The sequence below is a fragment of the Lynx canadensis genome, chromosome A3, assembly GCF_007474595.2.
Source record: "Lynx canadensis isolate LIC74 chromosome A3, mLynCan4.pri.v2, whole genome shotgun sequence".
Taxonomy (NCBI): domain Eukaryota; kingdom Metazoa; phylum Chordata; class Mammalia; order Carnivora; family Felidae; genus Lynx; species Lynx canadensis.
The window spans coordinates 47,812,937-47,957,115 of NC_044305.1; the positions used below are offsets into that span (position 1 = coordinate 47,812,937).

The following is a 144,179-nucleotide window of genomic DNA, read 5'->3' on the forward strand; positions in this document are numbered from 1 at the left end:
ACAGGGAGGGGGACAAAACATAAGAGACTCTTAAATATAGAGAATAAACAGAGGGTTGCTAGAGGGATTGTGAGAGGCAGATGGGCTAAATGGGTAAAAGGCATTAAGGAATCTATTCCTGAAATCATTGTTGCACTATATGCTAACTTGGATATAAATTTAAAAATAAAAAAAATAAAAGAAATGCAAAAAAGTTTTAATTATTTAATGACACTCTCCCTGGTGTTGTGATGTATGCGTGATAATACCTCACTGTCACTGTTGTTATGGTGTATGATATATGTAATAACACCTCCTTGCTATTGTGGTATAGGCTATATGATAACACCTCACTGCTATTATGATACATGATAGGTGATATTGCTTCCCTGCTGCTATATGATGTGTGATAACAACTCAAGGCTGTTACGATATGTGATAACACTCCCCTGATGTTATAATATGATATGTGATAACACCTTGCCGCTGCTATAATATATAATGTGTGATAACACTGCTGCTATGATACATAATATGTGATGACATCTTCCTGCTATTATGATGGTATAATATGTTATGTTTAATACCTCCCTACTATGTTGGTATATATTACCTTGTTGCTGCTATGATACATGTGTGAAAACAACTTAACACTGTTACATGACATATGCTATACTTCCCTGATGTTATTATATGACATGTGACAACACCTTCCTGATGTTGTAATATGATATATGATAATACCTCTGTTTTGTTATATATGTGATAATACCTTGCTGGTGCTATAATACATGGTGTGTGATAAAACTGCTATTATATATGATGTGCAATGATACCTTCCTGTTATTATGATATACGACGTGTGATAACACCCCTCTTATGATATGTGATAATACATTGATTTTGATACATATGATAACACCTTGCTGTTGCTATATGTGATAATAACTCAATGCATTATAACATATAATATAATGACACACTCTGTCATGAAATGATATGTGATAATACTTTGCTGTTGTTATGATATATGACATAAAACACCTTGTTACTGTTACAATATGTGATGTGATAACACATCCTTGCTACTATGACTTATGACATGTGATAGATGTTAATAATACCGGCTCCTGGCCCAGCTTCCTGCACACCTGCTGTATGTTCACAATTAAAACTCTGTGTATTGCTGCCAACATGTACAGGCAAGTGTCCCTGGGAGGAAGGGAGAGAGGGAGGGCTGTCCCATTTAATTGATTGATTATATTTAAATTAAGTTTTATAGGTGCAAATCATTTTTTAAATCATGTAAAAGTAGGGGAAGAGATCGAATGCGAAGTAAAATTCTCCTCCACTGCCTGCACCATTCTGCTACTACCTGCTCCAGGATGGGAATAAGGGTGCTAGGCACACCCGCCCTGACCAGGGTGGTCGAACAGCAGCAGCAAGAGTAACTGTGGGAACATTGTCATTCCAAGTGTTCTGAGTCACTCAGGCTGCTGACTTCCCACCTGTCGCTTCTTCTCCCACAGTCTGCCAGGGAAGGTAGACCCTGTCATGGAAGTTCAGGATTTGGGCTCATGCCTGTAAACCTGGTTGTTCATGGGTGTTAGCCAGGGAAAGTGTCATGCTGGAGGTGAGGTGACCAATCATCCTAGTTTTCCTAGGAATGAGGGTTTCTAGGGACATGGTGCTTTCAGTACTAAGACCAAGATAGTCCCAGGCAAACTGGAGCAAGGAGTCACCTGGCTCCAAGCCACACAGTAGGAGGGAGGATTGGAATCCTGAGGCAGGGCCTCATCCTCCACCTTTAGGGAAGAGACACTACATGGTGCTCTTGGAGGAGGAGCCTCCTGTGCCAGTGGGTAGAGTTGATGCAGGGCCGCAGAGATGGGTTTGACTCATGTTCCCAGGGACAGCCACATGGTAGAGCAATCGGGGTGTGTGGGCACATGGGGAATACCCAGGTACACAGAGTGAGGAGTGCCTGCTCCCCTGCCTGGTGCTTCCCAGGCCTCAGCCACATAGAGCTGTATCACCTGACCATATTCACGTTCCCGCCCATGGAAGCAGAAGCCTACCCTGAACTTGTGTGAGTGTACCTCCAGGTCTCTGGTTTGCACAAAGTTCACTGACCTCTCTAGCAGATGATGGATGGCTGAGCTCTTTGGCACTTCCTGTCTTCCACATCAGCAAGAACTGCTTCTAGACAGAAAGGGCACACACAGAGGCCTGGACACCCTGGCAGGGAAGAGATCACCACTTAGCCTGCCTCTCACAGCCAAGGTCAAGTGACCCAACTGTGACATGTGAAGCAAGGATCCTTCCCCTTGTCCCAGAGCCCCAAGACCAGCTTGGGAACTTTCAAGATCAAGAAAAATTGCCCTTATCAGGTTGCAAAACCGTCATTGCCTGGTGTGGGACTATACCTGTCACATAAAGGGGAGGAATTTAGGGTCTGGACTCAGTTCCTGGGGCAGGATGGCCTGAAAGACATTGAGTCAGCCCTTCCTAGGGCCTGTTTTGTTGTTACTCTGAGTTTGATCAGAATACTGATTTCCCACTCATCCACAACACTCCACCCCTATCTACAGGGGCTATGAGATCAAGCCCTGGAGTAAAGGGACATGGGGTAAGCACTGCCTTTCCTTCATAGAACTCAGAAATCTGGCAACCAGGAGACAGCTTCTAACTCACAGCAAGCCAGCACCAACACTGAGGAGGCCCCGGGAAGCACCATCATGTGGTTAGCATAGTGCCTGACCAGCTTATTCAATACATACATATAATTAGCTGGTAATGAGTTCTGGCAGAATATCTGAGAGCATGCTGGCCACAGCAGGGCCTGCCAGTTCCCTGGTCAGAGCTCAGATGGGAGTGCTTGGCTCTATAGACCCTCTGGTGGTGTCCGTCTCAGGCCTGGCTGGCAGAAGCAGGATGTTTCAGTCCAACACCTTCCATCCACTTCCAAGAGAACCCAAGCCTGCCTGCCAAGTGAAGAAATTGTCCCCCAGTACCACTTTCTTCATCTTTTCCAATTTTCATCTGGCCACATGGCCACCAACAGGGCCACATCTCCCAGGATCTCTTGCAGATACGTGGCCATGGGCTGATTTCCAGCCAAGTAAGCAGAAAGCATGACCTCAGGGCCTGTCCTTAAGAATAACTGCCCATGTTCTTTCCCTTCCCTCTCCTTGGTCACATACACCTGGTGGCCATTTCAGATCAGAGGGGGCTCTACTCTCGTGCTTGAGCCTGGCTACACAGTATCCCTGAATATTTGGAGTCAAGGAGATGCCACTCATTTCATAATAAGATACTCCTTTAAAATAATTTTGAAATTAAGTTAAATTAAAATTTTTGATGGTAAAATATTTCATTATACTAACACTATGGCCAAGCTCTTCGTAATAGCCTTTATTTGAAAGAAATACAAATGTCCACTGGGTGATTTTCCTCTGTCCGAACAGCTTTCCAAAGTCGCTCTTCCCATTAGAAGGGAATTTTGTGTTCACCCCAAGCTGCTAAATATAAGAAGTAGGACAATTCTTTGCCCTGGAGCTTAGGGTTGCAACTTCACCCTTTTGACAAAATGGAGAAAACAAAATCTGGAGGAGCCACTGGACCAGGCACCGTACTCCCATGGGTCCTACACAGACAGCCGGCTGGAGGGAGGATCCTTGGGTAGAGGTGGGGCACAGAACCCTGGGTCCAGATGTGTGGGGTAAGGCTGCAGTCCCCAGATGGGGCTGCCTTCCTGTGGCTGCTTCTTCTCTCCCTAGTATTTCTTATATCAGTCTAGAACAATCATCTCTAAGACACATTATAATAAAACTGTCTAAAATCAAAGACAAAGAAAGAACTTTAAAAGCAGAAAGAGAAAAAAACAATTCTCTTATACAAGGGAATCCACATAAGGCTACCAGCAGATGTCTCAGCAGAGACCTTGCAGCCAGGAGAGAATGGGATGATGTATTTAAAGCACTGACAGAAAGAAACTGCCAACCAAGAATACTTTCCCTTCAAAGCTGTCCCTCAGAAATGAAGGCTTCCCCTTACAGACAAAAGCAGAAGGAATTCATCAACCACCAGACTTACAAGAAATGCTAAAAGGAGTTATTCAAGCTGAAACAACAGGAAGCTCATTAGTAACATGAAAACATATGAAAATAAATGACACACTGGTAAAAGTCGCCTGTGGTCAGATTCAGAGACCTCTAACACTGTAATGTGGGGGTGTGCTAACTACTTAACTGTAGTATGAAGGTTCAAGGACAAAGTATCAAAAATAACTATGGCCACAAAAATTGGTTAATGGATATACAACATAAAAAGAGGTAAATTGTGACATCAAAAACATAAAACTGGGGGGAGGGGGTGCACCTGGGTGGCTCAGTCGGTTGAGCATCCAACTTCGGTTCAGGTCATGATCTCGCAGCTTGTGAGTTCGAGCCCCATGCCGGGCTCTGCACTGACAGCTCAGAGCCTAGAGCCTGCTTCGGATTCTGTATCTCCCTGTCTCTCTGCCCCTCCCCTGCTTGCTCTCTCCCTCTCTCTCTCTATCAAAAATAAATAAAAATTAAAAAAAAAAACCGGGGGAGTAATAGGGTAGAGTTTCTTTATGAGATCAAAGTTAAACAAAGTGTAACATAGACTGTTCTATCTCTAAGATGTTATATGTTAACCTCATAATGACCATAAAACAAGAAACTGCAGTAGATCCACAAAAGATAAAGAAATGGGAATTGAAGCATATCACTACAGAAAAATCAACACTCAAAGGGAGGTAACAAGATAGGAAGAATGGAACAAGGGAATTATAAAACAGCCAAATAACAATGATTAAGATTGTATTAAGAAGTCCTTACCTATCAGTAATTACTATAATTGTAAATACATTGAATTCTCCAATCAAAAGACATAGAGGGCTAGATGGATAAACAAACAAAAAGACCCAATAATATCCTGTCCACTAAAGACTTACTCTGGCTTTAAGGACACACATAGGTTCAAAGTGAAGAGATGGAGAAAGACATTCCATGAAAATGGAATTGAGCAGGGGTAGCTATATTTTTTAACAGGCAAAATAGACTTTAACCCAAAAACTGTAATAAGAGATGAAGAAGGTAATTACATAATGATAGAGAGGTCAATAAATCAAGAAGATATAAGTCATAAATATATATACACACCCAAAACTGGAGTATCTAAATATTTTTAAATAAATGCTAATGTATTTGAAGGGACAAATAGACAACAATACAATAACAGAAGGGGACTTCAGTATGATACTTTCAACAATGGGTAGATCATCCAAATGGAAAATCAACAAGGAAACAGACTTGAACAATACTTTAGACCAATGGACCTAACAGACATGCACAGCACATGCCATCTGACAGCAGCAGGCTACACATTCTTCTCCAGCACACACAGAACATTCTCCAGGATGGATCAAATGTAGGACACAAGACAAGTCTTAGCAAATTTAAGAAGACTGAAATCACACCAAGCATTGTTTCTGATCACAATGGTATGAAACTGGAAATCAGTAACAGAAGAAAAGCTGGAAAATTCACAAATATGTGGAAATTAAACACATTTTTGAACAATCAATGGGTCAAAGAAGAAAACAAAGGGAAAATCAAAAGATATCTTGGAACAACAAAAATAGAAATAAAATTTATCAAAATCTATGGAAAGCTACAAAAGCTAAGTGGAAAGTTTAAGAAAAAAGAAGACTTCAAATAAATAACCTAATTATACATTTCAAGGAGGTAGAAAAGTATCAAATTGAGACCAAAGTTAGCAGAAGTTAGGAAATAATAAATATCAGAGCAGATATAAAAGAAATAGAGACCAGAAAAAAACAATTTAAAACATTAATAAAACCTAGAGTTGGCTTCTTGAAAAGATAGACTGAACAAACCTTTAGCTAGACTAAGAAAAAAACAAGACTAAAATAAATAAAATCAGAAATGAGAGAGGGAGTCATGACAATTGATACCACAGAAATACAAAGGGTCATAAGAGATTTCTATGGACAATTATATGCCAACGAGTTGAATAATCTAGAAGAAATGGATAAATTTCTAGAAACATACAATCTACCAAGACTGAATCAGGAAGAATAAAAATCTCAGGGCACCTGGGCAGTTCAGTAGACTAAGCATCTTAGTCTTGATTTTGGGTCAGGTCATGATCTCATGGTTTATGGGTTCAAGGCCCACATCAGGCTCTGCGCTCTCAGCACAGAGCCTGCTTGGGATTCTCCTTCTCTCTCTCCCTCTCTCACTGCCCCTCTCCCCCTCAAAAATAAATAAATAAAATTTAAATTTAAATTATGGTATAAATTTAAATATGAGGAATGAAAATCTGAACAGACCAATAATCAGTCAGGAGGATAAATCAGGAGTCAAAAACCTCCCAATGAAGAAAAGCCCAGAACCATATGGCCTCACTGGTGAATTCCACCAACTATTTAAAGAAGAATTAATGCCAATTTTTATAAGACTCTTCCAAGAAATTGAAGAGGAAGGAATAGTCCCAAACCCTCGTTAGAAGGCCAGCATTACCCTGCTAAGCTACATAGGACACTATAAAAAAACTACAGACTAAATCCCTGATGAATACAGATACAAAAATTCTCAATAAAATATTAGCAAGCCAAATTCAACTGCAAATTAAAAAGATCCTACACCATGGTCAAGTGAGATTTACCCCTGGGGTACAAGTACAGTTCAGTGTATGCAAATCAATCAGTGTGACACACATATATGCACAGGGAATATTACTCAGCCATAAAAATGAAAGAAATCTTGCCATATGCAGCAAAATTGATGAACCTTGAGGACATTATACTGAATGAAATAAGTTAGAGAATGACAAATACTGTATAATATCACTTATATATGGAATCAAAAAAGCCAAACACATTGAAACCAAGGGTAGAATGGTGGTTACCAGGGGCTGAGGGGGTGAGGGAAATGTGGACATGTTGGTCAAAGAGTGAAAACTTCCAGTTATATAATGAATAAGTTCTGGAATCTAATGTACCACATGTTGACTATAGTTGGTAATACTGTATTGTATACTTGAAAGTTGTTAAGGGAAGAGATCTTGATGTTCTCACCACACATACACACACACACACACACACACACACACACACACACACATACACACACACACACTTGGTAATTATGTGATATGATGGAAGCATTAGCTAACACTATTGTGGTAATCATTTTGCAATATTTAAGGGCATCAAGTCTATAGGCCATATTTCTTAAATTTACACAGTGATGTACATCAATTATATCTCAATAAAACTGGGGGGGGACAAAAACAATTTCTTAAAGGAAGAGAGATTAGGACACACATGCATAGTGGGAAGGCCATGTGAAGATAGTGAGAGAAAAGACAGTCACCTACAAGTCATGGAGGAGGCCTCAGAAGAAGGCAACCCAACTCTTTGACTTTCTAATCTCCAGAACTGTGAGGATCCAATTTCTGTTGTGTGAGTCATTCAGTTCCTGGTACTTTGTTATGGCAGCCTGGGCAAGCTAACAGGCCACCCAAACTAATATCTCACCCTGTCAGCCTAGGTTTTCTCATCTGTAAAATTGAAATATTCCAAAAACCCAACTCACAGAAATGTTGTAAAGAATTCTGTAAAATATGTATAAAGCCATACACTGATAGAAGTAGCTATTATTTAAGATAGTAAACACAGCTCTTAACTCAGAATCTTGAAAAACAGTTTTCAGTTGGGAACATCAATTTGTCTTTCTAAAAAAAAAAAGTGGGGGAGGCTTAGAACTTGGGAGCTGCTGTCAGTCATGACTCCTGACAGTGTATGATGATAAGTTTGCAATCATTTTATACAGCTCTTTAAAATGAAATACCATCTTATCTGATTTCCAAATTACAGGGTTCATTCCTAAGCAACAAGCACAGGCTTTAAGAAATACTGACAAGAATAGAGAGCTTTCAAATGGGGGGAGGAAGGGTCTCAAATATGTCAGCAGGTGCCGTGGTTGGTGAGGATAAGCTGGAGCTGGGTGTGTCTGCCTCCTTCAGCATTGTGTCTGCTCCCCAAGGGATACCTTCTCCTCTTCTTCAGGAAGGCAGACCCCCAGCTCTGATGGCCCCAACAGGAAAGTCATCCCATATCCCCAGTCACCTATGTACTTGGGGCCACTCTGAATGCCTGCCCCAGGCCCAGTGTGGCCCTCGAGATCCTAGCCATTGTTCCTGTTCCCAAACCACCAAGGCTTCAAACACCACACTTTTATTCTGAGCCAGAAATGTAGGCTCTGTAGCACCACCTCAAGATGGTTTACCCCAGGTTTGCTGAGGCCTGGGTTCTGCACACCCAATGGAGTGAGCTGCCCTCCCCCCATCCCTGCCCACTGTTCTCTTCCAGCAACAGACTTTTGTGCACTAAGACCCACAACCCCTCCCAAATTGAGCTTCCCTACAAGGCTTCTTGACTGTCGTGCAATACAGTCCCACCAAGGTACCCCCACCTTACCAATCACTACCTTAGGATCTCACCCCTTCACTGGGCCATGTGGGTGCCCCAGCAGGTTCCCACCCGTCCTCACCCATGCCTTCTAAGTGAACAGAAATGAACAACGCTCACATCTTTTTTCTGTTTCTCAGCTGCTCCATAAAGCCATATCTGACCAGCTAAGACCCCTTTCCAGGGACCCAATCAGAGCATCAAGTCACCCTTTTTGCCCAAAAGCCTTATCAAAAGCCATCATGGTAGGATTCTGATGAGTCCCTTGTTTCTTCCCATTATAAATCCTGAAGTACATAAGACTCAACCTCTTCATTTCCACACAGAAATTTCCAGACCTCCTATCTCACCTTCTTTGGATAAAGGTGATCTATTGGTTGACATTTACACAAACCATTGCTTAGCAGAAAATTTCTAAATAATTCCTAGAGAATCATTCAAATAAAATGCCAGACACTGGAAGAAAGAATCATTTCACCAGAGGTGGATCTCCTATTTTTCTACTAACACCAATAATGTCTCCCTCAACCACCCATGCACACACCTCCAGGCATCCCCTCTTCTGGTTCAGAACTGGTCAGGTGTGCAATATGGAAGCAGAAGTCCAGGTGTGGGCTCTGATCTGTCTCACGGGTGGAGCCATGATGGGCACAACATGGCATAACTGCTCATAGAACTGGTTTCCACCCAGGTAATACATGATGTTTCACAGAATTAGGCTCTCCCTGGGAATTCCTCTTCTGGGTTGCCCATTTATAAAACATTATCCTCATGTTTCAGTTGGTTTCCATTTGTCTGCAGGTGATGGTCAAAAAGAAGGGTATCAGGGATCCTGGGTGACTCAGTCTGTTAAGCGTCTGACTTTGGCTAAGGTCATGATCTCAAGCCCCACATTAGGCTCTCTGCTGTCCACACAGAGCCTACTTCAGATCCTCTGTCCCCTCTTTCTCTGCCCCTCCCCTGCTCTCTCTCTCTCTCTCTCTCTCTCTCTCTCTGAACAATAAACATTAAAACAAAGAAGGGCATCAACTCTATCATCTAACTCATCCTTGAGGGTTTTCATTAACATTATTAATTACTACCCAATATTGTAAAATAACATCACCACTTCCTGAATAAATACTGCTTTTAGGACCCTTGGTTTCCATTTTATATTTTTTATTGTAAGTTCTTCAAGCCCTTCTTACATGGATTCAACTTGTAAGAGCTATAATCGATGAAAAGCAACAAAAACATATGAATAAAGAAAAACAAATCATTCAGAACACAGATGTCACTGCCTTTGCCTGTCTGATGCTTAGTCCTGTTTTTCTTGTTTTCATTCCTCTGCTAACTATGCTTCCTCAGCCTGTTGGAGTAGGTAAATAAAAACAGATAATCCAAGGGGCGCCTGGGTGGCGCAGTCGGTTAAGCGTCCGACTTCAGCCAGGTCACGATCTCGCGGTCCGTGAGTTCGAGCCCCGCGTCGGGCTCTGTGCTGACGGCTCAGAGCCTGGAGCCCGTTTCAGATTCTGTGTCTCCCTCTCTCTGACCCTCCCCCATTCATGCTTTGTCTCTCTCTGTCTCAAAAATAAATAAACATTAAAAAACAAAAAAATTTAAAAAAATTAAAAAAAAACAGATAATCCAAGCCTCCCCAATCTTACTTCTCCTCCAGAGTGCCTTTGTATTCCATCCTAGATAAGTAATATTACCACCTTTTAAGCACTGCTTCTTTACATTCTGCCCAGGGGGACAGCCTGCTGTACTCATCCCTTTGCCAAGGTGTTGGGGTCCCAGAAGTGACCATTTGCCTTTTCATTCATGTTTTCTTTATCTGTTACTTAATGAAAACTTTGGCTGAGAGGCCTGCACAGAAATGCTTTAGAAAAGGTGCTCGATGGATATCTATAAAGTGACTTATAAATCTCCAGGGTTGGGGGTTAAGGAGCTGCTCCAGCCAGGGAAGCCCAGGCTGCCTGACCAGGCTCTTCTGGCCCCCACTCAGACCTGAGGCTGGACCTGTCACACGGGATCCGCACTCATTTCGTCTCTCCAGTGGCTTCAGGCTGCTTCCCTTTCCCAGAACTGCATTGAAGCCCCACCCTCTTAAATCCTTCCAAAGTTCCCCTAACTCTCCCCAGTGATTTTCCTCCATGAATCACCCATTTGCTTTGTTCTTCCAGGTAATTAAATCCCTGAAGCTTCCCCAGGTGATTGTCTAAGCTGATTCATTACACCCCTGCAATCTTTTCTGAGCTCACTTTACTCTGAAAGCAGCTCTATTTTCCTATCTGGTTCGCCATTTCCACTTTTCTCTCCCACTAGAAGTATAATAAATTCTAATATTCAATAGATAAAAAAGCACCTGTGTGTACAAAGGGTAAAATACAGCTAATCTGTTGGCTGATGCATTCAATACAAGAGACCTTTAGAAAAACATACAATGTGATATGATAACGATGACTGCCATTTACTGAGAGGCTCCTCTATGCCAGGAACACTGAAACTTGAGCTCCTTTCCTTCTCATTGTACACTCTGAACCAAGGTCAACCAGGTCAGCCATGCCTATGCTTTGTCTTCCACTTGTCTTCAGTCACAAATCCACACCTTGAGCAGGAATCTCACCCGCAACTTATCCCAACACAAGATGGCCTCCCCACTGGGACACCCATACCCCCCTCAACACAGTATTCAAAAATTGCATTATTCTTCCCTACTTTATCCCCCATTTCATCTGGTGGCATCTCTATGCACGAAGTGTTCCAAGTAAGGACTCTGCACTCATTCTTCCCTCTCCCCACCACCTGCAATCAGCGTCCATGTCTTACAGATTTTCTCTCAGATTGTACTTCATCATATTTCATCATTCCCCACCCCCATTCAATGGAGCCCTTGCACTTGCCTCCAGCTTGTCCCCCAGCCTCCATACAGCACCCCCAAAGCTATCCTCCCTGGTGTCAGGGCTAATCAGATCATGGAACTTCTACCAGGCTGTCCTTTCCAAAGATGGCCACTCAGTCTGTGTCCCATCCCACATGCAGCATGCAGAAGGGACAATGTCTGACCACCAATGCCAGGTCATAAAAAGGCCAACAGTATCACCATCCATCCTTCACCTGCTCTCTCTTTCCCTTCCTCCTTTCTTTACCCTCTCTGCCCCCTCTATAGGTATAAATCTATATTGGGTTGGGGAATCCATCTGTAGGTCTGGGAGTCCATACTTACTTACTTAGATTTGTGCATCCAGTTCCTGGGTCAGAGGGCCTATTCTTAGGTCAGCAATGCATTTTTTGGTGGAAGCTTCTGTTCTTGGGTGGGGAGGCCCAACCTAGCAATGCAGTACCTGGCTGGAACATCAAGGTGCCCACTCAATAGCTGAGTGGTCTAGATCAGGTCAAGTTCTCTCCTAACCCTGATTATTCTCTCTACAGTGGAGATGCATGAGCGTCCCACAGTGTATACAGAGAGCTGAATGAATCAAGGTTCCTAGCTTCCTTAGCAGGGGCCTGACTGTTGTAGCCCTCTGTACTCAATAGCTAAAGAAGTCCACGTCTTCACCCACCTTGCCTCTGGGTACACAGGGCGGGGGTCTGCCCTCTCTGAGTACCAGCACTTGTCCAGCACCCAGTGGAGGCCCACTGAATATCTGGGTCACAAATCCTCCTTTCAAGAGGGCTAAGCTGGAAGCAGGCTGAAGTGCACTGAGAAAGCATCATGCGGAATCAGAACCTTAACTGGACCCCACAAGATAAATAAGACTTGGCCAGTGACCAATGAGAAAGCCTGACAACAAATGCTGAGGACCAACTCCCCAGGTGTTGGGGGAGGTCATTGAGAGGACATGATAGCCAGTTCCCCTGTGAGATGGACTCCAGCCATCAGATGTTCTCCATACCCTCCCCTGTCCTTGGAATATGCATCTGCTTGTCTTATGGGCTCCCACAGGCTGCCCAAGGACACAGCCTTCAGATAGTGATGTGGTGCTGAGACCATCTGGATGGTTTATGTGACTGGACCCAGTGAAGGCCTTAATAAAAAACTTTTTACATTCTGTCAAGTGGGTGCAGAGGGTGTACAAGAGAGAATGGAGGTAAGCTGGGACTTAGCATTAAAGCAAATGCAGGATTACTGCTCACAGGCCAAGAATGCTGGGCTACGTGGAACTCCCCACAACCATGATATGCACCTATCTTCCCATGTGCCTGCTTCCTGTGGACCCAGATGGACCAGCCACTTATAGTGGCAACTCAATTAGGCTTTCACTGTGACCACATTTGTCACAGAGGGAAACTGGGAATTGGTCAGGACCTCTGGGGCCATGTGACAATTCCACCCCAGGTGGGTTTATCCCTTGGGCAAACCTCTTTCTTCTCAGAAACTGCTTCTTCAGCAGTCAGCAAGGGATCCCGAGAGGACCCATGTGTAGGGCGCGCTGAGCTGGGCTACCCTACCCCTTCTCCAGGACCAAGACACTCATTCCCCCACCTGAAGGGAACCACCTGGCCCAAAGGCCTGCATCCTCCCTGGTCTAATGACCCCTGTGGCAGGGGCACAGTCACCCTTGCCTTAATTTTAGATGTCTCTGCATATGTGCAAAGCTCCAGTACCCACCAGGGGCAGCAGAGGCCTCTGTTGCACTTGTATCAGGGCCCAGCTGCTCCCCCTGTCCAGGTGTGGCTCCCAAGAGCACCCCCAGGGCCCCTACATACAAATCTCTACCTCAAAGCATGCTTCCAGGGAACCCAACCTAAGACATAGCTCATAGCACTGTCATGATGATCAAAGATGGAATAACTGTAGCCAGCGAAGCCCTGAGAAATGCTCAAACATTCCTATCTTTGTCAGCATCTTCACTATCACCCTCGAAGTCTTATGCCCTGGACTCTGGCCCATATGCCTTAGCTCCCTCACTGCCTTCTGCAGTCCTCACTCCTCCATGCTCCTGATGGAGAAAATGGTCCCCAGTGGCCCAAACGCTGACTATAGGGATTTCAGTGTGGCTGGGGATTTCAGCTTGGCTCTGCAGCCACTTCTCTTTAACTCCCTGGGACAGACTCCTCCTGACTTTACACTTGTCTGATCTTTCTGTGCTGATGGCTCAGGACAAAATTCCCTCAGTAGCTGACCACAGAATAGCTGCTGGCCACCAGTGTGGCACAGGCCAGCAGAAGCCTATCCAGAGGGCTGTTGGTGACAGATGTTGAACTGGATGCTCCCCATCCATCACTCTAGCCCAAGGCCAGGCAGGGTGTGGGCCACACTGCAAGGGCTCTTGGTTTCAGTGACCTCTGAACTGCAGAAAAAACTTCCCAATGCAAACGGAAGGGCTTTTCCAAGGGTAGCTCTGGCAGCATTTCTTGGAGACTTTTGTTCTCTGGGATCAATCTGCTGGTGAGCAGCCTCACATAGAAGTGCTCCAGACCATCAGATACTTCACAGCTGCCTCAACACCCTCAGTCCTGCCACTGCCAAGGATGCCGGGGAGCTTCAAGGCAGGGTCCTTGTTGGACCCATGCTCTGCCTGCACCCCAGAGAGCAGTGGCCTGCATGGCAGCCTCTCCCCGGGGAGGCTTCTCAACTAGTTCTTATCACCCACACCAGGCTGCCTGCATGGCTGCCCCATAAAGCCACTGGCTGTGTGTTCTCTCCAAAGCCTCTGTTCTCCTGGGGAAGGAGACCCATGCAGGGAGGGGCGCCAAGGGACCACATGACAGAGTGACACACCCTCAGGGTCTTTGCTTTGCCTCACTTGGTGGTTCTTCCAGCACATTTTTGTTCTCAGTGCCACCCAATCAAATCACTCTGTGCTTTGTCACAGCTAAGAGTCTGTGAAACTTCCTCTGACTGTGTAACAAATCAGCCCTAAACTTAGAGGCATGGAACAACCATTTACTACACTCAGGATTTCTGTAAATCAGGAATTTCAATAAGGTACAATGGGATGGCTGGTTCCTGTTTCATGCTATCTGGGACCTCAGCTGGAAAACTCAGAGGCACTAGGTTTATTCACTACATGTCTGACTGTCAGTGTTGTCTGTCACCTGGTCCTGGGCTCCTCCCCACAAGGGCCTCCTCCAAGTCCTTTTTCAGGCTGGCCCCATTCAGGCTTTCTCACAGCATGGTAGCTGAGTTCAAGGACAAATGTCCTGAGAGAGAGAGACAAGGAGAGAGGAGGTGGGGCCAAGTGGAAACCATCTCACTTTTTATGATGGGGCTGTGAACTTACTTCTGCCCAGATCCCAGTGGGGAGAACACAGATGTCACCTCTCTCCAGAAGAGCATGTGCTATGTAAAAGCAGGTGGTATGGGAGATCTGCAACACTTCATGGCCACCTAAGACAATGCAATCTGCACAGCACTCGTCAGAGACTCAACAGGTGGCAATAATGAAAGGTGTCCTATTGCCTTCCCCCATGTTACAGTTGATGAACCTGAGGCACTGGGGGGTTAGTTAACTTTTCTAAGACCATGCAGCTCTAAGCAGAACCAGAATTCGAACACAGGCTGCCCAGATGTTTCCATGGACTTAACCATAGTCTCAGGAAATCTGAGAAGCTATTGTAAGCAGTGCATTAAAAACAAAGAAGAAGGAGGAGGAGGAAGAGTGTGGGGAGGTGGGGGGCGGGAGGGAGAAAAAGAAAAGAAAAAGTAGGATACAACAGAATGTTAGGAAAAAAGGCCAGAGAATATGAGTTCATGAAAAAAAGCTTAGAAAATAAAGATATAATTGGCAAAATAAGACAAATAATAAACCAATAGAAAGGATAAAAGATTAAGTTTTTTTTTAATTCATAGATTTATTAATCAGGGATATCCAGAGAACTAGGCCTAAGAGGATATATAGAGACACAGAAAGAACAAGGGATGGGGAGAGAGAGAGAGAGAGAGAGAGAGAGAGAGAGAAGAGAGATATTTATACTAGCAATTGGCTCATGTAATTATGGAGGGCAAGAAGTTCCATGATCTGCAGTCTGCAACCTGGAGAACCAGCAAAACAATGATGTAATTCAGTCTGAGTCCAAAGGCTGGGAACAAAGACCACTGATACGTGAGGGCAGAAGAAGATGAGTGAGTGTCTCAGCTCAAGGAAGAAGAACAAAACTTCCCTTCCTCTGTCTTTTTGTTCTATGCAGGCCTTCCATGGATTGGCTCAAGCACACTTGCATTGGTGAGGGCAATCTGCTTTTCTCCTACAGTTCACCAATTCAAATGCTAGTCTCTTTCAGAAACACCCTCACAGACATTCCCAGAAATAGTATTTTACCAGGTATCTGGGCATCCCTTAGCCCAGTCAAGGTAAAATTAATCATCATACCAGGCCATAGGCAAGAGGGAGAGAGGGGGAGAGAGAGATGCCCAAATTATGAGACAAAAGAAAAGGTAGAGAAAGTAGAGAGGAGAAATTCATGCAGGAAAAAAATGGGATAACATTTCACAAGTTGAAGAAAACCCATCTGAATTGGAAAGATTCAAAGGTCCATAAGGAATGGCTTTACTAGTAAAGGGTATTTAGTCAACAAACTATATTCTTGAAAGGCTGGTAGACTGTAGAGGGTGATTAAGGTACATTATTATTTTGTCAACAACAAAGACAACAAAGATAAAAACAATTAGAAATTCTAAGAAAAAGGGGCACCTGGCTGGCTCAGTCAGAAGAGCATGCAACTCTTGATCTCACGGTCATGACTTCAAGCTCCATGTTGGGTGTGGAGATTACTAAAAATAAATAACTCCTCCCTCCAAAAAAAAGAAATTCCAAGGAAAACAAAGTGCTGCACCATAAAGACATGATCCAAATAGGAAACAAAGGAAAGTGAGCATGATTTAAGACGTGTAGGACAAGAGAACAAATGGAAGTTTTGATCCGAGAACATCATCCTTGGGGTGGTACAGATGTTGGGAGAGAGAGAAAAGAGCAAATCCTCACATACTGTGTGGATCTGTAGTGATCCATAGTTACACAAACATAGTAATGTAAACTCTGTTTATTCATTTTCAATATTTAAAATCCACTAGACAAAGAATAAGAGATATAATCATTGTTTTAGAATGGGAGGTGAATATACTCAAGCTTGACACTGTAAATGTGAAGATATTCTCAATTAAATTAGTTAGGATTAGATTTTATAGCATCTAACAAATGAGCCCCAAATGATGTAAACAAAATAGATTTGTATTTCTCAGTCACTTACAAGAAGCTTGCACATAAGCAGTCCAGAGCTCTTATGGCAGCTTCATGAAATTACAAGGGAGCCAAGTCCTTCCATCTCCACGCTACCATACCTAGGATATAGCCCACATCTGCCTGGCCTAAAAGGGCAGCCAGAGCATGAGCCATCCATCACATCTGAATTTCAGGTAGTAGAATGGAGAAAAGAGGGAAAATGGCCGAAGGCCCAACCTCCTTACTCTTGGGGAGTCCCACACAATACTTCAAGTTATATCTCATTAACCAGAAGAGTCATATGTCACAGCTAACTGTGAGAAACTAAGAAGCACAGTCTTAAAAATGAACTATTGGGACCTCATCAAGATAAAAAGCTTCTGCATAGCAAAGGAAACAATCAACAAAACTAAAAGGCAGCCAACAGAATGGGAGAAGATATTTGCAAATGACATATCAGATAAAGCGTTAGTATCCAAAATCTATAAAGAACTTACTAAACTCAACACCCAAAAAAACCCAAATAATCCAGTGAAGAAGTGGGCAGAAGACACGAATAGACACTTTCCAAAGAAGACATCCAAATGGCTAACAGACACATGAAAAGATGCTCTAGGGAAATACAAATCAAAACCACAATGAGATACCACCTCACACCTGTCAGAATGGCTAAAATTATCAATTCAGGAAACAATAGATGTTGGTGAGGATGCAGAGAAAGAGAATCTCTTTTGCACTGCTTGTGGGAATGCAAACTGGTGTAGCCACTCTGGAAACAGTATGGCCGTTCCTCAAAAAATTAAAAATACAACTACCCTACAACCCAGCAATTGCACTAGTAGGTATTTATCTAAAGGATACAAAAATGTTGATTCAAAGTGGTACATGCACCCCAATATTTATAGCAGCACTATCAACAATAGCCAAATTATGGAAAGAGCCCAAATATCCATCAACAGATGAATAGATAAAAAAAATATGTGAGATATATATAATGGAATAATACTTGGTGATGTTAAAGAATGGAATTTTGCCATTTGCAACAATGTGGATGGAACCAAAGGGTATTACACTAAGCAAAATAAGTCAGTCAAAGAAAGACATCATATGATTTCATTCATATGTGGAATTTGAGAAACACAACAGATGAACATACGGGAAGGGAAGGAAAATTAAGATAAAAACAGAGAGGGAGAAAAACTACAAGAGACTCTTAAATACAGAGAACAAACTGAGGGTTGCTGGAAGGGGGATAGGGGTGGGTTAAATGGATGATGGGCATTAAGGAGGGCACTTGTTGGGATGAGCACTTGTTGGGTATCATATGTAAGAGATGAATCACTGGGTTCTACTCCTGAAACCAAGACTTCACTGTATGTTAACTAACTTGACTTGAAATTAAAAAAAAAAAAAATGGGGGGGGGGAGCAGCACAGTCTTTAAGCTGGATAGTCATGTGTGACAGCAACTCGCTATGTACAAAGGTGGGACTTCAGAAGAGATGGTTGAGAAAACCACTAACCTCCTCTGAGAGCACAGAGAGCCAATATTCTCTAACATAGATGGAGTAAGAAGCATAGAGGTGGTCATTTATTTAAAGCTACAAAGGTTAACAAAAGGCCCTGAATAGCCAAAGTAATTTTGAAGAAGAAGACCAAAGCAGGAGGCATCACAATCCCAGACTTTAGCCTCTACTACAAAGCTGTCATCATCAAGACAGCATGGTATTGGCACAAAAACAGACACATAGACCAATGGAATAGAATAGAAACCCCAGAACTAGACACACAAATGTATGGCCAACTAATCTTTGACAAAGCAGGAAAGAACATCCAATGGAAAAAAGACAGTCTCTTTAACAAATGGTGCTGGGAGAACTGGACAGCAACATGCAGAAGGTTGAAACTAGACCACTTTCTCACACCATTCACAAAAATGAACTCCAAATGGATAAAGGACCTGAATGTGAGACAGGAAACCATCAAAACCCTAGAGGAGAAAGCAGGAAAAGACCTTTCTGACCTCAGCCGTAGCAATCTCTTACTCGACACATCCCCAAAGGCAAGGGAATTAAAAGCAAAAATGAATTACTGGGACCTTATGAAGATAAAAAGCTTCTGCACAGCAAAGGAAACAACCAACAAAACTAAAAGGCAACCAACGGAATGGGAAAAGATATTTGCAAATGACATATCGGACAAAGGGCTAGTATCCAAAATCTATAAAGAGTTCACCAAACTCCACACCCGAAAAACAAATAACCCAGTGAAGAAATGGGCAGAAAACATGAATAGACACTTCTCTAAAGAAGACATCCGGATGGCCAACAGGCACATGAAAAGATGCTCAATGTCGCTCCTCATCAGGGAAATACAAATCAAAACCACACTCAGATATCACCTCACGCCAGTCAGAGTGGCCAAAGTGAACAAATCAGGAGACTATAGATGCTGGAGAGGATGTGGAGAAACGGGAACCCTCTTGCACTGTCGGTGGGAATGCAAATTGGTGCAGCCACTCTGGAAAACAGTGTGGAGGTTCCTCAGAAAATTAAAAATAGACCTACCCTATGACCCAGCAATAGCACTGCTAGGAATTTACCCAAGGGATACAGGAGTACTGATGCATAGGGGCACTTGTACCCCAATGTTTATAGCAGCACTCTCAACAATAGCCAAATTATGGACAGAGCCTAAATGTCCATCAACTGATGAATGGATAAAGAAATTGTGGTTTATATACACAATGGAGTACTATGTGGCAATGAGAAAGAATGAAATATGGCCCTTTGTAGCAACGTGGTTGGAACTGGAGAGTGTGATGCTAAGTGAAATAAGCCATACAGAGAAAGACAAATACCATATGTTTTCACTCTTATGTGGATCCTGAGAAACTTAACAGAAACCCATGGGGGAGGGGAAGGAAAAAAAAAAAAGAGGTTAGAGTGGGAGAGAGCCAAAGCATAAGAGACTCTTAAAAACTGAGAACAAACTGAGGGTTGATGGGAGGTGTGAGGGAGGGGAGGGTGGGTGATGGGTATTGAGGAGGGCACCTTTTGGGATGAGCACTGGGTGTTGTATGGAAACCAATTTGACAATAAATTTCATATATTGAAAAAAAAAATAAAGCTACAAAGGTTACCACAACAAGAACTAAACATGATGAAATTTGCTAAGAATCTACCTTGTAATTAAGCTATCATTGTAATGGGATCATTGGAGATTATCTAAACTTGATAAATCAAGCAATTGAATTACAGGCTTATTGTTTCAATTTATAGAGATAACAGACAAAGAAACAAAAAAATAGAAACAGTTTCAAGTGTTTGCCCCAGGGATGTGGATTGGGAGGAAAAGAGGGCAGTACAAGAGGCACTAACTATGCTTTATAAACTCTTCCGTATGCTTTGATAATTCTATTATGTGCCAGAGGTTTGACTTCAGTTTTTAAATTAAATTCAAGGCAGCCTCTGCTTCCACTCAGGATGGAGGATCAGCACTTACTAGAAAGTGGATAGAGCCATGTGGCCATTTGCTGGCAGCTGCCCTCTGCACCCCAGGAAGCCAGGACGTCCAAGGGCTGTGGAGGGCATGGCTGGGAGCCTTGGGGCATGGGCAGTTCTCCTGCTCAGGGCCCCCCAGGGCTCCCCAGCAGAGACAGGATCCCTCACTGCCCTGAGCACCTCCAGGCACCACAGTGTAGGAGGACCACATTGCAAGTGTTGGCCTGTGTTGACCATCTGATGATCCCCTGGGGAGAAGCCCAGGAGCCTCTATGGGGGCCAGGGTCATAGCACCGCCTCCCCAATGTGGTTGGGACCTGGTGGACAAGAGTTGGCTGACTGAGGGACCTGAGCTGATTCTTCCACCCACTCACCCTTTTAGTCATTTTGTCCCATTGTACACTGTTCGTTCATTGCCTTGAAACCACCGCAGGATAGAAGTTCAAAATGCCAAACATTTGACTAAAACACTAACAAAGAGGCATTCTGAGACAGCACCTCAGAGACCCTAAATGACAGCACCAGACAATGCAAGGTCTTCTGCTTTGGGAAGGTAAAGGGACATCCACTCTTCCAAAAGACTTCTAAAACTTCCTCTTGGGGAAAGAAAAAACAAGACAAAACAAAACAAAAAAGTCCCTCTGCACAGCTACCTGTCAAGTCAAATGAGGTGTCCTGGGACTTTGCAACATTTTTAAATGTTTGATCCAGGAATGGAGAGATTTTGTTCATGATAAGAACAGCCTCACAGTCCCTGAGCCATCCATCCACTTGGGAGGCTGGCTCAGAATCCAAGAACAGCTCTTTCCAAAGTGTAGACTGCACTCCTGTGGCTGCTGCTGTGAATAGCAACCCAGAATGAAGGGCTGGAGGAGTCCAGACAGCTTCCAAGGTAGGAAAAGTATTCTCCACAGGCAGGTCTGAACTAATTGTCAGGAGAGTGGAAAATATGCTTGAATTTTTAATATTTTAACATTATTAAAGACATTAAATTAGAATTCCAGGCATGAATGGGGGGTGGTCATTTTTATCAGCAGAAACTAGAAAATTTCTGCCTCAGTGAGCATTTCCCACCAGCCCTGACTCTGGAGCACCTCTGAGCCCTGGTCCTCATGTGCTTTGTCCTCTGAGAGCAGAGGTTCTCAAAGTGTGGTCTAGCAGTTCCAGCATGCCCTGGAAATTGCAAATCTTGTCCTCACTCTGTCCTACTGTGGCAGAAACTCCAAGGCTAGGCTCAAGCATCTGTAAGCTAAAACACCCTCCAGAGGGTTCTGATGCTCCCTCAAGTTTAGGAACCTCTGCTTACAGTTTGTTAACATTAGATGTGGTTGGACTTATTACTGCTTATCACAGAAGCAGACCTGATAACTGAAATACTGACCCTTCAGGGGACCAAGGGAACCCCTTTGGAGATTCCCTAGGAGTTTTAATGATGAGAGAGAGTCTTGTCTTATCATTCAAGGCATTGACTGGATTCCCTCAGCATTGAACCCTGAGACCATCACTCAAGTGCAAACAGCATATTAGGGAGGTGGTCACAGAATGCATTTGTTGGGGTGTGGGAAGAAGCCAGTTTAGGGTGTGTCTCTGGGGAGGCTGGCACTGTCAGTGACTGGGGCCAGTCCCTGGGGAGTTCTTGGGGACAGTATAAGGCATATCTCACACAGGGGTCACGGAAGCAGGGATACTTCTCTTCCATCACCTTTCTGTCATTGTTGAGGGAGGCTCTTGGGTATAGCCCCCACCCCTGGGGGCTTCCTGCCCTGCCCTGGGTGAGGCCCAGGTCTGTGGCCAAAGGACCCTCATCCAGGAAGGAGGAAACAGAAGGCACCCCATCACCTGCTCCAGGCAGCTTTCCTAGACTGATGGCAAAAAGGAAAATTCTTGTAACTTGTGTCTGAGCTCCGAGCCTCTGGTTCCTTATTAGAATCTTCCTCACCATCAAGGCACCAAGTCCATGAAGTCCAACATAATTTTCTTTTTCTTTTTCTTCTTCTTCCCCTTCTCCTACTCCTTCCTCCTTCTCTTCTTCCTCTCCTCCTCTGTCTTCATTGCAGACACCCAAATCTCTTTTACTGAGGGGTATGGGGCCCTGGAAGGTGGGCCTAAGTCCCTCTCACTGCATTGCTTCCTGAGTCTTGTGACTACATCACATTGTGCAGCTCAGGCAGGTTGCTGTCTTCCCCAGACACCTCCATATCTCCTGGTTGAGAGCTGCCTCCCGGAAAACTAGGATCAGACTGAGATCAATTCACCATTCAAACATCTCTGCTCACTCTGGGCAAAGCAGGGTCAAGACAGCCTGCTGTGCCCAGTCCTCAGGTGGGAGAGAGCCTTTCCACAGATGACTGAGATAGATCAGACAGCAAAGAACAAGAGCTGTAAATGGGGCACAGGAACTGTTCAGACAGGGGATAGACAGTTCAGGAAAGTGGAGAAGGTTGGGAGGAGAGGGGTACCTGGACCTGACCTTGAAACTGGAGGGAACCTGTGCAGATGTGGGGAATTCCAGGAGCACAGGTGTGGTGGGGGAGTAGCCTGAGGCCTGGGGAAGCCATGAAGGACCCACTGTGGCTGGAGCTTGGTATGGGGGAGAGGAAGAGCAGGAGCCCATGTTGCATGATGAGAGCCCTGCGCTGGGCAAATCTTTTTGAAGAGCATGCTTGGGTTCCTGATCAGAAAAGCCAATATCCCTGTAAGGAAAGGAAGGGAAGATGGGAACAGATGTTGGGGTGCTGTCATGACAATCTGTGCCCCTGTGAGTCAGGCATCGCCTGTCTATCCACGTGTCAGCATTAGAGTTTGGTGCCCCAATTTTACAGGTGAGGAAACTGAGCCCCCAAAGGCTTTGGTCATTCAGGTCTATCTGGCCCCAAGTTCCCATGATCTTTCTGCTCTCTCCACCTGGATTGTTTTAATGGCTCCAGAGAAAGACAGTGGAGCCTGAACTCCAGGACCCACACAGGAGCTGCAGGGGCATGAGTGATGGTGAGACCAAAGTAAAGTGCAGGAGGAAGGTGCCTGTGTTTTAGTCCGGAGGGACAGGCTAACTGACACACAGGGAGACACAGCCTCATGAAGCAAGAGGAGCTTAATGCTCTGTAGACATCACAAGTCACTCCAAAGTGAAACCCCTCACCCATAAGCCATTTCTCTCCCTTCCTCCCTGCCTGCTGGCATACACCAATCTGTATTCTCTCTCTGGATTTACCTAGTCTAGATATTTCATATAAATGGACTCAAACAACATGTGACCTTTTGTGTCTAGCTTCTTTCACTCAGCATAATATTTTGAGGGTTCATCCACATTGTAGCATGTGTCAGTATTTCACTTATTTTGATGACTGCATAATATTTCATTTTACGGCTAACCCACAATTTGTTTATCCATTCATCCATAGATGGCTGTTTCCACCTTTTGGCTATTCATGCCCATACACTTGTTTGAGTACCTGTCATTAATTCTTTTGAGTGTATGCTTGAAAGTAAAACTGTGGGGTCACATGTAAACTCCATGTTTAGCTTTTTGAGAAACAACCAGACTGTTTCCACGGTTGCTGCACCATTTTACATTCCCTCCAGCAATGTATGAGGATTCTGATTTCTCTACATCCTTGCCAACCTTGTTATTTTCTGCTTTTTGATTATAGCCATTGTAGAGGATACAAAGGGGAACCTCACTGAGGTTTCGATTTGCATTTCCATTTGCATTTTATTCGACATTTTACAGGGTCATCAACCATTCCCCAAGGCTCCCATGTTGCTAGTTTTCATCCCCTCAGCTCACTGAAGGCAGGGATCTGGAAACATTTTATTCTTCCCCATATGGCCAGCTCAGAGAACCATGGTTTAAAATGGCACACAGAGATTCTGGTGCCCCATCCCCAGATCTGCAGTCAGTCCACATGGTTCGGTGTCTGGAGGTGATAATGCTGGCACCAGCCATCTCACAGGCCACACCCACTAGCGATGTCTATGAAGGACACTGAGTATGCCAAGTCATTCGGGTGCTCTGTGCACTACCACTTACAATGTCTGCTGCAGTGAATACATTGTGCCCACCATGGGCCTGGTACCTCCCATTTCAGTGGTGTCAAATAACAAAAAATCAACTGAGTAAATTTGAAGATCTAATTGGCTTTATTCAACAATTCATGAATTGGCAGCATCCCATCTAGCAACTAGAAAGGAGCTCCCCTGAGGTGTAGAAAAGGAAAGGTTTTTAAAGGCAGAAAGGGGGAAGAAAAGGAAATTATTAGCAAAGAATGCATTGTTTTAGGTCAAGTTGCCTTCCTAAGGGGAATGGAAGGACCTTTAGGGTGCATTATTTCACTAGTTTTAACTAGGTCATTCCATGGTGACTGGTTAAAAGGTTACATGCTGGAGGGCGGGAGGGGGGCACTGAAACTTCAGTTAGGTTAGGTATTAAGTTTTGTTTGCTGGTGGGAGGTTTTAGCACAAGTGATCTCATTTTGGGCCTGCTGTATCCTTTTTAACAGTGGGCTAGGGCTGATTTCCAAATGCCTAAGGGCTTTCTCCAGATGTGGAAGGGAAACCTCTGGGCCCCTCTTGCCAGCAAGGCCAGAAGTGCCAGGGAAATGACACCCTCCCAGGCAGCCCTCAACTCTCAGGAGTTGGCGTGTGAAAAACATGCTCCCTCCTCCTCCAGCCCTCCAGGTGGGCTCATTCTGAAGACTGTGTTCTGTGCTACTCTATGCTGTGTTCTGCATCATGGTTAGGCTCCACTGGCCACGGTGGGAACTGACTAAGTAATCTACTAATATTCTGATTGGGACCACCAATTCCAATGTGTGGGTTTTGTCCCCTGCAAGAAACAATTCTACAACATCAGTTGGATGTTCTACAATTCACTCAATGCTGATACTATCTACCTGGAGAGAACATCAGATCCCACAGATAAAGGACTAAGTCCTACAAGATTGCCCCCCACACACTTCTAATGTCATTTGCAAGTCCAGGTTGTTACCTGTGTTTCTGATTTACTGGCTAGGACCCCCTCCTTGGGTTTAATTCATTTTCTAGAATGAGTCACAGAACTGGGAGAAACATTTTACTTACTAGATGACTGGTTTGTTATAAAAGGATATAACTCAGGGACAGTCAAGGTATAGCACAAGGTGTGGAGAAAGGATGCAGAGCTACCCTGCCCTCTCCAGGCATGCCACTCTCCCCAAATCTCCCTGTTATCACCAACCCGGAAGTTCTCTGCTCCCTGGCCTTTTGGGTTGCTAGGGCTTTATTTCATAAGCACAATTGATTACATTATTGGTAGTGGTAATTAAAATTCAATCTTCAGACCCTCTGTCCTCTGCAGTGGTTCACTGTGGGACTGAAAGTTCCAACACTCTAATCACAGGGTTGGTTCCCATGGCAACCAGGCAAGGTCCTCAGAGATCTAAGGGCTTTCCCCCAAATCACCTCATTAACATAACAAAAGCCTTTAATTAACACATTTATGGCTCTCAACACTTAGGAAATTTTGAGAGCTTTAGGAGCTCTGTGCTAGGAACAGATGATCAAATATATATTTCCCATCATAAATCGCAATATCACATCTACACTATCCCTCAATTCTCCACTCCCCTACTGGTGCTTCTGCACCTCCCAAAATCTGTGACTTCCACCTCTTGGACAATCAGTGCAAACCAAGACATCTACACGCCAGCCACTTCATATACATTAATTCATGAAACATGCTTAGAAACAGAAAACAAAGACCATCCCCTGAGGGTTAAAAGTGAGGGGGGGTGGACATTGACTGGAGCAGACAGATGCAATGTCATATTTAAGAGAAAGGAGGCTTCCAGCCCCTAAGGCTATGATGTCAGTGAACAGATTGAGGTATTTGCCAGCAGAGTACAGAAACTCACAAGAAAAGGGGTAAACGTGGGTGGTGCTGGTAGGAAGGAGCTCTGCTCACTGAACTCAGTATCTGGTCCCCCCTTCTATCTGAGCACTTCCCTTCCTTGGAACACAAGTCCTTCAGCCCTCTCAACTCTATAGCCCTTTGGCTGCAGGGATCACACATATCATCGCCTCTCCTTGTTCTGACCTGTGCTCACCAGGCCTTCTGCCCATGCTGCTGAGGCTGCCCCTCCCCTGCTCACAGAGAATATGCTTATCTCACAAAGAAGCATGTGCGAAGCTGGGAAACTGGTTCTGGCTGTAGATGAACAGCTGACACCTTCTCCAGAGTGCAATCTGGACTAATTCTCAGTGATCAGGAGGGAGCCAGCCTCAGGACCTTGGTGAGTTCTTTGAGGTGCTATCACCTTGCAAGGCCTCTTGGAAAGCCATTTCAAGGTTCCTTTGGCAGCAGGTGGCAAACCTGATTCATACAGATGTAAATTTAAAAGAGAGGTATTGTCACTTGAGACTTTCTCTTGATACCTCAGGGCAGGGCTTCAGCAAGACTCTGGGATGATGGTGAGAAAGAGTCCTGACTATCCCTGTGTAGCAGACCAACATGAACCCTACTGGCTTAATTGGACAACAATCCTTTATTTTGCTCACAAATCTGCAATTTGGCTAGGCTAGGAGGCCTCGTTTCTGCTCTATGCCACACCAGCCCTGGGAAGCACACCCATGACTAGAGGGTTCATTTCCAAAGCTGTCTACTCAAGGACTGCTGGCTTCCAGGGTGGCCTGCCCATGTGGCCTGGGCTACTGACAGCACACAAGAACCGAAAAAGCCTGGCAGAGGCTGTATCTCAGAAGTTATACGTTCACATAGGTCTTCCTAAGCCCATCAAGGGGACCTAATGCCATCTCCTAATGGGGTGAGGGGAGTGTGGCAAGATTCTGGACAGGCACATGGGACTGAAATATTTTTGTGGTCATTTTTGGAAAATATAATCTGTCACAATAAGGATGAAAAACTACTAGGAATCAAGGTAGCCACGCTCCATAGCTTGTGAGTGTGTATGTGTAAGTGTGAGGTGTGTGTGTGTGTGTGTGTATGTGTGTATAATCTAGCTCACCCTCTTTCCCTGCTTCTGGTGGCATAGCTCTTCACCTCTTCTTCATTCACTCTCTGTGCTTCTCAAGACCACACTCAGCTTGTAGGCCTCAATTTTTCCTGTCTTCCCCAAAAATCAAGTCCTCAAGTGACAAAGAAATGTAGTCCCAGTTCACTCTGGTCCAGCAGCAACTCATTTGATTCTGCTAAGACAGGGGGGAAAAAACAAAAAACAATACACATTTGGTTTTGGTGACAATGCATTGGGGGCACACCTGCCCAGCCACTGCTGTAGATTGCCTAGCTCCAAGTGATGCAGCCTCTCGTGGCAAGCAAACGTGTTAGATCCTGCACCAGAGAACTACACTGACAATGGGGGAGAACTCAACCCTGTGTTTACAGACTGAAACATTCTTAAGTCAGGACTGTCTTCAGAGCTGCTGGAGGCACAGCATATGTGACCAGAAGCGCCCTTCCTCCATGAATGGACTCCATACAGCAAATGGGGCCACTGGCTCCACTGCTGCTTAAACCAGGCTCATCTTCCAGAAGGCCCACATGTGATTGGTGACAAATCCTACCAATCTGTCACTACACTTGTTCCAAGTTTAAAAGCCAGTTATTGGAGGAATTGTTGGTGAATAAGCAAGTTGCTATTAATGCAAAATGTCAAAGCGTACTGTTTTCTGGATGCTTACTTTGTGCTTGGCCTGTGTTAAGCACTTACCATGCATTATTTCATTTGCTCCTCACATCAACCTAAGGAGATGGATATCATTACTGTTCCCCTTCTACTGATGAGGCAGCTGAGCCTCTGGGAGGTTAACTCACTGGCCTCCATCACTCTGCTAGTGCACCAAGCCACACTATTAAGTTATACCTTGATGCTGACACCCAAATTTAAACAGTATTAAAAAATAAAGCAAATTCACTGAAAGTCCAAACTTCAGGTCTGATTTGGTTCCCAACACAGTCACTAAAGGCCTGAATTCATCCTCTGTTCCCTGTCTCTCTGTCCAGGGGCTCCCCTGAAGGGTGGCAAGATGGCTGCAGCTGCACCATCCATGTTCCACATGTTTGGGAGGAGAAAGAAAAAGCATGTTTCCCCCAGTCCTCTAGCAAATACTTTCTCTAAGCTCAGTGACCTTAATTGGGCCACCCCAGAACTGTGTTCAGTGCAACTGCCATTTCTCTTAAAGCCAAGAGTATCTCTAACCTCCCAAATTTAAGGACTGCAGGGAGGGAGTAAAAAACAGGCTTGTTTCCAAGAGTAGCAGAATGGCTGTTAGAGAGGAGTCATCACAACTAGAATGTTGTAGAGCAGTGACTTGAACCCAGGCCTGTTTATTCAAACAGTACTGACTGAGCCTTTGCCATGGGTCAGGCACAATTGTAGATGCTGAGACACAAACCTGAAAAGTTCTTGCTCTCCTAGCCTCCTGTTGCTGGCTCTGCTGCCTCCTAGGGATAAAGCCCCGTGCTCTTACAAGGATGTGAAGCTGGACTTACGTTCTCCTAACCAGCTTTTCTAGTTTTGAAGCAGTTTTGCAGCACTTAATTTCTGCCTCTCAGCCTCCTCATCTCTAAAATCAAGAATAACGATAACTCCCCCAAAGTTACAAGAATGAAATGGAGAAGGCTTACATGGGAAACATGATGAAACTTAAAGCAGGACGACATCCAACCTAACAGGCACACAGTAAGTCAACCCTCATTCCATTGATGCTGTGATTTGGATTTTTGTACATGTTCCTAATTTCACTGTCCTGGACTTTATAAAGACACGTCTGTATGAATACCGCTCCACAGATGCTATTTCACCCTCTCTACTCAGCCCCACCTTATTTCTTATAATCCAAATTCTTCACCTACTTGATAAGTGGAGGAGAGGGTTTGCCTGTATTAAATAGCCCATCCAGTTTCTAAATTTATCATGAAGCCTGACAGGAAGGGTTCTCTCAGGAACGCAACCAAAGGTACACACCAAAGGGTAGCCAAGAAGGTATGGGTTAAATGCACCACACTCTAAAGACATGACAACATCAGTAAACTTCACAGTGCCCAGAGGGTTCCCAGTTTTGCAACGAATTATTCAGTCTCTCAGACCAGTAGATGGAGTTGAGGACCTGGTGTCTAAAGAAACCTTTTTTTGTTTATTTGTTTTTTTCCTGTAAACTATGTTTCTCAAGTCCCACATGAACTGTTTCCATCCTGTTGAGACTGTTGTTTTAAACAAAAATTCAGTAAAAATTCAGCCCAGCTTCCAGATTGGCTGAAATGAGCTAGTTCCAGGGCTGGAGAACAGGAACATAATACCAACCGGGCTATAGGCCACAGCTGGAATCAGACAGTTTTCCTTGGAGCTTCTCAATTACCAGGACATGAGAGGAAATTGCCTTCGTTTCCCTTTCTGGCACACTTTTGTTACTTCCCAGACTAAGACTTTCTTCCCACTCTCCGCTTGAATCTTCACACGCGTTTAGTTGAATTTCCCACTTAACTAAAGTGGGTTTTCCTGTGTCATTAGGACTCCTAGAGCCCTTAGGCGCTTAAACTATAAAGGAGAGTAACCAGCTAACACACTTCATCAGGCAGAGTTCAACAGGGGCTTTGCTGGCTTCACTAGCTCAGTAGAATTAATATTTCTGTGCCACCCCAGGACATCCTGGTGCCTGCCGCACTTGCTATGCCTGTTTTAAAGCCTTAGTTAGGTCACAGTCGTCGGCTGGTGGTGATTTCCCGCGATTGCATCAAGTCGTCTTTTAACTAGAATTTTGACTAGAATTACCCCAACTGCAGGTGAATGGAAGTCGTAGGGCAAGGAACTAAGCGCGCCTCACACATTTTCCCCATCTCTTGTCGTGCGGCCTCCAAGCTGCGGAGAGAGACCTTAACCACCTCTAGCTCCGGAGGCGGGACCTGGGACATTTTATCCAATCAACAATCCCACCTAACCAGTTGGACCGGTTTCTGTGACTAGTTGGACCAATGAAAACTCGAGCGCGGATTTTCTGCGGAAGTCTAGAAAAAAGGAGCCTCTCCCGGAAGCCAACACCTTCTTTGAGCCACACCTAGGCGGAGCTAGTCTCCCTGCCTTAAGTCCCATTGGCTGACATGGCTGCCCGTCACGGGGAGGCGGGAGTGGGCAGAGCCGTGGGAGCTGGAGTCTGCGCAGCACACCGCGGGCCGCGCGCGGGAACCCGTGGTCGGCGGCGAAGAGTCCTCGGGTTTCGGGAACCCGGCGACCTAGGCGGATCCGGGAGGAAGGGTGGGAGAAGAGCGGCTCTTCCGGCTCTTCCTGAGGCGAGCGGCGGAGGAGTGCGGAGCCGCGACAGCCCTGCCCTGCGACCTTCAGGGGCTGGCCCTCAGTGGAACTGGGGGCCGAACGGGTGCGCCCGATTGGGGCGCCGCCGCCCACGCTGAGTGGGGGACACCCGCGCTGGCCGAGGTCCCCGCCCCGCTGACCAGGGACGCCCGCGCAGATCCGGGCCGCTCACTTGACCGAGGTCGCCAACCCCGGCCTACCGGGGACACCGCTCTCCGCCGATCCCGGACGTCACCAGCTACGCAAGTAGGTGTCCCTCACGGTCCCCCGCGCTTGGCAATCTGAAGACCCCAAGGCTCCCAGGGACTCCCGAGATCTCTGCCACGTGCATTCCCCACGCCCTCCCCCCCCCCCCGCCATTGTCAGGAAGCAGCTAGGTTTTGTTCTTTCGCTGGTAGTGTAGCTGCTGTGCTGCTTCAGGTGTTTGCCGGTGCGAAGTGCTGGGCAGTGAATCCGCTTTGCGGTGACCAGTCCGTGCACTGGAGCAGGTCTCGGGCCAGAGATGGTTAGCGTGGGCGGGCCTTATGTGTTTGATGAAAAGCGACTCACCGCCAGAAATAAGGCCTGTTGCATCCTCTCTGGTCCAGCGCCAAAGAACTTGACGGTGTGGGCCTCCGAGAGAAGGCGGCATCTTCACAGCCTCTTCCTTATCTGACTTTTCAAGATTCTTTTCCCTGATCTGAGAGAAAAGGGCAAGGCGCCAGCTCTGTAGGTAGCAGAATCATGAGAAAGGGAGGTGGTTATCCTACTGGTATGGGGTCGGGACAGGTTGCTAAGCTGTGTTTGGAAAGTGGCTTTGTCAGAACTGAGCAAGGGTGGAGGAGGGGACATTTTTGAGAATGAGTTGAGATGGTGGAGGGTCTGGAGCACGTCAGGGTGAGGAGTACTATGGATGTCAGGGGGTTGGGAATTCCAGCAAGATAGAAAGTGAAGCCTGTGAAAGGACGGTTTCAAACCAGCAGGCCTGGAATTGTGCTCTTAGAGCTTTGATTTCCTAAGCAAAGGACTTACAGAATAAGCAAGTAAAAGGACAGCATAGCTTTGACAACATTTTCAGAGGCCACACGCGTTCTTATAAATGATAAATCAGAGTGTACTTCCTGTCAGGACCTTAATCCATCCCCTGGGTTTCTCCCTTCTCATTTGTGAGATTCTTTCATCGTTTCATGGTGAGCAGTAAATGAGATGATGCATGTAAATAAAGTGCACAGCAGATTCCCAGCTGGGGTCTGTCTGTTGAGGCTTGACTTTAAGCTGGTGGAGGGAGTGGGAAGAGCTCTAACTGTGCCTGGTCCTGTCCTTGCTGGTCTCCAGGACCAAGCTCCTTGACTGCTTTTCACAGTTCTTTACTTGACGCAGAGACCTCCACCTTTCTCAGCCCTAAAAGTAAGGGACTCTTTCCCAACTCTATGTTAAATCTTGTATCTATTTTTCATAACCTGATATTTTTAAAAAAGATTTTTGAAATAAAAAAATGTTTTAAGTTTGTATATCCAAACATATCCATTATTTTAGTAATGTTCTTTCATTAATTTTTTCTAGTGAAATCTTTTAATGACACAAAAAGGAACAGGGAACTGTGACAGTTGTACCGTACTCTGAGACAAGCAAATAATATTTCTTTATGCTTTTGCATTTTTTTTAAGAACTGTGACATTTCAGCTACAGTTGAGATTCTTTTTTGATGCCACCATCCCCCACCCTCCATCCCATAGAACTTGCTTGATTCTAACCTGTCTTTCCATTGTGGCTCACAGGACTTGCCTGGTAGGTATTAGTGTTCACAGAAGCCAGGTGTCTTCCCTTCTCCTTCCCATTCAGCTACTGGTTTGCTTGTCATGAGCGTCGTGACCACCATTTTGGTTCTGTCCTAGTGACATTTGTTCTCTTATTGTCTTAAGAAAATTGCCTTCTCTTTACTCTCCCAGTAGCTGTTGGGTGAGTTCATGATAGGCGTTCTCAGACTGTCCCCAGCTGAGGAGCATATGCCATCTGATTGATCTTTATTGGGCCACTGTTTCCTTCCACTATCTTTATCCAGGATCTGCTGCTTCTCCACTGCCCTATGGGCAGTCATACCTGGTCCACACTTCCAGGAAAAAGTGACCTTCCATAGTCAAATGTACTATCTTTTATAAAATGAGATTTTTAAAATTCACAGTAATAGCTGCGATTTTTTGATCATGTAAGTATCAGGCTTTTTAAGCACTCGGTATACACCGTCTTATTTGATTCTCATGTTACAACTTTCATTTTAAAATGAGCAAACTGAGGTTTAGTAAAATTAGATGTTGGCAAAATTTGAGCCTGGAGTTGTTTCTCTACGGTATGTAATTGAAAACGAAGAATTGTAATAGAAAAGGAGAATTGTTCCATTGTTGGGGCAAAATGAACTTGGGCATTCACATGGGTTCTCTTCAACCTTCCTGTCCCACAGCCCCGGCTCCCTCGGGCGCAGGAGCACCTGGGCAGAGGCTTCCTTCAGCAGGGCCGGAGATGGCATCGGTGGACTTCAAGACCTACGTGGATCAGGCCTGCAGAGCTGCTGAGGAGTTCGTCAACGTGTACTATACCACCATGGATAAGCGGCGGCGCTTGTTGTCCCGCCTGTACATGGGCACAGCCACCCTGGTGTGGAATGGAAATGCTGTTTCAGGACAAGAGTCCTTGAGTGAGTTTTTTGAAATGTTACCTTCTAGTGAGTTCCAAATCAACGTGGTAGACTGCCAGCCTGTCCACGATGAAGCCACCCCGAGCCAGACTACAGTCCTCGTTGTGATCTGTGGGACAGTGAAGTTTGAGGGCAACAAGCAACGGGACTTTAACCAGAACTTCATCCTGACCGCCCAGGCCTCACCCAGCAACACAGTGTGGAAAATAGCAAGTGACTGCTTCCGGTTCCAGGACTGGGCCAGCTAGTGGAGGCAAAAAAGGTCTCTGTTTCAGTCCCAGCTCTGTAAGGAAACATAGATCTCAAAATGTGGAGACACAAGTTCCTTTCTGTTACTCCAGGCCACACCACCCCATCTTAACTTTGCATTTTCTGGAGTCCCATGAGCCCCTTTCTGAGCATATTCTTGTTTGTCATAGATGCCTTTTCAAAGTAGTAAACTTTTCTATTTTTCTACTTGTTCAGTAGATATCCTGGTTCTGGAAATTCTGACAAATAAAACAATACAAATGTTGCCTCTTTTCCCTTGCTCAATGTGTTCAGATTTTGAGGCAGGAGGAATCAAAGGAGGATTAGAGGCAGGAAGCTTAGTACAAAGTACCTGCAAAGGTGTGAGGTCCAGGACAGAGCACTTACCTGGCTCAGGTGTGCTGGAGTTGGGGCTCTACCCAGATCTCAGGGTAGGCTGGGAATGGTGTTTTATTCCTAAGTACCTGGGTGTTTTAACCTGTAATTCACTTTTTTTTTTTTTTTAATTTTTTTTTTTTCAACATTTATTTATTTTTGGGACAGAGAGAGACAGAGCATGAACGGGGGAGGGGCAGAGAGAGAGGGAGACACAGAATCGGAAACAGGCTCCAGGCTCTGAGCCATCAGCCCAGAGCCCGACGCGGGGCTCGAACTCACGGACTGCGAGATCGTGACCTGGCTGAAGTCGGACGCTTAACCGACTGCGCCACCCAGGCGCCCCTAATTCACTTTTAGAGTACATCAGAATTGCCTAACAGATGGCTGGGTCCTACCTCAGAACCTGAGCTGAGTTGAATGAATACCAACAGGTGAAATACTAAGGAGTTAGTTAATAACTACTTATAAATGAAGCAGCTGTATTAACTACTCTTATAAAGAGGGGTGAACTGCTTTTAAGAGGGAGACATACTGAGGTGGGGGGAATAGGCATCAGTATTAGAAGCTAGTTTTATTGACCCTGAAGATCAACTCTAATTGCATTTTCCCAATGTAAAAAAAGAATAGAGAACTAGAAGGTTCCATCATCCTGTGACTAATAAAGGAGATCTCATGGCCATGTGGCTTCCCAGTTAAATTTTCTTTGACAAGAGTGTGCTAGTTTTGGGAGAGGTTTGTGGGCTAGAATATTGGAATGGGAACTTTTGAGAAGGAGAATACTGATGTGTGTGGTGGCACAGATGGCAGTTTCCTCCCCACACCCTTCCCCTCCTGTAGTTTCTGAAGCCTGACAATGAGAAGGACAAAGTAGCCACCAAAAAGAGGGTTTGATGTATCACTTAAGTTCTGGCTAGTGATGGGAAAGCAGAGGGGGCTTGTGGGAGGAGTTTGCCTTAATAGACCCTTCCTTCCTCCTCACATTTCCTGGAAAGCAGTTAAGGTGGCTTGACCACTGGCTCTGGCTCATTCTGAGCCATGGAGACAGCTTTACCCTAGAGATAGGATTGTGTTAACTGGAAGGAGCCTGAATCCTTGATGATATGTGGGACCATTCAATGGCCCTAATTTACCTACACTAATTCTTTTTAAATGAGAGAAATTTTATCTAGAAGACCTTATTGGTTTGGGGTGGGTTTCAGCTACCACAGCAAAACCTAATCTCAAAGGAGAGCGCAGAATCCTAACCACTAGACCATCAGGGAAACCTAATCCCAAATGAGGACAAAGATTTGCAACAGGGGCAGACAGTGTGTTGTATGGGAATGGCTCTGCTGTGGTACCCTGGGGAATCAAAGTAGACCCAGGTGCCCTCAGGAATTCACAGTCTAATCAGGAGGCAAGACATCAAAATAGTAAAAAAAAAAAAAAAAAAAGTCAGTTTCAAAACCACATATAACTGGTCAAATCAGTCCTACAGCGGCATGGCATAGCAAGCAGAGACAAACAGTTCAGCTGAGATGGGGTAAAATACACGTGAGGTTGGAAGTAAGGTCCCAAACCACGAGGTTCCAGTGTGGGGTTTTTGGACTCAAGCTCTGTTCCATAGGGAGGAGAGTAGAATGGGCTAGGAGGATTAGTGCAGAGACTGATGTGGAGATGGGCTTCAAATCCGAAAGCGCTTGTCCTTAAGGGGTGAGGTAGGATGCCACCTGCTTCACCTCAGCCCTGGATAGAGGGTGTGAGTCCCATCAGGCCATCAGAGAGCTTGATGTGAAATCTCTGGAGTCTGAGAATCATGTTGGCCGGAAAAGCTTTGAGACAGCAGCTGTGGGTGTTCCTGTGGGACAACAGGTTTGGGAAATTAAAAGTAAAGATGGCATTCTGAAGGGCACTAGGACAGACCTCTTAGTGGCTTCCGAATATCCATTTTCCCTTCTTTCAGGAACAATAGAAAGTGGATTCAGTTGAGGAAGGCACTCAAATGAAAGACCAGCCTTCCCTAGACCTCATAGTGTGCCCTGAGACCCAATGGGGTCAGTGAGAGATATGAGGAAGACACATCAGAGAAATCTCCTTGAAAGATTGGGGCAGCCAATCTTTCTTTTCTCCCACCAAACCTTCCTTTACCCTGCCATTTGGAAAGCAGGTGTAAGAATTGATATTCTAAAAACTATTGGGCCATGAGGCTTATTTGGCCACGTGCAAGGGGTGGAGGAATGGAAAGCAGGCCCTGGGGTGCCTGTCAATCTTATGAAGCCCCTCATCAGCCTTGGATGACCACCTTTGATTTCTCAGGGGAAACAAGAAATACACTTCCATCTTCTTGAAGCCACTGTTGTTTGGGGGCCATTTTACATGCAGTCAAACGTATTCATCAGCAACAAACTAGAGAAAAGTATGTACAACAAAGGAAAGACATAGTATTTCCTTATTATCTAAAGAACCCTTAAGCTTGGTGGTGGCTGTTCATGCTAGCTCATGGCATTTTTTGAAATACAAAGAAGAGATCATAATCTTGGACACTGGACAAGTGTTTCCATTTCGGGACATCAGGAGCTGTAAGCCTGGGAAGCAGCATGAGAATGACAGTCTTCAAAGACTGATCCCTATTTCCACATGCATTCTAGAACACTTCAAGAGCAGTAGTTCTCTGGACCATCACCTGGCCACTTGCTAAGTGTATAGATTCTCAGGCCCCACCAGAGACCAAACAAGTTGTCCGTGACAATTCCGATATTCACTAAAGCTGGAAGACCACTGGTTTAGTGTAATATCCCACCTTTTCTCTTGCTGGGAGACTATGATCTGTCAGAGGAATATGAAGTTCAAAAAATGGGCATTGCAGACCCATGAACTGGACTCACTTTTGGGCTGCTGCTCAACATCTCCAAGCCTCAGTTTCTTCGTTTGTATGATGGGGTAAGTGTGTGAAGTCTTCTTAGGTCAGAGCCTGCTACATGGATCATGAACACCAAGAGTAAATGGGACTGGTGTGTACCTATTGCTCTGAGCACATTCAGAAGCTTCTTGATTTCCTGACATTCACTGAATATCCAATCTGAGTTGCAGTGGTTCCTCAGGGCTCCCTCAGCTTTGCTCACTGACCATTTCACACGCATACTATTTCTCTTCTGCCAGAATGTTCCAAGTCACTCTCCCTTCACCTCCTCCTCCTGCCCCCACCCCTGCTCCTGTCCCTCTGCCTGTCAGGGCCCCACTACTTCTCCCTCAGACCAATGGACCACTTCCCTATTCTGGTATAGTGCCCTTCCACCAGCCTATTTCTGGTACCATCTCTGCTTTGTAAAGAGCAAACAAAATTGCAGAAGATTCCTTTGTCCTTTAGACAGGGCTGGTGCCTAGGGGACAAAATTTAAGGAGGTACCACTCCCAGAGCCTAAAGGATGCCGGTGAATCGGGGTAAATATTTGCTACACAGGACAATGGTATTTTATTAACAATTTAAAGTTAATTTCTTGGGGCACCTGGGCCCCACTGGCTCAGTAGTTTAAGCGACTGACTTCGGCTCAGGTATTGATCTCAAGGTTCATGGGTTTGAGCCCCCCATCAGGCTCTCTGCTGTCAGCATGGAGCCCTCTTTGGATCTCTGTCCCTGTCTCTGCCCTTCCCCTGCTTGTGCTTTCTCTCTCTGTTTCTCTCAAAACTAAATAAACTTTAAAAAAATGAAGACAATTTCTTTACCATTTACCAATTCCTTTACCATGATTTCTACAAATCAGTAAAAGGCTTAGCAAAGGCAAAACTTGGAAAAAGATTAATGCATGCATATCATAGAAATACAGATGGCCTTTTAAGATCAGACAAAACACTCACTGCACCCTCATTTTTAAAATGCATGTTGCAGAGGACTGTAGTGGATGTTGTGGCCATGTCCCTGGAATCCCCTTTGTAACAGATTTTCAAGGGATTGGACCTCTGCTCATCTCTGGGTTAACTTCCTAATTGGTCTCAGGCAGTCAGAATAATCCTGCTTCCATTTCCAGAAGTAACAGGTTCATGGACCTGGGCCCAGCAAACATCTGAAGAGCAGAGGAAAAAAGAAATTGGGTGCATCAGAGCTTTGATGCACTATGGAACTAATCCAACCACAAAACCCATGTGCACCACCTCCAGGTCTTCTGGGAGTCAATTAATCTTTTTTAACATGCAAGACAGCTTGATGGGCCTTTCAGCAACTTTCAATAAAGTTGTCCAATCAACATGAATCACTATTACTTTTCATTCATCATAGTGATAATGGACCAAAACATTTTGTTGTACTCCATGTTGGCCAGAGTCCAGGGAAAAGAGCATTCCTGCTCAGTTGTTTGGGGTGTTGATTAGTCCAGGCTCTTCTGAGGTCAAGTGACATTTAAAATCCACCTCTGGGGGCGCCTGGGTGGCGCAGTCGGTTAAGCGTCCGACTTCAGCCAGGTCACGATCTCACGGTCCGTGAGTTCGAGCCCCGCGTCAGGCTCTGGGCTGATGGCTCGGAGCCTGGAGCCTGTTTCCGATTCCGTGTCTCCCTCTCTCTCTGCCCCTCCCCCGTTCATGCTCTGTCTCTCTCTGTCCCAAAAATAAATAAACGTTGAAAAAAAAATTAAAAAAAGATAAATAAAAAAATAAAATCCACCTCTGTTATCTTTGTAGTTCCATTTCTATGTACAGGTGACCCTTGAACAACATGAGTTTGAACTACATGGGCCCACTTATATGTGGATTTTTTACATTACAGTAAATGCATTCTTTCTTATGATTTCCTTAATGTTTTTCCTTTCTCCAGCTTTTTTTTTAAGCATATAGTATATAACACATGTAACATAAAAATATGTATTAATTGACTGTTTATATTATCTAGTCAGCAGTAGGCTACTAGTAGTTAGGTTTTGGGGGAGTCAAAAGTTGCATGTGGAGTTTTAACTGCACAGGAGTCACTGCCGCTAACCCGTGTTGTTCAAGGGTCAACTGTATGCATGTTTTGCAGATCCGATTGGCCATATACACACACATCTTCATACAAGATAATTCATCATGGCAGTCTTTGTGTTAACAGTAAAACATCTCAAATGTGCAAACACGAAGAGATTAAGGAAATTATAATATTCCCACAGAATGGATTATTGTGCAGCCTTGAAAACAAGTGGCAGACCTGTACATGATATGAATGGCATGAAATAATCTTTGAGATTCATAATAAAGAAGTTCAAATTCTTTGTAGAACATTAACAATAGTAATCACAGTCAGTGAAATCAGTATCCCAAGAAATTTTCAAGGTGTTTTGCATTATTTCCAACCTCATTTTATAGATGAGAAAATCGATTCGTGTTTTTTAAAAAAATGGGATTCCATATAGGCTTGCTCTGTAAGCATGGACCTTCTTGAAGGATTGGCAAAAACTTCACAATGGCTGTCCTTAGGGCTTGGATTCTAGGGTTTTAATGTGGGGACAAGGCATTTGCTGTTGTATGTTCTCAGACTCTCCATTTTTTATAGTGTGCGTGTCTTGCTTTTCAATTCAAATTTCATTTAAGAATGAGGAATACGTTTTCGCAGGCAGAAGTAAAGGACATTCAAGTTGCAGGCATCCACAAGGAGAGGCCTCACTTCTCCCCACAGAACAGCCAACCTGCGCCTCACCTGGAGCAATGAAGTCTCCAGGTAGATGTTTCACTGAGATACATTGGGATCTCGCCAAAAAATCCACATTTAAAAATCACCAATTAACCTTGTGAGAACTAATTTGAAGTTCTAATCTGCCCAAATTTAAGGCGGGTGTTAAAACTCAAACTCTTGATTGACCCCCAAGTTGTGTAAATATGTTTAATTTGCTCTCCTGACGTAACCTACTACTTTGTAGCATTTTGGAGCCCGGGCACCCAACCATTAGGAAAATCATCCACTAGGCGGCGCCTTTGGTACTCCAAGAGAGCCCAGACCCCGCAGGGCTCTAGGTCGCAGCGGCCTCCGCCCCTGAGGGGCCTGCTCTCCCCTCACAGGTGCGCGTAGGCCGCCCGCAAACCCGATGCCCGGCCGATGCTCTGGGCTTTTCCGTTCGGCTGACTGACCGTAGTGCTTCACGAGCGAGAGGGAATATAAAGCGATTGAGGGCAGCTATGCAGGGGAGAGGTGGAGACTACAAGCCCAGGCCTCGCTAGCCAGCAGCGAATGTCCAGACGCCTAAGCTTCCTTCGCCCATGCTTTAGCGGGACTTCCCGGGTCTCACGGATGGTGGCTAACGTCATCATCTGGCGACCACCCAGACCGAATTGTAACACTGCAGAGACTCACAACGGCGCGTCCCACGTGACCCAGCGCCCCAGCTTCGCTTCAAGCCCTCGGAGGAGCCCTGAAAAGGAGAGAACCTGGTCCCGGCGGGGTGGGGCGGGGCCGGCGTCCCAATAGCCAATGGGCGGTGAGTACCGCGGGTTTGAACCGCCCCTCCCCGGCGTTCCCCGAGAGCCGGTTGAGAGCTCCTGGAGAGCGGACTCTGGCGGCACAAGTTGAATGGCTGGGCCCGGGGCGGTAGGCGGGGCTGGCGCCAGGTGGGCGGGGCGGGCAGTCATGGGCGTGTCTCCGCACCTCTCACTATGGTGTAGAGCTGGGGGTGTAATTCTTTATAGTTCTTTATAGTCTAGTTTTATAGATTTGTGCTCTTTTTTAATGTTTGCTTTTTATATTTAGAGAGATATAGCAGGAGGAGGGGAGGGGCAGAGAGAGAGAAGGAGGGAGAAAATCCCAAGCAGGTTCTGCACTGTTAGCAGAGCCCCACATGGATCTTGACCTCACCAACTGTGAGACTATGACCTGAGCCAAAATCAAGAGCGGGTGGCTTAACCCACTGAGCCTCCCAGGAGCCCCGTTAGATTTGTTTTTAAATCAGATAATTTATGAGAATAGTGTAATCTTCTTTACTCATTATGATATAGGGAGCATTTCCCCAAGCCACTACAAGTTTTTCGGTTTTATTGAAAATAAATGACAAAACTGTATTTAAAGTGTACGATGTGATTTGATAAATGTATACATTGTAAAATGATTACCACTAGTTCCAGTAAATAATTGTAAACGTTACTTTAATGACCACATAATAAGCCAATGCATGGCTATATTGCAAATTATTCAGTCATCTTATGGGTGAGTAGGTTTTTTATAAAGTTTTAGTAATATAAGTGCACTCCAGTGAACGCCTTTACGTGAAAATTGTTCACTCCCTTTTACTTCTTCAGGATGGCTAAAGGGTGAGGACAGTTCCATGGATAAACATACAGATAGTACATAGATAGATTTTTTTTTTCCCTAACTGCCCCTGAGATTGCATTTCCCATGCATACTTGTGCTGAGTCAGAGGTTATGTTTAACTGTAGGTCAATTTGTCCAGACATTGGTTTGTCATTGTTTTTATAGTATTCCATTTGTCAGTGAAATCTCTGCCATTTGTACTCCTGTGTGTGAATTGCCTATTTGTGTTCTTTGCTAATTCTGTATTGGGTTGTTGGTGGGTTTTTTTCCTTATTGATTTTCAAAAGTTCTTTTAAAAAGCTTGATGTAATTTCCATCTGGGAACCTGATTATGTAGCATTTCTAAAGGGAATTGAATATAAAGTTTATGATAATCATGTCTGGTTTCTTCACTTGGTCAGGCACTAAAGCTGTTATGACACCCATCTGTGCTTCGGCGGTGAACCAGTGAATGCTAACTTAACTTGGGCAGAACAGGGATCCTAGGTGCTCTTGTCCACATATGTTGTTTTGTGTCTACTTAGACTTCTGAAACATTCTGAATACTTCATGTACTGTTTTAAACACTTACATGGGATCCTTGATAGTGATAAAGTAAGATTGCAGTAGTATTACAACAAGGTTTTATTTTAAATTGTTCTGTAAAAAGTGGTCCAATGCCCATTTTGACATTCTGTGTTGAAGCAAAGTTGATTTAAAAGCCGGATTAAATTTATCTAAATGTAATGGCTGGATTAAATTTATCTGACCATGATGTGCCTGATGAGAGGAGATATGCATTTTTAACTCTTACTGGAATCTGAGCTCTTTTCAAAATCAAGTGCCATTTGTTACTGTGTTTCTCGTCTCCCATCATGAGTTATCATTTAGACTTTTCCTGGAGACATTTATATTTGGGGTCAATCCTGAGCCCTATCCTGACAACTATTGTTTTTAACTATGGAGAGTATTGAGAGCTTTGATAAAACTATTGAGAACACCATGCTGAAAAGATTATATATGTGTAAAAATCCCTTGCCTAAAAGTGCTTCAATCCATTGGTGAGGATATAGAAAAATTAGAAACATAGAAATACCACATGATCCAGCAATTCTGCTTTTAAATATATACCTGAAAGAACTGAAAGCAGGGACTCAGATACTTGAACACCAATATTTATAGCAGCATTATTCACGAAAGCAAAAAGATGGAAACAACCCAAATATCTAACAACAGATAAATAAACAAGAGTGGTATATACATACCATGGAATATTATTCATACTTAAAAGATAATGAGGTTTTGACACGTTTTGACATGGATCAACTTATGCTAAATGAAATAAGCCAGACCCAAAGGCCACAGTTTTTATACTTCTACATACATGAGGTCTCTAGAGGAGTCAAATTCATACAGACAGAAAGTAGAGTGGTTGTCTCCAGTGCCTGGCGAAAGGACAGAATGGGAAGTTATTGTTAATGGATACAGAGTTTCTGTTTGGAATGATGAAAAAGTTCTGGAGATGCACAGTGGTGATGGTTGTAGAATATTGTTAATGTACTTAATGCCACCCAAGTATACACTTAAAAATGGTTCGACTGGTAAATTTAACATTACATATATTTCATCACAATTAAAAAAAAAAAAGGATTCAATCCAGAACCATGGTGAAATGATTTACAAATTCTTGAAGGAGCAGTGCCTGCAATTTAAAAACACTTCTTAAAAAGCAAATGACCTTTTTCCAGCTCCTTCACCTTTAGTGTTTAGACTGTTGCCAATTTTTCTTAATACCTATAGTGACCTGGAAGTCATGCCGCTGTTGCTGGCAAAACTGAGACTATGCGGCTGATACCTTGCCATTTCTGGCAGGCACGGGCAGAATCTCATGATCCTGTGCAACGTGAGCTTAGGCCAGTTGAAACCAACAACCTCCATTGCTCTGTTTCCAATCAAAGCCATCAAGCACATCAAACCAAAAACTTTCAACAAACCACATCTCAGAGATCTGTATGAAGCCTTGTGCAGAAACCATGTCCCTCTGTCAGCTCAGCTTTGCCACCAGCTAGTGTGTTCTGACAGAATATATCAGTGGTCCCCACCCCGGAGTCCAGCAGAGATGAGGTCTGGTGTGAGTGAACATTGGTGCAAGCTGGGAGGATGCAAGGACGTTTGGAAGTGAGCAGAGGTTAACCTTAGGAAAAGTGAAACTTTGGCCTAGACATATAATTTTCTTAATGTTTAAACACTTAAAAAATAAGTCACAAATTAATATCTGCTGATATGAGATAGCCTGAGGCCCTGGTCATTCTCTCCCTTTAACAGATGGGCCTATGGAGGCCTGTGAATACTTTGAAACTATGTGCAGATTTACCTCTGGTTGTATGGTTGCTTTTTTTTTTAATGTCTATTTTTGAGAGAAAGAGAATGCACATGCGCACAAACCAGGGAGGGGCAGAGAGGGGTCGGGAGAGAGAATCCAAAGCAGGCTCCAGGCTCCTGAATTCAGACAGGAGAAGCAACAAATAGTCATTTGAAATCGTGTAGTTGTCTCCAGTTTGGCTTCTTCAGGGCATATGACAATGCCCATATCCCAAATCACCATGTCCAGGACAGCACTGAAAGTCAAAAGTCTGTCAACCAGACATACTAACCATCAAGCAAAAGAGTGAGGAGGCTACAGAAAACAGGAAAGGCTAGGAAGCTGCATGACACCTGCTATGAAATTTCCAGGGAGCTGATTACACCGGAGGCAGTTGACAGCCTAGCAGCCTGGCAGACCCTGTGCAAGAGATAATGAGTGGCCATTCCTTGATTTATTCACCCTCATTCCTTTATTTAGGAAGGACTTATGTGAGCTAGCTGCTAGGATTCACCATTCTGTGCTCATAAACCTCACAGTCTAGTGGGTGGGGGGGAGAAAGATTTTTAAGCCAACAGTCACCAAATAAGTATAAAATCATGCTTGTCATTTGTGTGATTATTGAGTGGTACCTGGTATTCTGTGAGCTTATGGGATGGGGCTCTGTCACAGTCAGGGCACTGGGGTTGGCTTTCCTGTAGAGGAGACAACTGAATTGAAGCTGAAGCGATATGTGGGAACTAAATGGGGGAAGAGGGAAGATCAGACCAGGATGTGCAAATGGCCTGTGCTGAGGGGATGTGTGGCCATTTCCAGACTTGAACCCTGGCCTGGGTGGCCAGGAGTATAGACATGCAATGGCAGTGATGTGGTCAGGCAGAGAAGGGCCAGATCCCTGACCTCTTGCATGAACCACACTTCTGAGTGTTCACTTTCGGAATCATGCAAACCAAAGATGTGGGACATTTAGGATGTTATTTAATCACACCCTCTCCAGTCCCCTTTTGATTTTTACCTGAGCTGGGAGGCTTTATGGTCTGGTCAGAGCTCGCACTCTAGGGCTTCAAATCCTGGCTCTTTGTTGGCTCTCTGTGTGATCTTGGGTAAGTTCCTTACCCTCTCTGTTCCTTTGTACTTTTGTGAGAAGAAATGAGTAATGCCAGCAACGTGCTTGGCATGGTGGCTCACTCACTGTAAACATGGAACACATTTTGTTCTTATTTTCATTATAATTAACCCGAAACGGGACCAGTTTGGGGGAGGTTGTGTTTGCAGGAGGAAGGCCACGCAGCTTCTAGGCTCACTGACTCCATGCCCTTCCACCATGTCACACTGTTTTCACAAAGGGCGAGTCCTTTTCATGCTGTAATTCTGTCCCTGAGCAAAAAAAATTAAATGATGGTCCTTAAAATTATATTCAATTGCTCCGGTTCTGCTTATTCCTTTTTTCCTCCTTCCCTGACCAAATGGAGAAGAAGAAACAGCTCTTGAGGCATGAAGTTGCTGCCTGGAGCCTCTGAATATCTTGCACGCCCCTACAGGCTGGGCCCATAGTGGGTGGCGATGCAGCACCTGGCTCCTTGGGGACCCTGGAAGCCCTTCTGGTCCACAAAGCATCTTAGCTGCTTCAAGGACTATCTCAGACATCAGGAGAGAGACTGCTTTGATGACACAGAGGAATGTGCCTCATTTCTAGAATTTGTTTACAGTGCACAAACTGTACCAGAAAATTTGCACCATATGAGAGAGATATCCGAGAGACCTGAGTGCTGGATATTTGTGAAGAAATGAGGGCAAACGGAAGGCTTGGAGGAAAATTTCAGAGCACTGGCTGTGTGAGTGGCTGGGGATGGGAAAAGTAGACTAGGGTGTCTGACTGTGGCATCTCCTGCCAGGAGAAAACTGTGGCATGTGTGTGCACACAGCCTCGCCAGCAGGTGGGCAGCTAGAGTGCCCTGATGCAAAGGGCCAGGTGGGGCAAGACTGGAAACTAGAAATGCCTTGGGTAGATGGAAGGGAGCGGAGCAGGTGGGGGCCACTACCGAGACAGTGAGGAAGCTGCCAGCCTTGCTGGGGAGGCCCATTTAGGCATGGCTACATTCTTCTTGGACCCCAGAGCCTGGAGAACCACAGGCAGTCCAGAATGATGGAATCCTTGCAGGTGGGATTAATGACCTCCAACTGCTCTACTGCTCGAAGAACAGCACCCCTCCCAGTGCCCTCCGACAACAGGATAGAGTGGCTTGTCCTCTGGGGGCATGAAAGGAGGAGAAGCTCCAGGCTTGTCCTTTCTGTCACCAAGTGCAGTGTACCAGGCACACGGGAACCCACACTACCAAGAAGGCCCTTAAATGTGGATGCTGCGGGGAGCCACCTGAAACACACACATTAGGGACTCATGTGTGTGTTGGGGGGGAATATGTGTGCACAATAAATTATGGCAGGTTTTGTCAGTGTTTTGTCAGAGTTTACACTTCTAATCACTTGGAGTGACTGTTGGAATTGCTTAGTGAAGAACTGGCAAAATAGATAAGACATTCAAATGGCAGAAATACTTGTTTAATCGCCAGAGAGCTAAGATTTATAATTTGATTTTAGAGTCTGTGTGCTGGACTCTTTCGTTTTGAACATTACAGTAGGCCAGGGAATCATCATCTAATGTCGTATTTATTTCTACGAAGTTGAACTTTGCACCAGACATTCCCTTGAAAATAATAGTAAAATATAAAATCCAATTTTAATAAAAACTCTATCAGAATTTTTACATTGTAGTGGTGTAGATTCATTAAAAAGGGACCCTCTTTCAAGTATAAGGAAATTTGAATGCAGCATAATGGACTCATATGAGAAAATTTGACACATATTTCAATATTGATTTGAGGACTTTGGAGAAGAATTAATTGAGGCCATGATTTAATAGGTTTTCTGTCTTGAGGGTATATCCTTATGCCAAGAATTTTCAGATAGGATCAGAAAGTGACAGAGTTAAAGTGAGGGGCGGGCAGGGGGGAATAGCTCAAGGTCAAGGTGACTACAGGATACGGAATGGTAGACTTTGTCCTGGTGTATTAGTCCAGGCTTTTCAGAGAAACAGAAGTAGGATAGAGAGATAAATAAGAGGAGATTCATGATAGGAACTGGGTCATGTGGCTCTGGAGGCCAAGAAGCCCCACAGTCTACTGGCTGAAGATGGGAACCAGGCATGCCAGTGGTATCCTTCAGTCTGAAGTCAGAGGCCATTGGTGTACATGGCCGGAGTCCCAAACTTCAAGCTCCAAGAGCAGAAGATGGATGTCCTGGCTCAAGAAGAGAGAGAATTTGCTCCCTCTTTGCCTTTTTGTTCCAGGTGGGCCCCCCAATGGATTGGATGCTGCTGCCCACACTGGTGAGGGTGGATCTTCTCAGTCTACTCAATCAAATGCTAATGTTTCCCAGAAACAACCCCACAGACACACGCAGAAATACTGCTTCACCAGCTGTCAGGGTCTCCCTTGGGCCAGTGAAGTTGGAACAAAATTAACAGTCACACCTGGGATGAGACCTGAGGCTTGAAAAATCGAGGGGAAGAAAAATCTCAGTTCTTGAACGGGGAATTTTGTTCTTCTGTGCATTTCATCCTTTATTCTCTCCATAAAGAAGGCTGCCACTTGGTCAGTAGCATTTCTGCTGCTGAATTTATGGGTGCCTGCCTCCTTCCCTTGACCTGGAGGCCCTCCACACAAATCTTGTGTACAGATCACATGCTTCCTTTTATGCTGTTGGAGAATTTTAATCAGTTCTGTCTGGTCTGTCTCTGGATATTTGTAAGATCTCTTTGGTTCTGTTGTTCTGCAGTTTCATTACATTGTATCTAGGTATGAATTTATTTTTATCCATCCTTCCCAAACGTGAGAGTTTCTGTATTTAGTTCTGGAAAATTATCAGTCAATATAGATGCTGGCAAGGATGTGGAAAAATGGGAACCCTCTTGCACTGTTGGTGGGAATGCAAACTGGTGCAGCTGCTCTGGAAAACAGTGTGGAGGTTCCTCAAAAAATTAAAAATAGATTTACCCTATGACCCAGCAATAGCACTGCTAGGAATTTACCCAAGGGATACAGGAGTGCTGATGCATAGGAGCACATGTACCCCAATGTTTATAGCAGCACTTTCAACAATAGCCAAATTATGGAAAGAGCCTAAATGTCCATCAACTGATGAATGATAAAGAAGATGTGGTTTATATATACAATGGAATACTACTTGGCAATGAGAAAGGATGAAATATGGCCTTTTGTAGCAACGTGGATGGAACTGGAGAGTGTTATGCTAAGTGAAATAAGTCATACAGAGAAAAACAGATACCACATGTTTTCACTCTTATGTGGATCTGAGAAACTTACCAGAAGACCATGGGGGAGGGGAAGAGGAAAAAAAAAAGTCACAGAGAGGGAGGGAGGCAAACCATAAGAGACCCTTAAATACTGAGAACAAACTGAGGGTTGAAGGGGGTGTGCGAGGGGGGAAAGTGGGTGATGGACATTGAGGAGGGCACTTGTGAGCACTGGGTGTTGTATGGAAACCAATTTGACAATAAATCATATTTAAAAATTATCAATCTCTTCAAATATTGCCTCTCAGTCTCTATTTTGTTTTTTCTTCTTGAAGTCCTATTATGAGTATATTAGACTTTAGTATTCTCTCCTCCCCTTCTCTCTCTCTTTCTCTCTGAAACATAAATAGACATTTTAAAAAATTAAGAGACATATGTCTCTGAAGGAACACAGGGGCAGCATCAGACCCTGGATCCTCAGTGGGAGCCAATCACAGGTAATTTGCTGGCTGTGAACGAGGAGGCAGCAAATTCATCTAATGCGAACTTGAAGAAGAGGAAAAAGATGAAAATCATGATGGAGAAGAGCACAGAGGTCAGTTCATCTTAAGAATGCTCTTTAGGACATATATTGCCTACAATGTATATAAAACTTCCTCTGAGCAAACTAAATTTGCTTTGTAGACAAAGATTTACAGGTCTTTTTCTCTTTGGCCATCAGGAATCTCAGAGCCAAATCTGAAGCCTGTTCTGGACACTCAAGGCATCATCTCTGCACCTCCTTTCTTCCTATTCTCTCTGCTTTATATTTAGAAGTGTTTCCTGAGCTTACAATCAGCAGAAGAAACCCAAAAGCCAGGACTGGCTGATCAGCAAAAAATTTAAAACCTCTCCATGAAAAGGAAAAACATACACAATAATGGAGATAGTTTGGTACTGACATTAGGATAGTCCCGAGGATCAACTGACAAAGTCCAGAAGTAAATGGTGGCCTTTACAGTCAAATGATTTTTGACAAGGAGACCAGGCAGTTTAATGGGGGAAAAGAATAGTCTTTCTAACAAATGCTGGGACAACTGGATAATCACGTTAAAAAGAATTAAGTAGGACCCCTATCTCATACTGTATACAAAAATTAACTCAAAATGGATCAAAGACTTAAATATAAGAGCTAAAACTACAAAACTTTTAGAAGAAAACAGGTATGAATCATCATGACCTTGGATTAGGCGACAGGATCCAAAAGTAACAAAAGAAAAAAATAGATTGGAGTCTATCAAAATTTAAAAGTCCCATGCTTCAAAAGACACCATCCAGAAAGTGAAAAGACAACCCACAAGATGAGAGAAATATCTGCAAATTGTATTATCTGACGAGGGACTTTTATTTAAATATAAAAAGAACTCTTACAACTCAATAATAAAATGACTAATAACTAAAAAAATAGACAAAGGATTAGAATACAAATTTCTCCAAAGGAGATACAGAAATGGCCAGTAAGCACTGAAGATTTAAGTGAGGAAGCAATCACCTTTTCGTAATGCAAAACAAAATCATAAATTAAAAAATCATTCTGGACTGGGGTACTGGGTGGCTCAGCTGGTTAAGTGTCTGACTTCGGCTCAGGTCATGATCTCATGGTTCATGGGTTTGAGCCCTGCATCAGACTCTGTGCTGACTGTGCAGAGCTTACAGCCTGCTTTGGATTCTGTGTCTCCCTCTCTCTCTGTCTCTCTCTCAAAAAAAATAAACATTAATAAAAAAAAATTTTTTTAAATCATTCTGGACCTTCTGGGGTCCAAGTGAAAACTGTGTTCATTCCAGTTTCCTGGAAGCATGGAGTGCAAATATAGTGTGCTTAAGCAAAGCCACCTCTCACTAATTCTTCAAATACTGAGTACCTGCTCTACTATGTGTGGTAAGCTGGCTCCTGTTAAAATTAAAAAGAAAATCTTCTCCCAACCCAGAAATCTTCTCCATAAAGCTAGTACACACTTTTATTATTAAATAAGCATTAAACAAAAATGTGATGTGCATCACAGGCAATTGACAGAAACCTCACCCCTTCATGTTAGCTGTTACATACATATTTTCTGGTGTGATCTGTTTCATATATATTCTCAACATAAACAGTAATAACTAGTCCCCCAGTAAAAGGACTAGACAGCACTACTGATCACATGTAGTTCACCCTCTCTACCTGGTGACTGGGATGACCATCTAGGTTGGCTATTTAGTTTATCCAGAGGAAAAAACACGCTACTCATGATAGGAGTTAGTTGTGCAACTTGGAGCAAGGCGCTCACTAAAGTTAGTGTCCTAGGAAACTGGGAGGTTGGGTGCTCTCTCTCTGGATGTTTACACTGCAAACAGCTGGCTCCAGGGCCCTGGAGCAAGACTCTTCTAGGTTCTAGGTCTTAAAGCTGACCCAAGGCCTAGGTAGTCTTCAAAAGGACTTAGGTACATTTCAAAGAATACTTACAATGATCCCTTTTCTAAACTAAATGTTGAAAGAAAAAGGAGAGGTAAATATTTTCAAAAGGAAGAATTAAGCATCTTATTTTTTAAATGTCTGCTTTACAGTCCCACACATCACCAACACATCCTGTAGGTAAGACGACGCCCAGTGCATGGCTGGCCACAGAAAGCGGGAACAGGACCTTGAAAATCTTTACGGGTGACTCGAAGAGGGAAGCCAGGGTCTGGATTGAGAACTTTAAGTTTAGTTTAAGACAAGTCTTCCAAAGCAGGATTTTGATTAAGACTGCACAAGGATGCGTGGTAGCAGCAAGGTTTTGGGCTTAAGTGTTCGAAGATGGAGCATGAATTCTTTCCACCCAAGGGCGGCAGGGTCTTGGGAAGCTCTGTAATGACCACGTGCGACGCTGCAGACTTCAGGGATACTACACTGCACGCTGTAGTAAGGTGTGTGGTGTGCTCTCGGCTCTCGTGAGCTAGGGCGAACCCTGGGCAGGGGCCGTGAGGAAAGAATGCCTGCCGATCACCCCGCCCCCTCGCCAACCCCGTCCAGTCGCACGTGGAAGTCCTTTGTCCGCCGCCCGCTAGTCCCAGGACGCGCGCGGGACGCCTGCCCCTCCCCGGTGCCGGGCCGGCGTTGCAGACGGTCCCCTACTCCGCGTGGCTGACCCCACCAGGGACTGCGCGCAGCACAGGGGAATTGGCGCCGCGGGCTAACGACCCGAGACGAACCTGAACGTGACCACGCCCCCGCCCCCACGCTCACGTGACCTTCTGGGGCTGGCCCAGCCCCGCCCCCGCCGCGCCGTGAAACACTCTGAGACGCCCTCGTGGTCTTCTACGCAGGCGCAGATTTTGGCTCGCGGCGGGTGACGCAATCCTGCGCGGACTGAGAGACTCAGGCCCTAAGTGTACGTCGAATCACGTAACTTTCCCTGAACGGCCTCCGCAGTCGGACGTGCGCGCGCAGCCCCTCCCCCTGCCGCGGGAGGGGGCGGGGCTGTCTGGGGTGGGGCGGGGCCTGCGGCGACCAATCGGCAGCGTCCGCGCTAGTGCCGCGCCCCGCCCAGCCGGCCGTCGGTCCCCCGGGGCCTGGTCCGGCCGACGCGCGGTGGCTGCGGCGGCGGCGGCGGCGGCGGCGGCGGCGGCGCCGGCTGGGAGGTGAGTGTGCGGCCCGCAGGCCCTGCGGGCTCCTCGCCCCAGCTGCTGCCTCCCGACTTGTCCGCGTGCGGGGAGCGGGCCGGCCGCGCGTGCCCTCCGGGAGGAGCCGCGGGCCTCGGGAGCGCAGGAGCCAGGGACGGCCGGGAGTCGGAGGTCCAGGCCCGGTCACGCGGGCGCCGTGGACGCCCGCGGCCCAGCAACCACCGAGTCCATTTGCAGCGGGGGCGTGTGTCCCTCCCTCGGAAGTGTGCTGGTTGGAGGGGCGGAGGAGGCGGGGGCGTCCTCCGTTGGAGCGCGATGCCCACCCGGACGCGGCTGGGCGGGAGCGCCGCACCCTCCCCAGTGCGGAGGGGCCTCGGAGAGCCGCCGGCTGGAGCGCGATGCTCCAGACTGAGGTGCGGCCGGGTGCCATCCAATTACAGAGGGAGATGCAGCTGTCACCCAGGCCGGAGGATTCCTGTCGCCATGATCACTGCCTTTCCTTCCTGTGCTCAGACAGGATGGGAAATCTTGCTCAGAAATCACTTTGTTGATAGACTCAGAAATTACTATCAGGCCGCCTCTATGTTCACACGTCTGCCCGAGGTGCCGTTTGGCAGAGGTTTGGGAAAGTGGAGGGCTGCTGGTGAGTATGGGCATCATGCTGAGAAAGCCCTCTGCAGCCGTTTCTCCAAGGCTGGGGCTGGAATGCATGACAGTCCTTGGCCTATTGTTCCCCCCCCCTTCCCCCCAACACCATAACCCTTTACCTAGGCTTATCGGTTTTTTCAGGTGAGTGCTCAGGCTTCCTGGATGTTCTTGTTACAGTTGAACTCTCAGAGGGCAGTCTTTTTTCATGTTTATGGGGGGCTGGTGTTTGTAGGGAGCCAATTGTAGTGCCAGGTACTGGAAACAGTATCACTGGTGGGAATAGAGAAGTGAAGAGAGGTCAGGCTGGTTTTCCAGGGAAGATGAAGACAAGTTCTGCTCTAGACATGCTGAGTCTGAGATGACATCTAAGATCTGGCTGAAGGAGGACAGGTACTTTGGATGGGTGCTGGAGATTTAGGAACTAAAACATACTGGGAAGAGGAAGGGAGATTCAGGAGCATAAGCTTTCTATGAGAAGAAAGCACATAGAGAGTGTGAGAAGAGAGTAGTGCCAGTCAAGCAGAAGTGACCCTTGATGGTGTGGGGTGCCATGGAAGCCAAGGAGAGAAGACCTCTGGGTGGGGGTGAAATCTGCAGCATCCACAGCTGTGGAAAAACCTAGGGAGGAAAAGCAGCTCTTTGCATTTGGCATAGCTGAAGCAAGGGGCCTGCTGAGCAGTTTCAGTGCAAGTCAGTTCCACCAGGCCTAGCCTCAAACCTCAGTCTCAAGGTTTACCTTGTTCCTCTTTTGTGAAATGGGGATAACAGTAACACCCAGGCCTAGGAAGCCAGTAGCAAGTACCTTACAAGTCTCAGGTGCGCTTGTAAGCACTTGACATGCTTGTACTCACTGAAGCCTCGCATGGCCTGGCAATCTTCTACAAAAGAGCAGACTGTATATAGTTTAGAGAAATTAAGTTATTTGGTCACTAGCACAGCTCCTGAAAGTATTCTCATCAAGTGATAGGAATTCAAATTATGAGGTGTTTAGGGGTGCTGGAAATGGCCATGGATTATGGACTGCTTTTCCATGAAGTTTTCCTCATGGAAAGTAGTTATTTAGTTGGTTGTTTTCAAAGGCAGACATGATTCTCTAAGATTTGTTCTCAGTGGTAGCCATGTGTTTTGTTTTAATTATTTGGTTTCCTAGTCAAAGAGCTAGACATTATTGTTGCAGTAAATTCTATTACAGTTTTGAGGTCTGGGTCTATAAGGAAGGTAGAAAATGTTCTAGGTATGCAAGTTCCTGCCAGAATATATTTCATTAGGCCTCACTTTCGTCATTTATGGTTATCCCTGGGAGAAATCTTAGTATTATTTCTTTCATTAAATATTATCTTATGAGGGTACATCAAAACTTCACTTTAGAAACCCGCTAAGAAGTGGTATGATTTGGGGTCACCTGGGTGGCTGAGTCGGTTAAGCGTCCAACTCTCGATTTCGGCTCAGGTCATGATCTCATGGTTCGTGAGTTTGAGCCCTGCATTGGGCTCTGCGCTGACAGTGTGAAGCCTGCTTGGAATTCTCTCTCTCTCCCTTTCTCTCTTTCCCTAGCCTGCTCATGCTCTCTCTCTCAAAAATAAATAAGCTTTTTAAAAAATGTGGTGTGATTTATATCTTTATGTGAGGAAAGTTGGGTTTTGGTTGTTAATCAGCTCCTATCCTCTAGAGAACTGAAATAATTCTAATTTTTAATCCTTTTGCTTTAGTGGTTGCTCATGCATGAATAATTCTTGCTTCTGTTTTCAGAGCTGTTTTTGGAAAGAAGAAACATGGAAAGTGGTGCAGTTCTGCTGGAATCCAAATCCTCACCATTCAACCTTCTGCATGAAATGCATCAGCTGCGCCTTCTTGGTCACCTGTGTGATGTGACTGTCAGCGTGGAGTACCAGGGTGTCCGCGAAGAGTTCATGGCTCATAAGGCTGTGCTGGCAGCCACCAGCAAGTTCTTTAAAGAAATGTTTCTTAACGAGAAGACTGTGGATGGTACGAGGACTAATGTCTACCTAAATGAAGTGCAAGTTGTTGACTTTGCTTCATTTCTTGAGTTTGTCTACACTGCGAAGGTACAGGTAGAGGAAGATCGGGTGCAGCGAATGCTGGAAATGGCCGAGAAACTGAAATGTCTGGACTTATCGGAAACTTGTTTTCAGTTGAAGAAGCAGATGTTAGAGTCGGTACTTCTGGAGTTGCAGAACTTCTCCGAGTCACAGGAGGCAGAAGGGAGTAGTGGCTCCCAAGCCACCATTGCCCCTGACCCCAGGGCAAGTCCCACTGTGGACAGTCCTCTTGCTAACGGCCTTGGGGATTCCTCAGATCCCCCAGCAGAGACAATCAGCAATGGTGTGTTGCCAGATATGCCCCCCAGGAAGTCCAAGGAGAAACCAGACAAGAAAAAAGATGCAGTCAAGCCTCCCTACCCAAAAATCAGAAGGGCCAGTGGAAGGCTGGCTGGAAGAAAGGTGTTTGTGGAAATCCCTAAAAAGAAATACACAAGAAGGCTCCGGGAGCAGCAGAGAAGTGCCGAGGACAACATTGGGGACTACTGCAGCCCCCAGGACCCTAACCCGGATGCCATGGGTGCAGAAATGGAGCCCGTCACAAAACATGAAGAATGTGGCACGGCAGTGGAGGCAGTGCAGGTGCTGCCAAAAGTGGGTGGCCGGGAGGACGCAGGCCGTCGGGAGGAGGACGAGGACGAGGATGAGGAGGGTGAGAAGAGGAAGAGCAACTTCAAATGCACTATCTGCGAGAAAGCCTTTCTTTATGAGAAGAGCTTCCTGAAGCACATCCGGCACCATCACGGAGTGGCCACCGAGGTGGTTCACCGCTGCGATACGTGCGGCCAGACCTTTGCCAACCGCTGCAACCTCAAGAGCCACCAGCGCCACGTGCACAGCAGCGAGCGCCACTTCCCATGCGAGCTATGCGGCAAGAAGTTCAAGAGGAAGAAGGACGTCAAGCGGCACGTGGTGCAGGTGCATGAGGGTGGCGGCGAGCGACACCAGTGCCAGCAGTGCGGCAAGGGCCTGAGCTCTAAGACGGCGCTGCGGCTGCATGAGCGGACGCACACGGGCCACAAGCCGTATGGCTGCACCGAGTGCGAGGCCAAGTTCTCTCAGCCCTCGGCACTGAAGACCCACATGAGGTAGGGCCATGGCCACCAGCTGAAGCCGCTGCAAGGGTGCTTTTTACCTGGGATGCAGCCTCTTGATGTTCTGGAGACAGGTGTCGAGAGATCGAGGTGGTTCCAGGGTTTGACCAGTGTGGCCACATCTAGAACATTGTGTCTTAATCTGTGCCCTCTAGAAGTTGGGGGGCTGCTTTCGGACCTCTGTGAATTCTCTTCCTGAGTAGAGGTGTCTTTTCATTCAGCCTTCCTACAGGTCCCAGGCTGATGGCTGTCCCCCTCGCCCTGTGCCAGCACAGAAGCCTGGACACCGAGCCCTGGCCCACCCAGGCAGAGGCCACTGGGAACACCAGGTCTACCAGTCTGGTTCTGCAGCCATGCAGGCCAAGCTATCCTGATCTCAGAGTAGCCCCTGGAACTTACAGTGCCACCATGCTTGAGGGGCAGTTGAGCTCATCACCTTCATTGCTCTTTTCCTGACTGTTTATTTAGAACTTGGGCCTGTGACCAGCTGGGTCCCATGGTCCCACTAACGACCTCAGTGAAAGGCCATTTAGGGCTTTAAGACATTCCTCTGGTCTTAGGTGTTTGTTCTCTGGGCTTGGAAAGTGTGCTGTTGGTTAGCCCAACCTCCAGAATCAGGACAGTGTTTTCTGTTCATAATTTCCAAAGTATAGGTGGGGTACACCAGTTTTTAAGTAGGTGTCCTTCCAGGCCTCACTGTTTATGCTTGAAATCCAGACAGGCAGTTTCTCCTGTAGTCCAGACCTGCCTTCAGGCCGGGGCCAGTCTTTGGGGTGGTCACATGGCATTCATTGTCTTTTTACTCTATGTGAGAAGTTTAAAAACTTGGCTTAGGAAGTGCTTAGGGAGTTGTGGTCGATGGCTACTACATACTAGTTGGGAAACTAAAATGCTGAGGTGTCCTCCTCGGAAACCAGGCTTCTTCAGCATTTTGAGAACTGTTCTTTCTGGACCGGTCATTTTTGATCATGTGGTGCTTTGTCAGCCGTGGTCCCCAAGGTGTCTGTGGTTGATCACTCTCACAAGGAAGCTTTATACAAATGTGGCCCAGCACTATTCAGTAGTTAAGAAAGCGTGCAGAGGTGCGTGTCTGCCAGCCATGCAGTGTAAACCAGAGGGCGGTGAGGGGCTGTTCTGCCCCCCACCCCCCGGGGAAGTGCGGCAGCCTGCTGGCCCCTGCTGGAAATGGATCTGGGGACAGAGGTCACGGGCCTGTGTCTTTCCACTTAGGCCATTCTCATTCGGTCTCTTGGAATAACCACCTTTGCAGGCTACAGTGGAAATTGTATTGCAAAGTCGGCTTTGAGATACATCCTAAGTTATCATCTGAATGTTGTACTTTCAGAATTCATACAGGGGAAAAACCTTTTGTCTGTGATGAATGTGGTGCAAGATTCACTCAGAACCACATGCTGATTTATCATAAAAGGTGTCACACAGGTAAATACTCAATGCTGTTGTGATTGAATGTCTTTGTAGCTGTAGAAGAAACTGCCATTTAATTTAGAAGTTGGCATCTCCCAAAGTGGTGCAGGCTAAGGCCATGATATAGCTTTTCCATCTCATAAGTGAGCAAAAACGAGTAAATAAAATATGCCTCTGCCCCTGGTGCTGGCGTGCTTGAGGTAGCGGCCTGTGCACACTGGGAAGTGGAAGGTGGCAAGGGAGTCTTACATATGATGAGGTATGAAACAGTTCCTAGTGTTTTAGCCCAAAATTCCATTTCTAGGAATCTCTCCTGAAGAAATTGTTCAAAATATGGGAAAAAACTATATGCTGTCATCCACCTACTTGCTCTTTGTAATAACAGAGCATTGGAAACAACCTGATTGTCCATCCACAAGGAAGTGGTCCAGTAAACTGGTAAATCCATCTCCTGCCGGCTCCTGATGGGGCGGCTCTCAGGGCTCCGAACGTTATGAAAAACACCTGTGCCCGGATGTGGCCTGGAAAACGCACAATTATGCATACAGCTAATCCCAACTACATTGAAAACCTGCACATAAGAGACTAGATGAAAACAAATTTCTATGATGTATTAGGTAGTGGGATTATCTCATTTCTATCTTCTAAAATTTTTGTGATGTGATTTTATTATGTGATGCAGAAAATGTAAGTTGGCTTTATTCAAATTCAGCACAGTAATCCTGAGGTTCAGAACCTTGCTGTATACAATACAGAATCTAACTATTGTATGCTGCTGTTACCATGCTAACCCAGTTCTTTCTTACTTGCTTGCATTTTAAAATGTTTATCTCTAAACACTGCCATATGAGCCTCAAGTTCAAATGCAGGTGAAGCAGAGCCGAGGCATTTAATGATGTGAATTACTGAGACTGTGAAATGAGAATCAGTGCCTCATGGAAGATTGGGGGTGGAGGTGAGGTCAGGCTACACTGAATCATTAAGTAAGCACTGGTCATTTGATGAAAATAGTAATGTATTTGGGTTCTGTTAAAGGCAGTATTTTTATTTTGTTGTTTGTGAAATCAGGGGCACATCTAGTAATCAGATGAGTTTGATTTGTGGGATTAAAAGACTCAAATTATACAACATGAGGTGGGAACATTTTTGTCCTGTTATGTACTCTAGTCCAGGTTGATGGGAGTTGCTGCCTGAGAGCAGCTGTGCATACGTAGCCATGTAAACTTCCTATCCTCCCAAGGGGGACTTTTGTCCTGATAAAGTGCCAGAGGAGTGCTGCTTTGCAAAATCCAACAGTTCCCCCAAACAAGTTGTAAAATTTGTTTGGAATGACTGAATTTCCAAAATGTGGGCTGACTGAATGATCTAATTCTAGGCTAGTGGAATCCTTCTTGGGATTTCCAAGTGTATTTTACGTGAACTTTCAGCAGATAGCAGACATCTTACACAAATACGTGTTTTATGACAGTTTTAACTAGAAGATGTAACGTGCTGCCCAGCACGGCACTTTCGAGTTCATAGGTGATCTAGAGTGTGGGCCAACTCTTAAGAGTGTTCTGGTGCCTGTATCATTTCTAACTTTCTGTTTCATCTTTTCATGTAGGTGAAAGACCTTTTATGTGTGAAACATGTGGCAAGAGTTTTGCTTCTAAGGAGTATTTAAAACATCACAATAGAATCCATACTGGATCCAAACCCTTTAAATGTGAAGTTTGTTTCAGGACTTTTGCCCAACGGAATTCGCTCTACCAGCATATTAAAGTCCATACAGGTATGGCTGGAATGTAGCCAGGGAAGGGAGTTCAGTGTGGCAAGAATAATATCCCAAAGGTTTTAGATTCACTAGAAAATTATTTGGAGTTGAGCACTATTTTGTGTGTTGTGATAGCATTTTTAAATTTCTGAGTTTCTAGTTTCTGCCTCTGACAAACTGAAAAGGTATGAATGTTTGAATGTGGATGTGGACATGTGGACATTTGAACTTGGGGTAATGATCTACATGTTAGTGTATACACACACGCACAAATTCAGTTTCAGTGGGACTTGGAATTTTATATTCCGTTACTGTGGAAAACAGGTGAATTTCTGTAGATGTAATACCAGCTTTTGGCTTTGGCTGTCTTTGGGTGTAGGCCATAAACTCCTGTTATTCGAGGGATAGATTTGTACTTGTCAGTCGACTCTCCGGTCGTTCCCAGCGTAGCCTTCCTCCTGATGCTTTCTTTTTTTCTTTTTCTTTTTTTTAAAGTTTATTTATTTTGATATAGGGCGAGCAGGGGAGGGGCAGAGAGAGAAAGAATCCCATGCAGGCTCCATGCTGCCAGCGCAGACCCCAATGCAGGGCTTGATCCCAGGAACTGTGAGATCATGACCTAAGCCAATATCAGCTGGACGCTTAACCGACTGAACCACCCAGGCGCCCCTCTGCTGATACTTTCTAGTGGGCATGATTCCAGAGTGTATCAGAATTCAGTACAGTAGGCTGGAGAGATGAACCAGTGGTTTTCTTCTCTTCTGTCTCAGGGGAACGTCCTTACTGCTGTGACCAGTGTGGTAAGCAGTTTACCCAGCTCAATGCTCTCCAGCGTCACCATCGCATCCACACAGGGGAGAAGCCATTCATGTGTAACGCGTGCGGGCGGACGTTTACTGACAAGTCCACTCTGCGGCGGCACACCTCGGTAAGCAGTACTGTAGCTTCGGAATGACAAATCTCTGGGCCCTATGTACCCTTAACTCTAGACAGTCAGAAATGCTGGCCATCGTTCCATAAGGTGGTTATAGAAGACGACAGGTCTCTCCTTTTCAGGTTTTCTCTTCAGGGTGTATATTCCCAGTGTGAATGAAGAACTGAGTTTCAGGACTCTAAAGGCACAATCTATGATAAGTACTTCCTAACAGTAACAGTGGTGGTAGAAAGATGTTTGGCCATTAGTGAAAGGGTATTTTGTTGTGGTAGAAGCAAAATTAAGTTGAAAAGAGACCATTGTTTTAAAAGATGTACTTGTTCTTGGGGCGCCTGGGTGGCTCAGTCAGTTAAGTGTCTGACTTCCACTCAAGTCATGATCTCACGGTTCATGGTTTGAACCCGCATCAGGTTCTAGGCTGAATGCCTGGAAGCTGCTTCAGATTCTGTGCCTCTCTCTCTCAAAAATAAATAAACATTAAAAAAAATGTAAAAGATGTACTTGTTCAGAGACACGTTGTGATTTTTGTTTTGTGTTTGATTCGTAGATACATGATAAGAATACTCCATGGAAGTCTTTCCTTGTTATTGTAGATGGCTCACCCAAGAATGATGACACACACAAGACTGAACAGCCGGATGAAGAATACACACCATCCAAACTTTCAGATAAATTGCTGTCTTTTGCAGAAAATGGCCATTTTCACAACCTAGCCACAGTCCAAGCTAGTGTACCTGCCGTGCACGAGAACAGTTCTGCAGACACGGCTTGCAAGTCAGATGATTCTGTGGTGTCTCAGGACGCTCTGCTGGCCACCACCATCAGTGAGCTTAGTGAGCTGACTCCACAGACAGACCCGATGCCCACACAGCTTCACTCTCTGACCAACATGGAATGAAAGCTTGGAGTCACCTGCCAAGCAGATCCTACGCTGCGTCTCTGTGTGAGTGATCACTGTACACAAGTTAGCATCGGGGGCCAAGACCAAGAACTGTGTGGGCAAAATGGGCAAGAATAGCTTCTGCACATTTTCCTGAATCTCTGCTAACTTGCACGTCTTTATCAAAGCATTTTTAGAGCTTTCCCTTAAAAATCCCAGTCTGCATGACCTCAGCTACACTTGATCAAGAAACAAGGCAGTTAACATGACCTCACTTAATCCTGGTGCAGGTTGTATGCATAACCGTTCTATTGCTTGTCTTGATGTGTATGAAGTTTGGACAACTACATAACTATAGATCCAGAGCCCTGGCCCAGCTCATAAAGTTAGTGTTCGTGGTCTCCCTGGTCTCTCAGCCTGCCTTACACTTCAGTATGGGTTTATTACTCTGATACCTTTAGGCTATTAAGCTGAAATAAAACTGGGACCATGTTTTCAACTCTTTCCTATTGAACTGAAGCAAGTCTGATTTGCTCTGCGGACCCTTGAATGGGACTGAAGAAATGGACAGTTGCATCCATTCCCTTCCACCTCTTGTTTTGTAGGCACTGAAGAAGAAATGACAAATTGAACGCTTGCAGAATGGCTTAGTATACTCTCTACTCACAGCACATATGCAGCTAGGAAATCGGTCCTGGAATAACTGCTAAAATGAAATGTGGCTGGTGGGTTTCATTCCTAAAATCTGATTAGGTAAAAGCTGTCCTACCAAAGATTCTAGCAGCAAATGGTATAGTTGTTTTACAGAGGTGTAAAAGATTAATAAGCAAGAGGATTTAGAACACTTGAAACATCATGTAGTCCTTTTATTCACAAGTAGCAATGAGGTGGTCTGGCACATCTTAGAACACAGAGTGTTAGTATTTTTTGCTAGGTATTCTTGACTGACTCCGTGATGTTCAGAAACCCAGAATTTCTCATTCATGTATCAAGAGCTTGACACAGACAAGTAATTCCCAGAGTTTCCTTGGGAGCACGTGAGCATGTAGCAGAAGGGACCAAAGGTTTGGAACTTGTCTTTGATTATGCCTTAAGAGTGGATTGTGAAGAACCAGTAACTTTGTCTTATGTGCTTCTGAGGCTGACTCGTGCTGGCCTTTTGCTCAAAATGAATTTGCAATGAAGATAACTCTGCTGTATTTGCTAAGCCTGACCTTGGTTCCAGTGGCTTGGGTATGTTGCCACACGCTAAGTGCTTTGATTCATGTGTAACCCTAAACATGCTAATTTAAAAAGAGAACCCTGAAGAATTCTTTTATTAGTTGCTATTTTTCCTACATTTTAATTTATTAAACTTGCTGTGAAAACATACACACTTTCTAAGAGAAAGGCAGTTTATCCTGAGTTCCAGAATGAAGTCACACCTGCACTATGCCAGAGACTAATGCAGGAAGACATTCTCCCTAAATGCTTACTTTGTTCTAACTTGTGACATGTTAAACACGAAAGCCACTCTGAGATGTTTTAGGTGCTGATAAAATGTTTCACACTTGCTCTTGAAAATCACAGTACTGAATTTTCAATGATAACGTATCGTGGTTGTGTTTATAGAATAAAAGTGATGTCACACAACCAATTTTGTTCTCAGTAAGAGAATGAGCCTGCCCAGCTGATGTACTGTTTCATGGGATAAAGTCATCTTAATGAGAAGGAATTTAAATAATAGATTATTTTGTTACCTACTGGAAGAAATTTTGTCTTGAATTTGTTTCTTTAGAAATTCTACAAAAAGTCATTTACTGTGTTAATAAATGTTTGCTTTGTAAAAAGTTTTGCAAATCTGAAGTTTATTTCCGCTGTTAGAATTTAGGCTCTGTAGAAATAAGATACTTAATTGAAACAAATATTTTCTTCATTTCATGGGTAATGAAATTCAAAATCGGGGCCTGTAGTCCTAGGATTTGTCTCCGTAACTATCTGCACTGCATATGCACTCTCCACGTGAACACCTGGCTGTGAGGGATGCTGGCCTCGGCGTGCAGGGGTGGTAGCACGAGCAGCCAGGGCTCTGGCGTCTGCACAGAGGCCTCTTCAGTGTGATGTTACAGTTCCCATCACAGATGCGTCTCCAACTAGACCTGTTTCTGTCTTCCCAGGACGGTAAGGCTGCCTGGGAGAGCAGAAAAATGAAAAAACCTTGTAGAAGATCCAGCACAGCGGGATTTGTAGGGTGTTGCAATTTCTTAACCCAAGTACAGTCTTGCTGGGAAAAAGCAAGGCTACCCTCTGAGTATGTCAGTCCCAAATGCATGATTAGGAAAGTGTCTTGGGTGCTGGTGCTGCTTGTCCCAGAGCATCATGAAAGGTGACCAAGGGGATGCTTTATTGCCTTCCCAACATTTGTGGGAAATACTCTCAGTGCAAACTCCCAAGCACTCTGTTGCCTTTGCTTTTACCAAAATTTGCTGTACAGAATTTGAAAAAGAAAGCCATGTGGTGGTGGTGGTGGGTGGGGAAGACCTTTACACTAAAGTTGACTTTAACAGAAACGTGGTTTTGCTATAGGTGATAATCCAACAGATTTGAGTGTAAGTTATAATTTAGTTCTAACCCATTAAAATCTTAAACCTTGCCACACCACGGACATTTTCTGAGACCAAATGAGTGCTTGTTCCCGAATTTGATGGTGTTCACGTTACTTGGAAGTTAACAGTATTATTTTGATGGGGAATACAGGGCCTGGGCACTCACACAAAGGGCCATTTGTACACCTGTACCAAGGTGGGCGTACAGAACTGGGCAGGCTACAAACGGCTCCAAGGGCCACCTGGCAGATCATCCTAGCAGAACCCCAGAAACCACCACATAACCTCTGCCAGTCTATACAGGGACCCTTACCACAGCAGCTCCCATTAGGAAAGGGTCCTGGGGAGAGACACCTGAATGAGAACTAAACCAGAATGATCAACAACTAAGAATGCCTAGGCTGGACAGCCTATTCTGCCATTCATTTTTAAAAATTTGCTTTGAATTCTCTTTAAATTGTTGTGAATATTCTTATGGACCTGACCGCTCTTCTCGGAGGGGAGGAGCCGGTCTGCAAGAGGCCTCGTCCCCAAGGGCATCCTCTTACTCCCCAGAACTTGAGGCCTGAGTGGCCCATGGGCTTGCTCCTCCCCAGGAGCACGTGTTGTCCCTGTATAGACATTTGCAGAGTGACATGAACACCCACACTGCACAGAGGTGAGGGGCTTCAGAGTTCCTCACCTCCCCCCACAACAGTCTTCTAGGAACCTGCTCTCCCTGCACTTGGCAAATGACTGTGGCTTAAAGGGATGCCGGCAGGAGTCCTTCCCCTGGCAGCCAGAGGGATGGTACCATGCAAATCCAGGGACTGCATCTACAGGCTGAAACCAGGGCTGCTGCCGAAGCCTCTGCTGGCAGAGATGCCCCAGGGCAGCAGACCTCCACCAAGTGAGGGAGGTTGGGCAGAGCCCAACTCGTGTTTGGATGGAAATTCAAAGAGCTTAGAGAATATTAATGCCCATTACCTTAACCTTAATGGGAACAACTTCAAGGAAATGAAGTTTGATTTAAATTTATCTAGAAAAGACCCATCAAAGTATTCATAATTTCCACTTTATTTTCTGTACAGGGTGATGTAAAACATACACACTCTTTCTGCTAAGGTAGAGTGATGGTCACATGGTTAGTTTTCATAATATAATCCTCCACCCGAGAGCTCAAGGGAGGAGACCCCGCGATGGCCGGCTCAGCACGTGGTGGCGGGAGCCTGCTCTGGTCCACAGCTCGCACTGTGGGCAGGCGGGTCGCGGGTGGCATGCCGTGCTGCCGGGTCCTCCGACGGAAGCCACAAAGGTTTGCATTTGGACATTTTAAATGCACAGTATCAGAGGATACAATAAATGCACACACTTTGGTTACAGGGATGTCATCACGCACGGTCACAACTGTGCAAAAATACTGTTTTCAAATCATTAAATAAAAAAAGGAGGAACTCACATAAGCTATATAAAAATGTTGCCACAAAAAGCAAAGCTTTCCTGTAAGAAATTGTGACTGACTCGGACTATGAACTAACCCCCGATCTGCTAAAATACAAGAGCTGGAACATAAATACTCATTATATTTTGTTCATAAAGAATATTCTGTAACCCCTGAAAACTAACTCGGGCCTCAGTCATGGTACTACCCGACGTTGATGGGACATTTCAAAAGAAGGAAGTTTGGATAATGTTAACAGGACTGTTCTCATTTTCCTTTTATTTTCTGGCAGTTGTGTTCTAGCCATTACAATTATTTTAACTCTTTTCATGTAAATATTAAACACAGAAAATGAACTCAGCCACTGATCCCCGTTTACTTGTTTACTTCAATAAAAATAAACAACTCTCCAACTGTTTTCACAAACCACACCACTTCCTCAGACAGGGCTTGTAGGGGGCATGAGCGCAGAGAAGGGAATTGCCTTAAGAGAAATCATCTTGTTCTTACTTCAAGTGGTCAGGCCAGAAGGTCCTTTTAACAAGTGAAACAAACCTTCACACTAGTGATTAAACAAGCACCTGGCAAGTAGGATTTAAATGCTCTCCAGGTGGGACAGACTCACAGCCTGAGGACACAGGCTAGGAAAGCACTCACCATGCCTCACTTTCACACAAGTGCATTCAGCTGGCTGTGGAACAGACTGAGCATAGGAAACCACTCTGTGCAAATCATTTCTTCATAAGAGATTCCAATAAGAAGTGAAGAAAGTAGCAAATGGGTCATGTTCTCAATTGTACTGTAAGTGATAGCCCTCTTTCTTCTAAGAATCCCAGACCTTTGGAGGAAGGAAGGAACACTCATCAGATTTCAGGGCCAAAGGCAAGAGTGTACCATGGCTTCTGACCTTCCTCTCTAGCCATCACTGACCTTCCTCCCCACCAGGCTACCTTGCACAGGTGACCCCACAACTGCAGCCAGGAAATCCTCAGCCACCTGAAGGACAGCCTCCACCACCAGGACTCAGCTGGCCCTTTCCAACTTCCTTTCTTGCTATGTTCTCCTTCATCCCAGCCCAACCTGCTTTCCACCCCCATGCCTTCCTTCTCTCTCAGCCCCTGGACTGGCCACATCCTCTACTTCTGCCCAGCCAAAGCCTACCAATCCCAGCTGAGGGACATCTAAAAATGAAAACACCCTTCAAATTCCAGTTACTATCTGACCTAACATGGGGAATTTCATTATCTGTATTTAATGACAGCAGCATAATTTAGAAAGACCCCTAAACTAGTCTAGGAACAAATGCATATCAAACTTAAGTCATTTAAGCATAAGAATATGCACAGAGAAGATTCAGGAAATAAGATCATGTCTAAAGCCACAGAATGTAAGCTTATAAGTCATTAGAGCACATATTATGTAAACCAAAATGATACAACTAAATTAAAATATACAAGCTCAAACAACTCCATCAACCGAGAGGCAAATCGATCCTCCTCAGAAGCTGGTCGGCCTTCTTCCCTAACTGGACACACAGTAAACCCCTGTACCTGTACTTACCCCACCTAACCCAACACATTCAACAAATGGGTAAAATAATGACTGTTCTCTCAAGCTCTGCCCTAGATAAACCCCAGCTCGGATGAGGAATCACATGGCGGGGGCACAGCAAGCACCGTCTCAACGTGGGCAAGTATCTGAACATGAAAATAAAAGGGACATGCCAATTGAATCACATTTATGTGAATATAAAGAAAGGATTCCACCCCAACAAAAAGTGAAAACAAATTCCAGGAAAAGGAAAAATTGTTTCTTATAGATCTTACATGTGTGAGTGAGTACAAATTGGTCAAACTCACCCTGACATCCACCCATACATGTAAGCAAGCCCTGCCAGGAAGCTCCCTTTTCTCACAACGTAAGTCAGCGCTGCTGACAGACCCTGGATGTTCTGAATTTCCGCATGCACATCAGCAAATACAACAATATAAAAAGCAAACACACTGGTCACTAGCACCATCATAAGAATCACAACAACAAATAAACAATTTCTAATAAGTGAAGTCATAAAACTCATTCCTAACAGCCATCCTGAACTAAACATGTACATTTAGAGAATACATCCAGGTACGAATTTATAGAAAACAGGCAAAGCATCTATTACCATGATTAGGTTTGGTACTCCAGTCCAAGAAAATGACATAAAAATACGTGGCAAAATTAAACATGGGCTCTGCAAATATCAAAATGATAGGAATAAGATTGTGAAGTGGTTCTCAAAAAACCGTGGGGGCTCCAGTGAGCATGGAATAGCCTATCACACCTACGATATGCACAGGACCTTCCCAGCTGTCTGCTTCACAAAGACAAACACAGGGAGCTTACACATACACACACACACATGGTTTGGCTCATATGCAAAGAATTAAGCCATTAAATGGGCATCCCATAAAGATCATGTGGCCCTAACATGAAACTAAAGAGGAGTCAGCTGCATGCCACAAAGACATAATGTTCACTTTAGGTCCCCGTCTCCTTCTCCATCCCCTTGGATGGACTTTTTGATACGAAGCAACATGGTCGTAAGCCACTGATCCAAGCGAGATATTGAGTCAAATTCCTTCACCTAGTTTAAAGAAAGAGGAACAGGAATTATTCCATGGAAATACAACCAAACACACAAAAAAATAATGCCCCAGGTTGTTTAAATACTTCCAGTGATAATCCTCCAACTTTTTTTCATTTAAACCTTTCATTCCAGTTTATAACTTTCATCTTTAAAAATAGTATGTTTTTTCATTATCCTGGGACTATTTTGGTGGAGCTAGTGACAAATTCCTGTGCTTTTTTATACTGCTCTGTATGCTAACATGCTAAACTCCTAACCACCTTTATAATTGGAAGAGCATACGTCATGTCACAAAGGAAATGAGACTGTGTATAAGAAGAAAATGTGGAAAATTACTGGTGTTGCATGCATGAATGTGCTTGCAGACACAGAACATGTGAAAGCAGAATCCCTTTAACTCATTTCAACGCATTACCAAAGAGTGATATCTCAACAGCATGTGATGGTTTGGTAGCAAAAGTTAAATGGGAAAATATTCCTGTCTACTATCACTTCAAAGCCATGATGAATAAATTAATGCAGGATACTGAGAAATCTGCTGGATTCTAAACACAAGATGGCAAAAGATGGGAAAATAGAAAACTAATGAGCACAAAAAAAAGTCTTCCATTTTTTTATTCCAAGAATATAGCAAGCTCTCACTGCTTTGTTTTTATATTTTAAGCTATATTTAACTGATTTTACTTTAGTTATTTATGGATCAGGTATTTTCAAAGGAAAACATTAAAATAGCAAAGTGTAAGTTTATGATACTCTCTCTTAAATTTGTCTCCCAGCTAAAGTCAGCATGGCTAATGGAACTAATTGTAAAGGTTTGTGGGATATATAAAACATGACCTTTGGAAAATACAACTTGGGTATATTGGATAAATGTTCAAACAAATGTTCCCCAATCCCCGTTCCAAAGCATTTATACAGGAAAAGGAAAAGAAGTTTCTGTAATTTAAACTTCAAAGAATGTACTGTATCCCAAACACATAACTTACTGCTTCAGTGTAAGCTTCACTGTTCTGTTCTTCATGAGCTTCTAGAAGTTTCTGGTAGCGTAAGTATGGAAAGGTTAGTTTGATAGGCTAAACAGTTCCACCCATGAATAGATACTTCAAATATAGAAATAGCCTTAGTATCACATTAACTGATGTTGCCAAACACCTTACAGAATTGAGGAAATACTCAAATGTAAGCCAAGAGCTACCCTAAGGCAGGGACCCAGTTTTTGGGCTAACATTTCCGAGCTGCCTGGGTTAGAACACAATGCTTCCGTCCTTGACTCTGGTGGCATTTGAGACCCACTCTGCAAAGGCAGGAGAATGCCAGCGCTCCTCACAGAATTAGAACTTCACTTCAGATCCAATCCCACCTGACAGCAAAGACTGTTTTTCTTCTTCAAATTGTGATGTTACTTACTTTCAATAACTTACATTCTCTTGAATCAGTAAAGGCTGGAAACATTTCCTCATACTTCTCAAGAGCAAGCTAAAAGAGAAAAACACTTGTTAATGTGTGACTTGCTGAATCAGGAAATAAAGCACTTTCTATCTGAACATCCTAGTCCTTCAGTAAGATCTACCTGAAGCCTACTTAGATGTATAACAAGTATGCTGTTACACTACCAGCACAGGAAACCTATTCAATCTGAATTACCAACTTCAATTATGAATACATTTCTAAACTAATTTTTCTGAATTAGGTTGCTGTAGAGATGACAATGTGGACCAAATCGAATTCTTTTTATTAGTTTATTTTTGAGAGGCAGAGAGAGAGAGAGACAGAGTGTGAGTGGGGGAGGGGGTAGATAGAGAGGAAGACACAGAATCCGAAGCAGGCTCCAGGCTCTGAGCTGTCAGCACAGAGCCCGATGCGGGGCCTGAACTCACAAACCGTGAGATCATGACCTGAGCTGAAGCCGGGCACTCAACTTACTGAGCCACCCAGGCGCCCCACCAAATCTAGTTCTTAAAAACAAACAGACAAGGTGTCCATTTCCATCCACTACACTGTCCAGATTGCAAATAAATCCCAGTGAGACCTTGGCTGGAGGCTGGAAGGAAGGACGCCTCCCCTTCAGTGGCTTTACTTCTGCCCTCCCACCTCCAGAAGGACACAGCAAGGATGCCCAAATCTCTGCCTCCTGTCTCCCCAATCCCCGTTCCAAATTGATTTTGGACTTTGAAAGAAAGGATGTTATTCTACTTTTACTTTTTCCCCCTTAACCCCCTAATTTCTTTAAAGTAAAACCACTGAAGGGAATGTGACTACCAGTTTGGCAGCCGTAACAAGATTACAACTGGGATGCACAGCACAGTATCAGCATTATTATTATTATATTAATGAGGGCAGCTTGGTCTTGTTACAACCACTATCACTCAGTGAAGCACACCACGAACGACAGGGGGCCTGAGGCTTGTTCTCATGGGTCAAGTGCAGCAGAAACTGGCACTGCAGGCCTCCTTACCTTGGCATTCAGCTCATCTACTATGAAGTGACAGAGGGCTGCTTTAAAGAAGTAGTCCTTTGCACTGTACTTCAACAAAGGATTATCCATAGTGTTTGCCCCAACCTAGGCACAGAAAGCAGAATTAGATTTCAAAGGTTTGCCTTCCTATTAGGCAAACTGATCCTCATCTGCCCTTTAGAAGACACTTGTTTTATCTTACTCACATCAGTTTAGCTATAGATACATCCTTTTAACCCAGTATCACACACTAGGAAATTCTACTAGACAAGAAATGGAATTTAATACATAAAGTGCTAACCTGTTAAAAATGACCCAGAAGACTATTACTTTCAGGAAGACGGAATAGACATTATTTTTCTCCATCCCTCCTACTAAGTGCAACTAAAAGCCCCATTTTATATAAAACCAACACAAGGAGACTGAAAGGAGGAGACACACGGAAAACACAGCACGGGTTCCCTGGGTTTTCTTTTTCTTTCATATATCCTGGACTTGGAACAAAAAGTTAGCAACCCACAAATGCCACACTAGATGCAGCAAAGAGAGAGAGAGAGAGAGAGAGAGAGAGAGAGAGAGAGAGAGAGAGAATATACAGAAGTTTGCTTTGTCTAGCTGAAAGACCAGGAAAGGGGGAGCCTAACAAGACAGAAAAGTTTAGGAAGTTACTGCTCTACTCCAAATACCACAGAAAACTGTGGCTCCACCCCCACTCACTTCAGCAAAGACCCCAGACATAACTAAGATGTCCATCCTTCTGAGACTGCAAGGGAGATCCCCAAAGCCCTGCCCCCTGCCTAGGTGGCTTCACAAAGGCCCAGTAGGGAACCAAGCCTTCATCCCCACCAGCTAGTAGTGGCCCATCCTTCACCCCTGCTTGGAGGCAGTGGAGACCTGGAGACCTCCTGGGGAGCCTGGGCCTCACTTCCACCCAGTAGGAAGGAGGGAGGGGTCATCCCCCATCTCCCAGCGGGTGAGATGTCAGAAGAGGCCTATGGAGGCTTAAAACTTCCACCACCACCTGGCAGAGCAACCCCAATATAGTATTGGTGGCCGCCTCCACCCAGCAACAGTAGTGAGGGCCCAGACATTAATGGAGGCCGAGTGGGGGCTGAGCTTCAAGCTCCAGCCAGCGGCAGTGAAGCGACAGGCCCTTACTGCAACCAGAGCAGGGTCACAGGACACTAGCTGAGAGGAAAGGTTTAAATAGGTTCCAGTCCAGTTGTCAACAGTAACTCACTCACAACACCAAAAAAGGAGATCTTAACCTGAATGGAAAACAACAACCAAAAGATAACAGCTTTGAGGGGATAGAATTGTTAGAATTACACAACAAAGATTTAAAAGGAGCCCTAATAAAAATGCTTCAAGCAGCAATTACAAAATAATGCTTAAAACTAAAGATAAAACAGAAAGCATCAACAAAGAAAAAGAAATTTCTAGCAGAAAAAAAAATCCATAAGATATAAAAAAAAAAAAAGTAGAAATTTCAGAACTGAAAAACACAATAACCATTATAAAAAGTGGATAGGCTCAACAGCAGAATACATGGAAAAGAAGAATCAGTGAACTAATGACAGAAATTAGTAATTAGAAATTACTCAGTTTCAACAACAGAGAGCAGACAGATTGAAAAACAAAAAACAAAAAACAAAACAAAAAAAAACCACAAATGAACAGAGTATCCGGACTATCAGACTATAAAACAAAGTCTAATACTCAAGTTGTCTGAGTCCTGGGAGAAGAGAACAGAGAGAGGGGCTGAAAAAGTACTTGAAGAAATAATGGCTGAAACTTCCTAAATGTGGCAAGAAACATAAACTTACAGACTCAAGACGGTTAGTGAAACCCAAACAGGATGAAAGCAAAAATACCCGGGCCAAGCTGAATAAAATTCTGAAAAACTGAAGCCAAGGACAAAATGTTAAAAGCAGCCAGAAAAAAATGATACCTTATCTACAGGAGAAAAACAACTTGAACGACAGCAGACTTCTCAGAAGTCGTAAGTGGCACATTTTTCAGGTACTAAAGAAATCAATTGTCAACCCAGAGCTGTATACCCTGGGAAAAGATGCTTCAAGAATGAAGGGGAAATGAAAACATTCACAGACGAAGGAACACTAAGAGAATTTGTCACCAGTAAACCTGACCTAAAAAAAATGGCAAAAGGGTATCTGTTCTTTTTTTTTTTTTTTTTTAAATTTTTTTTTTTTTCAACGTTTATTTATTTTTGGGACAGAGAGAGACAGAGCATGAACGGGGGAGGGGCAGAGAGAGAGGGAGACACAGAATCGGAAACAGGCTCCAGGCTCCGAGCCATCAGCCCAGAGCCTGACGCGGGGCTCGAACTCCCGGACCGCGAGATCGTGACCTGGCTGAAGTCGGACGCTTAACCGACTGCGCCACCCAGGCGCCCCAGGGTATCTGTTCTTTAAATGCAAAGGAGGGCGCCTGGGTGGCGCAGTCGGTTAAGCTTCCGACTTCAGCCAGGTCAGGATCTCAAGGTCTGTGAGTTCGAGCCCCGCGTCAGGCTCTGGGCTGATGGCTCGGAGCCTGGAGCCTGTTTCTGATTCTGTGTCTCCCTCTCTCTCTGCCCCTCCCCCGTTCATGCTCTGTCTCTGTCTGTCCCAAAAAAAAAAAAAAAAAAAAAAAAAAAAAAAAGTTGAAAAAAAAAATTTAAATGCAAAGGAAAAAATGAAAGAAGTAATCTTAGAACATCAGAAGAAAGAAAGAACATAGTAAGCAAAATACGGGTAACACAATGGGCTTTTCCTGTCTTCTTGGGTTTTTTAAATTATGTTGGACAGTTTAGGTAAAAATTATATCATTGACTGAGGTAGTTCTCAAAGTATGGAGAGAAAATTATAAATTGAATGAAGAGGAAAAAGGGACAGAAAGGAAGGTTTCTATATTTCACTGGAAATAATAAAAATGATGGTACCATTAGCTTGTGATAAATTCTGTACATGGTATACCTAGAACAATCACTAAAAACAGCTACTCAAAGACATTTACTTGAAAACACTATAATCAAGCAACCCACTATAAGTTATGGCAGGACAAAGAAAACAAAAACAAAAAAAAACAAAAAACAGAGCATAAATAGAAAGTAATAAATAAAATGGCAGACTTAAGTCCTGATATATCAAAAATTACATTAAATGTGAATGCTCCAAGTAAACCAATTAAAAGACAGACATTAGTAGAGTAGATTAAAAAGCATGGCATAACTACATGCTGTCCACAAGAAACTCACTCGATCAATTACGGTAATATAGGCAGGCTGAATGAAAAAGATGGGAAAAGCTATCTCATATAGACATTAACCAAAAGCAAGCTGGAGGCTATATTAATATTAGGTAAAGTAGCCTTCAGAGCAAAGAAAATTAACAGAAACAGAGGAAGACATTATAAAATGATAAGAGTATCAACATACCAAAAAAACATGGCAATCCTAACCATGTAAGCAGCAAACAGAGCTGCAAAATATGCGAAGCAAAGACTGACAGAAATGAAAGAAGAGAGACAAATCCACAATCACAGTTGGAGACTCCAACACTCCACTCTCAACAATGGACAGAAATAGAGTATACAGAAAAACTCAACAACGCCATCAACCAAGAAAGTCTAATCAACATTACAGAACATGCCACCAAGCAACAGCAGAACCACAGAACAAATGCCAAGTTAGACCATGTTCTGAGCCATAAAACAACTTTAACAAATTGGTAAGAATTAAAATCACACAGAGTGTGTTCTCCAGCTACAATGGAATCAAACTAGAAATCAACAGAAAGATAAACAGGAAAATCTCCAAACACTTGGTAATTAACCAAAACATTTCTAAATAATCCACGGAAATCAATAAATACAATGAAATAAATAAAACAATTTAACAGAATTGTGAGACACAAAGCATTGTTTAGAGGGGAACTGATAACACTCAACATGTATACACAACAAAGAGGAAAATCAGTAAGCTCAGCTCCCACCTCAACTCCCTAAAAAAGGAAGAACAAAATAAATCTAAGACAGTAGGAGGATGAAATAATAGCATTAGAAATCAAAGAAATTGAAAACAGAAAAACAGAGAAAATCACTGAATTCTACCAAATGTTTAAAGAGAGGACATCAATCCCTCACAAATTCTTCCAGAGACGGGAAAATATTTCCCAACTCATTCCATGAGGCCAGTATTACTTTCCTGCCAAAATCAAAGATCTCACAAGAAAATTAAAGAATACAGATTGAAAATCCTCCACAAAATACTAGCAAACGAACTCTGACAACTTTCAAAAAGGCTTACACATTATGACTATACAGTAAAAAATTAATTTTGTCCAAAGTGAGGTCTTGCTTTTGTCTGTGGCTCCTGGGAAGTCATCTCTAAGCCCTTGCTTGGAATGTCCTACCTGAAGAGTATTTTTGTTTACCTGAGTGTCTCTGACAACGTGGTTCAGCTCAACATATGGAGGGACTGGAGAATAAGATCAGCCATGTCTATGAGCCACAATAAAAATTCTAGATGCCAAGCGCAGGTGAACTTCTTCCCCTGTTGGTAATACTCCATGCATATTTTCACACATTGTTGCTGGGGGAAGTACTCCACTGGGGAAGGACAATAGGAAGTTCCACACTTGCAACTCTCCTGGACCCTGCTCCTAAGCACCTCTTTCTTTCACTGATTTTAATCTGTATCCTTCTGGTATAATAAACCATAACTGTGGCATAATAGCTTTCACTGAGTCCTATGGGTCCTTCTAGAGAATTATCAAACCTGAAGGTGCCCTTGAAGACCCCCAAACTTTGCAATAATCAAGCAGGATTTATCCCAGGAATGTAAGGTTGGTTCAAAACATGAAAATCCACCAATAAAATACACCACACTAATAAAGAACAAAAACCATATGATCATTTCAACAGAAACAGAAAAAAAGCACTTGACAAAACCCAATATGCTTTGAGGATAAAAACACTCAACAAACTAGGAAGAGAAGGGAACTTCCTCAAACTAATAGAGGGTATCTGCAGAAGACTTACAGCTAACATATTATTTAATGATGGAAGACGAAAAGCTTTCTGTCTAAAATGGGAATAAGACAAGGATGTGTGCTCTTGCTACTTATTTACCATTGTTCAGGAGGGTCTAGCCAGGGTAACTAACAAGAAAATGAAGTAAAAGGCATCCAGATTTGAAAACAGGTAAAACTATAGCTACTGCGGATGACATGAATACATGATTTTCTAAAAAGAAATCAAAACAAACAAATAAACAAAAACCCCAAACCCACTAGAGTTAATAAACTAGTTCAGTAAGGTTGCAGTATATAAAACTAGCAAATAAATAAAAATAAAACTAGCAATTAACAATCTGAAAGGAAACAGAGAAAACAATTCCATTTACAACAGCATCAAAAAGAATAATATACTTAGCAGTATATGTAACTAAAGAAGTGCAAGGCTTGCGCACTTTTTAAAAACTATAAAATATTATTGAACAAAATTAAAGAAGATCTAAATACATGAAAAGGCACCCTGTATTCAGAGTTTGGAAGATTTAATGATGTTAAGATGTCAATACTTTCCAAATTGGTCTACAGATTCAATGCAATCCCCATCAAATTCCAGCTGGCTTTTTAGCACAGATAAGTTGATCCTAAAATTCATATGGAAATGCTAGGGTCCCTGAATAGCTAAAACAATCTTGAAAAAAAGCAAGAAAAAAAGCTGGAGGACTCACAGTTCCTGATTTCAAAACTACATAATCAAAACAGTGTGATTGATACTGGTAGAAAGACAGACATATAAGGCCAATGGGATAGAAGAGATGGTCAAATAGAATATCTGTTAAATAATTTCCAGTGAGGGGTCCAAGACTATATTCAATGGCAAAAGGACAGTATATTCAACAAACACTGCTGGGAAAACTGAATATCCACAAGCAAAAGAATGAAGGTGGACCCTTACCTAACACTGTACACAAAACACTATATACCCATAATGAAAGACCTAAACAGAAGACCTCCAATTATAAAACTCTTACAACAAAACAGGGGAGAAGCTTTCAGGACCCTGGGTTTGGCAATGACTTCTTGAATATGATGTGAAAAACACAGGTAACAACAAAAAAACAGAGAAAATGGATTTCATCAAAGTTAAAAACTACATATCAGAGGACACCAACAACAGAGTAAAAAAAGCAACCCACAGAATGGGAGAAAATATATAAAGAATTTCTAAAATGTAATACAACCCAACTCAAAATCAGGTAAAGGAACTGAACCAACATTTCTCCAATCAAGATAGACAAATGGCCAGCAAGCTGGGGTGCCTGGGTGCCTCAGTTGGCTAAGCGTCTGACTTCAGCTCAGGTCATGATCTCACGGCTTGTGGGTTCGAGTCCTGCACTGAGCTCTGTGCTGACAGCTCAGAGCCTGGAGCCTGCTTCGGATTCTGTGTGTCTCTCTCTCTGTTCCTCCCCCACTTATGCTCTCAGCCTATCTCTCAAAATAAATAAATAAACATTAAAAAAAATGGCCAACAAGCACATGAAAAGGGTCTCAACATCACTAACCATCAGGGTAATGGAAACCAAAACCACAATGAAGTGTGACTTCATGCTCATTAGGGTAGCTATTATCAAAAACCCAGAAACCAGAAGGCATTGGTGAGGATGTAGAGCAACTGGAACCCGTGCACATTGCTGGTGGGAACATAAACTGGTGCAGTCACTGTGGAAAAGTCTGGCAGTTCCTCAAAAAGTTAAAAACAGGGGCACCTGGGTGGCTCAGTTGGTTAAGTGTCTGACTCTTGGTTTTGGCCCAGGTCATGATCTCACAATTTGTGAGATGGAGCCCTGCATCGGGCTCTGTGCTGACAGCATGGAACCTGTTTGGCATTCTGTCTCCCCATCTCTCTCTGCCCCTCTCTCGCTTGCACGCTCTCTCTCAAAAAAAAGGTAGAAACAGACTTGCTTCATAAACCAGCAATCCCAATCCTAGGTATATATACAACCAAGGGAACGGCAAACATACCGCCACAAAAACATGAACACAAGTTTTCAGAGCAGAATTATTCATAATAGTTCAAGTGAAAAAAGCTCAAATGTTCATTAAGTGATAAACAGGTAAACTAACCACGGAATATTACTCAGCTATGAAAAGTATCATTACATGCTAAAACAAATGGGTTTCAAGGTTTTAAGAAGAACCTTGAAAAAACTATGCTAAGCAAAACAAGCCAGTCACAAAAGGCCACATTTCCTAGAAGGCCTAGAATAAACAAGTCCACTGAGACAGAAAGTAGAGAGTGGTTTCAGAGACCAAGAGAAGGGGAGATAGGAGTGTCTTCTGGGGGATGATGAAAATGATTTGGAATTAGGTACTGGTGATGGTTACACAACTTTGTGAATATACTAAAACCTACTGACTTGTATTCTTTACCAGGATGAATTATATGATGTGTGAATTATATCTTTTTTTTAATTTTTTTTTAACATTTATTCATTTTTGAGACAGAGAGAGACAGAGCATGAACAGGGGAAGGTCAGAGAGAGAGGGAGACACAGAATCTGAAGCAGGCTGCAGGCTCTGAGCTGTCAGCACAGAGCCCGATGTGGGGCTCGAATTCACAGACCGTGAGATCGTGACCTGAGCTGAAGTTGGACGCCCAACTGACTGAGCCACCCAGGCGCCCCAAATTATATCTTGATAAAAAGGAAAATTAAATAAAGTTTAATTAAAAAAAAAGACTCAGAGTGACTTCCACTGTAAGTCGGCAAGACTGTGGCAGCCTCACCTGCTCGTAGATCTCGATGGCTTTCTGGTACTGCTCCAGCTGGGCGGCATACGCTGCCACTTTCAGCAGACACTTGTTAGCTGAACTGCAATCAAGAACCAGAGCAGAGCAAGTAACAATCCAATGGAAAAATGGAAACGTATTCCAGTACACCCTCATTTGGTACAGCCCGATATGCTCACAGAGTATGGTGAAGGTTTTTCTTTTACCACACATAACAAAACCCATTTAATTATATTAAGAAAAACAACACTTGCCTGTTGGATTCTTCCCCTTTGTAATAATCAGCTGATTGTTCATAATGTGCGATAGCCTGAAAAACACAAATGTATTTTACCCAAATTACTTGTCTGAAGAACTACGTTTAAGAATTACAACTGCATAGGTATTATTCCTATAGCTAAACCTATTTCAACAGCACACCTTTCATAACTTGGCCTCTGTTACTTGAGGAATAGAATATAGCATGCATATCCGGAATACTCACTGTCCACCAAACTTTCTTCTTCCCTTCCTCCAAGGCAAATGCCCAGCTACACTATTTCTCCAGCCCCTACTTGCAGTTCCGGGCAGCTGTGACCTGCTGTTTCCAACAGAATGTAAAGAGACATGCTGTGGGCCTCTACAAGGCTTGCCTCATCCACCTGAACATGTATTCTTCTTCAGGCCTCATCCCTTTCAATGAGCTAGAATGGCAATGACCAAGTCTGGAGTGACAGTGGAAGCCACAAATCGAAGATGGCAGAACTGTCCACCTTGTTCCAAAATAACTACAAAGGGCAGAATGTACCTCAATCATCATGTACCCACTGCTGCTGCCAAAACCGGAACAGCTACGCTGGATGGTTATTTTAGAGACACACAAAGCCCTATTACATTTTAGGTCTACAGCTTGCCTCAGCAGCATAGACTTTCCTCATCAATACCTTAAGTGTCATCTAGAATAATAGTGTTGCCTTCAATCTAAATGTGTGGTGATGAATTAACAGTCAAGTGGAGAGGAAACAGAGGTTTTAAGCTGGAAAGCTAGAAGCCCTTGTCACGCTGTGGCATAACAGTTAGTGAAATCAAGCATATGACAGCTCAGAAGGCAGAACACATCCCTACTGGATCCAGAAACTCTACAGGAAGAAGCTGTATGGAAAGAGACAGATAATAGTGTGTATTGCTGTTTTCAACAAAGCTTTGTAAGAGAGAACTCTGGAAATAATTAGCTTGTTTTGTAGGCAATTATGAAAGAAAACAGACAAAGTCCAGTGATAGGGCCTCATACAACTGGAAAGGCCAATGGCTTCTATACCCCAAATGGCAAAAGAGAAGTCTGAACATTTTAAACTAGGGGCCTGGTAAACTTTTCTGTAACAGCCCGGGTTATAAATATTTTAGGCTTTGTGAGTCATATGATGTGTTGCAACAACTTAGTTCTCCTGCGGTACCACAAAAGCAGCCACAAACAGTCAACAAATGAGTGTGTCTATGTTCCAAAAGCTTTATTTATGGACAATTTTAATTTCACATGGTTTTTACATGTTGTGAAGTGCTGTTTTCTGACTAATGATTAAAAAACATGAAAACTATTCTTAACTTGGGTATACACAAACAGGTGGTGGGTTTGTAGACCTCTGTCTTAAATTTCAAGGTTTTCCCAGTAAGCCATAAAAAGGAAGATGGCTGGTATCAGACTACAGGTGCTCCCTTCCCACTAAGCCCATAGCTTCAAGGAAGTCCTACCCAATGACTGAACAGAGAGGCACAAAGACAAGAAAACAACAAACAGGCTAGGGAACTATGTTAAAGATCACTCTAGCTGTGGTTCCTGGGAGCTGACTGGAAGCAGAAAGACCTGGCCATAAAGCCTCAGCCCCCACCTTCTTGCAGGTACTAGTGTAATGATCAAGACCAACACTGACTTGGTTTACAAAATTTGTTTACCTCTGAGGCCAACATTAGCCATGTCTGGACTACAGAGCATCATGGACGGTTTGTGAAAAACTGACACTTCTGGGCTTGAATAATTATGTTTTGGGTCCATTTGGTCGGCCTACCCTAACTAATATACTCCCCAAACAAATCTTCTAAGTATTATTTATAACAGGGGCAAAACTGGAAACAATGTAAATGGTTAAATATAATAAACTACTATGCTAAAATTAAGAATAATGACAGAAAGTATCAATATGGAAAGTTCTCCATGAAATATTAAATTAACAAACAGCCATGAAAGAACAGATACATTGCAGTCCTCTTTTCACACATACATAGACACATAGGGAAACCATCTGGAATAGATTCCCTGCACACTTATCAGAGCTGTCACATACACAAATGTGTGGGATGATGTGATGAATATATATGTTCTCCCACTAAAATGTAAGCTCTGTAAGGGCAGGTGTCACCATTATGTCGCTGAACCTAGCAGAGTGTTGATCATATAGTAGGTGCTCAATAAACAGATGCTAAGTGAGTAAAGGCAGACTGCATTTCAAGTGATAGCCCCCTACTAAACTACTGCCAATATCTTAATCTGGAATGCCCAGAAAGTGTTTCAGTCAATTCCTAATTAATCGAAAGTAATCTTCTTTGAACTGTTCCCACGCTCTCTAAAAGTATTTAACACAGTTTTCCATTGTAACAGATGGGGTAAAGTATGAGAAATGTGACTGAATCTTTACTAAAAAGTGTCAGATGATATAACCTCAGGGAGTGGGGCCAGGGGGTAAGGGTGGGGACTCCCACTACTTATCTTTCTAGTTCTCACAACACCAGAACTCAATGAACAGTATTGGGTTAACTGTATGTAACTGCGGTTTTGAGGTAAAAATAAGTGGCCAAATATGGACAATTTGGTTTAACCTAATACTTATTAAGTAATGATGCTGGTTCATCAAAATGTAACTGTAAACTACAGCTAGATTCATCACAGTAAAAAGAAATTTAAAGCTTAGTTTTTAATAGTGCTAATTAAGCCAATAATGAAACTTTATAATACTTCCAAGTTTTGACAGAGGTTATAGTTGAAAGCAAATCTTATCTAGTGGCTTAACAGAAAAGTTTCAGAGAAAAGAGGTTGGCACAGGTTATCATTGGATGTTCACACCTAGTTTGGAGCTTTAACATGCAGTGAAATTTACCAGTCACAAGTAGACCCTTGCACCTTATAAAATTACCCACTGTTTTTTACAATTTAACAGACCATGATAAATATCAAAAGTAGAAGACAGCCACCAATAATAACTGCACACGTAACTATAAACCCAGACACAAAATCATCCTGTTATCCTGTTATTTAAGTAGCCCACCAAAGGAACTACATTCATATTCTTTTTTGGGGAATCTGGTGAAGGTCACAATGCTGGAAAATACATGAATCCTGAAATGAGAGACAACACTCTTTAGGACTGCAGTCCTCACCAGTCTTAAAGCAAATGCAATTTCCACACCTCAAGCTTAAGAGTCCACTTTATAGGTCAACTTAACCTTCAGATGGGATCAACTCTTTTAGAATATATACCTCCAGACAGGACATGAACTTGCCATAGGCACATCCTACATGGTAACCAATAGTATTAAATCATGTTCTCCAGGGGCTGAAACAGAAATGGTCACAATTCCTCTGGGTCATTTAAAAGCCCATTTAAAAAGGACCCATTTATTAGTTTGTTTAATGTTTTATTTCATGAAATCAAAGGAATAATGTGAGCCTTTGAAACTTCACACACTTCATTGGTCACTAAAGTCTGTGCACGACTTATAGAACATACAGTGGCTTATATTAACAGAGAAGAAATTCATTTGTAATAAATCAAATGTAAGGTACCTTAATAGAACTGATTTTCAAACTTAAACTTCAAGTACTGACCATAATCTGGTGAGTCCAACCAAGGAAGCAAGGGTAATGATTTCTAAACACAGGAAACCAAACATCAGGGAATATGCCAGGTAACCCTCTGTGTGCTGAGTAATATATATATATATATTTTTTAATGTTTATTTATTTTTGAGAGAGACAGAGCATGAGTAGGGGAGGGGCAGAGAGACAGGGAGACACAGAATCCAAAACAGGCTCCAGGCTTTGAGCGGTCAGCACAGAGCCCAACGCAGGGCTTGAATTCACAAGCCATGAGATCATGACCTGAGCTGAAGTTGGACACTTAACCCACTGAGTCACCCAAGTGCCCCATGCTGAGTAGGGTTCTTAAACTGCTTTTAAAAGGGCATGTCACATTAGTGTAGGGAGATGCCACCTGCTGGCCAACTTGCAGAATGGCAGGAGCACCATGAGTTCTGGGGGGATTCAGAAGCTGACAAAACACATTTTTTTTTAAAAGAAGGAAAACAAGAGAACACTACAGATCATTTTATCCACCCTGAATTTCACAAACGGAGACCCATGTGTGAAGTGGTTGCTCGAGAGCATGCCCTGGCAGCAGAGACGGGACAGTGCTGCAGGCTCCTGTCTCCAGCGTACTCTCCTGACCACCCTGGGAGAAGCCAACAAAGGAGCCTCCACTGGAAAGATGGTCTGCATGAGTGCTTGTCCCCCTAAGATGATTCAACCTTGGTGAAGATACTGTGCCCACCCGAGACACCCTGAAAAATAAATATCCCAGCCACACCAGACCCATCTCCTTTCTGTTCCATCACCAATTCTGCAGCAGGGAGCACAGAAGGGCTCAGGTCTGGGTCTCCCCATCCTCTCCAGGGTCTGCGGATAACCTCTCTGATGAGAAGGGCCACATGCAATGCAGTCAGTGGCTCTGATTTAGTCAAGATTGGAGCACCCTTAGAAAACCATGGCATATATGACAAAATGGCCAAATCATGAATTCTGTTAAATAAGTCATAGTGAGTTTTGTGCTACATAACCACAAGGTGGTGATCAGCATGAAGTCAGAGGGTGAAGGTTAACAATTCCAGTCCAACTTTAGTAGTCAGAGACACCTCCCCAAACGAAGATTCTATGTCCTTTGGCAGGTACATTGCTATGGCAGAGATAGGGATGTCAGAGTCTACTAAGTACATAGAGTTCTGGGTTCTGGGATTCATCAGTAAACAAGAGGCAAAGCTCCGTGCTGACATGGGGTGCCCACTCTAGTGCAGGGAAAGACGATGAATAACAGGAATGATGAGTAAGCATTTGTAGCATATGACATAAGGTGACATGTGCACTGCAATAAAAAGAAAAAGCCGAGTTGGGGGAGGTGTTTGGGTATGTATTCGTGACAAGATGGGGTTCCAATTTTAACTAAGTGGTCATGATAGGTCTCATAGAAAAGGCAACAAATTAAGCAAAAATTTGAAGGACAAAGGGGAGTAAGCCATGTGGACATCTGTGGAAGAGCCCCAAGGACAGAGGAAACACAGTGCGAAAGTCTTGAGGCAGGAGCTCATCTGGCATGTGTGAGGATCAGCAAAGAGGTCATGGAGGCCACAGCATGGTATATAGCACGGGGGAAGAAGGTGGGGAAGAGCAAGAAGAGAGTTCAGAGAGGCACAAGGGTGAAGGATGAATCAGTGGAGCCTCGGAGGCCATCTGAAGGCTCTGGCTATTCCTCTGAGTGAAGATGGGGTAATATCAGGTTGTAAGCAGTGAAGACACAATCTGATCTACTTTAGATAAGGATTGCTCTGGCTGTTCTGTTACACTGGAGGGAGGGGGGACATTACTATTGACAAAAACCAGTGTAATATATATGAAATTATCATTTCACACCAGGAGAAAAGTTCTCATATGTTGGCAACAGTACCTGTCTTGCTAATTTCCAAGTGGGTGACATACTACACCCACCTCCTTGATGCTCCATTAGGATTTTAGTCAACATTGCTATTTCTTAGTATAAAGCCCCCCTTTCCCTGAGAAAATGCACAAAAGCAGAGAAGAGAGTGAATCCAAAAGGAAAGGGTGATGGGGACCTTATGCCCAGGGCTCAGAACTCAAGCAGGAGCAGAAACAGGAAGGCCAGTTTAGAGGCTCCTGCAGTGACCCAGTGAAAGCTGGGGGCACAAGGAGGTAGTGAGGGGGCGGGGACTTGGGAGCTTAGAGGACAACACTGTAGAAATCGCCCACAGACTGGATGTGGAGAAAAAGAGGATGCCTGTGGTTCGGAGGGGGAATATCACAGTGGGGGGGGCGGGGATCGGAATCCTGTCTCAGACACACTGGACTGGCAGTGATGGTTGGCAGACAGGAGGATACAGGGATCTGAGGTGTGGAGGGAGGTCTGGGCTGCAGATAGACTTGTGAGCCACTGGCAGACAGTCTGTAAAGCAGTGACGATGAGTGCAGAGAGAGCACCAAGAGAGCAATGTGGAGTGAGAGAAGACAAGGAGTTAGCCCCAGGGTGCCCCACACTAGAGTATGGGGAGAAGAGGAGGCACCATCAGTCACCTGTTCCAGAAGCAGAGAGACGGCATGAAATAAAAGAGGAAGAGAGATGCCCGTCTGATGCTGCATGGGGCTCAGGGAGTGTCCTGACCATTCAGATAGGACAGAACTGTAACCCCAAGAGCATGCCAGGTGCTCATCAGCCTGACAGGAACCACTGGCCTCCACTGCCGCTTTTCTTTCTCACTCACACCTCTGGTTTCCCACAGTACGCAGGACGGTGTTACATAAACATGTGTCTCCAGTCTGAGCTGACGGAGTCTCGGGATCTGACAAATGTCTTCCTCTTGCCAAGGTGCCCTGAGCCCTGCAGGTGATCCTGTGACTGAGAAGACAGGGTGATAAAGGATGAAGCCCTGTGCTGGGGCCGGCTTTGCATCAGCTCTGCTGGATCCAATCTGAGTGGTTCCAGGCAGCTCAGTCCTTTCGAGCCCTAACTTCCACATCCATAAAGGGGCCTCTGTGCTATAAGAGCTAAAAAGTGGTAAAATTTCACAGCATGCAAGCAACGACAGAGCCTGGGAAAGAGTGGTGCTCAGTGTTTCCTCTTCTCTTCTTTTGCTGCTATAAACCACAGCTCAGAAAACCAGCCCCATATGAAACAGAGGTATGGCTAGGCCAGTGTTCAGTTCCCTTCTTCCTCCAGGTCAGGGCCTAAATTATAAAGGTGAGCACACCCCTGCAGTCCCAAAGCTTCCTTCCTGAAGCCCAAAGGAAGACTTCTGGAAACACCACCATCCTGACACAAATCACCCAGAGCAGAGAGAGCGGGCAGGCTTGGTAAATCTTACCCAGCTCTCAGGTGTCAGGCACTTCCCTGAAGAGAAGCCTATCCAGACCTTAGCCCGCCAGGTCCCCCATCTCTACAATGAAGCAATCTCAATAGTTCTGCACCACTCAGCTTCACTGGAAGGGCAAGGGCTCCCTGAGTCATGTTGTCTACCTGCCTCACACCCACCTGTGGTGTACACTGCCCTAGCTCACCTTCTCGATGTCCACGAGTTCAGTCTCATAGATCTCTGCAATGGTGATGTGGTGCTTGGCTGCAATCGTAAACCTTCCCTGCGGGAAAAACAAAAAACAGAGTCCCATTCTGCTTTCACCTTTTTGAAAGCCAAACACTTTGGGAAGCAAAAAACAACAACAAAAGTACAACTGTAAGCCATCTCCAGGACTCCACCCCACAGCCGCTCACGCAAGGCAGGGTCTTACCATGTCTGTGTAAATGTCGATGGCTGCATTTAAGCAGTTGATAGCCTCTGAAGCGAAGGCATTTAAGAAAAACAATGAAAAATCCATTCAGTCAAAGAGGGTTCTGGGGAGCCTGTCTTCTTGGCTGTTACTAGAATGTTAAGGAGGTTGCACTTGGGGTGGAGGGTACACAGGTGAGTTAGTGAAAAGCAAGCAGAAATCACACAAGGCCAGACCCCACAGTATGCTCAGTCCCCAGCAGGTTCAGTGCCAAGTAGGGAACTGTAGCTGGGGGGGTGGACTGGCTCAGTTGTCTCAGCCAGACAGTGAGGACCCAGCCAGGGTGAAGCCCGCATTAAAGAGCAGACAAAGCCATGGGGGCTGTCATCAACACTGATCAGCTCTAGCTGCTGAAACAGAAGTGTAAATGCATTCTTCACTGATATCATGTATATATATGAATTCTGGAAGACAGTCCTTCACAAGGAAGATCACTTCAATAGACTCAACTCTTCATGCAGCCAATATCAAAAGCTCTTTGAAAATACCTGTTCACACAACTCTTAGGTGAAGTCAGCATTTTGTACAATGTTAAAAGATGCTAACTTTTGGGGTATGAAAAAGAAATCTAGTGAGTGATACTGCTAATAAATTCTATTCATTTTCTAAAACACTGAGCCAACAAATTTCCTGTCACAAAGTGGTGGTGTTTATAATGCTAGCATACAGATGACAGCTCCAAGTTTATTGTTCTTGCTTTAAAGGAGGTAAGCAAAGAGAAAAGGCCTGACTGAAAAGTAGAAAGGTAACACAGAGTAACAAAATTAAAAGCAATTTCTTCCCAAGCTATGTAAGAAATGTGAATTGTTACACCTTTAAAAATATAGAAAAGTAAGCTACCCACAATGCCACTCAAACCCACTGCTAGTATTTTGATGTACTTTTCCTTCCAGTGTTTTCTGGATGCATTTCCATGTGCACAAATTTTTAATAAATTTGAGACCTCAATTCTTGTGTGGTTCTTTGGTTACCATGTGGACATTTACCAGGTCATTGGAGATGCTCTGAATCCAGGGACTTTAATGCCTGCATCATATCCTGGAATACTGATGCATTATAATTTTATTATTCCACCCTTGTTGTTCATTTAGGCTGTGTCCAGGTTTTCACGTTCAGAAACAGAATGCAATTAATCTTTATACAAAAGCCCTTGAAGTATCTTAGTTCTCAATGATACATTCATAAAAGCTGAGATTTCTGTGCTAAAGTGCACTGCTAAAAGAAAAATACGGAGGCTCCACAGCCACCAGTGCATGTGCCACAGGGAAGACGTTAATGCTTTTAATTGCTAAGTGTATACTCTTAACTAAAAAAGAAATAACATTTGTAAACTTTTGCCATTTTAAATACCCAAGTTCATTATTTCTTCAAAACCAGTACTTGAAAAACCAGTACTTTTAAAAAAGTCAGATGAATACTGTGTGAATAAGTTGTTTTTAACTATCAGATATTACAATCTCCCATTAACTGGATCTTAAAATGTACCAGGTATTTAGGAGTGAGGGACCATTACTTTTATTTAATGAGTAATATATATTCATAAAATTAAGATAATAATAAGATGTAGATAAAATTAAAGCTAATTTCCAAAACATTCTCCAAAATGCACCGTGAATGGAGTTTAAGAAAATAGGTATTATGACAAATTGAACATAATTTCTCCTTGTAAAAGCTCAAAGTGATTATAGAAAAAACCCTGAAGGTACTAAAATCTCTATTATCCCAAAGCACAAACATTTCTTTTTTACAGGACTCAAAGGTCCAGCAGCGTAACCTGAGAGAAGGCCCCCAACATTGATCCGATGGCCCTGGGTACGCAGAGGTGGAGGCATGTCTTACCTTGAGGGTCTGCCTTTTTGTAAGCATTCCCAGCATCCACAAAGCTGGTGGCAGAATCATGCTTGCTCTGAAGCTGCATGTGGAGCTTGGCTGCCTGACAAAATGCATTTCCTGCAGCTGAGGAAGACAAGTCACTACAATTAATCAAAGAGGAGCAAGTGTCCCCAGAGTGGCCCATGCTCTAAGTGCTGTACCTACTCCTAGAAAAGTTCCATGTCACTGAAAAGAAGCGTTGCAGTCAGAAGGATGTGTAAATGTGATCAAGTGCCTCTCAGGTGTGTGTAAAAAAACAGAAACAAGTTCAACCGGTGACAAAAGCCTCTCTCAGCCCCAGAAGACCTCCCAAGTGGCACCTCGGTGATGGGCCTCCATTTAGTACCAAAGCCAGTCATGTTCAACTCTGTCCCCAGCATATACTAAACAGTGACTGGGGCTTCAAGCCACACATGTTTAAAGAAAGCTAAAACACTGAGGTCAAGGACACTTATTTGCTCACCTTTCTATCTCATAGTGTCCACTGGCCTTGGCTGTCATCACTGAAGAAACTGCTAATGGAAGCTCCTTGAACAAAGTAAGTATCTCAAGAGTGAATGTTAGGTCCACAATTTCAAAACTCAAAGTTTCTTCTTAAATCATAACAAAATCTGACTGAACTTTATATGAGGTTTAACCTGACTTTAACTCCCACTTAGTGTGGACAACTTGCACATTCCCTGCAGGTTTGGTTATACAGTGGGATTGGTTACAAGGTGCTGCCGAGGTTTCTGTTGGGACGAGGTACAGTGTAAAGATTTATGCACTTAAATTTTTCAGAAAAGGTTTTGATCAGGGACTGTAGACTCTAGAGGGGCAGAAAAGAATGAGGGAAGGAATCCACAGCAGAGCAGTCATGTGAACAAGGAACAAATGTTTGAAGGCAAGAAAAGGCTGGGAACAGAGGCTGGTGACAAGTCCATGCTGCCTGCAGGAGGGATAAATGTAGTGGGCAGGAGAGATGAAGGCTGAAGATGCCATTGGGCCAGTTCTGGGAGGCTTTAAATGTCAGCATGAGGAACCTGGACAAGGATAAACCCCCACTGTCATGAGGTTCTTGGCTCAGAGAGAACTACCACAGACTGGAAAACATGAGGCCCGTGGAGAACACAGCTCAGTAAGGTGTGGAATAGGGAAGTCAGCACTAATAGGAATGGAGGGGAAAGAATTCCCTCTACAAGCAAAAACATGATAAAGAACATCATGAGACCTTTTAGTACTTAAAAAAATGTATTATTTGTAGCCATTTCAAAAACATTCAGAGAAGTACAGAAAATTGTGGGAGACACCAAAATACCCACTGCTGGTACTAAGAAATAAAGCATTCAATTCAATTAAAGCTTTGGCTGTCATCCCTTGTCCTGACCCCTCTTCCAGAGGTAACCACACAATTCCTACTCAGGTTTTTGCACTTCTACCAGAGGGAAAAGTAGCAGTACATACTCCTGATCCAGCCTGCCCAGGTTCAATTCTGGCTCTGTGTAAGACAAAAAGAGTGCCCAGGCAGTTTTGAAAATACTCAGCCATTACATGGCACAGGGGCTGAGCAATTAGGATGCTGGCCCCCAGCTGGAGCTGGGACTGGAGAGCCCCCACCTACCAGGCTTTAACTCTTACACTGTGGATTATGGGGTCGGGGGTCCCGGAGAAGGGGTCAAGGGTGATGCTGCCAGGGGAGTGCCTCGGTAGCGGCTAACTGAATGGCAGCCTTGATGGGCTCTGCCTCAGGAGAGTACAGTTACAACATGGACCTCCCAATTACAGTGCTTCACTGTACTGGCTGGCTCCAGTTTTTCACATGCTGGCCACTCTTATTAGTACATGCAAATCTATCCTTAGACCACACCCTTACACCATGCAAGAGATACAAATACTGAGACAATACTCCTTTCTCCTCCACTGTTTTTAATACATTATAATTCAGGTGTAATGCATTTTGGAAATATATCCTTTTAACCTAAAACTAAACCTATAAAAGAATTTTACAGTCAGAAAGGGCTTTCACATTCATATATTTCTACAGCAATTTCTTCACTGAAATGCTTTTAAAGTGTCAGCCTTAATGGGTTGATTTGAACACACTGTACATACACCCTAACCTTAGACAATGTTCTATGTCAGTTATATCTCAATAAAGCTAGGGAAAAAGCAGATGGGGAAATGGACTTGCAGAGTGTAAGGGTCCTACTTTAGATCAAGCAGCAGCTACAGGCCAGGGCTAGACAACAATGTCCCTGCTCCAGGTGAAGGTTGTCTCTATTTTCACTAAAGAAATACCCTATCACAGAGACAACAAGCCCTCTTTGTGCACAAGGGTAGGGGATGAATTTGTTTCCCAAATCAGTGTTATAAAGGGTTATCCCCTTTCAGACCAATAAAATAATTCCACTGATTTTGTTATGTGTAATTTCACTGGATAGAAAGCATTATGTTAAAAAGTGATAGTAAATCTGTTGGGGTTTATAAAAATAACACCTTGGCTGTCACATTTCTCAATGGAACCTCAATCAGCTACCACAGAGCTGTTCTCACAGTAAGAAATTCTCAACCAATGTGTAAGTAAAGAAAAATAGGCTTTGTTCACTTAGATCAAAGTTCTTTTCTCCCACACCATGGTGGCCACACCAGTTATTCAGCACACACACGTCTCAGCCAACAGGAGGAAATGCAGACAGTTATTTCCTCCTTCAAGATGATTTTAAAGTTATTTGCCTGAAAAGCAAAACAAAAACTTTATACATACCACTCCAATTTTTTGCCATCTTGAACATATTTGCAGCTCTGGTATACATTTCACAAGCCTCTTCTATTTTTGTGTTTCCTCTGAGAAAAATTTAAAAATGAGGTTAAGTTTTACTGTAGCAACCATCCACATCTCCAATTCACCCTCCCTTAAATAATAAGCATTTAATGAATGCTTACTATGTGCCAGCCAAGTATTCTAGAATTTTAACAGGTGCTCAAATGGTACGCTCTTATTATCCCTATTTTCCAAATCAGGAAACGGAGGCACAAAAGTAACTAACGCAAGGTCACACAACAAGAATGTCACAGAACTGAGACTCAAATACACATCTGGCTGACCTCAGAGCCTACAACCTTAACCAGAGTCCTTTTCATGCATGGAAATTGTAGTTTTGGATGAAGTGGAGAAATAAGAAGTATATTATTCAAATGGGATTAAATTTGAAGGATACATTTTTTACCCTGTTAATTTGGAAGAGTTTAGCACTATGCTTATTCAAAAACAAACAAGCAAACAAAACAACAACAACAATAACAAGTTGAAGCCGGAGCATAAAAGAAAGTGCCATGTTGTTTGACTGCTATATTATCAGCTCTGGCAGGGAATGTTCCTTTCTCCAACATAGAAGGGGCCTCAGGGTCCAGCTGCTCACCCCATGTGTAAATGTATTTTACAACATCCTGAGAGGAAGAAACTTTATTGCTACTGGAATACATACTGTTCCGGAAAGTTCTTCAGTAGACAGCTGATTCCACTCAGGGAAAGCTCTAGCTGCTCAGACATTTCTTCTCACATAAAGGCAAAACTAATCCTCTGTAACTTGCACCAGGGTTTTCTAATTCAACCTTGTTCTTAGCTAAACTAAGGACCCTCTATAAATGATGTCTCTACCTCGTCTATCTACATTGAAAACATAAATAACCAGAGAATGAAGACAAAGCACTCTGTGCGAGTGGTTTAGGACATAAGGACTAGGAGACAGGGGAGGTCAAGGCTGACCCTTAGAGAGTGGCACAATCTAAACAAGAGTGAGCACATACGCATACGCCAGAAACTTGAACAGGCTCTGTGCTTCCACAGAAGGACACAGACAGCTCTGTGTCAATACGTGTCCCAGAGCAGTACACTAAGGCCCAAGTGTGACTCACACCTTAGGCAGTAACTACTAACTGTCTTACCCCAGTCTAGTTCTTTAACTTCTTTGGGCCTCCATTGTTGCATGTGTAAACAGTAGATAATATGATCTATACTTGTGGGTTATTATCTTTTTTTAATTTTTAATGTTTATTTTTGAGAGAGAGAGAGAGAGAGAGAGAACAAGCATGAGTGGGGTAGGGGCAGAGAGAGGTAGGGAGACACAGAATTTGAAGCAGGCTCCAGGCTCTGAGCTGTAAGCACAGAGCCTGATGGGGGGCTTGAACCCATGAGACGTGAGATCATGACCTGAGCCGAAGTTGGACGCTTAAACAACTGAGCCACCCGGACGCTATAATACTTGTGGGTTATTATAAAGATCAAAAGAAAAAATCCATATATAGTTGCCCTTGCAGGGTCTGACCCAGAGTAGGTACTCAATCGGGATGATTATTGTAACTAGATTGATGTACTGAAGGCATAAAAACTTTTGGGAATATTTGTACAAATAAGGGATCTGTCTTGATAAGGGACTTGTATCTGAAATATGTAAACAACACAACTCAAAAATAAAAAAGACTAGTAACTCAATTAAAAAATAGGTGAAGAATCTATTAGACATTTCTTCGAAGACGACACACAAATAACCAATAAGCACATGAAAAGATGCTCAACATCATTAGCCATCAGGGAAATGCAAGTGAAAACCACAAATGAGATCCCACTTCACACCCACTAGGATGACTAGAATCAAAAGACAGATAAGAATAAATGTTAGGATGTGTAGAAACTGGACCCTCCTATACAGCCGGTACAAATATAACATGGCACAGCCACTGTTAATTTGGCAGTTTCTCAAAAGGTTAAACATAGTTACTGTATGAGACAGCAACTCTGCTCCTTGGTATACACCCAAGAGAAATAAAAACACTATGTCCACACAAAAACTTGTATACAAACATAAACGCTCACGGCAGCATTATTCGTAACTGCCAAACAGTGGAAACAACCTAAATGTCCATCTACTGAAGAAAAGATAAATAAAATGTGGTCTATACATGGAATGGATATTGGACAATAAAAAGGAATGAAGTACTGATATATCAATCAACATTGAAAACATCATGCTAAGTGAGAGAAGCCAGTCACGCATGAGCATATTGTAGGATATCTAGGATAGGCAAATCTATAGAGACAGTAAACAGGTTGCCTACAGTGTTGGAGAAAAAGGAGGAGGGGCAAGGAGGATAGAGTTTTGTTTTTTTTTTGTGGCGGTGATGATATTCTAAAATGTACTGTTAGGATAGTTACACAGCTATCTGGACACTTTAAATGGGTGAATCACATGGTATGTGAATTATATTTAAAGTTGCACCACTCCCTTCCCCCAACAAAAAAAGGAAAAAACAAACAAAAAAAACTTTGGCAGCTATGTCACACAGCAAATGACAGGATGGTGACAAGCCACACCAAAAATGTGGTGTCAGAATAAGCAAAGCTTTCCTTTAATCACACCCTCATGTTCCTTTTTCTCAACTTCAAATCTGCATATTAAAAAAAACCAATTAGCTAATTATCCTAATGGAAAATTCCTAACCTAAGTTTTCAATCTTTAGCCATAGCTCCTTGGAGTTAACAAAGACTTACCACTTTCTTGTCTTATTTTTCTAAAGCATACCAGGAATCTTGCACTGTAATTATAGTTCAATCATTCTTATTAAAGGTTTTCAAATAAAACCAGCTTAATTAAAATGTACTTTATCCTATTATTTTCAGAGACAGATTCAGCTAGGAATAATAGAACGCCTACATTATGCTAGGGTTTATGCTGGATATTTCCACATATGTTATGTCATTTTCTTTATTACAACCACCATTAAAGATGTTAACTCCATTTGACAGAAGAGAAAATTGTACCTGGAGGTCAATGGCTGGCCCAAGGTCATCCAGCTAAAGTCAGTGGTGGAGCTGACACCTGATGTCAAATTCAGTGATCATTATATAAATAATGAATGTATTTTTTTATGAAGACTTAAGACCCTCACCTCTTCTAAAACAGAATCACAAGAAGTATACTCATTTTCAAAGCACCAGAGAAACTCACTTGTCATAAACACAACATAACTTTAAGAATTCATGAAAAATGTACTTCTGAAATCACTCCAAATGCCTACTGTGTTCTATGCATGTGAAAGTTAAATTTTATAAGTTTTAAGGACAAACACAATTCACATTCAAATAATTCAAATGATTGTTATCCGAGGCCTCTATAAATGAGGTATAAGATCCTTGAAAAGAAAAACAAGTTTCTATGAGAGGATCTACATTATGAAGTGATATAATTTAAGTACATGGCACTGAACTGACAAGAAGAAAAGCTAACTTGAGACAAACTTAACTATTTTTGGAGATTATCCTATCCTGAATTTGAAGAAGAAAATGCTTTCTCTACCATGAAAGAAAACAGTGACTAGCCTGGATAAGAACCACTACCACCACTACCATCCCCTCCACCACTATCATCTATCACCTTCACCACCTCCACCACCATCATCACTATTACCAACACCTCCACTACCATCACCACCACCATTACCAACACCTCCATCACCACCACCACCACCACCACCACCACCACCACCACCACCACCTACACCATCATCAATCACCTCCACCACCTCCACCACCATCATCACCATTACCAACACCTCCACTACCATCACCACCACCATTACCAACACCTCCATTACCACCACCACCACCACCACCTACACCATCATCAATCACCTTCACCACCTCCACCACCATCATCACCATTACCAACACCTCCACTACCATCACCACCATTACCAACACCTCCATCACCACCACCACCACCACCACCACCACCACCTATACCATCATCAATCACCTTCACCACCTCTACCTTCACCACTACCATTACCGACACCTCTACCACCACCACCACCACCTTCATCATCATCACCACCACCACCACTTCTACCACCACCACCATCACCTCCATCCTCTCCACCATGCAGCCCCAGCTGACTCCACCACCCCTCAATTCTACAAGCAAGGCTGACTCCCTCCTCTTCTTGATTATGCTTATTCAGGAGACATTCACTGAGATCAGTAAATGTCAGAAAGGCTAAGAAAAGAATGTTCTCGCCCAAGAGGAGATCAGAATGCTGAAGAAAAAATATTTAACTTCAGGGCTGGAAAAGATCTGAGAGTACTCATCCCACCTTCCATGTTCCACTGAAGAGATGTGGTCAGAGCCATGACATGTCCCACTGGTGAACTGCAGAGCAGCAATCCCATCCTGTCTGTTCCCATTCAGATGCTGGGGAGGTGGGAGGAGAGGGAGAAGAAGCCAGACTGGGAAATTACATCCCATTATTTCAAAGAGCTCCAATAATATCTACATGCAGACAAATCACTGATCTTTTAAAAACCAATTAATCCTCGAATAATCTAAAGTCTTGATTTTTCCTCATCCTGAGTTAAGAACTATTTCAGAGCACTACAAAACACTGGCAACTATAGTACATCCTCTTCTAAGACTGTGGGTGGGAAGAGGGGGACGTTAAAGTAGAATCATGAGGACTAATGGCACACACATCGTGAGACCTACCCAAAAGCAAAGGAGGCAACTGCTGAGGTACAAATAAAGCTGCTTCTAAAATCACAAAATACCTGAGTAAAAGTATCATAAAAGGTGATAACTGACAGTGCTGTGATAATGTGAAAGCAGAATTAGAGACAAAATCTAATCCTATCATCAGAGTATGCTGAAGGGATGTCAAACTACACCAAAGGACTACAAACAGGGAGAAGCCCCACAAACAGGACAGCTCCTTATTTTCACTATGAGCAACATTACTTTAGCCTATAGGCTGACTGAGGACAGACACTACCACAGGGCTTGGCACACAGGCCTCAATAATAATGCTGACTTCTCAGAGTCTGGATGGAAGAAACTATCCATAGTACAGTTTTTTGATAGTGTTCCCATATATCATTCGAAACAATAAGCAAATACAGAAAGCATCCAGAAAAGGAGAGGAAAATTAGGAATCTGTTTAAAATATCTCTACCATTAATAGAAACACTATTTCTCTACTCACAACACTTCTGACATCAAACCTGCAGCATTTTCCACACCAAGCAATTTTCTAGTTCTCTGCAGCCACCAGCTGGGTGTCCTACAATTCAATTCAATTGTGACACTACCCGGTCAGTGCAGACCCCACAGGTTAAGGGCCTAGTCCCACAAGACTGCCCCCACTTCAGACACCAATCTCAAGCAGTGAGTCCTCAAAGTACTCATATCTCTAACTTGGCTACAAATCAGGGGTTTCCACAACCCCCTCTTCAATCTGATTAATTTGGTAGAACTCACAGAACTCAGGGAAACTATTTATGATCACAAATGATGTAACTCAGAAGCAGCTAAATGGAAGAGATGTATCCAGGGAGGTATATAGGCAGGGAGTGCAAGGGGCATCCACACCAGCTCCAGGGGCGCCACATGCTCACCACCTCAGAAGTTTTCCAAACCCATCATTTAGAGTTCTGTTAAGGTTCCATACACAGGCATGACTGATCACTGGCCACTGGTGATTAACTCAGTCCCCAACCCCTCTCCCCTCCTGGGAGGCTTAGGGGTGGGGCCGAAAGTTCCAACCCTTTAATCATATGGTTGGCTCCTCTGACAACCAGCCCCCATCCTGAAGCCAACTGGGAACCCACCAACAGTCACCTCATTAGCATACACTACAGTATGGTTGAAAGGGGCTTATTATCATACAGGAAATGCTTCTCTCACCCTCACCACTCAGGATCCCACAAGAGCTTTACTGTGTCAGGAACCAGGGATGAAGAACAAATATATACTTCCTACTATGTCACAACATCACAGCCACATAGAACTATTTATTCTATTTTTTACCTTCCATAAGCAACTTATTTTCATCTGCACTTCATTTCTATAATCTCTAGATTCTAAACACTTGTTTTCCTAGATAAACACAACCCTTTCAAGATTAATTAACTGCTAAGTTTAATATATTTCTAAACAGTCCAACTTCTTTCATGCGATGCAGAGAGTAGAGGTCTGCAGCAGGAAGAAGCTCTTCATCAAGCTACCTTGAACTCTTATACCAAAAATGTCTATAAAACCATTAGATCAAGGTCATTTGTTTTTTCACAAACAGTAATAGGAGGAGTAGTGACAAGGACACAGTTTTGGACAAAGTCAGACTATAGGAACACTGTCATTTATTAGATAGGTCCTGCCAGCACAGAGCAGGCAGCCCCTCCAGGGCCTTAGAGAAATTGCACCAGAGCAGCCAGCAGAAGCTGGGCATGAGGACCACACCATCAACACTGATGCAGCCTCAGTGCCCTGTCTTGGCCTCTGGATTCCATTTTCTGAGAACTTTTCACTTTAAAAATAATCATAGATTCTTAGACACAGAAAACAATCTGAGACATTTAAGGAATGTCTGACAAAAGTGTCATTTCCTGAAATGAAGTTTGCGAGAACATGTAGAGCAAAGAAAGTTGGTTTTGATTTTGGTAACAGTCCCAGTGCCTGGACTTGGTATGGAGAGTCACCTTTCTTACAGAGGAGAGAATGTATATTTGGACCTATTAATAAAACAAATCAGGATACTTAAATATACAAGAAAACGAACAACAGTAATTATTGGATACACTCAGAAATGACATGCACAACATGACTTGCCATGAGAAGTTTTTACATTTAATCTCAATCTTTATAAAAATTCAATCTTCAAACTGAATCTCAATCTGGAAGAAACACTGATGAGACCTGGAAATTCTACAGGATCATGGTTAGTGACTAAATACCAACTTGTCCTAACATCCTCCAAACCCAGACACATCAACAAGGAGCAGATACAACCACCTGTAATCCGTGCCAACAGCAAAATTAGGAGAGAGAATTCAACAAGATGAAGAAATAATAGACTGGAGAAATAAAAACCCCCAACTAGCAGAGCCAGTGACACTGCTCCTGCTGGACGACAGGAGGAAATGCATGGACATGAGGGGATGAGGCAGGGTCCAGCAGCAAGGAAGGGCTGCACAAGAGTGAGGGAACATGGAAGCCAGGTGGAGACCTAGAGGGCTGGAGCACTGGGCCTGGGGAACTAGAGGGGAACTTGGCTAGAGGTGGCCCTGCTTCTGGGGGAGGCAGGGGCAGATCTATGGAAGCTTAGTCATGAAGGGAAAGACAGCAAGTGGTGGAAGATAAGAGTCTTAGAAAACAAAGGGGTGTCACAGCACTGGGAGTCACACCAAGCCCCTACTCACCCCTCCCTTATACTTGTCATCAAAAAAGTCCTTAATGGTATCAACAGAAGAGAGCGTTCAAATTAAGAAACCCGTGAAACCACCCAAACCCCCTCATCTTTCATCACAGAAACACATTGTTATGAGACCAAGAAACTCCAACACTAAACAAAAAAGGTAAGCAGCATCCATACAAAGCTACAATGTTCCAAGAATAAAAACTCTGCAGCTGACAAAAATGTTCCCCCCAAACTACCCCAAGGCAAACAATCCCATATAACTTAAATATTATTAAACAATCATTTATAGATATGAAACTATACCACAGTTCAGAAATTCAAAACTCAGAATGCAAGAGCATTCAGGGGAACAGAATATGCCACCTCAAAATAAACTACTTTGGCATAAGGAAAATGAGAATGGAGGAAAATGAGAATAGCAGATACAGAAAGACACTTTCTCAGAGCTTCCCCTATTTGACTAAATGCAGAAACTTCTAAGAAATGGGGACTGCCATAAATCCCCTCTCCTGGAAAAGTTTTATGGTCATGAAGCAGATGGAAAGTTGATACGGAGATGGGCTTGCACAAACAAACCTCACTCCTTTGTTCCCCAGTCTGCTGCTTCTTGGAAGCCTAAAACCTTTTGTCTTGACACTTCTCTACAAATGCACTGTTCTTTAAGATGCTATAAGCCCAAGTTCCAATCACCCCTTTGAGTTACCCATCACTGTACATGTTCAATACACTATTTATTCTTGTTAGTCTATATTCTGTCTAATTTGTAGAGCCCTAGCTGGAGAACCCAGGGGAGTAGAGAAAAAAGGTGAAGTTCTTCCTTCCTTACATGCACAAAAAAATAAGACTATGAACTCGTTTCAAATTCTAGAAATTCTAGAAGGAAAGAAAGAAAAAGACCAAATCATCTCAGAAATAAAATCTTGGCTAGAACACACCTACAGGGAGAACAGATTCTACTGACACTGAGGAGAAAAATAAAAACACCCACGAGAATGGAAATGAAACAAGGGAGGGAAAAGGATCTAAGAAAAAGTGATAGAGAGGATAAGCAAAGAGCCAATATCCATGTAACTGGAGTCCCTGAAAAGGGAAGTAAAATATATCAAAACATTGAAACAATACTTAAAACTACACTTTCAGAAAATTTTATGGAAACAAAAGAAGAACTGAATCAAAATACCAAAAGGGCCTACCACGTACTGGGAAAATGGACTCAGAATGGTCTACTGTAAAACACATATAATAAAACTATTATATTTTACAAAGAAAAGCTCCAGGCTTCCAGGCAAAGTCACTTACAAAATTAAGAAAATCAGGTTAACTTCAACCAGACGTCAACAGCAACATACAAAGCAAGACAACATACAAAGCAAAACAATAGGGAACATTTCTGAACAAGCTCAAGGGAAAAACAATGTGAGCCAAATATTACACAACCAGCCAAGCCAACCATTAAATACCAGCGATAGAAGCAAGAACTTAAGGAATATCACACTGGCTTCCATCTATGAGATAACTAGGGAACATAAGTAAAAATGCTGATGGTGGTGCCACGGAATATGTTTTATTATAGATCTAAGACAAAAAACAAACAAAAAGAGACAGAATCTGTTCCCAAAACAGATCTTCCCAACATCTGTTCCCCAAAAGTACAAATAACTGAACCCTGTCCTCCCACACACATATCACTGGACAAAGGGGAAAATTTAGAACAGGCTCAGTGATTGGCACAAAGGTAATGGGTGTCTTTCACAGCAAACAAATTCTAGATGCCTACTGGAGCTAAGGGTATTAAAAAAGGTTACCAGTAGAACAAAAATACAAAATTTCCTAAATAAAAAGCAAAGAAAAGAGATCACATGAAGACTGCAAATAAAACATTACACATAATAAATAGAACGAAGCAGGATGACAGAATTAAAAACCAATCATATACCAGTCATACCAATAATATAAATGGACTGAAGATTTTTAGATTTTCTCAGAAAACAAAAGCCAATACAATATTGTGTGCTCAATACAAGAAATACAACTAAAATAAAGCTATTCTGAAAGGTTTAAGAATAAAGACATGGTCAAAAGGATACCACATACATCAACCAACTTTTATTTGATTTGTTCCAACAACAAATAACCACCCAATCTCCAAAAGCTTCTTTCTCACTCACTTTACCTGTTATTGCAGGCTGATGGTGCTGGTTTTTTCTCCATGTGTCATGTCTCTCTATTCTGAATGCAGCCCTCTCTCTAGTGTACTCTTATGACAGAGAAAAACCACAGCAGAAGCAAGGGATAGCCCCTGCAGCTTTTACTTGGGTAGAGTGCGCACCCCCTTGCACTTGCTCCCCCAGTCAAAGTCAGCCAAGGGCCAGGACAGACTCAATGGGGAGGGGAAGTGCACTTTGCCCAGAGCCCAGCAGCACAGGTCACACGGCAGCAGGCAGAATGTACAATCCTCTTACATAATACAGTCCTAAAAGCAGGCAAACGCAAATAAGAAAGCAAGGACTGCTACTCCAGTATCAAACAAGGCAGAATTTGAGCTCAAAAACATCAAAAGAAAGAAAGAAATTCACTTCTTAATGCTAAAGATACAATTCATAATGAAATTATAGTAGTTGTGAACATCTATATACCAAAACATAGTAGACACCTTTATAAAGCAGAAACTACAAGACAGGAGATGCAAGAAGACAGAAACACACTTATAAGAGGACACACGACTATACCCATTAGTCCAAAGCAAGTCAAGGGGACAAAAAATAAACACAAATGTGAAAGGCCTTGACAACATAATCAATGCCTAGATTTTCAGGATCTCTACCAAGTCATACACTCTGAGGAGAACATCCACCTTCTTTGCAAGTGTGCACGGGCCATTCATAAACACCAATCATATATCAGGTGGGAAAGAAAACCTCAGTAAGTTCTCTGATTATAATGAAATAAAACCAGAAATAAAAAATCAGGCTGCCTGGGTGGCTCAGTCAGTTGAGTGTCTAACTTCGGCTCAGGTCATGATTTCATGGTTCCTGAGTTCGAGCCCCACATTGGGCTAGCTGCTGTCAGTGTAGAGCTTGCTTCGGATCCTCTGTTCCCCTTTTTCTCTGCCCCTCCCCAGTTTGTGCTCTCTCTCTCAAAAATAAATAAACATTAAAAAAATAAAAAAATAAAAATCACATACAAGAAAAAAGCACCTTCATCTGGAACACAACCTGCAAACAACTCTTGGGTCAAAGGGGAAACGAATTACAATAAAAAACACTATATACCAGGACCTGGGGGATACAATTAAAACATTAACACAGTTTTAAAGGAAAATTCATACATCAATATTTGGATCCACATAACTAAAATAATGGAAATACTGAAATATTCCATCCTCCATTTTCCCCAAAGGAGCCAAAGGGCAAAAGAAAAGAGAGCAACAGAGGTAAATAAAGCAGAAAACAGGAAACTAATAATACCTCTGAGTCAAAATATTAGCTGTTAGGAGAAAAAGGATCAAAAGAATCAAGAGAGAAGGGGAAACACACAAACACAAAAGTGACAGAGGAAAACAACTACTGAAATAAAGAACATTCAAAAAAGTCCGGATTTCACTAGAAAAGGGTTTCCAACCTGAACCTTCAAAGACCAGAGCACCGGGTGAAAGGAAAATGTCTATATTCTCATGAAGCACTTGTCACATCAATACTTCAACTTGATGGACCATCCACAAATGAATTGCAAAGACAATAATTCAAAAGAAAATATTTAAAAACAGAATCTAATAGCACATTAAAAAATAATATATTATAATCCATAGGAATTCAAGGAACGCCCCAACAGTTCAATATGAGGCTATCCAATCATTAACATATTAGTAACTAAGGAGAAAAATCATGTTTGTCTCCACACATATTAAAGAGACATTCAAAATATAACTCTTCTGGGGTGCTGGGTCCCCTTCTGCCTCTTCTAAACAAACACACCTCACAGGGCTCATGAGAATGACAGAATATACGGTGAGCACTGCAAAAACTGCAAAAATGCAAACAGAATAAGGCCAATCTAGAAAGAGTTTGCCATTTGATACATAAACTGTAACTTGGCACTAATATTAGAAAACCAAATGTTCATAAATTAACAGTAATATAGCTCCATGCAGCTTAATAAGCATTCTAATACCTCAGTCAATCCTTACAATTCCGAAAAGCAGATTCTTTCCCTTTGCCCATTTGAAAGCTGAGAAAAACAAACTCCAAGAATGATTTACTGGGCTAGGGGTCACCACACTAATAGAGAGAGACTGAACCCAGGTTTGGTCTTCCTATATGTAATAATATAGGATACATTATTATAGCTTGTATATATGTTATAATTACCCAATATGTAGGTCTATTTTTTATATTCTAACATAATAAATTTATAAGAAATGTACATATATATTTCATATACTATACTACTTGTCTCTAAGTAAATCAGAGCTTAATGATTTTTCTTTTTTTAACGTTCAATCTGCACTTGAGTATCTATTGTAACTGAGGGGGTCCTAACTGCTTTACAAATGCTATCATATGTCCTCACCATATTTTGGCAAAACTTAAACACAATCTCTGTAGAAATAAAGCTGAGTGAAGAATACTGAAAATTTATGGCCTACAATGTTTAAGAAATATTCCCAATTTTCAAAAACAGCTAGGAAATTATAGACTCATAACTGTTTCAAGATAACCCAGTAGGATCTTTCATTAAATTTACTTTGACACTGCCAAATTTATGGCTCTTTACAAGCTTTATGACTGGGCAGCATTCAAAAGCAGGAGAAGGCAGTATTAACCATGCAGAACATCTTCTGACTGTCATTCTTAAGCAGCCATTCCCTTTCATGTGTACTGTGCTGGCTAGCCCCCACCTGGCTTCCTACAAACAAGATGGAGAAGACAGCAAGAGATGCCTTAGCAACTCCAAACTTTACTTTACTGTCATACTCAGGCCAGTTTAAGATCTCACTTGCAGCTCTTTAAGATTTTACATTTGAATTTGAAATTAACTACAAAATTTAATAGCTCACTCCTGGGAACAAACAAATTGAAAACGCTACTCTTTTGGTGGTAGTTTTGCTATACTGTGCTAAGCCTTTCAGAAAGAGTAAGTTTTAATTCAATTCCACAACTACAAAAACACACTACTGTCTAAATGGCAGTCAAGAAGAAAAGGAGAACACCAATAAGGGGTATTTTGTGATGGTTGCACCCCTTAGTGGCTTAGGAACATCTTGCAGACTAGCATGGGACTTGTGCCTTGTACACAGAATACATGACTGACCTTTTCTCGGGAATATACAATGTATATTTTCATGTAATCTTACTGAAAGCAATAAAAAAGGAAGAGCTATAGTATAGTAGTGACAATACAGTATTGCCACAAAACCAGTGTGGGTGCTGGATAAACATGGAGTGAAGGAGATGAGCTCCTAATACATTTTAATCTGCAGTTAGGATAATGAGAATGAGTCCATGTAAAATATGCTGCAATAGGCTGAGCACCTTCTAATTCTAATGGCTGCCATGTCATCAAAACAGCATCATCTGTCGCCTTTAAAGCACGAACCGGTCGGCTCCTAAATACATGGCTCAAATGATACTGATACTGATGATACATCGGTATGTGAGTTTTGTTAATTCAGGAGTCTGACATGGAGGTGGACTACACTGTGGTTTCAAGAAAGAATAACAAGTAGATGGGAAAATTCTGTATCAAAAGAAGGGTGACAGGGTAGACTACCAGGTAACCCAGTCTACAAGGATGAGGACAGGTACAGATGATGCTAGACATAATAGAAGATTCTAAACATCTAAAATTGATACAGAATCGGTCTTCCCACAGTAACTGACAGAGAAACTAGGGCTGGTTTTTAGCTTCAAGTAATTATATACTATTAAAACTCAGAGAACTGAGTACTCTTCTTCCCCAAGATTTCCTGGAACCAAGTATCACTGAAAATAACACAATTACTCCCCATAGGATAAATAACACATGGTACAAAGCCCTTTCAAATCTTTCATTAAAGGACCAAAGATCCAGTCCTAAAGGTCTTTGGCTCTGAAATCCTGTCAAAGTCACTTAATCTGTCTGGCCCTCTACTTCCTTGGTAAATATCAGATGACAATTTTGGCAAGTATACTAATTAATATCATAGTCACGTTCTCCAATGGTCCTAAATGTTTTACATGCATAAACTCACTGAACCCTCACTATTAGATGTACTATTATTACCCCTTTTTACAGCAGATGAAACTGGGGCACGGAGAGGCTAAGTAACTTGCCCCCCATCCAAAAGCCTGCCATATTCAGGCCAGACCTGGGATGCAATGACTTTTATGCAGGTTAAAGACAACAGTCTTCCTATAAGGCCTGTCAATGAAATAGGTGATCAACAATCAAGGAGAGAAAAGATGTTTGTTTACAAACAAAAGCCTTTTCAAAATCCTTTTAGGATTATTGGCTCAAGACTTGGCCTAGCTTCATCAAAACAATAACGCAACACCACTTCACAAAAAGGAGGGTTCCCTTGAGACAAGTATCAAGTGCTGTAATGTTCTCCTTTGCCAATTATAGATTCTCTTCCAGGGAAACACATCCTGACTTGAAATATGCTGTGACATTAAGATCACCTCCAGGCAGGAGGTGCTAGGACATTAAATTCTATTCAAATATATTTTAAATGCTTTGTGAATCACAGAAAGGCGCTATTGTTTGGTGTTAGCATCAAGCATGAGAGAATGCTCCTTATAAATCATAACTTTTAAAGGGGAACAAAGTTATAATTCACTGCTATGTTCCAAACTACACATCACAGGAGAATTGAGAAACCAGCTAGGATAAATGCCCTTCCCAAGGTTCTTGAGGTTAGGAACCTTTACTTTTATGCATCTTTGCTTCCTGTACTACTGTGCACTGCATGAAACCTGCATCTAAGCATTTCCTGGAGATGTATCCACAATGGTAAAGTATTATATTATAATCAAGAGAATGAAGATGGCAAAACAAGCAGATTCCAAACTGAATTTAGTACATAAAATAAAACTGTTGAATAATGTAACAATTAAGTATTGGTCCTTCTCAAAAATAAAAATATGTTCTTGCTGTCGGCAAAGGATCTTCACTTTCAAAAAGAAAAACACCACCACCACCACCACCACCACCACCAGGAAATTTCAGCCTCTCTAATCCTAAATAGCTGAATCATTCACATATTCAACCACCCAGAACGGTCAGTACAGGCTCTGCTTTTTGGGAAGTCCGAATTTAAAACCTTACCCCAGGAGAACAGAAAATTACAGAAAATTAACGGGATTCCCAAAAGACGCCTACTTAGGAGCTGCGTTTATCCTTAATCAAACAGGAGGCCCTGGCAAACCCATCAATCTCTGGTGAAGTAAAAATACTATACTGAGAAAACGTATTCCTTCTCCAACGAACGTTTATTAAATGCCTACTTGGCGCAAGGCAAAGGAGCACCCCATCTCTGGAACCGGGGCGCCGCGCCAGTCTGCTCTTGCTCGGGGCCCACCGCCCAGCCAGATGCCCCCAGATGCGCGGGCCGCGCCGGGGCAGGGGTCCCCGGACCCGCCCCTCCGGCTCCTCCTGGGGTCGCCTCTGGCCAACACAAGTCTCTGAGAGATGCAGGTTCAGCCGTGGGGAAAAGAACAAATCTGTCCTGCCGCGGCGGTGACGGCCCTCCTCCAAAAGAGGCCACGGGACCCCCGCAACAACGCAGGGACAGCGCCGGGCCGGAGGGGGCGTGGAGGGGTGGGGGGGGCCCTCTGGGGACCCCAGGGGATATCTGGAGGGTGCGCTGCGGCTGACGGACCGCGAGAGACTGTAGAGGTTCTGGGGAGCGTGTGAGGGAGAGGTCTGGGGGCTTTAGGGGATGGGGGACACGCAGGGGTGCTGAGATCCCCTGGGGCGTTCTTGGGAAAGGGGTCCCTGGGAGGCTCTAAGACTTAGGAGCTCTCTGGAGGATGTATGGGAAATGAGGGCCGCTGGGAGTTCCAGAGGTGGAGGGGGGATTCAACAGGGCGCGCATGGGGGTCGGGCAGCTAGGGAGAGGGCCTGGGAAGGAGACCCCTTCAGGGCACGCGCGGTCTAGCGCTCACCCAAACAGCCCTCGGAGGAAGGAGTGGGAGGCCTTGACTCTCTTCTCCGCCTCCGCCATCAGCTGCACCGCCTCACGCTCCTTCCCCGCGCTGTCCATGTCGCCTGCTATCGCCGCCACAACCGCCTAACCTGGCTCGGATGCGCCTTCCGCGCCTTCACCCTCCTCTCGCAGCAGCGGGTCGCGCAGGCATGGCGCGCAAGGCCTATCGGGACTTGTAGTCCAAGGCTGGTCACTGGCGGCGGAGATGCGCGAGGCCTCAACTACAATTCCCAGAAGGCCGCTGAGCCGGGCCGGGTGGAGATCTGAGCTAGCGCACTAGCGGCGCCCGGGATTTCGAGATGGGGGGCGTGACTCTCTGTATGGGTCTTAGTCCAAGGTGAACTTTAATCTTTCAAGTATACGGGGAAATGGAAAATGCCCGTGGCTTTCCAGTAAGGATAACCTCAAACATGCAGCCTCACGTTGGTTCAGGAATCCCTGCTCACCACGACTGATAACCTGGCAATGGGATGGTTGAGCAAACGGAGGATAACAGATTGGAACGTTCAACCTACGCGCAAATTTTGCAAAAGGGAATGTAACGCAGCCACCAAAAGCAATTTCATTAACCATGTGATGCCTATCCACCCACCTACCCGCCAGCAACAGCTGGCAGAGAGAGCCATTTTTATCTCCAGAGCAAGGCGTTTAAGAATGTAATCATTTTCCCCAATATAAATTCAGAGTTATTTTTCAGTCTCCCCATATTTCAGCCTTATGTTGGCCCTCTCCTCCTTGGCTATAAATGAGTTGCATTTATGCTATATATGCGTAATCCACTCTTTTAATTGACTGAATTATTTTCTATGGATGGGAGGCTTTGAACTTTTGTATCCTCTACGTGGTGCTGGCCATAGGGGGTGAATTTTCTGGAGCACAATTCTGCCTGCCAGGAAGACTATCCATAGATAGATGCTATCGTGTGCCAACAATTTCCAGGCCTGTCCGGGAGGGAGGTGTTTTTTTTTTGTTTGTTTGTTTTGTTTTGTTTTGTTTTTTGCTTTTGTTTTGTTTTTTTTTAAATACAAAGTCTAGACCATTTATTTGGCAATGCTAAAGCAGAAGTGGTGAAGCAAATATGAAAATCACTGCCAAATGAGAACTTGTGACAACATTAAACTATTAATAAATACACTGTGGGCACTGGAACACAATATATATCTAAGAAAATGAAGTCTATCTTTAGAGAGCAAGACAACAAGGGTGAAACTCCTTGAAAGGTAACTAAAGCATAGATCGCAGAGTTCATATATTGAAGGTGCTCTAGAATCACTCTATCAGATCTTCAAGCAGGGTTTACTTACTATTACTACATGCAATACTCTAACTTCGAAATCCCAATTTGTGTGCTTTTGAAGCAGTATTGGAGAAGAAGGAGGCAGGAAATTAGAGGTGGCAGTAAATGCAGGAGTAATGAGAAAAACTGCAAAACTGGAAATAAGCACTTGCAAAGCAGAGCAGTCCACAGGGATTTTCACAGAGTGAGGCCAACTCAAAAGCTCTAAAGTGCGGCATCATTATGTTGAATAAAGCAGCTCCCAAAGCTGGCCCAATGCAGAAACTCCAAAGGATGTTCAAGAAATACTGATTCCTAAGCCACTGGCTTTTTCTGTTAGGATCTCCTGAAGTTGAGATCTAGGAAATGTACATTTTAAAAGGAACTCTCTGCTGCTATTGTCAAGCACACAGTTCTAGATTTTCAAATCTGTGGTCAGCTCAAAAGGAGATGGAATGGACTGCCTCCTCCAAACCAGAACATGCAGTTAAGAGTGGCAGGGCACATAGTGACATTTTTTATGTTTGGGTATTTCCTTCATTCTCTTCTTTCTGTCAGGCACATCCTTCCCCAGTCCACACCCAAGTGGCATAAAAACTTCAAGCTGTAATTGTTGTGTACAGCACATGTTTCTTCTCCCAGAGGCTAGATTAGGGGATGTGGCAGGGCAGAGAGGCAAACCTCACAGAGTGAGGATGGCTGAGAGACAGATAAGGAATCCACCAAGCAGGAGAGAAATGGAGACCTGCTCTCATGTGGGCCAGGGAGGGCGTGAGGCCCTCAAGTAGGAGCCGTCCTAGAGTAGGTCCAAAGGACCTACACCTGTGCTGACCAGGATGCTGGCCACTCACCACAAGTGGCCATTTAAATGTAAGTCAAATAATATGAAATCAAATGTAAAATTTCATTCATCAGTCACACTAGCCACATTTCAACTGCTCAATGGCCACATGTAGCTAGTCAGCTACCATATTGGACTACACAGATACAGAATATTTCTATTTAAAGCATAACCTAGTGGACAACGCTTAGATATACTTTGCCTTTCAGCAACTCTGGGCATTTAGGAGAAAAGATTTCAGACAGTTTCTGAGAAGATGGAGCAGGAAAGGAGAAGCTTGCACCCTGAACCAGGCAGAACCAAGCAGGATCTGTAGGTCTTCCCCTATGATCAGGGTAGACACACAGACATTTAGACTGAATGAACACACAGGAGGTTAAATTGGAATGTCAAGTATCCCTCTATTCACCCTGAGAGGTGGTCTGCAAAGGCAAGGCTGAAGCCATCTGAGAATAGCCAGCTCTAAGAGAGGCAGAGTCAGAAAATTATCTGTGTGAAAAACAAGATGTGGCCATCTGCACGTGTTCACAGTAGGGGGTGCAGCATGGCTAGAGTCCTGTGTGGAGACTAGCACCAAGGGAAGGTGCAGAAGGCACAAATGCATTGTACTTCCAGGATTGCGTGGGCTGGTGTCTTCAGTGACCAGTGCAGGTGCCCAGTGCCCTGGGTGAGTATCTCCCTAGAGCTGAGTGTAGCTGGCTCCTGCTACTACTGCCCTACCCGCAGCTGAACAGCAGGTATCAGTTACTAAGTGGTACCAGTTCATTTAGTGTCACTCACCTCCCTTCCCTCTGATTCTAAAGTCTGTAGGAAACTTCTGGCCATGACTAGCATTGGGTGTTCCCATGCCTGTGGGTCCCAACTGCCAGCACCTGGAGTTCTCCTAAGTGTTCTCTTTGGCCTTCCAGCCTGCTCTGCTTGAATGCTGGAGAAGTAGGGAGGATTAATTAACTACACTAATAGGGGAATTAATGCCTCTTGGCCTTCCACGAGCAGCCCTCAATCAATGAGTGTTGGAAAATTGGAAGATAATTTTCTGGCGGGACATCTCTGAGCAATGTTTCACACTGTCTTGTGTAGTTTCCCAGTGGTAATGAGCCCCACTCATTACATACAGTAGTGCTCACAGGAGAAGGTTGCTAGTTCTGTACTCTTTATTGACTTTCTTCCCTTGCCTCTCCCCATACTCCTACCAGTGCTGCCTTCTGTTGTCACCTTCCAGGAAATTGCTTCCACTGGAATCCTTGTCTCAAGGTCTACTTCTGGGAGAACATAAACTAAGACAGGGAGTGTATGCAGTGACGACCAATAGGCATAGTCTGGTGCCCATGCACAGTCGTGGTGTTCATTACAAATTCATAAATCAGCATTGTCATCTGTGGATAACTGTATACTTGGGGTTCTGGTTGCCACTTCAAACTTAGTGGTGTCAAACTACAATGATCATTTATTAGTATCATCACTTGTGGTTCTGGGGGCTGATTGGGTTCAGATGGGTGGCATCTGAGACCCCATCAAGTTGGGGGTCTCTCTTTCAGGTAGTAGCTGGAGCTGGGGTCACCTCAGGGCTTTCTGCTAATGCTTGCTGCCTGGGATAGGAAGACATGAAAGACCAGAGCAGCTGAGGCTCCTGGTATTTCTCTCTGAACATTTACATGGTGTTCAGGGCTCCAAAAGTGATGGGGGGAGGGGAGCCAGGCAGCTGCTGGATTACCTTTATGACTTAATCTCTGAAGTTCCAAGGCATCATTTCTGTTTCCCTAAAGCAAATAGCTCAAGCTCACCCATATTCAAGGGGAGTGTCTCCAAGGATTTGCAGATGTGTTAAACCCCCCAGAGTTACATTCAAGGGAGCCAGTCCCCACCCTGGTTGCATTGACAAAACTGTGAAGCTACAGCCCCCAGGCTGGGGAGCAGCCCCTCACCTCCAAGGGCCTTCGAATCCCTAGAGGGTCTGCCCCATCTTCAGCTGCCTCCTCCAGTGATATCTCAGCTTCACTTCTGTCTGTAACCTAAGAGTGGCTCAGAGGCATTGGAAGGGACAAGGCCAGGGCTCCTCTAGTGTTGTCCCCTTTAGAAGACAGGTAAGAAAATAATTCATTCCAGAAAGCTCTTCATCCAAAAGCATCCAAGTAATTAATTAATGAAAATAAATGTTCCCTATTCATGTTGATGAGGTTGGGCTTCTGTACTTTGTGCAGCTTTGAGGATAGAATTTAATTACTCTATTTACAGTGATTCTTTTCATTTTCCTCGTGGACTCGCAAAACCTGAGAGCAATGAATGGGAAACTTCAGGGGGATAATTTGATAAGTGTTTTTTATTATATATTTTTTAAACTTTCAAACAAACAGTAGTTAGTGTATGTATGTATGTGTGTGAGACATTTCATGCTGTGTTGAAATTGCTACAAATATTCCTGAAGACAGCTTTGTTGATATTATTTACCATTTTCTTGAGAAATTATTCCGTAAAATTTAGACCAAAGAATTAGAAAAGGCAAAATTAAATATACAAAGTATCTGTTAGAGGAAACATAGAAGATAGTAAATTAAGTTCAAGTAAATACTTCTGAAAAAAAAAACATTGTGTCATTAATTAATGTTATTCTTTTCATTAACTGATTTGAAATTCAGAACACATTTTGAAATTAACTGGATGTTTTTAAAAGTGGCAAATGGTACCTGGGTGGCTCAGTAGGTTACGTGTCTGACTCTTGATCTCTGTTCAGGTCATGATCTCAGGGTTTGTGAGATCCAGCCCTGAGTTGGGCTCTGTGCTGATAGCACAGAGCCTGCTTGGGATTCTCTCTTCCTCTCTGCCCCTCCCCTGCTCGTGTGCTTCTCTCTCTAAATAAATAAATAAACTTTAAAAATGGCAAATGGATATAAAACAAAGATGCCCCAACTTTTTTATATGATAAATTCTAAGACCTTTCTCCTATAGGCTCAATATGTTTCTTCCCAGAGTTATGGTTCTGAGCTGTAGGCACAATGGCTTACAGAGAAAAATGGTTTATTTCCTGGACCATTTTGATTTCCTTTCACATTATTATTTTAATTTAATTGATTTAAACTTTTTTAATTAAAATAAATTTTAGGAGAATTCTTTTCTATTCATTTCTATTCATTTTTATGTATATGTTTCCTATCAAATCTTTATTAAACCTATAAATATGCAGATATTATCACAGTGTATATTTGTATTTTGTCTGTTTAGGAAACATAAGCATTTTCAAGATTGCTACCAGTCTTTGCAATGAATTGTTGATGGATAATAGTTCTTTGCACAAATTTTATATAACCCTTTCCTATTATGACACATTGGGGGTTCATCCTATTTGCCTATTACCAAAATAGTCGGGTTTGTCCCAAAATGAAGAAGGCGTTTCCTATCAGTGGTCACACGGTCACAAGCTTATTTAGGGTGTGGTGCTAACATCTCTTCATACTCAGTCTGAAAGAACTGAGCCTTCATAAGCCCACTCTACACTGTTGTAAATACAATACAAATGCTCTGCATTTGAAAATACAGTTAATGCTCAGCATTTGTGGATTCTATATTTGCTTTTAAATTTTAATGTTTATTTATTTACTTTTGAGAGAGAGAGAGAGAAAGAGAGAGAGAGAGAGAGAGAGAGAGAGAGGCTGAACAGGGGAGGGGCAGAGAGAGGGAGACACAGAATCCGAAGCAGACTTCATTGCAGAGAAGACTAGCAACTCTTCTAGAGGATTAAGATCATCTTGCAACCCTGTCAGCACAGAGCCTGATGCACGCCTCAAACCCATGAACTGTGAGATCATGACCTAAGCTGAAGTCAGATGCTTAACCAACTGAGCCACCTACACATCCCATATGGATTCTATACTTGTGAATTTGCCTATTCGCTAAAATTTATTTGTAATCCCCAAATGAATACTATGGCATTTCTACAGTCATTTATGGACATATGCAGAGCAGTGAAAAATTGGAGTGACCTGATATACATCTTTTCAGCTTAGGCTGGACAAGGCAACATTGTCTTTTTTGTGTTTGTTTGTTTGTTTGTTTGGTTTGTTTTTGTTTTTGTTTTTATTTTTGGCTTTCATACTGTAATAAGTATTTTTCTCATGGTCTATTTAGTGCCATGGTTTCCATGTTTTTGTACTTTTTTGGTGGCTATGGGTGGCTATGAGTTCAATGTTAACTAGTCAAGATGTAGGTCAAATAAAGTGTCTTTAAATAGAAATACGTATAAAACAAGGTTATGTGTTAATGGGTTGGCAAAAATGTGACCAGAGACTCAAAGGAACCAAACTTGTGCTCTCCTTAGATGCAATAGTTCAGTATTTGTTAACTCAGTGTTTATGGCGACTTTATAGACCATATTTATTTTGATTGATGAAAATTAGCTGTATACTGGGAGGCTTTCTCAATAAAGAAAATGAAATGAAGCCAGATATAGAATCTCTCTTTCCCAATCCCTAAAAGGAATAGACAAAAAAAAGTAAAAGACTAGCAACTCTTCTATAGGATTAAGATCACCTTGCAACCCCTCTTCTCCATCCCAGTCACTATCCTGCTTTATACTGTTCTCTGCCCCAGCATGCTGACCTACAGGGGCTCCATCAATAGGGTCCTGTGTCTTCTGGTATCTTGTTGCATTAGGCCAATGAGATGCCCAGCATACGATGGAGGGCAGCAGGTGAGTGAGATCATGGCATTTGTTTCCCAGCCCTTCTGCAGGGTGGTCAGCTGAGGCTCTCTGATGTCTAGATCGCTCCCCTCATCTTCCAGCAAATGACAACCATGTGCCCTGGATTCCCTTGCACCTGCAGCACTGTAAGTACCTCCAATAAATAAACCTTCCTATAGTGAGTGTACCTCTGTTTATTGTGGGGACCCTGATTGACATACTCCCCAGCTTGTTGTATGGGGTGTAACCTTGAAACTCAAACTATAAAAGTCTCATATGAGAAAGGAAAATCTTGGGCCAGTCTTAGTCATAAACATGGATAAAAGAATTCTGAACAAGATATTAGCAAACACACCATGCACAAAAAGTATTAATGGTTATGGACATAAGTGTGAAATGCTTAACTTTAAAACTTTTAGAATTTTTTTGCTTTTTTTAAATTGAAGTATAGTTGACAATGTCACATGAGTTTCAGGTGAAAACTTTTAGAAGTTTTAAATGAAAATACAGGAAAGTAGCTTCATGACCTTGATTTCCTAAATGAGACATCAAAATTGCAAACCATAAGAGAAAAAAATCAATACATCCACTCCATTAAGATTAAGGATTTCTTTTCACTAACATAGCATAACTGAAATGAAAAGACAAAACCACAACCCAGAAAAAGATATTTACAGTAAATAAACCCCAAAATAATTATTACTAAGGATAAATAAATCCTACAAATCAATGGAAGGCAAACAACCAAATAGAAAAGATGAGCAAAGGACTTGAACTTGAAGACTTGAAGGTTACAACAAAGTTTTGGCCTGCTTCAGCATTGGCCGCTTGTTGTGTCAGAAGATGGCGGAGTATTCATGGAAAACAGCAGTAGAGCAAGAGACCAGAAGCTGGAGCACAACAGTCTGCAGAGCCTGCATGCCTTTTATTTGCTTTCGAAATTAGACGTGATGGTTACTTAAATGGCATAGCCTGTTAAGGAGCTGGTAAACTAATGCTGCACAAGTGAAACAGCTGCAGAAAGGACAACAAAAGTAGGGCTCCTCGGTGGCTCAGTCAGTTAAGTGTCTGACTCTTGATCTCGGCTCAGGTCATGACCTCACAGTTCTGAGTTCAGGCCCCGTGTCAGGCTCTGCGCTGACAGTGCAGAGCCTGCTTGAGATTCTGTCTCTCCCTCTCTCTCCCTGGCCGTCCCCTGCCCATGCTCTCTCTCTCCAAATAAATAAATAAACTTAAAAATCAAAAAAAAAAAAAAAAAAGAAAAAAAAATGAGACCAAAGGCTGCATGAAGGATGATGGCCTGCCAACAAACCATGCCACCCTGGGTCCCCAGGTGGAGATCCTACAGAGACAGTGAGAATGTTCTGTCTCTTGTGACATCTCTGACATTCTGAACCTCGTGGTTTCTCAGGTTTCCTTGTCTGGAAAGAGAAAATGTACACTGAGCCTTTTGGGGCAATGCCAGCTCTGAGCCATCTGTAGTACCACCTTGTCATTGTTGGCATTCTGTGCCTGCTGCTGGCCTGCTCCCCAGGACCAGCGGGCATCTCCAGCCAATATCAGCCACGTCCTTCTGCTGCAGCCCCAGGATGAGGGCTCAGGGGCTCAGGGCTGCAGTGGGGGCTTCTGCTGGTAGCCTGGGCAATGCTTCCTTGCAGCTTCCCTTGGGAGAGTACTCAAACAGGTACCCAGACGGCAGATTGCTCCTTGCTGGGATGGCTTTGAAGGGTTTCTGGTGACAGGGTGAGTCTCAAATAGATTTGCTTCTTGTCAGGGTAATATCCAGGTCAGCAGCTGGTTGAGAGCAGGACAAAGAAGAGTTTATCAAACAGTGCTTGAATGAATGAATGAATGAATGAATGAATGAATGAATGAAAGAAATAAGGTGGGAGAAGAACCCAAATGAGATCAACCCTGCTATTTACAAGGGCATATTTGTTCTCTGAGAGTTGTCACATCATCTTCTCTCAGCCCCTATGATGTCAATGGTGATAGGGATAGAGAGAGGGCAGGAGGGGGGAGATCACAGAAAATAGCCTGGAGCCCCAGGGAAGTTCTACCTGCTGTACATCCATGGCTTCTTGGAGGAGGTTTCCCCTTCTTGAAATAGTCAACATGGCCCTGTGTGCCAGGCACTATGCCAGGCACTTCTGCACCTTTTACAATAATCTGATGTATTTACTATTATATAAATTTTACAGATGAGGAAACTGAGACTCAGAAGGTAAAGCAGCTGTCAAGCAACAGTGGAAGGGCTGCCTCACATCTGACTCTGCTCTGCATCTCTCCGACCCCTCATAGCAGCTCCAGACTCCACAGTGAGAACAGAACTGACCAGCCTGGATGTCTGGACTCAGCCTGGCTGGGTAGGGGATGGTCTACTTGGCTATCTGTCCTGGAACATGCCTGGCATCCTAGGGCATGGATTCTCACCTGCTAGATGACCTCCAGGTCCCTTCCTGCTTTGGAGAGCAGTGGCACTACACTTCAGGTTTCCAATCAGAAGCATATCATGATGAACAATGTTTTGACCAGGCTGATGAGTGGTCTATGCCAGCCCAAGGGAGTTGGGATCAAGGAGGAGCCTAAGAAGTTCATCTGGGGTGGAGGGTCAGGAATGATAAGATAAGATGGAGGAGTGGATTAAAAACCACAGCCAGGAAACTCCCCATTTCCAAACTCCTCAGCCCACACAAGCAGGACCTTACTGTCTGCAGTGATAAGACACATTCTCCCTCTATTTCCTGCTAATTTTTCCCTGGGAGCAGCCTGACAAAGAATTTCCAAGCCTGGTTGACAATAGACAAAACCAGGAAGTTGTGCAGCTCACAGATAGCTCCCCATACATTCCCACCATGTCACCCACAAACCACGCAGCTGTAGGCTGATGGAAGACAAATTCCATGCACTTGCCACTATGACTGTTCCAGCAGTGGCACTGCTACCAGGTTCATCCTGTGACTCAGAAGGCCAGGTGTTCTGGGTTCTTGGAAAGATGCTTATTCTTTCTTAAGCACCAACTACTAACAAGGTTGACTGTTTTCCTCTGGATCGTGCAGCAGCAAATGAGAAGGTGGCCTGGGCCCAGGAAGGTGGGAGGGGCTGAGGTTCAGGCCTCAATCTTCTCATACTTGCCCCTCTGTGGCTCTGGATAAGGCCAGTCTTTTCTTTGCTTTTTATACTTAATATTTTTTTTAAAGTTTATTTGTTGGGGCGCCTGGGTGGCGCAGTCGGTTAAGCGTCCGACTTCAGCCAGGTCACGATCTCGCGGTCCGTGAGTTCGAGCCCCGCGTCAGGCTCTGGGCTGATGGCTCAGAGCCTGGAGCCTGTTTCCGATTCTGTGTCTCCCTCTCTCTCTGCCCCTCCCCCGTTCATGCTCTGTCTCTCTCTCTCCCCCAAAAAATAAATAAACGTTGAAAAAAAAAATTAAAGTTTATTTGTTTATTTTGAGAGAGACAGAGACAGAGTGAGGGAGGGAAGGGCAGAGAGTGAGGGAAAGAGAGAGGATCTCAAGCAGGTTCTGTGCTGCCAGCGCAGAACCCAATGTGGGGCTCAAACTCACATCCCTGAGATCAAGGCCTGAGCTGAGATCAAGAGTCAGGTGCTTAACTGACTGAGCCACTCAGGTACCCCTAATGTACCTTTATTCCATGGAAAAAAATCAGGGTCCCTAGTTCCTCTTCTCCCACAGCTGTAACCAGGCAACACAATTTCCTATTATTTGATGAAAGTAAATAGATTCTCTATTGTCTCCTTGTTTAGTGGACATGACCAGGCATATATAGAGCCAGGACCTCTACCTCCCCGTTATTCATGGACATAATCAAGTTTCCTGTTTAATAGAAAATAGAAAATATATATATATATTGGTGTCTGCCTCTGGTTCTGGCACAGAACTGAAACTCTTGTAATTTCCTAAGTGGTAAGAGAACTAAGAGCATCTTTTGTTCTAATATTTGGTCTTTAACCCTGGTTCCTGGCATAGAGCTCCTGAAATTTTTGTATTTCCTAGGTGATAGGAGTGCCTTTTGTTCTAATGAGGTGACTTTAGATGGGTTCCTGGATGGAGGCTGGCCATCATACAGAACAACCCATGTTTAGAAACTTGAAATTTTTAGCCCTGTCCCCCACTCTCTTGAGAAGGGAAAAGGGCTAAAAATGGAGTCAGTGATAGATCATGCCTACATGATGAAGCCTCTATAAAATCCCTAAAATATAGGGTTTGGAGAGCTTCCAGGTTGGTCATCATGTGAAGGTACCAGGAGAGTTGCCCTCAAAGATAGGGCATGGAAGCCTTCCCAAATACCTTGCCTTATACCTTCCTTCCATCTGGATGTTCATCTATATCATTTGTCATATCCTTTTATAAGGTAACTGGTAAAAGTGTTTCCCTGAGTTCTATGAACCAGACTAGGAAATTAATTGAACCCGAAAGTGGGCCATGGGAATGTCAGGTTTATAGGAAGTTGGTCAGAAGCATAGCTGACAACCTGGAATTGCACCTGGCATCTGAAGGTGGTGGTGATGGTGGGGCAATCTTGTAAGACTGATCCCTTCACCTGTTTACAGGCAGAGTGGACTAGTGTTGGAGAGAATTGCTTGTTGTGGGGAAAACCCCCACATATTTGGCAGCCAGAAATGTCAGAAAGTATATTTTGCAAGATGGAAAATGATACTCATGGGAGAAAAAGACCATAGGGAAGAGCTGGCATTTTCCCTACCCAGGTGGGAAGCTGAGTTTTTCCTTGTTACCTACTTTCCCTTTTTCATGGAAATATCTAGAAACCCTACTTTTCTCTAATTCCTTGGACATGACCAGGCTCCCTGTGTCCCCCTATTAAATAGGTATAATCATTCCCTGTCATTTCTTCCTTATAGACTTTCATAGACTTAACCAGGTCACATGTTTTCCCCTTATTCCATGAACATGGCCATCTTTCCAATTTTCTTCTTATTCCTGGACATCTAGGGCTTCTATTTTCCCTTTATTCCATGGGAAAGAGTGAGACCCCCATGCCCTTCCCTGTTTCACAGACACTATTAGGCTTTCTATTTTCTTCTTCATGCATGGACATACCAGGTTCCCTGTTTCCCATCTTTTGCATACTCACATTCCATGGACATGGCCAGGGTCCCTATATTCCCCTCACTACATAGACATAGTCACTATCTCTATTTTTTTCTTTTTATATGGACACGATGGGGCTGCCTATTTTCCTTTCATTCCATAGATATGGCCAAGGCACTCTGCTTTTCCCCTATTCTATTGATATAACGAGGTCCCCTACTTTCCCATGTTACAGGGACATGCTCAGCACTGTATTTTCTCCTCATTGCATGGATATAATCAAGCCTAATAGTTTCCTTTTCCATGGATTTATCAGGCTCAGTGTTTTTATCTTAATTCATGAACATTTTCAGGCCCCTTATTTTCACCATATTCCATGGACATGACTAGGGTCCTCCATTTCCCCCTCACTTTATGGGCATTATACTGCTGTATTTTCTTGCGGTCTATTCTGGATATAGCCAGGCAATTTATTTACTCTTTATTCTGTGATTTTAACCAAATCTCCTGCTTATCCCTTATACCACAAGCATTATTGGAATTCTATTTTCTCTTCATTCCATGGACATAACCAAAACCACCATTTCCCCCTCAATCTATGGAAATCATTTGTCCTCCTGTATTTTTCCTCTGATCCATCCATATAATGCTGGTCCCCTATCTCCATCTTATCCCATGAGTATTATCAGATCCCCTATTTTTCACTTACTCCATGGACATTAAGCATAGAATTGATGAGGCCTCCTATTTCCCTCCATTTCCATGGATGTGTTTATTTTCATTTTTCCCTTCTCCAGGGGCATCACCAGGGCCGCTGTTCTCCCTCCTTCCAGGGAAATAATCACCCCTCCTATTTTCCCTGAATCCATGATGTGGAGAGATGAATAATAACCCACTGTAAGATGTCCACATCCTAACTCCTGGAGCTTGTGAGCATTGTCTTACGTGGTAAAGAAGGACTTTACAGATGTGATTGAGTTCAAGATCTTGAGACAGATCATTTGGGATTTTTCAGGTGGGTCTTAAATGCCATCCATATTTCCTTATAAAAGGGAGGCAGACAGAAGAGAAGGAGGTCATATGCCCACAGAAGTAGAGACTGGGGTGATGTGGCCATAAGCCAAGTGGATTTTCCCCCAGAGCCTCTGGAGGGAGTTCAACCCAGTCAACACCTTGATTTTGGTCTAGTGAAAATGACTTCAGATTTCTGGCCTCCAGAATGGTAAGATAATACATTTCTGTAGTTTTAAACCACCAATATCGAGGTAATTTGTTACAAAACCATGGGAAACTAATACACATGGACACGTCCATACTCCCAAATTTCTCTTATTTGGTGGACATTTTAGTGGGGTGAACTGTGGTCCCCAAAAATATATGTGCAAATCCTAGCCCCTACTACTCATGAATGTGAACTTATTTGGATATAGAGTCTTTGCAGTCCTAATTAAGGACCTTAAGATGAGATCATATTGGATTTAGGGTAGGTCCCAAATCCAATGACTGGTATTCTTAAGAGAAAGAAGGGAGAAATCTGAGAAAAAGAGACAGAAAAGAAGGCCATGTGGAGACTGGTGGAGATTGGATTTATGCTGCTATAAGTCAAAGAACTCCAGAAATGACAGAAAAGATCCCTGTTTTCTGTTTTATTCTATGGATATCACCAGGGTCTAAATATTTTTTTCTTATTCCATGGAAATTACTGGGGACTCATTTTTCTCTTACTTTATGGACGTGACCAAGGTGCATATTTCTATAAGTAGATCATTTTTTTAATGTATTTAGCCCCATCTTCTTATATTTTCTAATATAGCCCAATGAATGTTACTTTTCCTTCCTCAGGTCCATGGTCTGATGGGCATATCTCAGGTTTCCAGGACAGGCTGCCCTTGTCCAGGTCTGAATACTCACACATATTACTCAGAATCCTTATGTATCTATTTGACAATGGCACTCCTGCAGCTCTGGGTCAGAGTGTTCCAAAGCAGACACCTCCATCAGCTGGGCAAGTCCTACAAGGCAGCCTCTGAGGGTCAGGGGAGGATGTCATAATATGTCTAGTAGGATTTTCACTAGGTGGTCTGTGTTCCAGGGCAGTTGGCATGCGAATCACTATGGGCTTCAGCGTTTGGGTTCAGAGTCATGAAAGAATCACCCAGAGGATGTTTCTGAGCACTGACTGATGCCTGACCTGGGAACAGGTTGTTTGCTACATGGATTTAGTCTCCACCACAAACCAAGATTAGTAGTTTTCCCCATTCTCATATTATAGATGAAGAAACTGAGACTCAGAGATTAACTGCCTCTCCTAGAGTCACCTAGCAAGGGATCTGAACCCAGGAGAGTTGGACTGCTAGGTACTGCTTCTCAAAGACAGGTCCTATTTATTTTTGAACATTTTAACCTTTATTTGAAATAATTTCAGACTTAGAAAAAGGCAACAAAAGTTGTGTGAATTTTGTTATATACACTTCATCCCACTTTCCCAAATGTTAGCATCTTTTGTAACTACAGTGAAATGGTAAAAACTAGAAAGTTAACATTGGCGCAATGCTATGAACTGATCTACAGACTTTCTTCACATTTCATCAATTGTCCCAATATTTTTTTTCTTCAGGATTTCATTTAGGGTCCCACCTTAACAAAAGTTTTTAGAATAGGAAGCTATTACAGCCTTCTGAGTGCAGGTGATGGGGTTCAGGACATACTATGCCAAAATATGGCACCTTGGCGCATTGAAGATTTTAAGACAAAGGAGTTTTAGGAAACGGTGAAGCAGGAAGGATACTCTGACCCCCTCCTTAGCCCTCCTTCCTTGAAAATAGGAGACAAACCTCTCATGTGAAAGACACCCTCCTGGTACATGGACATGGAGGACATCCTTTTCTCTGGAGACACGGAATTCAGGGTCAAGAAGCCTGTATAAACAAGCCTTATAACTTCTTCACCATTTATTACCCCTAGTCTCAACTCCATTGTCTTGTTAATTCTTCACACATTTATTATTTCCTTGTCTACAGGGTATGCAAGCTTCTTGTTCTGGCCACTTCACATCCTCATTCTCTTGTGAAGTTTCCCATGTATATATAAAAAGTCAATTAAACCATGTTTTTCTCCTGCTAGTTAATTCTAAGGCCCAGCCAGAGACCCAAAGAGGGTAGAGGAGAATTTTTCTTGCTTGACATAAGTAGCACCTAACCTTCAGGGGGCCACATGATTAATCTGTGAATAAGGATCAGGGTTTATTCCTCCCTCACAGGGAGGCCAAGATTACCTCACAAAGCTCTGTTGGGGTCACACCAATATAGCAAGAGCTGGTGCCAGGGCCTGCAGGCACAGTGGGATCCAGCAGCCAGAAATCTGTGGTGAGAAAGGTGGCAGGTTAGTAAAGAGAACCTGTCCCTAAAGGAGGCACGGGGAATAGTTGATGGTCAGGTTAGACAGGTAGAGCCCACAGAAGGTAAATAGAATGTATCATGCCCTGTCCCATGTCCCTGATTCCTCATATCCCAGTTCAAATATTACCTTCTCTGTAAGCCTTCCCCAATTTCCACAACTGGAACTTCTCTGTCCAATATGCTTCTTACTGCATAGCACTGTAAGGCTCTGTTTTGGGGGCTTTATTCCTCAATAGATGTGAGGGTAGGGAGAGGGTCTTGCCCATTTTGGCAAGGTGTTTAGAAATTATGCTTGTCTGAATAACTAAGGGAACCAAGCTGGTGTCATAAATATGTGGAAAATGTATGGACCTGAGAATGAATTGGGCAACCACCCAGGGAGATTTCATGGGTTGGTCCTTTTGTTTTTCCTTTAATGTTTGTTTATTGAGAGAGAGAGAGAGAGAGAGAGAGAGAGAGAGAGAGAGAACACATGCATGCATGCAAGCAGGGGAGGGGCAGAGAGAGGGGGAGAATCCCAAGCATGTTTCACACCATCAGCACAGAGCCTGTCATGGGCTTGATCTCATGAATTGAGAGATTATGACCTGAGCCAAAATCAAGAGTCTAATGCTCAACCAACAGAGCCACCCAGGAGCACCACGGTTTGGTCCTTTGGTCAGATTATGGTAGAGCCTTGAAAGACGAGGTTGGGTTCTCAATCTCCATTTAACCTGGGAAAGCCCACTTGGCGAAGACTGCTGTAGGAGGGTGAGCGAATTACAGCCTGGCCCCAGCCCGCCCTGGCAGGTGCAGCGGATAGGAGATTTCTGAGGCTGTGAGATGGGTGTTGGATGCTGGAGGAATCCTCTGTTGCTGTTGGCTGCTCTCATCCTGGCAGCCAGGCTGGGTCACTTTCAAAGGTGGGAAGGCTTCCAGGAGAAGTCCACGAGCATGAAAAACATGAATTCAACCCTCAAGTTCTTCATTGAAACCTACAACAATGCTAGCAATGACACCTACTTATTTCAAGTTGACAAGCTACTTCGAAGTCAGATGCAGGTTTGTGCCTCGGTTTCTCTGGATATGGGCAGTGCCCATTTGGATATGCGGGGACATGGTATGGCTCCCAGAGAGAACCAAGTGATGGTTTCACCAAGGCAGGGGGAGGCTTCACTTAGGATGAGCATGCTTTGCAGTTGTTTGGACCCCAGAACTGCCTTAGCAATGCTTTTGAAATGCCAGCCTGAGGACTGGAATGAAACTCTGTCACTCTTGGTCTAAAGTAAAGATGGCCCCTGAGGTTCTCAACTATTCTTCCTTGGGAAGAATTGCCTTTTTAATTCTGAAATTAGTCCTGCCAGAGTGACAGCAAATGAGGATGATTTTGTTTCTTTTAATGGTATGCTTTGTTAAAATATAAGTATTCTCTATAGGTTCCCCCTCAACAATAGTTTTTCAATGTTCAGGGCTGTAGAGTTTGGACTTTCTAGCTGTATTCTACAGAAATCCGAAATTGTACAGAGGGTTTTTTTTTTGGGTGGAGGGAAGAGGAGGAGTGAGGGATAGGCTTCGACCAGATCATTTCTCTTTTTATGTGTTTTGAATACAAAGCTTCTCTGAAATATATTAATCGGGAATGAGAGAGAAAAAAAGTTATTTGAAAACCACTTTTGTGGGTCCAACTGTCTCTCAAATTTACATGGTAAACTATATGTAAGTGAGGGCAGAAACAATAGCACATTTTAGTTCAATTAATACAATTTGGAAAAAAAAAGATTGACAGGAGAAAAGGTATCTGGCCAGAGAGAGGGGCAGTGGGAACAGGAGGAACCAGCAAGGGCGGGGAACAGAGAGGGTTGGGCAGTGTTAGTGTGACACAAAGCATGCCTGACATCATAGTGTGTGGACATCAGCCTGTCCCTGTTTCAGTCACATACTTTTGCCCCAAGGTGGTGCTTATCAGGACCAAGAACACTGAAGTGACTTGGCCACAAGGTGGTGGCTGTTGACCAAAGATCTTGCCAAATTGGGAATCCCAGAAGGCCTGTCTTGTGGAGTCAGCCCATTATTATTAACAGTTAACTCTAAAAGAATAGTTTATGAGCAAACTTTTGATGTCATTCAAATGGATGAAAGAACAGCATGTGTGTGCCCCTTGGTGGCAGTGACCTGGGTTAAGGGTCCTTTTACCACATGATTACCTCTGTCCTAATACCTTACAGAGGGGTATAGGAGGTGGGCCTGGTGGGCTGCCTGCACCCAGGCTCTAGGTCCTCCTAATTGTGGGATCTTGGTCAAATGCCACCCATACTCTCCAGGCCTCAGTTTCCTCACCTGCAAGTGGGCAGAATGAATGAAGCAGCACTCATGAAAATAATTGTCTTACTTGATCATTCTTCTTATTATCTAGCAGTGCAGTCTAATAATAAATAAGAAAACATTTTGCACACTGAAATGTTAAATTTTTTTTAACATTTTTTTTTTGAGAGACAGAGAGAGACTGAGCGTGAGCAGGAGATGGGCAGAGAGAGAGGGAGACACAGAATCCAAAGCAGGCTCCAGGCTCTGAGCTGTCAGCACAGAGCCTGACTTGGGGATCAAACTCACAAACCATGAGATCATGACTTGAGCTGACACTTAACCGACTGAGCCACCCAGGCACCCTGCACACTGCAATGTTAGTAAAATTCATGGCCAGTGTTTTAGATTTTTCATACATACAGAGCATGATGAAGGTCCATGTGAAAGCCCTGCAGGATGCCAATGCCTGGATGGAACTGTCCTTTGATGAAGAGCTTGGAGCCCTGCATCTGGAAGTTCTTCCAGTAGCAGATGGTGGAACCAGGATGCCAACACTACCCTCGGGCCTCCTTCCCCTACAACCACCCTGCACTTTTTTGAGGACAGTTTCCTCCAGGGGCAGTGTGGGCACACTCTCCTTCCACTTCCACCCACCTGGGAGAGTGCCAAGGCTTCTCCTTTGGTTTGACCCAACACTGGGACAAGGAAGCAGGGAACTTCCAGGAGTTTCTCCCCTCCTCCAGGCAGAGATCTCTATCCTGTACATTGACTTGAGGGATCCAGCTATTTCCAACAAAGAACATGACTCACCAAAGCATTGATTAGAGTTTCATTTCAGGTTGTGGGTCCTCCCTGCCACAAAAGGCTTTCCCAGCCTCCCTGCCTGACACTTGACTCCACTTTTCCCAGACTCCCTGCCTGTGTCCTCACAGCCTGACACTTGAACATGAGCACAAGAAGACAGATCCCAACAGCTGGGAATAACCCTGGTGTGTGTTCTCCATGGTTTACACATTCACTCTTCTCCCCATTCTCTAGATGAGAAAACTGAGTCAGGGAGGTGGCAGGGCTTGGCCAAGGAGATAGAGTTGGCAGGGGTTAAAGCCAGAACTGTAGCACAATTCTGTTATCTTCTGTTGCTTTCCCCAACTCCATTGCTGCTTCAGAGTAATGTTCCCCACACTTTGCTAAAATATTTAATAATTCATAATAAGTTATTTTAAAATTTTCTTTGTGCATTCAGCGAGAAGCATGCTTCTCTTTAGCCTAGGCAACAACTCCTTGAGCACTCACAATTATCTGGACTCTGTAGTTGAAGAATTGGAGGCTGCTGGGCATTTGCTCAAAGGCAAAGTTAGTAGGTGGGGAATGAAGGCCCCAAATCAGTTCAGTTCCTAAGCCTGTGTTTTTCAGCTCTGTTGCTAAACTTCCATTCAGGTTGGTTGGGAAGGAGAGTAGGGAGGAAGAACATGGATGAAGCTGAGACAAGATGCACCTATAGGTATTCTGAGGATCACGTGTACAGATGTGGTGGGTATTCTGGGACTGCTGGCAGCCAAGCTCCATGTCTTGCCTCCCTCATCCTGGGGATGCAAGGGAGATAGGTGAGAAGCCATCTGTGGCTGTAGCAGTGAAGCTGGTCCAGAGCAAGGGGCAGGGCTCTGCACATGCTGGGGATTGGCAGGGGCCATGCTGACTTGAAGAGGGAGCCATGCTTTTGGTGGATGACCTCTGGGAAGAGGGGCTGTGGTTCCTGGGGCTTTATCTCATCCTAGCTTTACTTGGAGAGGTCCAGCAACTGGATGCTTGGAGTCAATACTAATAGTGGCACTATTTCTTGGTAGCTGACGACTGGAGTGGAGTATATGGTCACTGTGAAGATTAGCCGGACCAAATGTGAGAGGAATGGCACAAGAAACCATTCATGCCCCATTCAAAACAAAAAAAAGCTGAAAAAGGTGTGTGGTGGCAGGACCTTCTGATCAAAGGGAGAAAAGTAAAAATCTTAAAAGTAGACCAGAATTGGACATTGACAGCTTTTCCAGCTATGTGGATATGGGCAGGGTGAGGGATAGCCTGAGGGTCTCCTGATGCCACTGGAGGTGCTCAGAGGTGGGAGGAAGAATGGGCAGTCTCCCCACCTGCAGCTCGTACAGCTTTGGCCACAGGCCTTCTGTCTCCTCTCCTAGTCCCATCCTGGTCCTCAAGTGGAAGTGGTTTACTTTCCCTGGCGATTTACTCTGTCTTGGCTCACACTCTCCAGGTCCCTGAGGATTGTCTAGTTTCCGTCTCATCTTCCAACCTCTGCCCATCTTTTCTGCCTTTTCCCAGTTCCTCCTGGTGATACCACCTGCATGCTGGCAGACATGAGGAACCCTCTGTGCCTGAATGCAGGTGCAGGAGGACTGATGTCCTGCACAGACCTCATCCCCATGTCCTACTGGGCTGCAAGCGCCAGGCACACCTGTTCCAGGTCCCAAGTAACTGGGCAAGGAGCACCCATGGTGACATCCCTGTTCAGGCTGGCCCCACTCTGCCCCACAACATGACTGTGAGCAGATACCCCCACCCATGTGGCCAGTGTGCAGATAACAGTGACTGGTCCAGACTCCCCAGACAAGGGCTTGGGGCGAGGGCAAAAGCTTTTTGTTTACCTTCAAAAAGTGGTTTTCTTTCTCCTTCCACAGAGTTTCATTTGTGATTTTTTGGTGTACACTGTGCCCTGGATGAACTACTACCAACTCTGGAACAACTCCTGTCTGGAGGCTTGAATGTATCGGTGCAAAGATCTTTGATGAAAACTTAGATGGCCACCTGTGCACTTTCTATTAGACTTCTGAAAGGCCTCATTCCCTCTCAGCAGGGTCTCCACACACCCACTCACACTTGCACACAGTCACATACATGCATGTGTACTCACAATGCATGCAGACACAGGCACACTTACACATATGCAGTCTCACACACCCACACTCATGCACACACTCATATGCTTACACACTCACACTCACTCATGCACATGTTCAGTGGCCTTTAGGGGGCTGGTACAATTTGAACAGAAGGCTGTTAGCTCTTTGGAAGAAACACATAGTTTTTCTACTTTGGCACATAGCTCTGAGAGTTGTGATTCTGGCACATCCTGACCTCTGGCCTGAGCTTGCAGGATCTCTGTTTCTTCCCCACACTCTCTGTGACTTGCACATCTTTGTGAGTGTGGCTGAGGTCCCCAAGTTCACTAGTCCAGTAACTCAGTAGGAGGACCCCCAGGACACAGCATACAGTTGTACTCATAGCTATGGCTTATTACAGTGAAAGGATACAAGACAAAACCAGCAGAGAGAAAAGGCTGATGGGGAGAAGTTTTGGGGAACTAGATGCAGGTTTCCAGAGTCCTCTCCTGATGAAATCACATGAATGCACTTAATTCTCCAGCAGTGAGTTGTGATAACATGTGTAAAATGTGTTTCCCAGGGAAGCTCAGCAGAGACTGAGTGCCACAGATTTTCCCTGGAGTGCACACATAGGGAGCCTCTGCCTAGCATGTGTCCAAACTTCAGACTTCCAGAAGAAAAGCAGGTGTGTGGCACAAATCACATTGTACAAACAGTGTAGACACATGAGGTCCTCTCATTACTTGGGGAAAGTTTTGTATCAGTGTAGGGAACTGTTTACCATCCAGGTTCTGACACTCCAACCAAGGCCAACTTTACAAGTGGGCCTTTCCTAGGACAGCAGTCTTGACTGGCTGTGTGAACTCTTTCCTTCACAGAGAGTTCCTGAGCCTCCCATGTGCTCAATGCTGGTGGAATGAGACTTATGGGGTCTTCCCTCATGTGACTCAGTTGAGCAGAGTAGCTCTACACTGGATCAGAAATGGGGAGCAGATGTGGGCTGAGAGCTTCCTCAGGGACCATGACCATCAGCACACTCATAATGGCAACTTGAGAGAATATTTCCAAAGGGAAGAGTTAACACACAAACTAGAACTTCAAATTCACCTGAGAGGCTTCAGGGAGAAGGGAGAGTGGAGGTGCAGTGTTAAAGGTGGGGAAATTCTCATGCAAGAGAGAAGCCCAGAGCATCCAGCTCTGCAAATCTAATGTCATTAAGGGCTGAGTGGGTGCCTGGCATGGGCCTCCTCTCCTCACTTTCTCATTTGGTTATCATGACAATCCTATGAAATGGCAACTCTCACCTCCATCTTACATGTGAACAGCCTCTCTCCAGATCCTGCCATCCTAGCTGAATTTGGCTTGTTTGTTGAACTTTTACAAATGGAATCATACAGTATATATTCTTTTGTTTTGGATTTTTTTTCACTCAACATATTTCTGAATTCATTCACGTTGTGTGTAATTGTAGTTCACTTTAAAATTGGGTAGAATACTATTGTGTGAATATGCCTAACTGTATTTATCAATTCTACTGATAATGAACTTTATGGTAGTTTCTAACTTCTAAGAATAATAGCTATTAAGAATGAACAAGCATGCTCCTGTCTAATGGTGGACATATGCATGTGTTTCTGTTGGGTACACACCTAAGGGTGGAATTGGTGGACAATAGCAGAAGTGTGCATCCAAACATTAGCTAATTTACTCAAGAGTTTTAAAAACATTTGTGATTTTTTTTTACTTAATTTACCTCTCTAATGTTACTTAATTATTGATTTAAACCTTGTTCAAGTTCTAAGTTCTTACTTTTTAAAATACATTTTGGTTATATGGCTTTTTTAGTTAATTTGTATCTTTATTTTATGTAATTTCGAATGACACTTTATTCTTTTGATAATATGTTACCAAGCTTTATGGCTAATTTTTAAAGTGAACTTTTTAAAGTGAACTCTCCCTGCTCCACCCATCTGCCTTGCTTTTTTATAAATGGCAGCTACGAAGGACAGGCACAAGTTATGCCTCTGTAATAGGAGTCGGAGTCTAGGTCCTGATGTCTAAGAGACCCAAGAGAGGTTTCCTTATAATAGAGAAGCAGAGTAAGATTTAGCAGAGACACATGGAGGAGAAAGTGTGTGAAGACAGAGGCAGAGGGTAGTGATGTGGGCGCAGCCCAGGAAAGCCAGCAGCCACCAGAGGCTGGAAGAAGCAAGGAACAGATTCTCTCCTAGAGCCTCTGGAGGAAGCACAGTCCTGCCAACACCTTGACTTCAGACTTTGTGGCTCCAGAACTATGTAAGAAAAGTTTCTACAGTTTGAAGTCACCAAGTTTGTGGAAATTTGTTACAGCAGCTAGAGGAGGATAATACACTGGGTTTCCTTTTTGCTTCATATCTCAGACTTAGAGATGAAGAAGCTGAAAACCTGGAAATGACAACATGTGAAGATAAAAATGCCTCAGCAAAAGCTTTCTCTCTCTAGCCAAAGGGCCAATGTGGGGCAGCCCATCAGGAAAGAGAGCATTTAGTCATAAGTGCTTTACTCCAGACAAACACCATAGTAAAAAAATGAGGCTCCCCTGATCTTCTCATTCCCAGCAAAAGCTGAGTAGGGAACATAGGTTTTCACCTTCTTGAGACTTTAATGAGGATCCCAATACTCATGTTGAAATGGAGTCAGAGAAAGCCAAGTAAGGTGCCAGGAATTTCACCCCACTGAGTATCAACAAGCCCCACACATCCTGTGGTGATACTGGAGGCCACGTGGAGAGCCTAGACTTCTGTTTCTCCCCACTGAGCTAGTGTGAGAAGAGACATGTAGTGATGAGACACCCTTGCCCTTTCCAGTGAGAGTCAGAGTCACCCCAACAGAGGTCAGGGTGCATGGAGGCTGAACTCCTACACATCCAGCTGTGATGAGGGTTCCCCACACCTGTTTCAACCTGACCTTCAGTCTCCACCTGGAAGTGGTGAGGTGTTGTCTCTTTTTCCTTCAGAGCACGGTCAAGGTTTGCTAAGAGAGATATAAGTGAGATCCAGAGGTACAGTATGAAAACACCCAGGTTTTAATAGAAAATCACTTGTCCTACTAAGAATGAGGGAAACGTCAACTTAAACGAGAAAAGGCAATGAACAGATGGAAACATAGAAATGACACAGATCTTAAAATTGTCTGATAAGGATTTTAAAGCAGTCATCATCAAAGCGCTTCAATAACCAATTATCAATATGCTTCAAACAAATGAACAAATGGGAAGTCCCAGCAAAGATATAGACAATCTCTTCACAAAGACAGAAGATGTAAAGAAAAAACAATTGGAAACATTAGAATTGAAAACTAAAATAACTGAAATACAAAATTAAATGGGTGGGCTCACCAGTGGAATGGAAGGAATAGAGGAAATATAAGTGAACTGGAAGCGAGAATAGTGGAAACTACCCAATCTGAACAGTGAGAAAGTTGACCAAATAGAAGTGAACAAAGCCTCAGAAATTGGTATGAATATTACAAAATATCTAACACATTGGAATCCCAGAAAAAGAAGAGAGGGGGGGATAAAAAATGATTTGAGGAAATCATGATTAGAAACTTCCTAAATTTGGCAAAACATCAAAACCTGTAGATTTAAGAAAGTGAGTGAATCCTAAATGGGATAATTGCCCCAAAATCCACACTAAAACATGGCAGAGTTAAGCTTCTGACATTTAAAGACTGAGAAAAAAATCTTGAAAACAGGAGAGAAAAGCCACCGTCTCTTTAGGGGAAAAACCCAATTTGAATGACAACAGATTTCTCAAACCATGGACACCAGATGTGCTGCAATATTTTTCAGGAGCTAAAAGAGAAAACTGTCAATCTAGAATCCTATATCCATCAGAAATATCCCTCCAGAATAAAAGGGGAAATCAAGCCATTCCCACATGGAGGGAAACTCAAGAATGTGCACCAGAAGACCTACACTAAAATAATAGCTAAAATAAGTTACCTAAATAGAAAGGAAATGCAGTATAAGAGAAGGACTCTTGGAGCATCAGAAAAAACATAAAAAGTAAAACTATGGGTCAATACAATAGGTTTTCTTTCTCTTGAGTTTTCTAAAATATGTTTGATGGTTAAAACAAAAATTATGTCATTGTCTGATGTGGTTCCCAATGTATGTAGAAGAAATATTTAGGACATTTGTAAATGAGGAATGATAAAGATATAAAAGGGAGGTGAACTTTCTATACTTCATTTAAAGTGGTAAAATATCAACACCAGTAGACTGACAAGTTATGTATACATAATATCATATCTAGATCAACCACTAAGAAAGCTATGCAGAGAGATATACTGAAAAATAGTATAGACACATAAAAATGGAATTCCTTTAAAAAATGTTCATGTAAAAAAAAATGTTCATGTAACTTACAGGAGGGAAGAATAAAGAAAATAGAGACAAAACAGAGAAGAAAAAACAAAAGTAAATACTTAAGCCCTAAGTATCAGTAATTATACTAAATAGTATATGCAAACTACATGTAAATGGTCTAAATAAGCCTATTAAAAGACAGATATTGGTCTTTTATGACCCAATGACCCAACCTATACACTGTCTACAAGAAACCAAATTAAAAAAAAAATGATATGAGAAGGTTGAAAGTGAAAGGATGAACAAGTTATATTATGCAAACATAATAAGAGAAGCTATATTAATATCAGATAAAGTAGACTTCAGAGTAAAGAAAATTACCAGGGATATAGAGGGACAGTGTATAGTGCTACATCTTTTGGAAAATAGTTTGGCAGTTTATTTTTTCACAAAAAAGAATACCCTAAAATATACTTTACCATATGATGCAGCAATTGCACTCCTCAGCATTTAACCTGGAGAAATGAAAACTTATGTCCACACAAAAACCTGTAAATGATTGTTCACAGAAGCTTTACTTGTGATAGCTCCAAACTTGAAAACAACAAACACATCCTAAAATAGTTAAACTGTGGCTTTGGAGTATACCATTAGTATACTAGTATTTCATGATAACATAGAACACATTGGATGGATCCCAAGGGCATTGTCACCAGTCTCAAAAGTTCACATACTGTATTGATTCCATTTATATAACATTCTAAAACTGGCACAACTAAGGAGATGGAGAATAAGCTAGTGGTTGCCAGGAGTTTCAGATGGTGGGGAAAAGGAGATGTGACCCTAAAGGGTTAGTAAGAGTATCTTTGTGGTGATGGAATAGTTCTATATCTTGATTATGGTGATAGTCACACAAATGTACACATATGACAAAATAACACACATGCAAACTATATCAGTGTCAATCTCCTGCTTGTGATATTTTTAATTTTTTATATTTTTTTATTGAGAGAGAGAGAGAGAGAGCGAATGAGAGAAAGAATATTAAGCAGACCCCATGCTCAGCGTGGAGCCTGATGCAGGCTCAATCTCATGAGTGTGAGATCACAACCTGAGCTGGTATCAAGAGTCAGATGCTTAACCAACTGAGCCACCCAGGCACCCTGCTTATGGTATTTTTCTATAAGTACAAAAGATATGCAAGGAAAACCATGCAAGGAAACTAGATTAAGGGTACAAGAGACCTCTCTGTGCTATCCTGTAACTTTCTTCTTTTTATTGTTTCAAAAATAAAAATTAAAAAAAAACACTGTGTGCTGAGAAATCTGAGAAATCCAAAAGATCAATGGGCACAAATGTTCTACCTTTCCTTCATTATACCCCAGGTTAATAACCACTGCCTTCAGACAAGGTAGTTAAAATGCCAGAAGACAGTTGAATGACTGATTAATATTAAATTACTATGCCAATATTCTTACTAATCATTAACATTTGTTTAAATATTTGCTTTGTGTTAGGCACTGTGTTAAGCAATTACATGCACTATCATCATTAATATTTATAACTATATCCCAAAATAGGTACTGTTATTCTCAGTTAAAGATGAGTAAATTGTAGGTTAGCATTTTTCTGGATAGTTGGTGGAGGGCAATATTACCTGGGCCTCACCTGAAACAAGGTCCTCAGCACTCCAGAACTTTGGTAGGGAGCATAAAAGGCAAACATATTATTCTTTCAAAACTCCCAGCTATCTCCAACTGGTAGAGAATTGGTGTGTCTACTTTGCATCCCAGTGCACAATCCACATGTGGAAAGAGTATCCTGTTGGCACCCTACTTTTATCCTCTCACATCTTGTCTTTCTATGCACACCAGCTCCAAAGCTCCAATTGCCCCATCTATGATGCCCCTTTATCTCTGGCTGCCTGCTTTACCCTCAAGCCACACCACGCCCAGGGTTCCAGGGAATTAATGCCTCCTAGGAGATTTTCTGCACCCAATAATTGACTGGGGCTGTTCAATAAATACCCTAACTCTCACTCCTTTCAGGTAGACACATGCTGTGATGCTCTGTGTGTGTGTGTGTGTGCGCGCACGTGCATGTGCACATGTGTGTGAAAAAGAGAGGTGTGAGTGTGAGTGTGTGTGTTTATGCATCCTATAATGTACCTAGAGTTCCCCAGTGGTATTAAACCACATGGCTTTTGTCTCAGCTCTTGGGAATGAGATCTTTTTCTCCCCTACATGATGAGGACAGATGTGACCCAGTGAGCTGCTGGCAGACCCCTTGAGACTACATGAAGGAAGTGGAATGAAGAGATGAAATTGGTGATATTGTTCAAAATCCTGAATCAAACTGTTGGCTGGGTGGAGGGGAGAGTTGCTTATTCCTCACTGCTGATATGGCACCCATGAAAAAGGATACCCTTTAACATGGCATTCCTGGTTTCTCTCTATCCTTAGTCATATCTCTGCTGGAAGAATTATTCTGATTGTTCTATCTGGGAAGAATAATGTAGGCATGGTAGTCTCCTTCCTCCTCCTTCCCACACAGGCAGTTTCCTTGGTAACTCTAGAAGAGGAAGTTTTCTCTGAAGAAACCTGCTCTGGTCCAATTTTGCTGATGCTGGGGTGTAAGTCTAACGTTAGAGTTTGGTATTAGAAAGTGCACTTTCTTGCAAAAATAATGCATATCTCCCAACTTAATCCTTGTCAGTAACAAAGACGCTCATCTTAAAAAAAATACGTGTATTATTTCTCCTTATTCAACACATTATGCAAGAAAAGAGGTAGTCCTCATTGGGCCCCTAAGAGATGGCATTGTAGGCCATACTTACAAACATCTCTTGTTTGATCAGGTAAATAACTTAGAACTTCTTCCCTCCTCTTCCTCCTCTTCCTCCTCCTCCTCCTCCTCCTCATTTTTTACTTACTGTAAAGTCTGAAGACTCCTACTTGATATGAGGATGGGATTGAAGTTCTCCTATCATGCAGGTATAGGCTATAAGGCCAGGAATTATCTATGTCACTTCATTAGAATCCTAAAACTATCCTAGCTCAGAATACCTTCAGATTACATTATTATGAGCTGAAGAGTTTAGGGGGGAAGTGGACTAATAAACATTAAGAGTGTTGAGATAATAGTTTGACAAACATTTATTTTCTATATTGAGAATTACTGCTTATTGCATGATATTTTAATGTATTATTGCTGATATGTGCTTCAGGACACCTAGCCATCGGTGCAGTTTTTGTTCAGAATTTTGTACTTTTCAAACCAGGGAACAACAAACACTGAGTAGAAGCACTCAATTTGCTAAAAAACAAAAACAATATTTAAAAAAGGTCAACATGCAAAGTGAAAATTTTAAAAAAGACTTTTAAAAGTCTAAAATTGGAGACTAGAAAAGGGTCCCTCCTGCCACAGTCACAATAACTAATGAATATTTTTTCCTGTCTATTTTTAGTTATTGTGTTATTTACTTCACACTTTCCCTTTTTTGGCCTCTTCTGGCTCCATCCATCCATCCATCCATCCAACCATCCATCCATCCATCCACTTACCCACCCATTGCCATCCATATTTCCTTCCTTGTACCTTTCTTCATTTGTCTGTCCAGCCATTCACCCATCATACTCTCTCTCTCCTTACCGTGTCCCTATTCTCTCCCAAGATTTTTCTTTTTCACTTCCTTTTTGTCCCATAATGAAAAATCAATAAACATAACTTCTTAGTATAATTTTGTTTTCTTGCTCTTCATTTGAAAGCCAAGGGGATGGGAGGCTTAAACACTTATATTTCTCCTAAAATGGAAATCAGAATACCAACTCCACCAGTTCAATCACTCACATCAAGGAGATCCTCTAACTCTACTGTTCTATCCAGTTATTCTTTTCATAGGTTTCATGATCTTCTCCAGGGAAGAACCAAGAAAGTCTGCTTTGCTAGATTTTGAAAAATTTCTATGTGGAAGGTGATAAAGGGATGGACATATTTCTGTGTTGATAACATCCAGATCACTATAACCAGGGTGACCACAGAATTTACGAACCGGATCAGGACACATTGTAATCCTTCGGAGCTCCTATAAATGATTACAAGAAGCTAGGCATAAATCAGAACTATTTCAGGCAAGGTGGGACATATGATCATCCTCATAGTGATTTTCAGGGCTTATAGGACTTGAGACTTTTAAGGTCCTTGTGCAAGTGGGCCCATCCCAACTGTGCACATTGCAGTGGTGATGGTCAGGTCAGCATCCCTCATATGTGACCACACTTGGTGGGAATGAAATGCTTAGGGAAGTAAGCCATTGTTGGGGGAGGTGGCTTCTCAGTAGATAACACACATGCAGGTTTGTAACCACCTCTGTCTTCCTCACCACCTACCCCCTGTTGAAATATTTCTGAACCCATTTTCTTGTCTCCTCCTATTTGCCCAAACACTGCTTGATGAAAGGAAGAGGCTTGTAGCCCAGTAACTGTGTGCTCCCATCAGGCTATTGTTCAGGTATTTAGCTGGGTGCAACAATAAGGTCTCACTGGCTGCTAAAATATTACTTTTCTCAGCCGCCAATTGCCCCCCTCAGCTCAGCCACCCCCATCTGGCTTTCCCCATCTGGACCCCTTCCACCTCCCATAATTCTTCCAACAAAGGAGCAGTGCCTGCCAGGCAGGATCTTGATCACTCTTACCTTCACTTTTCCTCTTTGAGCAAGCCTATGTTTTCTTCTCAAGTAAGCTTCAATATATCCCCAATAATTGTACCCCACCTCATCCTAAAAGCACAGAAAATCCCAGTGACTTCTTTCTGAGTTAATGTGCATTCACCCAGTACCTTATAAAGTTCCCCTTCTTGAAACATGCAGTTAGTAGTCTCCAGCTTTTGACAGGTGGTCCGCCGCATCTCCATGTTCACATGATACTCCATGTGGTCAGTAACCTGTGGGGAGCAATGGAAAGAAGATGAAAGGACTTTTTGTCCTTTATTTTTAGATTCTGGTGGCAAGAACTCCTTTGGAAGGTCCCTAAGGTTAAGGATCTCATCCTGGACCAGTTGGTGGGCTTCTCTCTCCCCTTCCTATCTGACACCTATGCCTCCATTTGCCATGCAAGGAGATTCTCCAGAAACCAATCTCTGAGCAAAGACATGCTTTAGACAACTAAAATGATGCTGTTTGAGTAAGAGTCTGTAAACTTTGTCTGAAAGGGGCTAGATAGTTAAGATTTTAAGCTTCGCAGGCCATGGGGTCTCAGTTGCACGTATTCCACCCTGCTGTAGCAGCTCGAAAGCAGTCCTGGATGATATGTGCATGCATGGTGTGGCGGGAACCAATAAAACTGCTTACAAAAACAGGCAGCAGGCTTACCTGGCTATTGGGTATAATCTGTCAATCCCTAGTCTTAGGTATCATTTAAGTGACTTCATCCATTCCAGTGAATTTATGTTTTTCTTAAAATGCCCACGTGAAACTAACCAAGGCTGAATTTCACTTGTGTGGGTGTCCCCTTTGGAGAGTCCCCTTGGAGGAGCATGACTAGGAGAGGGGGGTTGTACTGACCTGCTTCCGGACCTTCAGGACCCGCACAATCCGGAAATTGTACTTGTCATCACTCTTCTTGTTGAAGTCGTTGATCACAAACTGCAAGGTGGCTATCACCTGGGGCTCTGACACAGGCACTTCTTCGACACTCATAAAGGTTTTCCTTCTTTCTTGGTGGGTGAGGGCCACCAGGGCCACCAGAATGGCCAGCAAGAGTTGTGGGGTCTGCCAGGGTCTGGCCATCATCCCTCAGCTGGGGAAGAACAGGAAGAGCCCCTCTTCACCCTCCAGGGCCCTGCAGGATCCCACTGATCCTCTGTGGCTGGCTGGATTTAAATGGTCAGGGGACACCCACAGCCCTCCTCCTCCATCTCCATCTGCAGCTGGACCTGGCAGAGGAGCAAGAACACCCTGCCAAGGTTGGCAAGCTTGCTCCCACTTCTTCTCCTTCTTTTTGCATATGTTTGTGTCACACACACACACACACACACACACACACACACTCATGCAAACACTCATCTCTTCTTTTTGGGGAGCTTCTGTCTTAGCAACACATACTCCCCTGATGCTCCAGCAGGTGGAAGTCAGGCCAGGGGCCTCTGTCTACTGAATCCATCTCAGCAGAGCTGTGGGCAGTATGGAGTGACAGGAAGCAATGGAGACACGGGGGCTGCTGGATCACAGGGCACTGGAGCAAGAGCAGCCAGCCAAGTGAACACCACATCCTCCCTGTCCTTTGACTTTCCCTTGTATTCTTGTCACCCTCTCCGCCTTCTCTGGCTGGCCAGGATACCAGCTCTCCCTCAGACCCAAACCTTGGTCTCTTTCTCTGTGTTAATAATTCTTTCTTTAAATAATTTTTTTGTGGTTTTATTGTACCATCAGGCATTGAAACATCTGAACAAATCAATATCTGGATGGTGAGACAGCTGCTTTCTTCTTCACTTCTTTGAGTTACTAGAGCAATTTGTCAGGAGATTAACAATAAATAAATAAATAACAACCCTTTGAATTACTTAAGTATTTCTGATGAAATTTTGGGGGTGATGGTAGGGTGGTCTGAGGCCGACAGCCAAGAAAGAATTCTTGAAGACGTCTTTGGTGCAAAAAGGTGATTTTATTAAAACACAGGGACAGGACCCATGGGAAGAAAGAACTGCACTGGGGTCCCAATGGGTAACTCAGTAGCTTTCTCAGGTTGAGAAGGGGTCAGGGATAGAGTAAGTCTCTAAGGTATTTTGGAAGCAAGGTTTCCAGGACCTTGAGGGGCTAGCTGTTGCTAGGGAAATGCTATTTATTACTAGTTAGTAAAACCCCAGTCATGAGACCCTTCAGATGTAAATCAGGGGGCCATAAACTTGGAGTATGATTGCCGGCATATATCTTGGGAAGTTGAGATAAAGGAAGTAGACTTACAGGATCCTTGAGGTTGGGATAATGTTAAGCTAAGGTTCTCTTTTGCCCCTACCAAAGTGTCATCATTGAGGCAGCTGAGCTCCTAGAGGGAGGTCACTCTGCCAGTTTCAAGGACATGTCAATGGGAATTTAATTTTTAATTTATCTTAGTTTTCCACATTGGCAAGCACTTAAACCCCTTTCCGGGGACATGACAAGTAAAAAGTTGCTGTGGCCAGTGTCAAAGAGTTGCTGCCTGTTTTCTGCTCTGGATTTTGATGGCTTCCTGTCTTACATTTAGGTCTTTCATCCATTTTGAGTTTACTTTTGTGTATGGTATAAGAAAGTGGTCCAGGTTCATTCTTCTGCATGTTGCTGTCCAGTTTTCCCAGTACCATTTGCTGAAGAGACTTTTTTTCCACTGGATATTCTTTCCTGATTTGTGAGAGAGTAGTTGGTTATATGTTTGTTGGCCCATTTCTGGGTTCTCTATTCTAGTCCATTGATCTATGTGTCTGTTTTTGTGCCAATGCCATGCTGTCTTGATAATTAGAGCATTGTAATAAAGCTTAAAGTTCAGAATTGTGATGCCTTTAGCTTTGTTTTTCTTTTTCATGATTGCTTTGGCTATTTGAGATCTTTTCTGGTTCCATACAAATTGTAGAATTGTTTGTTCTATCTCTGTGATGAATTCTGATGTTATTTTGATAGGGATTGCATTGAAAATACAGATTGCTTTCAGTAGTAGAGACATTTTTAAAAAAAATTTTTTTTCAACGTTTATTTATTTTGGGACAGAGAGAGACAAAGCATGAATGGGGGAGGGGCAGAGAGAGAGGGAGACACAGAATCGGAAACAGGCTCCAGGCTCTGAGCCATCAGCCCAGAGCCTGACGCGGGGCTCAAACTCACAGACCGCGAGATCGTGACCTGGCTGAAGTCGGACGCTTAACCGGCTGCGCCACCCAGGCGTCCCCAGTAGTAGAGACATTTTAACAATATTTGTTCTTCCAATCCATAAGCATGGAATGCTTTTCCATTTTTTTGTGTCTTTTTCAATTTCTTTCTTAAGCTTTCTATAGTTTTCAGTGTACATATTTTTCATCTCTTTTGTTAGGTTTATTTTTAGGTATTTTATAGTTCTTTGTGCAATTATAAATGAGAGAGAGTCCTTGATTTCCCTTTCTGCTGCTTCATCATTGGCATATAGAAATGCAACCAATTTATGTACATTGATTTTATATCCTGTGACGTTGCTGAACTTATATATCAGTATCAGCAGTTGTTTGATAGAGTCTTTTGGGTTTTCCACATAGAGTATCATGTCATCTGCAAAGAGTGAAAGTTTGACTTTCTCATTGCTAATTTGGATGCCTTTCATTTCTTTGTGTTGTCTGATTCCTGAGACTTCCAACACTATGCTGAATAACAGTGGTAAGAGTGGACATCTTTGTCATGTTCCTCACTTTAGAGGGAAAGCTCTCAGTTTTTCTCCATTGAGGATTATATTAGCAGTGGGTCTTTTTTTTTTAATTTTTTTTCAACATTTTTATTTATTTTTGGGACAGAGAGAGACAGAGCATGAACGGGGGAGGGGCAGAGAGAGAGGGAGACACAGAAGGGAGACACAGAATCGGAAACAGGCTCCAGGCTCTGAGCCATCAGGCCAGAGCCCGACGCGGGGCTCGAACTCCCGGACCACGAGATCGTGACCTGGCTGAAGTCGGACGCTTAACCGACTGCACCACCCAGGCGCCCCAGCAGTGGGTCTTTCATATATGGCCCTTATGATCTTGAGGTATGATCCTTCTATCCCTAGTTTCTTGAAAGTTTTTATCAATAAAGGATGTTGTATTTTGTCAAATGCTTTTTCTGCATCTGTTGAGAGAATCATGTGATTCTTATCCTTTCTTTTATTAATGTGATGTATCACATTGATTAATTTGTGACTATTGAGCCAGCCCTGCATCCCAGGAATAAATCCTACTTGATAGTGGTGAATAATCCATTTAATGTATTGTTGGATCTGGTTTAATGTATTGTTGAATCTGGTTGTATCTTGTTGAGAATTTTTGCATCCATTATCATCAAGGAAATTAGTCTGTAGTTCTCCTTTTCAGTGGGGTCTTTATTTGGTTTTGTAATCAAGGTAATGCTTGCCTCATAGAATGAGTTTGGAAGTTTTCCTTCCATTTCTATTTTTTTGAACAGCTTCAAAAGAATAGGTGTTAACTCTTCTTTATATGTTTTGTAGAATTCCCCTGGAAAGCCACCTGGCCCTGGATTCTTGTTTGTTGGGAGATTTTTGATTCTTGATTCAATTTCTTTACTGGTTATGGGTCTGATCAAATTTTATATTTCTTTCTGTTTCAGTTTTGGTACTTTACATGTTTCTAGGAATTTATCCATTTATTCCAGATTGCCCAGTTTTCTGGCATATATTTTTTCATAATATTCTCTTATAACTGTATTTCTGAGGTGTTGGTTGGGATCTTTTCCCTTTCATTTGTGATTTTATTTATTTAGGCCCTTTGTCTTTTCTTTTTGATAAGTTTGATTAGTTTTCTTGATATGTTTTACTGGTTTTTCTGTTTGTTTGTTTGTTTCTATATTATTTATTTATGCTCTAGCCTTTATTATTTCCCTTCTTCTGCTAGCTTTAGGCTTTATTTGCTGTTACTGCTCTAGCTCCTTTAGGTTAGGTTTTGTATTTGAGATGTTTCTTGCTTCTTGAGGTAGACCTGTATTGCAATATACTTTTCTCTTAGTACTGATTTTGCTGCATCCCAAAGGTTTCAGACTGTCATGTATTTACTTTCATTTGCTTTCCTGTTCTATTTTATTTCCTTTTTAATTTCCTGGTTAACCAACTCATTCTTTAGTAGTATGTCCTTTAACCTCCATATATGTGAGATATTTCCAAATTTTTTCTTGTGGTTGACTTCTAATTTCATAGCATTGTGTTCTGAAAATATGATCTCAATATTTTTGTACTAGTTGAGGGCCAATTTGTGATCCAGTTGTAATCTCTTCTGGAGAATGTTCTATGTGTACTTGGAAAGAATGTGTATTCCACTCTTAGAATGAAAGGTTTTATTTTATTTATCTATTTTTTAAAGATAGAATGAAAGGTTTTAAATATATCTGTTAAGTTCATCTGGTCCAGTGTATTATTCAAAGCCATTGTTTCCTTGTTGATTTTCTGCTTAGATGATCTGTCTATTGCTATAAGTGGGGTGTTGAAATCCCCTACTATTATAGTATTATTATTAATGAGTTTCTTTCTGTTTGTGATTAATTGATTTATATATTTGGGGGATAAACATTTATAATTGTTAGATCTTCATGGTAGATATACCCCTGAATTATGATATAATGACATTCTTCATCATTTGTTACAGTCTTTATTTTAAAATCTAGTTTATCTGACATAAGTATGGCTACTCTGGCTTTCTTTTGATGACCATTAGCATGATAGGTGGTTCTCCATCCCCTCACTTTCAACCTGCAGGTGTCTTTGTGTCTAAAATGAGCTTCCTGTAAGCAACATATAGATGGGTCTTGTTTTCTTATCCATTCTGATACCCTGTGTCTTTTGATTGTAGTGTTTAGTCCATTGACATTTAGAGTGAGTACTGAAAGATATGAATTTAGTGCTACTGTGTTGCCTGTAGAGTTGGTGTTTCTGGTGATGTCTTTGCTCCTTTCTAGTCTTTGTTGCTTTTGGTCTTTTTTGTTTTGTTTTGTCTTTTCTGTGCTCAAAGAGTCCCTCTTAAAATTTCTCACAGGGCTGGTTTAGTGGTCATGAACTCCTTTAGTTTTTGTTTGTCTGGGAAACTCTTTATCTCTCCTTCTATTTTGAATGAAACCATGCTGGATGAAGAATTCTTGGCTGTTCCATCCACATTGTTACAAAAGGCCATATTTCATTCTTTCTCATTGCCAAGTAGTATTCCATTGTATATATAAACCACAACTTCTTTATCCATTCATCAGTTGATGGACATTTAGGCTCTTTCCATAATTTGGAGAGTATTATGATAAGTGAAATAAGTCATACAGAGAAAGACAGGTATCATATGTTCTCACTCTTATGTGGATCCTGAGAAACTTAACAGAAGACCATGGTGGAGGGAAGGGAAAAAATAAGTTAGAGAGGGAGGGAGGCAAACCATAAGAGACTCTTAAAAACTGAGAATAAACTGAGGGTTGATGGGGGGTGGGAGGGAGGGGAAAGTGGGTGATGGGCACTGAGGAGGGCACCTGTTGGGATGAGCACTGGGTGTTGTATGGAAACCAATTTGTATTGATTTATTCATATTAAAAAAATAAGTGAATAAACTTTTAAAAAGACAATATGCTTAATACTTGATTAAATAAAATTAATCTTCATTAAAATATTCCTCTACTTAAAAAAATAAAAAAATTAAAACTAAAAAATTAAAAACAAAACAAAAAATAAAATAAAGAAAGCTAGAACCTAGGTGTGTTTGGTTCTGCTTTTTGAAAGAAGCTTGATAGAATAGAGAAAAAAGTAAATAAAAGGGAAAAAAGATGAGAAAAATTTTAAAAATTAAAAAAATTATAGAATAAAATAGAATAAATTGAAATAAAGAAAATGAAATAGAATAAAGAATTTAAAGAAATAAAAAAAGAAAGTAAAGAAAGAAAATAAAAATAAAATTTTCTCTTTCTGTATCCAAGAAAAAGGAGGAAAAGAGAAAAAAATCAAACAACTTAAGCAAAAACAAAAGCAAAGAAAATGAACAAATAAATGAACCAGCAAACAGAATGAAACCCGAACTGAAACTATGAAGCCTCTATAGCCCATGTACTAAGCGAGTGGAGTGACTTGTGCTGATCTTCTAGGGGATGTGCTTGGGGGGCGCAGTTGGGCAGGGCTTGGTGTAAGGGTTCTGTTCTCTACTAGGTTGTGCTGCTTAGCTTACTGGGGCGGATCAGGGTCCACATACACGTGTGTGTGCATGCCTGTGCCTGGGAGAGGTGAAAATGGCTTCACCCAACTCCCTAGTCTCTGACACAGGAACTTCATGGTCTCACCAACCCACAATCAAGTACCCCTCCTTTGTCTCAAGCCTCTGTCCACTCCCTGCCTCTACTCTGTTCGTGTCCAAGCTGTCTGCCTGCCAGGCAGCACCTCTCTTCACAGTTTAATCTCAGATGGGTTTGTGTTTCAAAACCTCAAACTTCGGAGACCTCTGTGGCTTGGACCTGCACTGACTCTCTTGGGGATGGTCTCACTGAGCAATGGCTGAGAGCCAGTTTGCCCCAGAAAACGTTCACACAATTGTTCAGTGGCAGAGGTTCAGAGATTATGGCAAATCACAACACACAGCTGGTGCCAGGTTTCACTGCACTCTGGCGTCTTTGTCCCAATACCAGCAAACGTGGCTGCTCTATAGGGTCTCCTGGGACCTTTGCCTGTGAGGAGGCTGTATGGCCTCTACCAAATGCACTCCAAGCAGGGGAACTGTTTCTCCACCTGTGGTACACAGACCCCTCAGGCCCTGCTACCTGCTCCTGGGGATTCGTCCTACTTCCTCACTAGAGCACTGCCAGGCACTGAGCTCTGGAACTTCAGATTCTGTGCTCCACTATTTATAGAATTCTAATGGTATTGTAACCCTCTCCTTTTTTCCCATGAAGGTTTTGGGGAACAGATTTCTTGTTCAGTCACCTGTGAGTGTCTTCACTTTTTCTCTCTCTTTCTCTCCAGCTACTTTTGGGGGAGTGCTTTTCTTGCACAATCCTGATGCACCTCACTTTCCCTCTTTCTCTGTCCTCTCTCTGCAAAAATATCTCCCTAGCCTCCCCGGCTTTTCTCTCCCCCAGTTCACCTCTTCTCACTACATACCTGCTGAATTCTGTAGCTCAAGTTGTGCAGATTGTTGTGCAGATCAATTTCCTAGGTGTTCAAAAATGGTTTGGTGCTGATCTAGCTGTGTTTTAGGGATGAGACAAGCTCAGGGTCTCCATGCTGCTCCACTATCTTAACTCCTTCCTTCTTTTTCTTAAAAGCAGGAGATGAAATTCCTATGTGAAAAATGTCCTCCCTTTTCAAGATAATTTTTATCTTTTCTGTTCCTGCTCATAACGCAGGCTGCAATGAGTGGTATGTGGAAGAGAGCACCCCCTTCCGAGCTTCCTGACTCCAATTCAAATGAGGTGTCCTTTGAGTGTCTGAGAGGCTCAATTGGTTAAGTGTCTGACTCTTGATCTTGGCTCAGGTCATGATCTCATGGTTTGTGGGTTTGAGCCCCACATCAGGTTCTGTCCTGACAGTGCAGAGCCTGCTTGGGATTCTGTCTCTCCCTCTCTCTGCCTCTCCCCCACTCACTCTTTCTCTGTCTCTCTCAAAATAAATAAATAAACTTAAAAAAATAAATGAGGTGTCCTTTGTGCCTTTTCACATTTACCCCTTTTGGTCAAGATCTTCCCTTGAAAGCAGCACCAATTACAAATCAGGTTTTTCCCATTTAATGGTTTTGTTCCTTATTGTCAGAAAGGCCCTGTCCTGGCTGTCATGTCCATGCTGGAGGGAAAGTGCACCAATTGGAAACCACTGAGACCACATGTGAATAACTAGGAAGGGTAAGAGGGATAACTCTCAGGCCTCCTCCACCTATCAAGGTCATAATGTTGGAGATCAACTCCAAGCATTGAAACAGCATCGCCCTGTTTGGTGCATTGTTTCTGCAGACATTTGACAGGCAACAGGTACAAGGTTTAAAAATAATTATGCAAAGCAGAATTAGAAGTAATATGACAAATCCAGTTTGTATGATGACTCTAAACCAGGAGCTCAAACCTGAAGGTAGTCAGCTAAACAGATCAAAAGACCATGGGGAAATTTCTTGTAACCTGTGTGCTTGTTCTCTAATCTTGTGTGATTGAATTTCTACTTCTTTAGAGGCATTTATCCATGTATAACAAGTGGAATTCACTATTGCACAAATGTCTCCTTCTTCATTAAGTAAATAATCAAGGGCCATGTGACTGTCCATAACTACTTTAGCCAAGGAGTCAAGTGATCATTGTTGGGCTGCTACTGCTTTGGCTGTGGGACTGGCTAGCTTTCCTAATGTTAGGGAGAGATTTCTGGTCATGTATTTATTGGCAAGGGAAAAAGGTTCTCCTATGGAAGCAAATATTGAGTCATGTACCCCTCCTGGAAGTTTTTGTTGAGAGTGGTCATGGAGGCTCAATGGCAGGACCAAAGGGAAACTTCTGATCTGTTATAGATGTTAACTGGGACAGTTTGGTGTTCTTGTAAGCATTGACTCCTGATTCACTAGCTGTCTAAACATTAAGACCTCTGGGAAATGCTGTCCACTGCAAACAAAAATGAAACCAGGTGAGGCATGCAAGACTCCAGCTTTGGTTACTGATAGATCCATTAACTTGAATTTCCTAACTGGACCTTTCAAACCGTGGGTTGGAGGAGTTTGGGATAGCATTCTGTGAGAAGCCATACCTTCTAAAAGAGTCTTTTCTAAAAACCTTGCAAAGAGGTGTAAACAACTTCTAAACTTTTGGCAGAATTACAAATATCTGGAATGGTGTCAACCAGAATTCCT

At 43.2% G+C, this 144,179-nt stretch overlaps 5 protein-coding genes across 14 annotated transcripts; 3 read left to right on the plus strand and 2 right to left on the minus strand.

Annotated features, from left to right (window-relative positions):
• The first annotated feature begins 30,346 nt into the window (after nucleotides 1–30,346).
• Nucleotides 30,347–33,640, plus strand: NXT1 (nuclear transport factor 2 like export factor 1). The gene is made up of 2 exons (XM_030310215.1): nucleotides 30,347–30,701; nucleotides 32,893–33,640. Exon 2 carries the CDS (start codon nucleotides 32,952–32,954, stop codon nucleotides 33,372–33,374), a length of 423 nt encoding a protein of 140 aa, XP_030166075.1. The 5' UTR covers nucleotides 30,347–30,701; nucleotides 32,893–32,951; the 3' UTR covers nucleotides 33,375–33,640.
• Nucleotides 33,641–51,251: 17,611 nt separating this feature from the next.
• GZF1 (GDNF inducible zinc finger protein 1) lies at nucleotides 51,252–61,898 on the plus strand. The gene is made up of 6 exons (XM_030310216.1): nucleotides 51,252–51,285; nucleotides 53,665–55,063; nucleotides 56,415–56,509; nucleotides 58,098–58,265; nucleotides 59,018–59,175; nucleotides 59,729–61,898. The coding sequence occupies exons 2-6, from the start codon at nucleotides 53,688–53,690 to the stop codon at nucleotides 60,077–60,079; spliced, it is 2,148 nt and encodes a 715-aa protein (XP_030166076.1). The 5' UTR covers nucleotides 51,252–51,285; nucleotides 53,665–53,687; the 3' UTR covers nucleotides 60,080–61,898.
• A 1,786-nt stretch (nucleotides 61,899–63,684) lies between these two features.
• NAPB (NSF attachment protein beta) lies at nucleotides 63,685–105,012 on the minus strand. 7 transcript variants are annotated; one of them, XM_030310220.1, is made up of 12 exons: nucleotides 94,878–95,036; nucleotides 92,253–92,310; nucleotides 89,199–89,278; nucleotides 86,423–86,539; nucleotides 84,545–84,591; nucleotides 84,317–84,394; nucleotides 77,205–77,260; nucleotides 76,948–77,032; nucleotides 69,151–69,255; nucleotides 68,103–68,171; nucleotides 67,682–67,732; nucleotides 63,685–66,692 (listed from the first exon to the last, which is right to left on the minus strand). In XM_030310220.1, exons 2-12 carry the CDS (start codon nucleotides 92,279–92,281, stop codon nucleotides 66,582–66,584), a joined length of 828 nt encoding a protein of 275 aa, XP_030166080.1. In that variant the 5' UTR covers nucleotides 92,282–92,310; nucleotides 94,878–95,036; the 3' UTR covers nucleotides 63,685–66,581. The 7 variants fall into 7 exon arrangements, with proteins under 7 accessions (XP_030166080.1, XP_030166078.1, XP_030166079.1 ...); XM_030310218.1 differs by lacking the exons at nucleotides 92,253–92,310; nucleotides 94,878–95,036 and adding an exon at nucleotides 104,821–104,991; XM_030310219.1 differs by lacking the exons at nucleotides 92,253–92,310; nucleotides 94,878–95,036 and adding an exon at nucleotides 98,850–99,022.
• Nucleotides 105,013–111,696: 6,684 nt separating this feature from the next.
• Nucleotides 111,697–127,124, plus strand: CSTL1 (cystatin like 1). 4 transcript variants are annotated; one of them, XR_003967708.1, is made up of 5 exons: nucleotides 111,697–111,799; nucleotides 113,855–114,019; nucleotides 116,223–116,378; nucleotides 117,519–117,736; nucleotides 124,247–124,330. XR_003967708.1 is itself a non-coding variant. In XM_030310224.1 (3 exons), exons 1-3 carry the CDS (start codon nucleotides 120,942–120,944, stop codon nucleotides 125,171–125,173), a joined length of 417 nt encoding a protein of 138 aa, XP_030166084.1. In that variant the 3' UTR covers nucleotides 125,174–127,124. The 4 variants fall into 4 exon arrangements, 1 of the variants encoding a protein (XP_030166084.1); XR_004343470.1 differs by lacking the exon at nucleotides 124,247–124,330 and adding an exon at nucleotides 118,564–118,624; XR_003967709.1 differs by lacking the exons at nucleotides 116,223–116,378; nucleotides 117,519–117,736; nucleotides 124,247–124,330 and adding an exon at nucleotides 125,090–125,158.
• A 5,751-nt stretch (nucleotides 127,125–132,875) lies between these two features.
• CST11 (cystatin 11) lies at nucleotides 132,876–135,432 on the minus strand. The gene is made up of 3 exons (XM_030311775.1): nucleotides 135,205–135,432; nucleotides 134,481–134,585; nucleotides 132,876–132,959 (listed from the first exon to the last, which is right to left on the minus strand). The coding sequence occupies exons 1-3, from the start codon at nucleotides 135,430–135,432 to the stop codon at nucleotides 132,876–132,878; spliced, it is 417 nt and encodes a 138-aa protein (XP_030167635.1).
• Nucleotides 135,433–144,179: the final 8,747 nt, after the last annotated feature.

Bases quoted from the DNA above. Each gene is read 5' to 3' on its own strand.
- NXT1 (XM_030310215.1), top strand. From the start codon at position 32,952: ATGGCATCGGTGGACTTCAAGACCTACGTGGATCAGGCCTGCAGAGCT.
- GZF1 (XM_030310216.1), top strand. From the start codon at position 53,688: ATGGAAAGTGGTGCAGTTCTGCTGGAATCCAAATCCTCACCATTCAAC. The intron at 58,266-59,017 runs GTATGGCTGGAA...CTTCTGTCTCAG, and splicing joins GCATATTAAAGTCCATACAG to GGGAACGTCCTTACTGCTGT. The intron at 59,176-59,728 runs GTAAGCAGTACT...TTTGATTCGTAG, and splicing joins CTCTGCGGCGGCACACCTCG to ATACATGATAAGAATACTCC.
- NAPB (XM_030310217.2), bottom strand. From the start codon at position 93,735: ATGGGATGTAATTTCCCAGTCTGGCTTCTTCTCCCTCTCCTCCCACCT. The intron at 67,733-68,102 runs GTAAGTAACATC...TTACGCTACCAG, and splicing joins GAGAATGTAAGTTATTGAAA to AAACTTCTAGAAGCTCATGA. The intron at 66,693-67,681 runs GTAAGTTATGTG...TCTTTAAACTAG, and splicing joins GTGAAGCTTACACTGAAGCA to GTGAAGGAATTTGACTCAAT.
- CSTL1 (XM_030310224.1), top strand. From the start codon at position 120,942: ATGGGTGTTGGATGCTGGAGGAATCCTCTGTTGCTGTTGGCTGCTCTC. The intron at 121,161-124,246 runs GTTTGTGCCTCG...ATTTCTTGGTAG, and splicing joins TACTTCGAAGTCAGATGCAG to CTGACGACTGGAGTGGAGTA. The intron at 124,361-125,089 runs GTGTGTGGTGGC...CTCCTTCCACAG, and splicing joins ACAAAAAAAAGCTGAAAAAG to AGTTTCATTTGTGATTTTTT.
- CST11 (XM_030311775.1), bottom strand. From the start codon at position 135,432: ATGATGGCCAGACCCTGGCAGACCCCACAACTCTTGCTGGCCATTCTG. The intron at 134,586-135,204 runs GTCAGTACAACC...TGCTCCCCACAG, and splicing joins TCCTGAAGGTCCGGAAGCAG to GTTACTGACCACATGGAGTA. The intron at 132,960-134,480 runs GTACTGGGTGAA...TTTGTTTTTTAG, and splicing joins AAGAAGGGGAACTTTATAAG to CAAATTGAGTGCTTCTACTC.